At 48.3% G+C, this 139,616-nt stretch overlaps 6 protein-coding genes across 10 annotated transcripts; 3 read left to right on the top strand and 3 right to left on the bottom strand.

Annotated features, from left to right (window-relative positions):
- Positions 1–21,556: 21,556 nt before the first annotated feature.
- On the bottom strand, positions 21,557–24,429 carry FOS (Fos proto-oncogene, AP-1 transcription factor subunit). The gene is made up of 4 exons (XM_080619798.1): positions 23,965–24,429; positions 23,306–23,551; positions 23,079–23,186; positions 21,557–22,947 (listed from the first exon to the last, which is right to left on the bottom strand). The coding sequence occupies exons 1-4, from the start codon at positions 24,103–24,105 to the stop codon at positions 22,339–22,341; spliced, it is 1,104 nt and encodes a 367-aa protein (XP_080475924.1). The 5' UTR covers positions 24,106–24,429; the 3' UTR covers positions 21,557–22,338.
- A 22,256-nt stretch (positions 24,430–46,685) lies between these two features.
- On the top strand, positions 46,686–60,942 carry TMED10 (transmembrane p24 trafficking protein 10). Its single transcript, XM_080617786.1, has 5 exons — positions 46,686–46,976; positions 50,935–51,055; positions 55,523–55,596; positions 59,729–59,855; positions 60,558–60,942. The coding sequence occupies exons 1-5, from the start codon at positions 46,749–46,751 to the stop codon at positions 60,677–60,679; spliced, it is 672 nt and encodes a 223-aa protein (XP_080473912.1). The 5' UTR covers positions 46,686–46,748; the 3' UTR covers positions 60,680–60,942.
- Positions 60,943–67,301: 6,359 nt separating this feature from the next.
- On the top strand, positions 67,302–95,382 carry NEK9 (NIMA related kinase 9). 2 transcript variants are annotated; one of them, XM_080618851.1, is made up of 23 exons: positions 67,302–67,505; positions 67,898–67,927; positions 68,681–68,858; positions 71,843–71,898; positions 72,777–72,847; positions 74,710–74,815; positions 77,401–77,532; positions 78,441–78,551; positions 79,138–79,202; positions 80,147–80,197; positions 81,246–81,438; positions 82,662–82,806; positions 87,078–87,278; positions 87,680–87,726; positions 88,574–88,729; positions 89,103–89,211; positions 89,775–89,936; positions 90,312–90,482; positions 90,710–90,769; positions 91,326–91,516; positions 91,749–91,913; positions 92,317–92,529; positions 92,892–95,382. In XM_080618851.1, exons 1-23 carry the CDS (start codon positions 67,317–67,319, stop codon positions 93,012–93,014), a joined length of 2,925 nt encoding a protein of 974 aa, XP_080474977.1. In that variant the 5' UTR covers positions 67,302–67,316; the 3' UTR covers positions 93,015–95,382. The 2 variants fall into 2 exon arrangements, with proteins under 2 accessions (XP_080474977.1, XP_080474978.1); XM_080618852.1 differs by lacking the exon at positions 67,898–67,927.
- ZC2HC1C (zinc finger C2HC-type containing 1C) lies at positions 93,055–98,449 on the bottom strand (the record flags this gene model as incomplete). Its single annotated transcript, XM_080618214.1, has 5 exons — positions 93,055–93,155; positions 93,243–93,369; positions 94,034–94,124; positions 96,433–96,596; positions 97,259–98,449. 5 exons carry the CDS (start codon positions 98,447–98,449, stop codon positions 93,055–93,057), a joined length of 1,674 nt encoding a protein of 557 aa, XP_080474340.1.
- Positions 98,450–99,341: 892 nt separating this feature from the next.
- On the top strand, positions 99,342–122,513 carry MLH3 (mutL homolog 3). Of its 4 annotated transcripts, XM_080619711.1 has the most exons (12): positions 99,342–99,468; positions 101,631–104,986; positions 110,693–110,763; positions 111,737–111,841; positions 113,910–113,982; positions 114,637–114,708; positions 115,682–115,790; positions 119,022–119,181; positions 120,383–120,406; positions 120,577–120,658; positions 121,600–121,751; positions 122,380–122,513. In XM_080619711.1, exons 2-12 carry the CDS (start codon positions 101,701–101,703, stop codon positions 122,449–122,451), a joined length of 4,206 nt encoding a protein of 1,401 aa, XP_080475837.1. In that variant the 5' UTR covers positions 99,342–99,468; positions 101,631–101,700; the 3' UTR covers positions 122,452–122,513. The 4 variants fall into 4 exon arrangements, 3 of the variants coding, with proteins under 3 accessions (XP_080475837.1, XP_080475835.1, XP_080475836.1); XR_013957068.1 differs by lacking the exons at positions 121,600–121,751; positions 122,380–122,513 and adding an exon at positions 109,945–110,043 and having other exon boundaries at positions 119,022–120,406; positions 120,577–120,653; XM_080619709.1 differs by lacking the exons at positions 121,600–121,751; positions 122,380–122,513 and adding an exon at positions 109,945–110,043 and having other exon boundaries at positions 119,022–120,621.
- Positions 122,514–122,542: 29 nt separating this feature from the next.
- On the bottom strand, positions 122,543–129,959 carry EIF2B2 (eukaryotic translation initiation factor 2B subunit beta). Its single transcript, XM_080619713.1, has 8 exons — positions 129,748–129,959; positions 129,055–129,175; positions 128,379–128,527; positions 127,481–127,644; positions 127,108–127,203; positions 126,041–126,178; positions 125,307–125,373; positions 122,543–124,301 (listed from the first exon to the last, which is right to left on the bottom strand). Exons 1-8 carry the CDS (start codon positions 129,908–129,910, stop codon positions 124,144–124,146), a joined length of 1,056 nt encoding a protein of 351 aa, XP_080475839.1. The 5' UTR covers positions 129,911–129,959; the 3' UTR covers positions 122,543–124,143.
- Between the last annotated feature and the right edge of the window lie 9,657 nt (positions 129,960–139,616).

Here is a 139,616-nt window from a genome sequence, read left to right as displayed (position 1 = left end):
GGTTAACTTTCCAAAAGCACTTCTGGCAAGCACATATTATTGGGTGTGGGACAGGGGTAACTACATGAAATGAAGGGGCCAGTCTTATACAAGAGGTGAGGCTGGATGATTGCCTGTCAAACCTGGGGAGCCTGTGAATTACCAGAGCTCTCGTTTTGCCTGTGGCATTTCTGTAAACCTGCCACTGGTGCTGGTTCAGTGCTGGCACGTGTCCTGGAAGCACACCTTCTCCAAGCTGCTCGTTGTTCCAGGTCTGCTGGAGACTGAATTTGCTCCCCTGCCTCTGACAAGAAAGTTTTGGCTTTCTTTGTACAACCTTGCAGAAGTAGGGGCCATGCTAAGACAAGAGGCCATGTGCTCCCTATTCAAATGGAGAGGATGGTGGCTGGTCAAGGTGACCCCAAAATCACAGAGCATGCAGAAGACCCAGCAAATCAGCCCTGATGAGAAGTGCTGCAGTGTGGCACAGACAAAGGAGGAACCATCTCGGTGTGCAATTAATCACAAGGATCCACTGGCATCAGCTGTGCAGCAGGAGATCCCCTTGCAAAACAGAGCTACAGCCCTTCCAGAGTAATGTGGTAGGATACTCCGTAAAGCAAAACCTATGGTTCCTACTTGAGTATGAGGTTGTTTATGTCAAAAAACAACCTCAAAACATGAACTGTCTGCATAGGCAGTATCCATGGTAAACTTTACCTGTCATGTAATATCCCCCTAGCCTTAGATGTCCCATACATCTGACACAAGGGGACAGCACATATTGAGCAGGCAGCAAGGACTTCCCAACAAAAAAAAGCCTTGCCACCTTGGAAATCTGTCAAGAGCTGGTGGGCTGCACTTAAATACCCCCCGAAATCCCTCTGGATGCAGCCACCATTTTCAAGCTTCAAACATGGTCAAACAGGAGCTTAGAATAGAGCCAACTGTATCTCACACTCACTGTGTGAAGCTACAGAGGAGTATTTAAATCTTCACTCATGAGCACAGACTGTCTAGATTTCTTTGCAGAATTAAGAGGCACAAGATGGTCTGGATAAGGATCTTGGAACAGAAGAAAACAGCTGGTGAGCCAATTTCTACATTGGTGTCCTTTGCTTTTGTATGTCTCTTTTGCACTACGTTAATCCTGGCTTTCTCTTCTCACCTCTTCCATTCCCTGCTCTGGATAGTCCTGATGTATGTGTGTGCTGGCTGTGGCACCAATGCACACAACACCACACCCTACATATATGGGTCACAGCTGACAGACCAGGGTCTGTACCAGCTGTGCTCTCCATGCCTCTCCCATGGTGTGGTTCTGAACTGGGCCAGATTCTTCTGTCAACCTCTAGAGCATCTCAAAATTTGTAGAAAGGTAACAACTCAGAAATTTCTACTCTTCTCTTTGGCTGAAACTGTCCAACCACATTCAAAAGCTGTTGAAAGGGCCCACGGTAAACGTAACAGTTACATAGGCTTTGTCACCTTAGGAAACCAGCCAGAAACAGCTGAGAAGTCCATACCCTACATCTACAGCCCTACAGGTGTTTTGCTGCAACAGGACATGGAGAGGAGGTGCCCTATGTGCATGAAGCACAGGCACCTGGTTGTTGCAAAGTGTGTTGCTCCCTTTGCAGCTCACCTGCGCACTGTAACTTCAACACAAAATAGACTGCTTGTTAAGCAGCGACCCCAGGTTTGCCTGGTTTTGTTGATTGTGGCTGTTGATCCTCACTGACATGATTCATGACTCGACACTCTCTTCTGTGCTCCACTTCTGTCTCCTGCCAGAGCACCCAATATACCTGGCTCCCAGCCAGGGTGCAGGGTGAGTGTCTCACTTGTTTATAGCAGGGCTGGGGGATGTTTAAATGAGGGTGGTGATGGGAATCTTGGGAATTCCACAGCAGACAGAACTGCAGCTACAATCCTCCCTGCCGCTGACAAGCTGCACTTGGGGCAGGGTACAGAAAATTCTTTTATCTAAAGACAAATCCATTGATCAGCTATTTGTGGAAATGAAGGCACTCTCAGGGATCATACTAGTTGCAAAGCAAATTTAAAACCCATAATCACGCATAGCCTGATCTCTAAAAGGCAGGAGTCCAAAGCAACAGGAAAAACTGTGCATGCAGCTGCATGCTTGGTTGACCTATGCAGCTACCATGATTGTCTGCACAAAGAAACACTTTGACAGGAGAGAAGGATTCTGGCCCAGCCTCTATGGCAAAAGCCCTTTGGAAAAGCAGGTCCATGCTGAACCATGCAGCGCTGGTGGTGATGGTGTCCGAGTACAACCCCAGCTTTAACACAGAAAAATTCTCCAGTCACTCATTTAGTAAGCAAGCACTACATCTTATTACTAAAGCTAAAAGAATTTGTTTAGATCCATGCTGTGTTTCATTGTGAATGTTTATTTTCTTTCAGCACGTCATTCAGCTTGGACAAGGACACCAAGCTAATTAGTTTCACATTTGTGCATACTTTTAAGCCCTTCTCATTTGCAGGATTTCATGCCTGCAATACCAAGGTTGTAAGCATGATGAGCAAAGGCACTTTATACATTTCCATTCAAGATAACACATTCAGGGTCTCTGAAGGACAGTCTGTTAATGATCATTTTCAAAATAGCATTTGGACTCCTTACAAGACACTCTCAAACACAGGAGTTTGGGAAAACCTGGCAAACCATGCACTAGAGCAGAGGAAGCTCCTTTTTGCATGGATAGTTCTGTCTGAAAGTGCAGCTAAGCAGCTAAGTTCAATGCTGGACTGCTTATTTTCCAGGGATTCAGCACCAAGCACAGGGGGCCTACATCCATCCCTGGCCATGAGTGCCTCACACAGTACCACTTAGGAAAAGACAGACCCTGAAAGGCAGAAGGAGCTGGGCAGCAGTGCACTGTAACTCTGCTGTTTGTGCTCCCTGGACTGACATCACCACCACCACTGGCAGCAGCAGTGGCACAGCAGCCTGTGTGCTGAACCCTCTGTCACTTTCCAGGGGCTCAGTTTCACCTTGCCAGAGACTTATCATTGCTGAGGAACTCCTGGAGCTGCCACATGTCCAGCTACCACATGACACCCTCAAAGTGCCAACATGGCTTAGGCTTAGCCCAGATAATTTCACAGGACAACAACGACCTCAGCTGCCTGTTTCTCCCTGGACCCACACCAAGGGGATGTGCTCCCCATAAAAGCCAATGTCACACCACTCCTGGCCTCCTGCAATTACCCTGTACCAACTCTATTCTCTCTTCTCTCTGCTTCCTTCCCACATTCTGCCCCAGCTTCCATGTCTTGCCTTCAGTAATTTCTATTGATGGACAGTCCTGTTACACATAAATCCTGACCTTTTGAAGAGTAAAAGCCCCATGCAGCTATATCACAAACAACCAAAGATCCTACATTGCATAGATGCAAAATCTAGGCACTCTTGTTTCTTTCATTATACACATCACAAGAGCTGACCCATACACTGGCAACAGCCACCTGTCTGCATACCAGCATGCTGGGGGCCACCACTGCAGTTGCTTCACCACATTGCCTGGTGCCACAGCTCAGGCCAGATTACTCACAACTGCAGTAGGGTTGGCAGGTCTTAACGACAGATGGTGCAGCATCACCGTGATGGGCTGCACGGGGAGACAAGTCTGGGTAAATCTGTAACAGCTGAGACTGGGTATAAGTTGGAAACAAAGTCTATCCTGAACCTCACAGTGGTGAGAATCTGCTGAAGCCCTAGAAAAAAGGGTCTTGCTGAATTGCCTGAAACCCCCTAAATCTTCCTCCTCTGCTGGAGGCTATAATAAAGAAGAACAAAAAAACAGGTTTCCTAAAGCAGAGAGCAAGAGACAAAATTTCCCCCAGAAGAAGTATAGTATTTTCCATACTGGTGGCTGTCTCATCATGGAAAGACATCTGAGACACTTCATTAGTCACTGCCTGCAGTTTGCCTCCTTAAACATGCCCCCAAAGCAGTAGAGACCACAAATACAATGAGAAAAGAGGAATCTCCTTAAAATGTGGAAATAAAAGTGGCAGTTTAGATGCCAGGCAAATAATTTCTTTGTGTATTCTACTAGCCAAATTCTGATCTCTTCTTCAATGTCATTTTCCTCTGCAAATAACTTCTCCAGAACAGGGTCCAGATCCAGAACTATGCTACTGAAAAAGCCCAGAAGCCATTTTTTCAAACAGGTGTCTTTAATAGTAAGTCCAAATATTGCAAATAATTGGAAACTGCCAGTTCTCACTGGAGCTTCTCTCACAAGCCTGGAGATGAACTAGTAAAGAAGCCCACATGCTGAAAGCTGGGCTGGGTGTGAATACTCAAAGCCCTGCCAACAGTCCCCCTAAAAGGGCTGCAAGTCTTCACTGGCAGGGTCAACAGAGACCACTGGAGGACCCAGAAGAATGGAGAAAGCAGGAGGGATGGAAGGTGGTGCTGCAGCACCTAAAATATTTCTTTGTAACTCAAATTTGTATTTTATTAAAATGATAAGAAGCAGCAAGGTCCAGGACAGACACCCTCCTTTCAAATCTGCCCTAGACCCTAGTCTTCACATACAGCATCAATTCATAAATGAGATAAACAAAAATGCCAAGTGAAGTATGGAAAATGGCTCAGTATCTTTTCTGAACTCCGAAAAAGGGCAAAATCATGATGCCAGAGTCTCCCAAGCTCCCCCACATTCCATGATGCAATCATCACTTCAAAAGGAATAAAATTGGACTTATCTTCTGGCAAAGACTGCACGTGAAAGTGCTGCCCTGGGAATCATAGAATCATAGAATTGTTTAGGATGGAAAAGACTTTTAAGATCACTGAGTCCAACCCTTAGCCTAGCACTATCAAGTACACCACTAAACCATGTCTCTAAAGGCCACATCTACATGGTTTTTAAATACCTACAGGGATGGTGACTCAACCACTTCCCTGGGCAGCCTGTTCCAATGATTGACAACTCTTTTGATGAAGAAATTTTTCCCAGTGTCCAATCTAAACCTATCCTGGAGCAACTTGAGGCTGTTTCCTCTTGTCCTATCCCTTGTCACTTGGGGGAAGAGATCAGCCACCTCCTTACTCCATCTTCTTTTCAGGTAGTTATAGACAGTGATAGTCTCCCTGTGCATTCTTTCCTCTGGGATAAACAACCCCAGTTCTCTCAGCCTCATAAGACTTGTGCTCCAGATCCTTCACCAGCTTTTACTGCCCTTCTCTGGACCAGCTCCAGCAGCTGGTCTTTCTTGTAGTGAAGGGCCTGAACACAGGATTCGAGGTGCAGCCTCACCAGTACTGAGTATAGGGGGATCACTGCCCTGGTCCTGCTGGACACACTATTTCTGATACAAGCCAGGATGCTGCTGGTCTTCTTGGCTGCCAGGACACAAGCTGGCCCATTTTCAGTCATCAATCAGCATCCCCAGGTCCTTTTCCACTGTGCAGTTTTCCAGCCACTCTCCCCCAAGCCTATAGTGTTGCATGGGGTTGTTATGTCCCAAGTGCAGAACGCAGCACTTTGCCTTGTTGAACCTCAATACCATTGCCCACAGCCCATCGATCCAGCCTGTCCAGATGCCTCTGTAAAGACTTCCTATCCTCCAGATCAGCACTCTTGCCCAACTTGGTGCTGTCTGCAAACTTACTGAGGGAAGGGGTCCCCAGAGCCAGCCAGGCCCATCAGAGCAGCCAGATGACTTGGCAAGGGGAAAGCAAGACCCTGGTTTCTACAGCAGATTAATTCATTATCCTGGCAGTCAACCCCTGCCTCAGCTCTTGCTTGGATGTCCCTCCGAGACTGATGCAAGGAGAGTTCCTGTAGGGCCAAGCCGGGCTGCAGAGCACACTGGCAGGGCTGACAGCAAGCAGCTGCCAGCCTTCCTGTGTCAGTACGGGGAGCGCAGCTTTGTGCACCGCGGGAGCCGTAGGCTGCGCCCCGGTAACGCAGAGGAGCCCTAGCTCCTGGGGCGCTAACACAAGCTCTGCCGCGCCGCCACGCCGAGCCCTGCGGAGCTGCTGGCCAAGCGCGGCTGAGGCTATAGACCTGCGACCGCAGCCGCGCTCAGGCCCGACCCTATGCGCCCTCTACCGGCCACTGGTTGCAGGTGCCACCAGGGCCGCGGCGATCGCAGCGGCCGCCGTCCTCGACACCAAGTTGCGATGCCCCTTGATGGTACTTCCAATGCTAAACCGGACTAAAACAGGCCTGGGGTCTGTTTTACACGCCACGAGAGTAACCGCGTCCTGCAGAAGGCACAGAGGGACCTGCAAACGCCTCCAGTCACGCCTCTCCAACTTGCCTTGCTTCCCACAGGCAGGCGATTCTTCTTCTGACTGTACTCCCCTTTTAGAAGGGCAGCAGCCCTCACTGTATCAGGACAAAGGCACTGCATTTGTTCTCACAGCCACTGCAGGCTCTTAGCTTTTGTCACCAAATCTTCATTGCAGGATATTCATCAAGCACAAAACAAGTGTGACTTGCTAAACCACAGGGCCTGGAGCTCACTTTTAAGCCAAACGTCCTACAATTGGACCAAGCGTGTTCATTTTGGTATGACTGCCTTCACCAGCATAAAGGCTTAACCTCTGCTTAGGCACATACAATGCCCTCAGTTCTCTGCAGCCTCAAGAAAAGATCCAAGGGGCTTCCAAAAAGTAAGCAGATATCTGAAAGAGGGCAAGGATGATGAACCTTTTTGCAGGTAGGACAATACCCAGTACTTGACCAGTCCCAACTTTCTGGGGTGGTGGGGCCCCACAACATTCCCCGCAGCTGGCAAGCCATCGTCACTGCAGGAAAATATGCTGTGATACACATTATCAACCTCAACACAAAAAGATTTGCCTTTTTCCTCACCCCTCTTCTCCTACAGACCAGCTAGTAATTCCCAGATGCTGCTAACAGTGGAGAGTCAGTTATCCGGAAATGACTGGTTGTGGTTTCAGGCTACGATCAAGGGCACTAACTGGTAATCCCTCCCTCCCTCTCTCCATTAATACTCCTCCATCCAGTTACCAGAAAATGCAGCAAGCGCTCCCTTCTGCCTGCCCCCTCTCTTCCTTCCAGGCTACTCCTTTGGAGAATTGGCTCCACAGCTGGATTGTAAAATAATCCAGCTGTTCCTATGACAACGTGCTGGCACTGGGCAGAGATGACACCAGCACACAGTTTTGGCCCATCCACTACCAGCACCCAACTCTGTTTGTTTTGGTTTGGGATGCATTTGTTTTTCTATGCAGGCAGCTCTGCCGCGTACATTTCTGAAGGCCGGAGGGGCAGGAGGAGCCACAATCCCAGAGACGCCAAGAAAGTTGCTGGCTCTGTGATTTACCCTTCTTTTTTTTTTTAACCCAGCTCCATCTGATGTGAGGATAAAAACCCCTCCAGCAGTCTTGCAGCTGCACCCAATCTTTGCAAGACTTGATCCAGAGCCTCAGCTGGAAAGCGCAGTGCAAGACTTTGCGTGTGGGCCTTCCACAGGAGGGAAAAAGGAGGAGAAGGAGGAGAAGCTTTGGGTAGCATCAGTAGGGACTACAGGGACCATGCAGCCTTTATTTTAACATCTTGCCTGTCAGCAGGATTGCAGTGTGAAGGGAAGCAAATGAAGAACTTACCTTTCATAAAGCATTAGCCAAACACCTGGCTGCATTGATCCAGTGTCTTCAGCTTCTGTTGGAGCTAGCCCATGTCCTGAGGGATGTGGGCAGAGGCCATGAGCTGGAGCACAAGGACCTTATTGTCGGGCTCAGCAAAAGGAGGCAGCTCCTCAGGTACTGCGGCAATTAGACCTCCCCCGCAGAGCTTGCTCCTTCTGCAGACACCATCTACAGCTTTGTGACTCCAATGACAGGGGTCCTCAAGGGAAGGGCAGTAAAATGTGTTTGTTACTGCCTGTACATTTCACTATGTCTCCATTTTTATTCTGAAAGTCTCAAGAACAGAGTAGAGCTTGTAAGACAGGCAGGACTCTGTAGCTGCATAACTGCTAACAAACAACCTTTCAACCCCAGGTAATTAACCATCATTACAAGCACAAGAGTGGCCATTTCTATTACACGGCTGACTGCAATGACCAGGGCTCCGCTTGCAACACGATAAATGTCAGCAGATGGGGGTGAAGAAAAATGATGCTCAGCAAGAAAAGAAAATCATTAAATTAATTATGCTGGTTTTAAGAGAGACCTCCATGGGCCACTCTGGAGACAAGACACAAATGGCAAATTAACCCAAGCAAGTGCAATGAAGTGAATGTTCTTCAAATACAGGGTTGGTTCTCTGATCTGGCATAGTGAGCAGCTGGACACAGCAGATCGTCAGGTACAAGGGAAATCAAGAGATCAGATCAGCTTAAACCTATAGAGACTTCTTTGACAATAGCAAGGAAAGAAGAACAACTAGAAGCATGACTGTTTCTGGAAATGCCTTAGAAACCACAGGCCCCAGAAAGCACCGCAGCACCTATCACACAGTGGTCAGCTGCAGTTGCACAGACATTTACAAGCTCAGGACATCAGAAGTTTTACCCTTCTAATGCTGCATCCTGGTGTCACTACTGCTTCAGGGTGCCTCATCTCCTCAGCTCTCCACAGCCATTTCAAAGCTGCCCTCAGCATCAGTCCCCTCCCCACTTTTCAACCATATAAAAGTCTTGGCCATAAGAGATGGCAGCAGCTGGTCACTGCTGGGTTCAGAAGAGCACAAGAACTGAAGACAAGCTAACTTTTGTGGACCAGTCCCAGTGCTGCTGCTTACAGAGCAGGAGGTTCTACCATAGTACTTCACACAAAGTCTTAGTCAAGTCTTATTCCAAACTTCCCTTCCTGCCACACAGGAATTTCTGTTCTGCGTTTAAAAGATCAGAAATAGGTATCACAAGCCATATATGGACAGGGCTGTTTTCTTGTTATCCATTTTGCAAGGACATAAGTAATCTAAGAGCAGTGCAGAAAGTTTTAAGGCACCTTTCACCCAGGCTGTATTTCCCTACCTTTTCACTTACTTTCGAAATCACCCTCAACTTATACACATAGCAAAATGCTTGAATCCAACAAGCTCTACAGCCTCTTTTATATCCAAAGAGCCCTACAGCCCCAGTGCCACCACAATACCGTCCACTGCCAGCACAGTAATTACAGCAAGACCGTCCTCCAAGGTTGTGGCCTCTGTCAACCATTCAGTATTGAGCTCTCTCAGTGGCCCAAGACAGGCTTAGCCCAAGATCTCCCAAGTCTTTCCTGCAGAACACAGTTCAAGCAGTCAAAAAACAGACTTCTCAAAATGAACAAAAGCAAAGCTCTTCCCTTAACTAGCATAGCCCATGGGAGCCCAAGCTCCTCATGTGCTGTGCTGCAGTCTTCAGCACTCCTCACAAGCGCCTGATCCTAATCCTACAGGTGCTCTCTGACTTTTTACTATTCCCTAAGGCAAAATCTGATAACAGGCTGCCATGGCCCCTGGTCTGCATGGTGTTTACAGGAAAAGACCATTCTATCCAAAGCTTCACTAGGTAAACTAGACTCAACATCAGCACATGGACATATTTGAGAGGATTAAGAAAAAGATTTCATCAAAAGGTATTTCAGTTATCAGACTGCACAGCAGATACACAGTAAGGCAAAGGACTCTGAGAGCAAGTCTGGCCATGTATCAACATCCTGTCTGTTCCAGGAAAATCTACCTGCCTCCCTGGTCCTGCCCAATGAAGCACCCTTCTGAGACTCACCAGTCACTGGGAAGCAGATATGTGACAGCAAGGAGGGCAGCCTGAAAGCAGCTGCAGTGCGGATGGATCGGGGGAAAGGTTTTGTGGAGATGACAGGCAGGTCTGTCTGGGGCAAGTGGCAAAGCAGGCTGCTGCACTGGCAGCGGGAGCATCAGCTCTTTGGTTCTGACTGAGCCAGTAACTGACTTCAGTGAGGCTCTCAATGCCACCTCCCCTAGTAACCTTAAAGCTAAATTAGTGAGATAGTCACTGCGTACATGAATAATAAGCTGGGTTGGAAATTGGCTGGACCACCAAGCACAAAGCTGATCAGCAGTACAAAGTCCAAGTGACAACCAGTGGACTCAAGTGGCATCTCTTGAGGTTCAGTACTGGGGCCAGTACTCTGTGATGCATTTATTAACACCCTGAGTGATATCACAAAGCATACGGCCAGCAAATTCATGCATGATATCAAATCAGGGATAGTGAGTGACATACTTAGAGATGGTAGCATACTGCTACCACTTAGAGGAATCCCAAGAGGCTAGATAAATGCTGATAGGAGCTTCATAAAGTTCAAAAAGAATCAAATGCAAAGTCCCCCACCTGGGAGGGAATAACTCCAAGCAACAGCACAGGGTGCCACCTGGCTGAGAAGCCACTCTGCTGAAAAATGGTTCAAATTTGTAAAAAGTTTGGGAAAGCAGTGGGGAATATCCATGCTTCAAAGCATGTCCCACGATCCTGATTGTTTACTATGAAGCCGTTCAAACACTGAACCAAGTTGCCCAGAAATGCTGTACAACTTCCATTCCCAGCAACGTTCAAAATCCAACCAGCCAACACCGAGCAACACACTCCTGTTTGACTTGCTTTGAGCCTAGGGCTAGAATAACGTACCCTGGGGTCAGAGCATCCTGATTCAATACTCCTCAACTAGAACTATTCGCTTCTGCTTTCCCCCCTGCAGTGCTCAGCTTGCTGAAGACCAGCAGGGAGCAGTGAAAGGCGAGGAATGAAGACTCACCCACTGGAGCAGCAGCATTCCTGTGAGGCTGTAAAGCATGCCGGGACCGCCCACGGCTGCAGCTCTGAGTGCCCACCCAGGGCAGCCGGGCTGAGACTCGGCCAGCGCCCGGCATTGCTGGGCGCTGCTGCCAGGCTGGGACAGGGCACGACAAGGGGCACGACTGGAGGCACAGAGGGGCTGGTGGCGTTTGCTTCGTCCGGGGAGTCAGGTGGAGGGGCACCCGGCGTGCCAGCCCACGAGCCACATCCACAGTACCTCCCGGGATCGGCTCGATATTGTTGCTGCAAGTGTGGCTTGTTGCTTCAAGCGGCTGAGGCTGCAGGGTTCATATTGCCCAACTCTCCTTGTTCTCGAGACCTAAACACATGCTTAACAAAACCCGAAATTTAAATTGTTACATAACCACATGACTCGAGGCACTGGGATGATGAAATCCCAACTAGCACCAAGACTCCTCCACTGACATCGGACGTGGAGGGGACCACCAAAACCCAGGAAACACAGGCAGCCCTGTGCCATTTTACTGGACAGCTTTGCTCAGGATCATGCTCACATCCATCATGCAACTGAACAGCAAGGCCACAAAGACATTTACATGCTTCTGTCAGTTTCATTAAAAACTGTATCACACTGGTTTCAGCTACAGTCCTTTATCCACAGACAACAAGTACAGAAAATCAGACATGGGGAAAGAAACCCCAGTGAGTGGGTGTCTTGGGACCCCAAAGACCTGGATTTAGAGGTGGCTAAGCCTAAAATCACTGCCTCAGGGGTCTGGCTCCTGTGTTGATACAACTGGCTGGGGTGGTTTTAGGCATTCCCATGCCAGTCTCTCCACCCTGCCCTCCTGGCCTGGGTTAACACAGCAGTTCCAGAGGAGGCAGAAAGGAATGGGAACATCGGCCTTCGTGGCTGGGCACTCGGGAGCTCTACACAAGCCCTGTTCCTCAGTCACTTGTTTAACTAACAGCACTGGGACAGGGGAACACACAGCACAAGCTCCCTTCTGTCACCTGGGAGAGCAACCAACCCACTACAAACAGCAAAGACAGCATTTCAAACTGCTAGCTAGATCTGTCAGAGCATGTCATGCAGATATTGGAGATGCTCATACATATACATAGAGATGTTTCATATATCTGGAGTAGTTCCTTACCACAAACCTGTGTGTTACCACTCAGCTGCTTTCACACACACACCACCTCTACTCTTCCTGCCCCAAAAACTGATCATAGACCAAATGTGTAATGTAGGCCGGAAGGGGTCTGCTCAAAGCAGGGCCAGTTAGTGTAGGCTGCCCAGGGCTTCAGCCAGCCAGGGAGTTGTATCAACCTCCAAAGCTGAAGGTTCCACAACCTCTCTGGGCAACCTGCTCCAACATTTGATCACTCTCATGGGAAAACACTAGGATTTTAGCACACGGTCTGAAGACTGAGCACTCCAAACTGAATTTGAGTAAATCACTTAGGCCATCAATATGCTGTTCCACAGGAGTTTATACAACTCCGTCAGCTACAGGGTCTGCTTCTTCCATTGCTCTAGTATTAGCATTTGACTGATCCTTCAGTAATTTTGTTCAGGGACTCAGACCAGCTGGAACTTACCCCTCCACATAAATATATTTGTTGTGCCACTGTAACTTCTTGAACCATTTCACTGAGAGGTCAGACAAGTAACTGTGTAGAAGCCAGAAAGAAAATGAAATCACACAGATGGAAGCAGAGAAGATAGCAGAACCACATGCACAGATTAAGTTAACCTGAAACTGTGGTGTCAGTGCCACAATATATTTGGCTATTAAGATGGGATCATGTTCTTCACCTGCTTCATATGGCTGTCCAGTACAGCTAATTGATAATAGAGTGGGGTGTGCCTGCCCATGGCAGGGGGTTGGAACTAGATGATCTTAAGGTCCTTTCCAACCCCAACTATTCTATGATTCTATTCTAATTCAGTCTGTGAAAAGCTGAGGCTTTCACCTTCAAGGCACTCACTCAGTAGCCTAGCACCAGCACATCAAAAAACAGGTCTCCTGAAACGTTAAGATAGACTATAGGCAACAACCCTGACCCTTTGGCGCAAGAAAGACTGCAGTAATGTAACACTTGCCTGTGCAAGAGACCCTGTTTTCCAAGGACCTGTCCAAACTTGGAGAATGAGCTTCCTAGGGACTAAAGACCTTTCAGTACCTGCCTGTCCAAACTGCAAACTATGCTGCTTTCACCCGTAACGCAAGCACACTGCAACACAAAATCCACCGGGGAGAGAAGTGAAGAACAAACCACACATTTGCATATTAGTCACATTTGAGGTTAATGGGAAAGTACTTGGATGCTGCTCTGAACGGCTCACGCAAAGCCGCAGAATAGAACAGAACACTTCAATCGTTAATGTCTATATGGAGCTCCAAGATCCTCAGGTGGAAATCATTATATAATAAATACTTTGTCCTCATAAACACAGATGATTATTTCAGTGCATAATGTATCTTAAAAGGAAATACAAACCTTTGGTTAAGAGTCAGAGCTAGTCGTTACCACATTCTGTGCCTGATCACCTCCAGGGCACAATCTGTCATGCAATATCCAGTAATTAAGCTATATTTATGAGAAGACTGGAAGCTGTGAGGTCATTCCCTGTGCAACTACACGTGCCTTAAATTAGCTATGATAATCGCTCTCACATGCACACAACAGTTCAGGCTTTCAGCAGCCGCCAATGTCTGATATACAACAGCAAGTGACTGTGGCACAGAGAGGAAAAAATATCAGACTTTGGTCATAAAACAGTTCGGAAAAAGGAGATTTTGCTGGGGTGTGAGTGCGTGGAGCTATACGCATTTCCAGCACATGGAGTTGGTTGGCACTTCAATCACAAACACACAAGTACCACCAGTTCCAAAACTGTCATATTAATATCTACTCTCTATGAGGAATCAGCAAATAAGCTGCATTTATTTTTAGCATTAAAATACTTGCACAGTAAAATGATTCTCTAATTGTAGGTTCTAAAAATTATAGGAAAAAGAAAAAATTTCAGCTCTGAAGTACTAAAGCAGCCCTCTTGGCAAAGATGACTTATATGTAAACTGCATACACTTCTGGCACCCAGAACATAAGAAGGACATGAGGAAGACCAGAGGAGGGCCGCAAGGATAAGGGGGCTTAAGCACCTCCCATACAAAATCAGGCTGAGAAAATTTGGGCTGTTCAGCCTGGAGAAGAGAAGGCTGCATGGAACAGAACTTCCAACATCTTAAGGGGGCCTGCAAGGGTTCCAGAGAGGGAAAATTCATCAGAGATTGTAGTGACAGGACAAGGGGCAATGAATTCAAACTTAAACAGGGGAGATTAAGGTTGGATATAAGGCAGAAGTTCTTTACTGTGAGGGTGGTGAGGCACTGGAACAGGTTGCCCAAGGAAGAGGTAAACGCTTCATCCCTATCAGTGTTCAAGGCCAGGCTGGACAAAGGCTTGAGCAACCTGGTCTAGCAGGAGGTGTCCCTGCCCATGGCAGAGGGGTTAGAACTAGATGATCTTGACATCCTTTCCAACCCAAACCATTCTATGGTTCTATATGACAGGTTCATCAAGAAGTTAACATTAATCCTGCACTGCTGTAATAAGCAAGAGTCTTGTGCTCCTGTAGTACCTTCTACAACAAGGACTAAAGCTACAACAAAAGAAGTCTCATTAGAAAAGCGATTACAGGTTCAGATCTTAACTAAATGTGCTGGGACTAAAAGCCAGAAGCCACACCCAGTGAGGCATTTACCCTCAGCATGGTCCCTCAGAACACAGAGGCACATGGGGTATACATAAAATTTTCCCCAAATCAATGTTCCTAGCAGGAACACTCTTTCTGGGGAAGGTAGTTTGTGCAAGCATCATTCTGCAGTCCTAAAAGCTGTGGAAACCATGTCATCAGCTTGCAATGCCCCTCAGCTCTGACCCCAGACTGAAACAAAGATCTTGAAGATAAACAATCAGGTAGAGTAGCATGTTTCCTTATCTGCCATTTCACTGTATGTGTCTCCAATTACAGCTACATATCTACCTTTCTGTGAAAAACATTCATGTTTTCCTTAAATCCTCCCACCCAATTTCAGGATGACTTGGAGGTAGTTTACCAAACACTGCAGTCATGAGGACTCCTCCCGGAACCTCGCCCTTATAGTGAGGTAAATCCTCTAAGCTGCCACAGGTCGCTTAGAGTGGTAACACAGGCAGTATCTGCAGTAGCAAATGAAACAGAGCCGGGAACTGTTCTGTGGCCAAAGGGACAGGCAGTACACTCACCACATCCACAGAGGTTGTGCTCACCTCTGAACTACATACAGGTGTCCCTGTAGCCCTAAGGCATAAGTCTTATTTGAGGGGTGTTATTTCAAACACCCAGAATTGAAGACACGAGGGCTGTACTCTAGCCCAGAGGGGAGATTTACAGCATGAAGCAAAAGAACTTGCCATATGTCAAAGCACAGAGGTGCACTGGACAGTCTGAAACCTGCTAGGATATTGCTGGATGACCCAGTAGAGGGGAGGGAACCCGGTTTCTTGTAGTTTGCCACTGCCCATTAGACACATGCTACACCCAAACGCCATCTTGGAGACCGATAGTTGACACAGGCCAAGACTGTTTCAGAGACCTGAACTGGTACTGTATAGTAGAGCAGGATGGAAAATTAAAAGTCCAATGCCCAAACTTGGTAACTGTCCCCTTTGATTTAGCAGCACAGGCATAGTCAAGGAACCCAGACTTGTGGCACCTGGAATTTGCTGACAAACAGTAGAGAAAAAAGGGGGAGAGGATCTGAAACTCCCATGAATAAAGCTGTGAAGAGCTGAATTCTTTGAAAGTCTCAGAGTAAAATCCTTATCTCTGCCGAAACCCCATTCTTGGCTTTGCACTTAACTCTTATGTAATGCCAGCAAATTACTTTGGTTTATCTTCCATGGTATCCTCGAGGTTAGTGACACATCAGCATTAGGTTATGTTACTATTTTAATTCAATTGCCATACCACACGCTTAAATGCTGTAACAGAGCTCGTCCTTCTTTCTACTGCGTGCTACTGGCAACTGTCATTTCTCCTACAACTAGAGTTCAAATGCTTCATAGCAGGAATTGCATCATTCTTATGCTGAAGCACCCACTATACTTCAGAGGACTGTCAAAATAATGTTTTACTTAAAAACCTTAACAACCTGGTAATATTTGAATCCTGTATATTCCAGCTTTTATGCTTTAAAACTGACACTGTATTTCATGGCCTTTGCAATACTGTTACTTATGCAAAACAAACAGTTTTGCAAACAAATCTAGATAAATACTATGTTACCCACTGGTTTCACTTCCCTTATTTCCTCATGAATCATGAAAAGATTCAAGATGGCTATTTAAAAAGACCTAAATCCTTACCAAATAGAAGATACAATGCAATCAGAATTAAAATGACTCTCTTACTGTTGCTGCTGATTATCTTTAGCCAACAGGACCAAGTTACAAAACATTTGTATAAAAGGAGAACTCAAATATAATCAGAGAAGAGGAGCTGAAAATCTGTTGTTCTGCAGACTGAAGATGCAAGGAAGGCAGTGGGGGGATGGGACAGCACAGGAGCTCCATAATTGGAAATAATAAAGATACTCTGTCCACATGCTAGTTACAGCCTTCTTTTGTTTTCCCATGATATCCTGTTGATATAATATCCAGGTCCCTTGTGGACATCCGGTTTTTCCAAATGAGAAGATTGAGTTGTTGGTTTCACTTCAGCACCTCATCGGGTCACCAGCCTGCCTACTATGCCTGCAAAGCCTGCCCAGAAGCAGAGTCAAAGAACAACCTTATCAGCAAAAGATCTGAGCGGATGAGGAACACGGACACATGATATCACATCTTGTGGCAACTGAAACAAGTTTCAAATACCATTACAATAAGGAAGTGCAGAATAAGAGCAATAGTTCAGCTAAGTACTTAGAAACCCACACAGTTGTCCACAATAGTCATAGTTGGTCAGATCAAACACACTCTTTTCCCCTCTCTGCCATCAGCCACAGTCTCCTGACACTGCGACAGCGACCACCCAAAGCAGGTTGTAGGGACAAAGTCAGAGTGTAGTACTGCCTCCCCATGGTATTCCCCAAGGCCCCAGAAATTTACGAAAATCAGGAATTCTGCAGCCAAAGAAAATAGTTTGCTAATTAATAGTCCTCATTAGCTTTTTGTTCTGTTCATTTCCTGGACTACTTTTCAGCTCAAACAACCCAAACCCTTGTAGTATCCACAAAATCATGCACAAGTAACATGCACAAGTTTTCCACAAGTAACCACAATATGAAATGAGCAACCTCATCAAGTTTGGGTTTACCCCGCATTTTCCCCAGGTTTCATTTGATGCACATTACTCTTCTGTTGAAAGAAACCTCCCCTCGCTCATGCCTCTGTAAGTCTGGAGAGTCCTAGTTAATTCATCTGTTTCTCAAGCAGGCAGAAGCTGTTCCACACCACAGAACATCCATTTACTTCTCTGTACCTCTTACAGTGCTCTATGTCCTTCTGAAGGTAAGATCAGAGCCGTACACAGCATTCAAAGCACTGGCACACTGCAGACTTAATGATGCTCTCTGCTTTGTTCTCTAGCTCTTCTTTCTTACCTCTTAACATTCCAGTTGCTTACTTACCAAGCCTTGAGGTGAGATTTTCACAGAACTATTATTATTCCAAGATCTTGCTCCTAAGTCATAAATCAGCTTCCAGGCTGTTTCTGTACATTTGAAGTTCAGATTGCTTATCTCCCACTAAAACACTTTACATTTATGTACATCCAATTGCATCACCTTACTTTGTATTGTGCTGTTTTACTCAAGTTCCTCTCAGGCCACAGGCTTCAATTCAGATCCTCATGGAACTTCATATATCGACTCCTTCCACTGAGACAACACTTCTGCTCTGTCTTACAGGAACCTGTCTTGAACTCAGCACCATCTACCCATGCGAGAACTTCTCCTCTTATTCCATAGTTTCTTCAGGAGCTTTTGCTGTTAGATTTTGTTGAGTGGTTTTTCGAAAGCCGAGTAGGGGACATCAGCTCAATCTCTCTCATCCACATGCTCTTCCAGCTCCTCACAGGACTCCAAAAAAGGTGTGAGGCCACACTTTCTCTAGAGAAGCTCTTACAGCTCTCCTGGTACACCGTTTTCTCCACACACTCACTAGTTCACCTTTTTAAACAGTTTTCATTAACTTGCCTGGTACAGATGAGAGGTCCATCATTCAGCAGCTCTCCAGAACTTTACAAGCCACTTTTTTCTAATCAGCATGTTAACCATCTTCCTATTCTCTTTTACCAAAGCACTTCTAAACACAGTGTTACACAAAACCATTAGTAAGCAGCTCACCTGGTTACATCTTGACTTCTCTCAGAACTCCTGGATGATTATCATGCAGTCCAACCGTTCAGCTTATTTTAACTATTTCTCTCATGACCTTTTCTACAGACACTTCAGCTTGAGACACACCCTCTGATAAATCTTTCATATAATCAAGTATAAGCACAGGAATCTTCTAAATTCCTCTATAGTGAGCATAGAACGAAACACTAGCTTAAGTGTTTTCTAGAACCCTATCTGCTCTGAATAACCCATTTATTTTTGACTGTCCACTGCCTCTGACTTTTTTGGCAGGCTTCCCATTCTATTTTGACTGAAAGCAGAGGAGTTGGATTTAGTGGCAGAGCAACAGCAAAACAAATGACAAGCCAAGGGGCAGAACATGTGCCTGGTCACCTACAGCACTGCAGTCAGGTTTCACAGGGTAGCTATTTCCTTTCAACTAATTCCCTATGGAGACAAAAGCTAATTCTTATTATGCTTTGGAAGTTAAGCTGAATTACGTCGTCTCTGACTCCCCACCATAGCAGGTGAAAATCTTCCAGCAAGGAGCCCATCATGGAATGGAATGCCCCTATTGTGGGCAGCTACAGGCTGTTCCACATGAACCTGCCTGAACTCATGCGTCCAGCACTGCGGGGAGCCCAGGCACCTTCCCCGACCTCGCTCCTCCAGAGGAAAAGGGGAGTGTGGAAGAAGGCATAACGGAGCCCACCACGGGCACCTTCCCGCGAAGAGCCCGCGGGAGCTTTGCTCTTTCTCCAGGCCGAGGCACGCACCAAGCGGGCAGAACCTGGAACGCCGGGACCGCGCTGAGGAACATGGCCGGACACCGGGTCCCATTCTTCTGGAACCTTCTTGCCGCAACGCCACACGCGCCAACCGATATCCCACACCCGCCCCGGGAATCAGGGCGCCGCCGTTTTGCCATATATGGGCACGGCCGGAAGTACTTGCGTCATGGCGTTGGCTCGTAGCGTCCCCGCGGGGTGCGGGACGTCACGTCCCTGACGTGACCGCCGCGCGGCGCCCTGGCAACCAAACAGTAAACACAGCGGCGGGGAGTGGTGGCTGGCGCGCAGGCGTGGTGGGGAGCGCTCTGGAGCGGGCACGGCGACACTCGCACAGGAGCAGGCGCAGGGGACCGAGAACGGCGAGGACCCGGGCGACCTTCCCGGCGCCTGAGGGGAGGGCGGCGGGGCGGGCCCGGGAGCCACTGCCCCAGCGCAGCGCGGAGGGTCTGGGAAAGGCCCGCCTCAGCACCGCTCCGCCGCCCGGCCTCCGCCCGGCCCGACGCCGGGAAGCTCGGCGGCGATCTCAGGTACCGGCAGTGGTGCCAGCTCGGGGCCCTCCCCCCGGCTGTCGGGGGCAGGAGCGCTGGAGGCGAGGGGCGGGAGGTGGAGGCGCGCACAGGAGCGTGCGAGGCCTCTGCCAGCGTGGAAGCAGTCTTGGATCCGCAGCAGCCTCCCGTGTCCGAGGTTGCTTTGCTGTGCAGCCCTTCTTTATCCTATTGTAAACGCGTTTAAGGCTCTTCGTGTTGCTTTACAGCTCTACAATTTGTAATTCACAATAACAATTCCACTGTTCCATGGCACTGTGTTGCAGTTTCATTTCTAAGAGTTAATTACACTGCTGCCCCCGATGGGATCGGGAGCACAGGAGGCTCAGAAGTAACACCTGATTACCTGATTGTCTTATCTCATTCCATTATTTAGTTTCACAAAGCTTTGTACCAGTATCTGTGTGGTGTATCAGATACAGCTTATAATTGAAGCACATGCATGTAATCCATTCCAAACAGATTGCTGCATTATTCCTTCTCGTGGTTCTGTTGGAGTGAGTGGCAAGATTCCCTTTGATTTAACTGAGATTTCACTACAGAGCTCTCCAATGGTAAAAAAGTCATATTTGTGACATGCTATAAATTTTACATAGCATATCCTGAATTCTGGATCATCCCAGACTGAAGGCAGGGAGTAGGGCTGGGGCCTGGGGTAAAGCACATTGTGTCTCGCATAATGCCACCCCTGAGTTGGACATCATTGCATAACAAATGCAAAAGCTGACACTCGTGCTTGGCACTTGCTGTCAGTGCTGCTAGCAAGGAAAGCCTCAGTTAAGCTGCAGGACTACTGTCCGTAAGAACTCAGCACTAGGTCTTGCTTCAACCTGTCCAGTAACCATGAGAGATGATGGGGCCAGGACCACTCCACCTTCTTTGAGAGGACCATATTTTCAGTGACTATTTTGGGTCTCTGTACACCCCTGCTCCTCCCAGCCTCTCTGCTGAGCATCTGGTGATTTCAGCAGCACGTGTGGACTCTCAGACCCCTGAATTCTCTGGCTCTGAACCTGATGGTCTTTCAGCAGAAGGCGGGTTGTGATTCCAGATTTACAGACTTCACAGGGTCGCTTGTCACATCAGCTTCAAACTCTTGCAGCTACACCTACACAACTGCTTCAGGGGTCAGCACTACCATGCATTAGCAGCACCTGGGTGTTGCCCTTGTAAACCTGAGCAGCAATGTGAAAGTAGCTGTTTCTCAGTGGGTGGCATTTCAGTAGCGACTGGGGTCATTCTTCACCAGTTGTCAGTGCTGCCTTCAGCTTAGCGTTGAAAGACGGAAAGTCAAACACGTAATATTTGTTTCTGCACAGGGCAGGCCTTGTTGAGCAAGCTGTGAAGCTGCAATATGCACTGCTGAGATGAGATATATCCTATGTGTGTTCTGATTAGGGAAGGCTTGAAGAAAGCAGAGCCTGCTGCAGTGACCAGGAAATGTGGAGTTACACAAACCCAGCCCTGAATACCAGCCTGCAGAGACTGCCTGAGAGCACAGTGTCAAGGTGGCCTTCAGCAGGATGCAGGTTTCTACACATGGAGAAACAGGTTCTCAAGAGCTGAAGCAGCAGGGCTGGAGGCCATTAGGGGGATCTTACTGCTCATGGCCAAAAGAATATGTCCCATAGCTGCTCCTAGAGGTGTCAGACCCAGTCCAGGGTAGTGTCCCCCAATGCCCACCCTCCCCAAGCAGGGGGGCCTCAGGCTTTTGGGCCATGCCAGTGAAGAGGTAGGAGATTACCTCCTTGTTTCAGAGGCATGAACGCACATGTGCCCCTTTTACCTCCTTTCCAGTGAAGCCTCCAGCTTGCTGCTGAAAGGCCACAGCAGGTTACAGAGGGGAGCAGGAGGGGACCAAACCCTGACAGATAGGTGAGATAAGCCATGAGGATGGGTGGGAACAGCAAAGCCACAGTCAGCCCATACTAACACCAGGACAGGGACAGGCCAGCCTGAAGTAACTCCTGCCCTGATGCACCCCTGCACCTCAGACCGCTAGCACCAGTTTGCTGTTAATGAAGCCCAGCTTAAATTAGAGGTTATGGAATCCCTTTAGGGTCACAAGGAAGTGATGCAAAAGGTAACACAAGGACAGCTCCAGCAGTCAACTTAAATGCTTTTATTGACAATGTCTCTGAACAATAATAAGCAAACAATGCTTAAGTTTCATCCAAATTCACTTTCCACATGTCAAAAAAGACCTCAAGGTAGAAAAAAATAAAATAAAAATATAAATATCTGAGAATCCATCTTCATAAATAAATTAAAAACACAATAAAAACGTTTTCATGGAAAACTTATGTCAGAACATTCAGACCACCTCAACAATGCATGATCAGTAAAGTTACAATGAACATCAACGTAGAACTACAGTACATGGATATAGCTATTTACCTACCTACTATAAAATAAAATATAGTCTCTTTCCCCCCACGTAAGATGGGTCATTGCTAAGTCATCAGAACACAATATTGCCAGGAACACAGTAGTTATTGTTAATCAGCTGCACTAGATACGAGTTGGAGATACCCAGCACCAGATTAAATTCCAATTATTTAAAACCAAGAGATTAATTAGTTAATGCTAGTGATACTAAGGAGGGGAGGGAGTCACCTACCCAGCCATGTGGCACATGCTACAGACTACCAGCTCTCATGGATGGGCCATTGGGGACAAGACAAACTCCATGCGATTTGCTACATCTCTGGAAGAGGTACGAGGCCTCAGTGCGGGGCGCTCTGCCAGGCCCCGGGGCACTAGGCCAGGGGGGTGGTGGTGACGGGGCCCTCCCCAGGCCCGGGGAGCCCCATGGGGCGCAGCGGTGAGTCCGTGGGGGTGGCAAGGGCAAGGGAGGGGGCCCGGCAGGTCAGTCAATGCTGGATCCCCTCACAAGGCCAGGAGGGTGGGGGAGCTGAGCGAGTCGGACGAGGGCTCGTTGCTGCTGCTGCCCTTCCGGTGCGCAGCAGCGCAGCTGGGGAAGGCGTCCGCCTCGGGGTAGGTGAAGACGAAGGTGGAGGTGTAGGTGCTGGGGCACGGGGTGCACGTCACCACGGGGGTGCAGAGCGGCTCCAGCTCTGTGCTGGTCCCAGCAGCCAGCGACTCCCAGTCCGAAGCATAGAAGGACGAGGCCCCAGGCAGGTCCATGTCAGGCACGGAGCGGGAGGCTTCCCGCGGCCCCGTGGAGAAAAGCAGCTCGTCAAAGGGCTCAGCCTTGAGCTCCAGCCCACTGCTGCCAGTCTCCTTGGGCGGCGCTGCCGGCGCCGCCTCAGCCATCAGCGGCAGGGCAAAGGCAGCCTCCTCAGTCACAGCAGGGCTGGGAGTGCCCAGGTCAAGCGCGGTGGCAGCTGCCAGCTCCTCAGAGAAGCACAGCTCCTCAGGCATCTTGCAGGCGGGCCGGTGAGCCGCCAGGATGAACTCCAGCTTCTCCTTCTCCTTCAGCAGGTTAGCTATCTCTGCCTGCAGCGCAGACTTCTCCTCCTCCAGCTGGTCGGTCTCCTGCAGAGAGAGAGCGCGGGGCTGTCAGCCACGGCGGGCATCACCTCCAGCGGGAGTCCCGCTCTTCTTACCACCACCCCCTCTCCCCGAGCACACACACACACCCCCCTCCGATCCCGGCCAGCACTTACCGCCTGCAACGTGTCAGTGAGCTCCCGCCGCCGGTTGCGGCACTTGGCCGCTGCCATCTTGTTCCTTTCCCGGCGGATCCTTCTCTTCTCCTCTTCCTCAGGAGACAGCTGCGGGCAGAAAGAGGCCGCTCAGTACCACCACCTCCAGGCCTGGTGCCTCCCGGCCGGGGCAGCCCACCGGCCGCGCCCCCCTCCCATACCCTCAAACAGCCCCGGCCCCCGCTCACCTGCTCGACTTTACCCCTGCGGCCGATGCTTTGCCCGCGGCCGCCCGGCGCCTTCAGCACGGCGGGGCGGGAGTAGGCAGCGGGGGTGGGTGCCGACACGCCGTAGGGATGCCCGCGGCTCTGGGAGGGGGCCACCGAAGAGATGAGGGTGGGTTGCACCAGCCACTGCAGATCGGGGCTGGTGGAGATGGCCGTCACCGTGGGCACGAAGCTGGCGCTGGAGACGGCCAGATCGGTGCAGAAATCCTACGGGACAAGGATGGAGGGGGCTGCCGTCAGCGGGGAGCCGGGGCTGCGCCGCGCTGCCAGCGCCGGCTCCACACGAGAGCGGCTTGTTATAAATATCTCTGACGTCCGCGCTGACGCAGACGCTGCTCCGGAGTCTCCTCAATGAACTCGCGTTTTATCAATGAAGCCGCTTTACACACCCGCCGCAGAGCGCGGGCCGGGCCACAGCTCCCCCCGCCTGTCCCGCCAAGGCACTGGAGCTGCTCCCTACGGCCAGTCCCCAGCCTGAGGGAAGGCCGCCGAGGCCTGCCCTCCTCTGCGGGCACCGCCGGGCCCCGCGCCGCCCGCTCCTGTCCCGCGGTTTGGTCCCGTCCCCTCCCGGGCGCTGCCGCCCCGCAGTGAGGGTGCAGCCGGCGTGCCCAGCACCTCACCTGCGGGTTGACGGGGGAGCCCATGCTGGAGAAGGAGTCCGCCGGGGAAGGGTAGTAGGTGAGGCTGTCCCCAGCCGGGGAAGCGCTGCTGCAGCGGGAGGAGGGCGCCTCGTACTCTCCGGTGAAGCCCTGGTACATCATGTCGGATCGGTACGCGTAAGGCGGTGGTGCGGGGTGACGCGGCGGTGTCGGAGCGTCCTTGGGGAGGAAGCGAGGAGGGGCCGGCTGCGAGCGTCCCTCTGTCCAGTGCACGCCGCGCGTCTCTCCGCTTCACTGCTAGAGCTGCCTCAGCTGCTGGAGTACCGCGCCGCGCCTCCTTTTTATACCCTCCCGGCGACGTCACTGGGGACGCGGCACCCGCGCCCGCGGGGGGGGCCACCCGCCCTACGCCCGCCCCATGCCGCCTCTGGGGCAGCTCCGCGAGCCACCTGCCACTGCCCTCCGCGGAAGAGAGCCGGGACAAGAGGCGGGAGGAGGTCGCTGTGGCGGGGGGAGCCCCGCGGGAGGCGAGGGGGGCGGCAGCGGGGTTCTCCCCCCCGCGCGGAGTGGTACGGCCGGGCTCGGGAACCCACTGACGCAGATATCCTTATATGGGATACATCCTGTGAGAGGGGGCGTGACTGACGGGAAGCGCTCCAGGCTGCAGCCAAGTGCGGCGGGCGGCGCGCGGGATGGGACGGGACGGGACAACCCCCTCCCCCCCCTCCTTTCCCCCTCGCTCCCCCACGCCTGGCGAGACCCCGCCGATGGGCCCCGGCGTTGCCCCCACGGCCGCCGTCCCGCCGCAGGTGATCCCCACCTCGGGGGGGCGGTGGCTCCGCGGCGCGGCGGGCCCCCATGCAGCCCCACCGCGGAGCAGGGTGCTCGGGATTTGGGCCCTGCACTGCAAGTAAAACTCCGGTCCCCAGCCCGGAGCAGGGCCTGCCCGTAACTGGGCACAGGGGCAGGGTGGGCCCTGCCTGCAGAGGGCCTGATCTGCCCCCCTCCCTGCGGCCAGGAACGTGTTACGCTAGTGTGGCACTATTTACTTGTCTATTATGTATGCAGAGGAACAGTCCAGAGCGAGGGTAGTGGCACAGGGTGTTGGGAAGCCCTGCTTGGGAAGCCTGGGGGGCCGGAGCCCCCCCCGGAAGGTTGGGAGAGCTCAGGCTCAGGGGTGCTGGGACACCCACCAAGGGCACTGGCAGGGGGCCACCGGGAAACCACCGGCGAGGAGTGCGGGGTGAGGCTCGTCCTTTCCTCCAGTTTGGGTTTTGTTTTGATCCTTGTTGCAGTGAAGCCCGGAGACACCCACCCACGACGGGGTTGTCAGGCAGCCCTGGCTCAGGTCAGGCTAAGGTGGGAGCCAGACCGCAGACTCGCCTTGCACGGGAGCCAAGAGATCGCGGCTATAGATAGTAACAGGGAAGCTGCAGCAGCGAGCGTGTTTACAGCAACAAACAGAGCCTGCAGCGCAGTCTCCAAGCAGGAGCGTCACCCAGCCAGGCTGGGATCCTGCTGGCAGCTTCTCTCGCTGTTTGAGCTCATGGGCTAAATGCAGCGCCTGATGCTGCTGCTGTTGCTGTTGCTGTGAGAGCAACCTCCGTTCTTCGAGATCTGGGCCACGGGGGCGGGAGAACTGGGCCAGCTGCTATTTCTGAGCTGCCCGTCAGAGCGGAGGGGACAGCCAAGGACTGCCGCAGCTCACGGCCTGCACCGCGCCCTGGGAAACGACCCTGGGGGGCCAACGCTGCCTCTGGCCAACGCAGAACCGGCCCGTGGGCTGGCCCCTCTCCGGGCAGCCGTTAGCCACCCCAGGTGCCTGTGCTGCCGGGGGCTGCCTGCCCTGGCCAGCACTCCCCCATGCTGGCTGCCTAAGCAGTGGAGCAAGCATGTCCCAGGCTGCGGGCAAGGAGGTTCCCCCTCAGCATTGCACATGGGAGATGTGCCAGCAAATTAGCAAAGACCACCCTGCTGTCCCTGCCAGCAGCCCTTTCCCCAGCAGGGACTGGGCTGACACACTGGTGCCCAGCACGGGCGAAAGCCTACAACACAATTTCAAGTCCCAACCATTTGCCAGCACAGTTCGGTAAACACCCACTTAGTCCTGCTGCTATTTACAGACTGCCCCAGGGTTCCCCTAACCAAACTGCCCCCCTCTAGAAAACAGGGTCTGGAAATGAGAGAGGGGGACCCGCTTCACTAGAGCCCAAAATATTTTTGAGGTGCCCATGCAAACCATCTGTTGCCATCTCTGCTGGCGACTGAATGTGCTGTTTGTACCAAATGGAAAGTGCACAGATGCTGCACATTTCTAACACGTGGAGGCAAGGAAACAGAGAAAGCGAAAACACATGACGTGGGTTTGTTTGCTCCGAACGTAGGGTGCACACGTTTTACCAGAGCCTGTGTGAGAATAAAAAGAAAAGGGAAGCAAGCAGTACTGCAGGGACAAAGCAGAATCAGAGCACAAACCCTCCTGCCCGAGTAACAGGGTTGCCCTCACCAGTGTGCTGCCAGAGCTTTACGAAGGCTCCTTGCCCCCATCACCAGCCAGGAATAGGTGGAGGTGTTCAGCCCTTCCAAACTAGTGCAACCTGAGGACAGACCATGAGTCCATCGAGCACTACATTATTAAACCTGTACATCCAGAGCCAGCAGGGTTTTGCCAGGCTCTGGCAGTGCTCAGCTGAGCCTCAACTGTAGGGGTGCACCACTTTAGGGACTGGGATTCTCCTCAACCCAGGGGTAGGTGTTCCCCGTCCCAGCATGATCGGCTCTGCCAGCTCCAGACAAGTCCATGTCATGGCTGCATCCTGTGCTGGTGAGGAAGAGGTGGCTGCTGACCACCCTGGCAGGGAGATGGCTCTTCCCACATACCTGGGCAGACAGAAGAGGCCATGCCCTCTGCACTGCTTGGGTATCGCAATGGTGCTGTCAGGGCAGAAGGACAACACCCATCCAACCAGGATCTTGTATTGGGTACCACTGGGCCCCTCCATCTGCCTGGCCCCCACTTTTCTTCCTGCTAAACAGGGAGGTGGTAAAGCTTGCAGCTCCTGGGCTTACAAGGTTGCAGTGAGCTCCCCAGCCACTGAGAGCAGCATGGGAGCTTGGCCTTGCTCTCACACCCCTCCTTCAGCTGAGCTTGTGACTGAGCCTGGGCTTAGAAAACCACAGCAGATAAGTTCCTGAGGCACGTGGGCCAGTGTAATCTGCACAGCCAAAACCCACTTTGGGGGCAGGAGATGGCTGTGCCTAAATTTGGCCACTCACCAAGGGAAAGTTCATACCAGCAGTGTGGCACTTTGGCAGCAATGTGACAGCCCCAACCCACCCTCTGTCAGCAGCACTGACTGCAGCACGGTTCCCTGTTCCCTATTTGGGCGCACACTGTGACAGACATCTGCCTCCAGCTAACCAGGGGCAGCTGGGATGGGTGGGAAGGAGACCTGGAGGCCAGAGCCTAGCAGCAGGGCTGGCATGCAGGGGACACTGCTGCAGGGACACAAAAATAGCTCCTCACTGTAAAATACCCCTCTGCACTGAGAAGCCACCACTGCCTGGCCACACACCGTGCCCATACCATCAGAAGATCCATGCAATAACCTGAACACCCATTGTGGTACAGACTTCATGAGCAGGCACCAGAAGCATTAGTGATATTCCACGTGCACACCTGCTGTTCTCAGTGTCCCCTGCCACATACACTCCCAGTGCAGAATGAGGGACCCCCTCTGCCTGTCTGGCCCCAGGAAGGCTTGTGGAGCTGGGAGGGAGCAAATGGGATGGAAAAGCATGAAAAGGGACTGATAAACCAGTGGTGAGGGCCTGCCCCCTCTCTTTATGTGGCTGGGGAGCAGCCGCTGGAAGAAGGGCTTTTAGCACATTACCCAGGGGCCTGAGCTCCCCACACCTGGCCTGGGAGCCTCCATGAGGGCAGGGTTCCCACCTCTGCTGGTCTTTAAAATGCAGTGCATAGCCAAAACAAAGTATAAACAGTAATTAATAATCACAGCCGCTGGGTGTGTGACAGGGACATCCTAAAGAATAAACACTGCAAGCAGAGACATCCCGGCATCTCGTGGTCGTGCAGCCACATGCCATGGGCTGCCAATTACTGCAGATGATGCTGTCGAGCCTTCCACCCATTCTCACCACTCTGCCTTCTGCTTTCACCTGCACCATGGTGGATGTAGATCACCAGGCATGGCTGCACCTCACTCCATACGCTCACAAAACCCCATGCCACTCACAGCCAGCAGGTCAAAAGGCAGCTTCACCCATTGTGGTGCTTCCTCTGTAACCCACTGCCCTGGGGCCAGGCTGGCAGCTGTCACCCCACGAGTGAGGGTTCATAACCCAGAGTAATTCAAGCACAAAGTTCTCCAGCCACAGCTCCTGCTGCTGCCGATGCCATCCCTTCGTGTGGTGCAACAGAGCCAGAGCAATACTGCCAAGTTGCCGCTTATCTCCCAGTCGTCTCCAGTGCCAAAGGCCCATCCCAGGGCATTGTGCGTGCTCATGGTTATAATCCAAGGGCACCAACCCACCAGGACGTGAGGAGAGGAGAGGAAAACACCTGAAACTAAATGACCCATACATTTGTGGAACCACTCGATACTTAGAAGTGAAATCCCAGCAATGAAAGGCAAGAAGCTTGCACTCGTTGAGAGGCAGCACGTTCAAACCCAGTGATAGACAGGCTGATGCAGGTCTTTTCTGATAATCAAACAAAATCTAAATGAGGCAAGCACAGCTGTGCTTTCCTCACTGGAACCCCGCAAGGAGCCTGCAATAAAACCCCAAGCAATCAAGAGAAAGCTTGGGCTTCTCATTGCATCCATGAGCTTTCTGGAGGTGGCAGCTGGACAGTCCCGTTGCACAGGCTGCCTCCTTCCCATAGGGCTGGGCAGCTGCAGCAATGATTGTGCCATGGCATGGGCTGGGGTCTGGGTAAAGGGGTCCTGCTTCTGCATCGGTGTGGTGGCTCTTGAAGAAAATGGGCCAAGGGTGGCAAAGGAGGAAGTGCTGAGATGAAGGAGGAAAAAGGCCAGTGTGCTTAGCTAAGGAGATTTTGTTGCAGGCAGAGAACAAAGCAGCAGAAGTGAAGGGAAGGGACAGGATGTCAAAGATTGGTTGGCTCAGAGCAGAAAGAAACCTTCTAATTGTTATGACTGGTGAGTGCTCTGGGGAATGGCTCAAAGGGACGCTGGACAAACACAGGATCACAAAGCTGAAGATAACCTGGGAGGGAGTGGCACAGTCTGAGGCTCTGCCACTGCCTAGAGAAACAGCCCTGCTTCACTGGAGGTAGTCCCCAGATCACCTTTCTCCTGTACCATTTGGCGTCAGAGACCAGCACACAGGGCAGGCTGCCCTGAAGGACAGCCACTAACACAAGCAAGGTCTCTTCTTGAGTCCTCAGCTCTCCCACAGTGATGGGGCTGTTGCAGGGACTCACAGAGAGTCAGCCCTGGTCTGGGGAGAGTCACGTTCAGTTGCTGCTGTTGAAAGGAAATGGTGATATTTAAAAGCAAGGTGTTTGCTCCCTGCTCTGGCTGAGCTGTGCCTTGGGCTGGACAGTCAGGCTGCATGCAAGGCAGAGCCGAAGGAATCTCTGTGGAAAGATGTTGCCACTGCAGAAACAGACACCTCAGTAATGTAAGAGAATAAATGACGAGGCATGGCTACATGGAGAGTTGGCCTCCTCTGCCCTAGGAACAAACATTGGGAATACCCCAGAAAACTGAGGTTCCTTAGATGGTATTTAAGAAATGTAATAAATACAAAATTCAGTATTATTAAATGGTCTGGGGTTAACAGTGCCATGAATATACATACATGTAAACAGCGTGGAGCACTGCCAGCCCAGCCCTGAGGCTTTGATCCTCCCCAAGGATCCAGGTCTGCTGAGCAATTTGGCTTGGCTGGGGAGAACTGCTGGGAGGGGGAAACATCTTTTGTGTTAACTCATCCCTAAGTATCTGCGCAACTTCAGCAAGACCTAAGCATATGCTTGCACAGAGAAACCTGGGAGGACTATGAGATCTGCAGATCATCAGGGTGCTCTGCTCTATCTCTGGGTACAGAGGAGAGTCTCTGTTGCTCACTGCTCCCAGCCTGCAGTTCATTCCAAGTCAAGGAAAGCACTTGCCATCACCCAGGTCCATACCAGCACCTGAAGACATTGGCCATTTCCGCCCTGTTGAGGTCAGATGGAAAACATGTAGACAATAAATAGAGCAGAGAGTACAGGCCTGGAACTCAAGTACCTACCCCCACAGAAGACGTACAGCAATCCACTTTGGGACAGGGCTTGACTGGGGACGGCTGCACATGGAGGGCTTATCCTCCTCTGTACTCCTCTCTCAGGGAGCTGGGCTGCCAGCGGGGAGAGGTTAACTTGCTCTCACCCTGTTCACTTTAGGATCTTAGCAGAACTCAGTGGACTGCAAAACCTCTCACCTGTATGAAATATCCTTTGACAGCACTGGCCTCTCCGGGCGCCGAGTGCGCCAGCGCGGGTGCAGGCTGGCACCGGCTCGGAGAAAAAGGCGCCTTGTGCTCCAGCACAAAGGCCCAGTCAGCGGACAGGATAGCTGCCCGCCCCCAGTTCCTGCACACAGGGATTCCCTCCTGCCTTCCACAGGCAAGCCCGGTCTCCCGGGCCTGGAGACAGCCTGGAGAGCGTCCCTGCCTTTGGGAGGAAGCGGAGGCTGGAGCTGTGGGTTTGGGGTCACGCAGCCGAAACGCAGCGCCGGGCACAAGAGGGGCACCGCAGCCTCCCACAGCACACACCGCTCTCTCAGGGCCTACTGCCTCCCTCCGGCCCCCCCGCGTTGGCCACTGGAAGTTGCGGGCGGTTGCTGAGGCCAAGGTTCCCGCCGGGACAGCCGCGGGGCAGAGCGGGCACAAGCCGCAGCGCCGCGGGTTGTGGGAGGGCCACCGGGCCCCGCCCCCGCCCCTGCCGGCCAATCGCGGCGCTGTTGCTGGGGCCGGGCCGACCGCCTGACGTTGCCAGGGAGACGGCGGGACGTTGAAAACACACAAACCTGTTGACGTCGGTGCGTGGTTTCCGTAGAAACGGGACGGCAACGTCATCGCCCTCCCCCTCCCTCCTCTCCCCGCCGGAGCTCGCGGGCGACGCAGGCGGCGGCGTCAGCCGCGGCGGGAGGGGTGGAGCCCCATCGCCATGGCAGCGGCAGAGGGTGGGGCCGGGTCGCCATGGCAGCAGGAGCGGCTGTTGTTTGTTTGGGAGCTGCCGCCGGCGACCCCAGACCTGGTCCTCCTCGGGCGCCCTGCCCACGCGGCTGTCGGCGCCCTGCCCGGCACGGCCCCGCCGACAGGGAACCCGTGCCCTGCCCGAGCACTGGCCCGGCCCGAGCCTCTACTGCCTGCCCAAGCCAGAGAGCTCGCACGGGCAGAAGGCAGCAGCCCAGTGTGCAGGTTAGCGGCAATCCGGTCAGCCGAAGCAGCCGCCCTTCAGGCATCTGGTGGCCAGGAGAGCAGGAGTTAAAAGTAACGCTGCTGGAAAGGGGTATTTACTTTTAACCCTGACCAGCTGTGCAGCCCACTGCTCTGGGGAGCCTGACTGTGGGGCTAACAGCCCGGCTGGAGCAGAGCTGAGAGGGATGGACAGACGGCCAGACGGATGCATGGACAAGACGGATGGATGGACAGATGACTGGCCAGAGGCCACACTGTAGGCACTCCTCTGAGAGAAGCAGGCACAAGCTCTTGCCCCACTGCACACACAGGTTAAGCACATGTGCCGCAGGCCTGCCATGTTTATTGCCTGGTGTGCTGAGTGGGGTGTGCATATGAAGTGTGTGTCCAGCAACGCTCAGAAATGTGGCCTCAGAAAAAGGGGAACCAAAAAGTGAACCACAGATGTTGCAGTGTGTTCTGGTCCATCTCTTGAGGAGTTGTCAGGTCCATTCCAGCAGCATCCTCTGCAAAGCCTGCTCTGCCAGAACCACCCAGCAGCTGCCTGGTGCCAGCATGTGCTCCTGCAACCTGCAGCAACAGTACCCAGCAGAGGCCAGACAGACCAAATTCTCCTTCCTGTGTGCCAGGGCAGCACAGGCTGCTCCAGGGAGCCCCCCTCCCAGTGCCCTGCCTCCACCCCGGCTGCCAGCCCTTGGGTGTGCTTTGGGTGTCCTTTCCTCTGACATCAGCTTCCTCTCCTGCAACACACGGCAGCCAAAGTCCTCCCAGGTGAAATGCTGTCAAGGACAGTGGGGTGGGAGGGCATCCACTCGGGAGGGCACCCACCCACTGGCATTTCTCCCCACGCCAGGGCTGGTGTGTGTGTCACAGCAGCTGGGGCTCCCCTCAAACCCAAAGGCTGTCTTCACACCGGGGGTTGCACAAGCGCCGCAGGCAGATGGGAGAGGAGGGAACCTCGGGGCCGCCCTGGCCTTGGCACAGTGTCGGGTGCCTGCGGGGTGGGAACTCCCAGCGCCTGTTCTCGCCGCCGCCATCTGCTGAGGCCAGCAAACTGGAAACCAGCTGCTTGCCCAACCCTCGCCAGCAGCCAGGCAGTTGTCATTGTTGCTTGCTTTACATCAGCTCTGTTTGGTTTGGCAGGCGGAGAGCAGCAGGTTCAATCCGGGCAATTTTATGAGGGCTGGTTCCTGTCCCACACCCCTCACTGGTGAACATGGTGTACATTGAGGATACCCTTGCCCTGCAGCCCCGAGGCAGGAAAGGGTGCGGCTGAAATTAGTGTTTGTTTCTCAAGGGCAAGCCTGAAGTGCCTGTGTTTGGAAAGGTAATCACCGGGCGTGAGAAAAGGCCTTCTGCATGGTCACGGCAGCTCCCCTCATGCTTTGGGTGCTCAGTCACCGGCACCCAGGAACCGCCAGTCGTGTGGGAAAGGGGTGGGTAGATGTCCAAAGGCAGGGATCACACCTGGCGTTTGGCCAGCTGTAGTGCAGAGTGTGCCCAAAGTCATCTACTGGGGTGACTGAGGCCAGCCAGAGGGATGTCCCACCAGGATGTGAACCCTCCCCCAACCCTTGCTCCAGGCAGCACCTCTACTGACACTGGTGCATGGGGTATTCTCCATTTCCATCTGCGATGCATCTTGTCCAGGCAGACATCTAGACCCCATGGTAAGGGGGGCGGTTTGTCCATGTTTCATGCTGAAGTCAGGAAGAAAAAGTGCAGCTAAATATTCATGCTGCTCCCCTATTCCTGGGACAGGCTGTCTGCCCTCTAGCCCCATCCCAGGGAACAGGCAGCAGGGCTGCTGGCACGGGTGCTTACAGCTCCTAGACTGCAGGGAGCCACAGAGGCCAATTAGCCCAGTGTCTTCCTCCTCGCTGACTCCTGCCTTATCTCAGTCAACCAGGTTGCCCCAGTGCTGAATCCTGACAGTCTGTGACCCTGCCAGAGCTGAGGTGTGTGTCCGCCTGCTGCAGGCCCTCACCTGAGGGGAAGGAGCATCAGGGCAGAGGACAGGGAAGGAGCAGTGGGGCAGAGGACAAGGTTCAATGCACGGCAGCAGTTCCAGTTACCCAGCCCTGCCCCTTCCCAAACCTGCCCTGCCCGGCAGCACACAGGCCCAGCTGAGCAGTGACACAGCATGAGAGCAAGCGGCTGGATATCTGGGTGTAAGGAGGGTGGCCCTGTGTCACCCCTGGTTCCTTCCCACCAGAGACACCTATTTCTTTCCCTTGTGTTCGCCATAGGGGCACACAAGCCAGCCCAGATAGGTGACCTGGCTGGAAACAGAGCACTATTTCAGAAGGCTGGAGGTCAGCTTGGGCCACTTGCTGCTCAGACGTGCCATGGGTTGAGCTTGCTCCTCCTCACTAGGGACCCCATTCCCTCTCCTTACTGCTGCCCCAGCAGACAACCTTTTGCTGCTTGCTGTCAATCAATCTTCCACCAGCTCAGCAAGGTGAAATGGCTGGGAGCGAAGTCAGGAGTCAGCAACTGGTGCAGGGCAAAGGCTGGGTGCTGTGGCAGGAGGAGTGAGAAAATCCAGCCTACGGCAGCTGGGCTCGGACTGTAGCAGAGCTGCAGCCTGGGTGGCTGGGCACTTGCCCATCATGTGCCGGCATGATGCAGGGTGCGGTGCTGCTCAGCTCCCTCTAAATCAGCTGATCCAAATCTAGGAGGAACAGGCGGTGCCTCCTGAGCGAGCGGTGGTGCACGGTGCTATTCTGGAGCCCTGTGATGAGCTGTGCTGGCAGAGAGCTAACCCCTGCAAAACAAAAGACGTTGGCTTTTCTGCCAGATTGACTCCTGGGTCTGGTTTGCCATGCAGCAGTGTATAGTGATGCGCTGGCACAGCAGAGAGGATGTGGGCAAGTGCTGAGGAATTAGGATTGCTTGGGCCTCTTTGAACAGCCCATGGCCACGTAGATGACCCCAAACTAATAGGACTCCAGTTACCTGGAAAGCCTGGCTCCAAGTCTGGGACAAATCTGTACTGAATGGCCTCACTAAGACAGGCTTTAATGAGGGCTAGAGCTGAGCTCTAGCAGGAGGGTTTGGGGGGTGTGGCGGGTGTCACTTGTCCTTTTGCACAATATTTGAATGCATTTGCAATTTCCTGCAGAACTGGGGGGGGGGGGGTAGTTGGCTGCTCTCCCATTCCAGTTTATCCTCAGTCCATAACATTGTCACTCCCTGAAGCAAGTTAGTTTCTTTGTGCATTTCTTTGTTGCTCTGGTGCTAGTTCTAATGGGGTTTAGTGGCCTCTGCCCCCCAGGCAGCATTCACAGTGAGTTGCATCCACAGCAGTATTGCAGGGGGCTGAGTAATAGCGTCACACCCTGAACACACACTGCCTGACCAGCGCTACAGGAGCTTATGGAGTGGCTGTGCTCTCTACGCAAATCCTCTCCTTCCACACACCCCAAAGCCATCTGCATAATCTTCAAGATTCTCCCCCATATCCCAAGCTGGGTAACACTCATCTTCCTGGTGCTGATTGTCCTTTTCCTCCCCAGCAGCAGGAACACTTTAGAGTGAGCCGCTCGCTGTGATCATGACTGTTGTGAAACAGTTTAACTTCCTACGGGAGCGGCAGCCCTCGCCTGTCAGCCTGTGCCTGGCGCTCACAACGCCTCCAGCACTCACAGCCCTGCTTCCTTCTCCCTGACGTGCACACATGCACGCTCCTGCACGCACACCCCATCCCTCCTCCGGCATGCCATTTCCCAAGGGCCTGCCCCGGGGAGTGTGCTGGAAAAGGGGATGTGGTGACGTGCTGTGGGATACGGGACTCCCAAGCACCAGTGGCGGATGCATGAGGAAGACGGATATGGGTCCTGCTGGGAAGATGGCAAGGAGGCAGCTCTTTCAGCCCAGCCAGCAGCTCCTTGGGTGGGTGGGTGATGGTTGTACATGGACCACAGCCCCCTTGCCCTGTGGGTTATCCTGCACCCCAGGAGCGGCCAGGCAGCAGGCACAGCTTTCAGGCAGACACTTGCCCATGGGGGGATGTTGGATGCCGTGGCTGCCGCAGAGGCTCGGCGGTGTTCCCAGGAGGTGACTCTTTAGGAAGTGGGTGCGTCCCGCCAGTGCGGCCACAGGAGGCCCAGCGGGAACTGCGTGGGAGCCAGGAGAGCCATGGAGCAGGCTGGGCCCTGGCCTGACCCCCCAGTCATTTGGGAGAAGGCGGCTTTGACGTGAGTCAGCAGCAGAGCTGGGCACACCATAAGCAGTACATGGAGAGTGGAGGAGCAGGGAGGTGCCAGTCGGCATCATGACACGTCCTAATTACTTTAGCTTTCAAATGCACATTGTCCTATTAAATTTGCTTGCTTGCACGAGAAACAAAAGCAAGAGGCATTCCCCAAAACTCCCTCTAGGCAGTGAGCTCTAGCATGTTGGCAGACCCTGGCCGTGCCAGACAGAGGAAAGAGTCCTGCTCATGCCGCCTCCTGCCAAAAATTCCCAAATTGGCGTGCTGCCCTGCCTTGCCAGACTGGCACCTGGCACCGGAGCACCGCTGACAAAGCCACAGCATGGGAGGGCCAGGCATGGAGGAGCCGCAGCCGCCACAGGCAAGGAGCCCTGTGTAATGCCTCCACTCCCCGCAGTTGGGAAATAGCTATTGCGTGGAGGCTGGGCACTGTGGTCAGCCAGCATGGGATAGGATCGCCACCAGCTGCTTACCATGTCATGTGGTATGTGCAGGAGGTCAGCCTCTGGGATCTCACAGGGGCTCAGCCAGTGTCAGACCAAGGTACCCCAGAACACCAGGCAGCTCAGGCAGTGAGGGCAGGAGCCTCCCCGCATTTTCCCCAGCACAGTGCCTGGCTCCCAGCGCCCTGGTGCTGGGCTGGCTGTGCGACGGTCTTTCATGGCCCCACGGGCCTCCTGCACACCCGCAGAGGTCCCATAGGGAGAGCAGCCCCCTGCTGCTGCTGCGCCTGCTGTGGCTGCTGCCACCTAATGGAGCTGTTCCTCTGGCCAGGGTGAGATGAAAGCAGCAGTGCTCTGCACTGGCAGGCCAAGGCTAGCCCAGCCCGGGGCAGGCTGTGCCTGTGTCCACGCTGGCACGGAGCACATGTGATATGCAGGCAGTGGAAAGGGTGAACCCCCTGAGCGCATCCAACACCGCGTGGCAAGGAGGAGATCCATCTCCCGCTACGGATGGTCGCCCTTGGATCTCATTGCCACGCTCCCTCCGTACACACGCACACACGGCACACTGGGCCCACGAAGCCTCCACGCGCGTGGAGGTGTCAGCTGCTGGGAGCGAGCATCCCAGCCACCGGCTCATGGTGCCTGAGACAGGGAAAGCGAAGCAGCTCCCGCGCGACACAGGTCATGGCAGGATGCTTTATATAACCCACAGCCACAGAGAAAACCAAAATAGCTGCCTCCCTGCTGCTCAGCTCGTCTCTGCCATCAAACATGGATAAAATTAGAGCAGTCGGTGACGTGCACCTACGTCTGCGCAGGGACTCCAGGGAGACAGAGGGAGCCGGCCCCGGGCTCTGCCATTAGCGGCACAGCCTGCCAGAGCTTTCAAGTAAAATCCGTCAGTGAGGCTGGTGTGTGGCCGCAGGGGATGGATGTGTGGAAGAGGAGGCGGCGGCGGGGGGCACGGCTACTGAAGGAGCTCAGGGACCGCTCCATGCCTCGCCCCTGCCTCTTGGAAACACGGGCTGAACGTTCACACGCAAACTAGGCTTCGGCGATGCGCTGACCCTCGTCTTGCTGCCGCAGACACCACCGGCGCTGGAGACGGCTTCTCCCAAGGCTCAGCTCTCCACTGACACGTCTCAGAGGGCCAAACCCCCAAGCAGGGGAGTGCCGGGGCAGGAAAGCTGCCAGAGCTCCGAGCAAACGTGCCTCCTTGGGCTGGGACCCAGAGCTGCGGCTGTCCCCCGGGAGGCGACCCGCAGAGCTGGGCAGCCCCCCTCTGCCTCTGCTGACTTTGCATCCCCGTGGAGCCCCAGGCTCAGTAACACTTGAGGGTGGTGAAAAGCTGGTTCAGAAAACACTGTGTGGAGCTCAGAAAGAAATTAACAGGGGAAAAGAGCCAGCAAACAGCCTAGGCTAGGAGTTGGAAGACAGTCATCTACATCCCTGTATAGGGACCCAGATAAGGGCTGAGCCTTTCCTGGATGACACATGCTCAAAGCCTCTGAATACTAGGTAGAAATAATAGTGTCATTGTCCAAAGCACACACAGATGGAAATGTCTAACTTCAGCTCACTCTTTGTACTCACTGGCTTTGATTTTTATTGTCTGGTTCATGGGTCTGACCAGAAGAGAGGGAGCCAGGAATGTGGTTGTCCACTATGCTGTGACATTGACCTTGGGTGTATCCTTCCCTGATGTCGGTATGCCTGTGTGGTTGCTTTGGTGTCCCATCCTCTTTTCTGGGGCTGGTGTTCTCCATCCGCATTCAGCTGACAAGGTAAGGATTTGGGAAGATGAGCGAGTTAATATTTTTCAGACACTGAAGATGACAAGAGCCCTGGAGAAAATCTCCTTATTATTCTTTATTTATGGAAAAGCAACTGATAAAATAAAAAATAAAATATAAAAGAAAAAGGCCAAAGGGTTTAAACCTGCTTTCCTGGTCTGAGGGATATGTACCCACTTGTGAAGGTAATTTTTGCCCTGTCCCTGGAGCTCTGCCAGTGTCATGCCACAGTGCTGGATACCTCTGCTCTTGAAGAGGTGGCTCAGATCCCAGCCAGCTCCTGGAAACAGGAATAGCAGATATATACAGCAGCATGGCAAGAGCTGAGCTAGGCAGCCACAGCAGCAGCTCCTCATGCTGGACTCAACCTCCCTCCCCCAAAACCACACAGAATGCCTGGAGTTGAATAGCTCAATGGGGCAGAAATGATCAGATGGGAGAAGGAATCTGTGTCATGCCATGGGTCCCTCCTCACTCAGTCGTGCCCTCAGCCTGCAAGGCCAGCTGGAAGTTGTTCACATTTCCTTGGGGACATTGTTCAGTGAGTATCCATCCCTGCCTGCTATCTTATCTCACTGACTTCTGAGGAACTGCTCTGCAATCCAGACGTCAGCCATAACGTGCAGAACAACCAGTGTCTTCCTGCATCCTCTATTATCTTTTTCTCCTTTGGCCCACGACAAGGCTGCAGGACGTGTGTGCACCCACAGCACACCTGGGTCAGGGGCATTCATCCTGTGGTTGCCCAGGTGACCAGGTTCCTTCATTTGACTCAGATAGTTTAATAGTAGTAGAAAGCCTCTGAGGGAGCAGAGAAGACAGAGATGGAAGGGACAAGCAAGGATGGGACAGGCCAGAAGAGCCTACAAAGCATATCCCTTCCTTACAAGCCACAAATCATCCCCTGTCAGACCGTGCTGGCTGTTCCTGAAGAGTTAGGAGACGCCAGAAGCAGATGAGGCAGCTACGGACCAGCTGCCGGGAAAGAAGAGAGAGGGTCCCACAGCTCCATGGCATGAAATATGGGAAGCCTTTGGTGCTTCCACCACGCTCACACCCAGCCCATACCCTCTCCTACATGCTCTTGAGGGATGAAAGAATAAACACGAACATCGACTATCAGATGTATGCATTGCAGACAAGGGCAGGAGAGCACTATGATGCAGTCTGGGATTCCCCTGGGGCTGTTGGAGGACTGGTTTTTACTATCGGGATCTCTGCTGGGATGAGATGAATGGAGAGCAGGATTAATTTGCAACCCCTCTTACGTCACTTGACAAAAGCTTTAATGACTGGGATTTCCCTCTAGTTATCCTGGGGGAATTGGAGCTCATTTTACAAGCTCTTGCCCAGCGTCAGGCAAGGAGTCATTCTCAGGCTGTTTGAGTCTCTTTAGAAGATGTCAGGAGTAAAAATTGCTTCCTGTGAGCAGTAGCAAGGAGCAGCCTGGCACAACTGTGGTCTGAAAAGGATACTTACAACAGGAGCATCTTTTTCCTCAGACCCTCCTCACATCGCTCTTTCATAACTGTTCTGTAGCCCTAAATAACCTGTCCTGGCAGCTGGTGTTACTTGCATAAAGAGGAAGCTGAGGCCCTCAGTGAGGTCAAAGGGAAGAGCACCCTGTCTAGACTAACATCCCTGGGGATTTCAGCCCCAGGCTCCTGGAAACCCCCTTGGTCCAGAATTGCCCTGGTGAGTCAGAGCCACTTGCACAAAGCCAGCAACAAGACAAACTCCAGAGCTATCCCACCACTCTGACACCTCACCTGTGACCTGCTCCTTTGGGGAAGGCTCCTGCATGGCGAAGGAAATTTCCCCCTTGATAGTTATTAGCTACCTTGATAGTTATTAACTACCTCTTGATAGTTACTATCTCTTCCTAGCCATGCTGCAGGACAGATGAGAACTTGTGTTTGCCCATCTTATCCATCTTTGTTGCCTGGTTTTCCATTCCCTCCAGCTAGAAGGCCTTTTTTGTGCTCACCAAATAACACTCTGTATCAGACTTACATACAATGGTCAGCTGCCTTTGGTATTCACTAGCCCGCCACTCTGGCAAGGCTCTCAAGGCCCTCCAGTCTTTGGTATGACGCTTAGGAATGAGTTCTTGCCCATGGCCAACACTGAGAAAACTAGAATACCTCTTCCCTGTGTTGTGGGGTGCCTCCTGCACATGCTGCAGTTCAGTTTGCCTTTGCAGAAGGAACTCTGCAATGCAGAAGTTGCCCATCTGCACTGCATGGCCATGGAGGCTGTGGTTTGGGTGAGCCATCCTGCCCCGCAGAAGCCTTGCTGTAGAGGAGTTATTAATATTCCTGTTGCCCACGTGCTATGCTGACTAGCTTCCAGGGATAAGTGCTCTCCTCATGTGCCTGTGGAGAGAGGGGACTTCCCAGGCCTAATTCAATGCTTCCCATTCCTGCTTTCTTAAACACCAATCTCTGCCGAGGCTATGAATATGTCCTGCTGAATCAGTGCTCATCCAGCCAACTTCCCCTTTTCACAAGGGGAAATATTTATAATCTAACACTCAAGCCACCACACAGTGCAGCTGGTGGAAGACATCCAATAAACATCCCATCTAACTGCTGCCTTTGCTGCCAAGCCTCCTCCCAAGAGCTGGTGACTTGAGCAGCATTCAGCTGCTCTGTTGTTGATGTATACGAGGTAAGATTCGTTAAGCCATTTGTTAGATGCTGACCACTCTGAGGGTTGCATGAAGGAATGTTCTTCGTGTGAATCTCCAAATAATCAGCAAGGCTGCTCTGAACTGAAAAAAAATCCCATCAGTTTGGAAGAATTCATTAAGGTTTGGCTTCAGCGGAAAACCTGGCGTGGAACTTTCCATTGCATCTAGCATGAAGATGTCTTAGAAATACATAGTGTCCCTGTGCATAAATGTCCTCGGTATTACCAGGTGATATGAGAATAATATAATTGAGAAGCAGTAGCTCCACAGGTACAGCTGAGATTAGTTTTGTGTTTAAAATGGGAAATAGGGCTCTCTCCTATCTTGGTGTTCCCTCCCCAGCGCTCTTGTACTTAATTGCTACGTACAAGAAAGAAAGATCTGAGAACAGACAGATACAAGTGTTAAATAGCTGAGAAGTTACGAATAATTAAAATTAGCTCTTGAAGAAATACAGCTTCTAGTAAAAAACCTTTTTGACGTTTAATCATCCCCATAGTAGAATGAAGACTTCATTCTTCATAGAAGACTTCAGGCTTCCTACACAGTAAAAACTTACTGGTATCATGTGCAAAGCCTACACAAGAATATGTTTTCTTAATTCTTGGGTATTTTTCCCATTCCTTTCAGCACGTGGAAGTCTCCCTGCATGGTTACATTGAGAATTTTTCTTTTAAAAATGCAACTGAAGTCACAACTCATCTTAACTAATGGTTGTTTAGAAGAGTTACACTTCAACACACTCATCCACAAGCCTTTCCTCATACCTAGTCCTGTATTTCAGTTGCTGTTTCCCCACAGCCAGGGCAGCCATCTTCCTTGATAACAGATTTGGCTGCATTCCCATCAGGTACAACTGAGGACAAGGTTTGTGACAGATAAGCTTTCAGTTATTAAAACGCAGCTGGATTTATGGGAATACCTTCACAGATACTGGACAGCGAGTCTGGAAGGCATTTAGTTCAAGAATTCAGCAGTGTTAAAGAGCATTGGCATGTATATGGCTGATTGGAACATCCAGATTTTTAAAAGGCAGTGTATGTTTTATAAGGATAGTGAGTCTTCTTCCGAGGTCCTCTGGCTAGCTTTAACTAGTAAAGATTTTATGCTGGAGTAAATATGTCCTGTCTTTCTGCTGCGGGCTTCTCCACTCTCCTCTATCATGTCCATAACTAACCATTAGCAGAGACAGGACAGTGGGGGAGGTGGTCTGAGGGGGTATTGGAGCTGGTCTGTGAGTCACCAGCAGTTGACAGGGATGAGATGAGTGAGAACCCCACCTGATCTGCAGGGAGGGAGGGTCAGCATGGCCAACCATCTCTTACTTAAGGTGCTGTTCATTATAACTCGACTTTATCTCTCCATTTCACTGATTTGTTTCCTGGCTGAGGAGACTGCCCAGTCAGACTTGTACAGAGGAGCAATACGCAATGTAACTGCAGATTAGACCTTGATTTCAAGATAAATTCAGTTTGAAGAAACATGATGTGGGATTTACCTCACCAGATTTAGATGTCTGCTTCAGGGTGAGATGAGCTGCTTTTCTTCTAGAATAACCTCTTTCTCTCCACTGCTTGAAAAGGGGATGCAGCCCCTAAGATGGACCAGGTGGATCTCAGCTCTTGTCTTTTAAGAAAGAATAACCATAAAGTTATGCCCCAAACCTTGAAACGTATTCTCTTTTGTGTTGTCCTGAGCTTGCACTGCGTTTCACAACTGAAAGAAAAATAATGGCATGACTTAACTTGGAGAGTTTGCCTGTTAAGTCTTGACAATATCCCAAGCCTCTATTTTTTTTTTTTAGAGCTGTGGCTTAGATAACACAATTGAATGCAACCTTTTGTAGAGCTTCTTGAAAGCCTGTGTACACAGCAGTTTCTTACCCTCCCTGAGCAGAAGCATGTTTATCGCAGAGGTCAGAGGAGGACAGGAGAGGGGCTGGGATGTTGAGGGGAGCTAATAAGGCAGGTGCTTCTTGCACAGAGTGAAGATTTCTAGTGGACTCTCTACTGGTGTTTGCTGAGAAAGCTCATCCCAATGCAGCTGCTGCTGAGACAGGGCGGCCATCAGGACTATGCCAGCTGGGGAGCTCGCATGGTGCACACTGCTGGGCTGTCGGACAAGCAGAGCTTCGGCTGGAGCCGCCTGTTGGGCATGGGAATGGGAACTTTGAGCTCCAGGAAGGCAGTAGGTGGAAGCTGCTGGGAGCTGCAGTAGGAGATTTCCTCAGAAAGCTTGGAGGGAGCCTCGCGAGCCTGCCAGGCTGTTGCTTGAAAGCTGACAACCTGCCTGGCAGCAGGCAGAGTGCTGGGGAGAGATGAGAGAAGCATCGTGAATGCTCGCTTCCTCAAAGTGGTTTGTGTGTGATTGAACCTGCGTTATCTTTGATGGAGGATGTTTCATTTCCCTAAACGAACTCATGTTGTAGATCAAGCCCCATACACTTGATTTCAAGCAAAAACCATTCACACTTATGCAAGACTGTTAATTACTTCAGGTACAAAAAACTTCAGCCACTGGGTGAAATGGAAACAGATACGTATAAATATATTATAGCAATAGCTTTTCTTCTCAAAGGAATTACCTGATGCTTCTGATGCCTTAAAAGTGGGGTTTTTTCCACTCTTACCCAAACACCATATATTTTAGCTTGATGGACAGCACACAGTACCTGGGGTCTCTGGGACAGATTACAGGGGAGGCAGAGCAGCACAATGCTGGTTTATGGCCGTTTAGCCACTGACTTATTTTTAGTTGACTGAATAACATCCCTATCTGGATTGTGATCACGATGGTGACTGTGATGGTTATATCCCAGCAATGAGTTCAAATATAGCCCCTTAAAAGAAGAGGCCTTGCAATTTCCAGAAGAAGTGGATGAATAATTTTGCATGCTTAGTAAAAACAGCCATTAGCATCGTAAAGCCTGTGTAGTTTTTACAGAAGTTTCCCAGTAGCCTGTAGTGGATTGCCAGGTGCAAGGCAGAAGGCAGAAGGATTATAGCATGAAAGTAAGTCTAGAATAGTTTTTAAGAACAAAATTGTTTTAACTTTTTAATTGTCTAAAAGAAGAAAATGCAGAAATGCCACAGCAGCTGACGCAGAAACAGCAAAAACCAAGTCTAATTACATCATTCACACACATCCATACACATTGTGTCATGGAGACAGCAACTTAGTGTTGTTTTCTGCATTTACCATAGATAAAAGATGCATTTTGGTACGGCAAAAATTGCCTACTGCCAATACTCTGTGGACTTCTTTGCTATTGGAGAAAAAACTAATTTGTTGGGAAGGGGTGTATTTTTCTCAGTGGCCATTGCTGCCCCAAACTACAGAGATACCCAATGATTTCCAGTGCTCCTTTGTTAACACAGGGCTGAAAGCTGAATAATTAATAGCTCTCTCCATCATTTTCAAGACAGCAGTGAAACTGCATTAGGGATGCTTGGAAATATGAAAGGTGTACACAAACCAAATGGTTTCAATTTTGGCAGTGTTTCATGATTGGCAGATGAAAGGGTAATATTTACTTTGGGGATACACCCATTTGTCTCTGGGTTAGCGGCAGTGAGAACGAATACCTGCTCCCAGCTCATTGCCAAGCTCCCACAATGCTTAACACAGCAATCAGGCTAAAATAGGTCATCACTTCATCTGGTAAGTTGTGTAACAAGTTATCAATCTCTCCTTCTCCTCTCTAAGTGTTTCAGAATTACGGGAAGCATTTTGCCAGCCTCCACTCTGTAGAAATGTTAAGGCATGTCCCTGCAAGACAGTTATTTCTAAACCCGCAGCTGAAAGGATCTTATAATGCTCTCCCTCTGCTATAGATTACTTTGCACGCTCAGGGAAGATTGCCCCATTTCATGCTCAAGTGCTTTAAAAAGTGAAAAGCTGGGGACTGTGAAGAGGCTCACAACAGCTCCCTACTATTTTCTTTAACAACACGCTGAAGCATCTCTGATAGGGTTTTATAAATAGATCTGAACTTGCCTGCGCGGCAGTTTCTGGCATAATGCATCCACACGAGAGAAGCTACAACTGATCTAAAAATGTACTGTGACAGAACAGCCACAATGGGAAGCGATTGTAGGCAGTTAAATATTTGCTCTTTGATGGTTGACTTCACACTTTGCTTTTAGAAAATCAGGCTACTTCAACATGAACAAGCCACTTGCTCTGATGTTTGCCCCAGAAAATAAGGCATCATTGAATGTTTTAATTGTGCTAGAAGGCTGGGTATGTATCATTTGCATTAGGAATGTTCTGCACGGAAAGATTTGTGGTGTACATGTTGCATCAGGAATCTTGTGGTACAACATTACAACATTTCATATCTTTAGATTCTAGTAATCTAGGTTTCTTAAAGCTCATGAAATAATAGCTATTTCTGCCTTAAGTGCTGCAATGGAAAGAATGTTTTCATTGTGCAAATATACTTCGACATATTGCAGAAAGAGCTAAACATTTATTTTGTAAAGGTTAAGTTTCCAAATAATTTAAATGTCCAAGTAAGGAAAAGTTGGTGAACTGATTAGAAAAATAAAGATGTAGTGAAATGTGCAATAAGTGAGCAGCAATCCCATTTCAGACAATAAACTGGAGCTTAATGAACTGAATATTTGAGCACAGTTTACCATCACTTAAAAAATGCTCACATGCTCTGCTAAGGAAAACTGTGTTTCCCTAAAATGCCATTTAAATGAAGGGCAAAGGTCTTGTGTTGGGAGGCTTGGTTTTTTTGTTGAGGGTTCTCTTCATTTCCCCTCAGTCAAAGAGGTCACTCCATCACTGTTCAGTTGGGCTTAGTTTCTGTTCCTTCATACAGAGGGCCTCATCATATTGTCTTGGTAAACACAAGCACAAGGATGTGAAAGCACAGAAGTGTTCTTTAAAATGCTCTGGCCATGATGTGGCCTGCCTGGATCTGCACATGAACATCCAAGCATGAAGTTTGCTGCTTTAAGCCTTTTAAGATTGAAGCTTGTGCTGATTCCTCGAACTGCTTGTCATCAAAGGCATGTTTTGCCCAGAGAGAGAGGACTGGTGATGTTTATAAAATACAAGTGGAACAATGTTGTAATTTTTGTTTTTAGCCAATCTAGCAGAAATAAGAGATCTTTTTATTTTCCAGTGATGTTACTGTTTCTTTCTTCCTGCCTTTCCTTACACCTTAGCACACCCAGCTGTTGGCATCTGTGGTGATCATAACTGCACACCTGGGAAGCCTTGCTCCTCCCTGTCCCTGTGTGAAGGCAGGTTACACCACAATGTAAGTTGCTTCTCCCACTTGTGCACATGCTCCCTGACGGTGCTGACAGGGGACAGAAGCCAGTGGTGGGTGCCGGGGAAACAGTGGTCCAAAGCTGATAGATGGGTTATTTAATGCTGTGTTCCTAAAGAGTAAAATAGAGTAATGGGGAGGGAGTGGGGTGTGCATGAACAAGAAAGAGGAGGCCTGAGCATATGCTGGAAAGGGAGAGAAAAAAAATAAACCTCTGCATATCTCTAAAAATCATCATAATTTTATTTGCTGCCAAAACCACTCACATACCTCTGCCAGTGCTGTATGGTGTTTGCAGGGTGCAGATGCAAAGTGAGGCATCTGACAGAACTAACTTTTCTTGGCTGAAGGAGTCAAGAGGGAAATTCCTCAGAAATTAAAAACAAAAACAAACCCGAAAGCAACACCAAACACAAATTAAGCAGCAATTGCTGAAGGACTTTGTGTGGCAGTCTCTATGAAATCCAAGTTGCTTGTCCATCCTCAGCACGCTCCTCTGCCTCACACCACGGTTTATTTCTTCGATTAGAAAATCACAGAATGGTTTGGGTTGGAAGGGGCTTTTTAAAGCTCACCTAGTTCCAACCCAGTGACAGGGTTTTAGTGGGAGGTTGTCCCTGAGGCAGGGACACCTCCCACTACACCAATGACTTAATGAAAGCAACCACTATTCATCAGTATCACCCAGTATTAACGAATTCATCCCATTAATAATTTATTTCACAACCAAACAGCCCCATCGGAGCACCAACCTCCGCTGCCCGCACCTCCGACGAGCACCCCTCCGCCCCCCCACCCGCGCGCACGCCACGCTCCTCGCGCAGCCCCGGTCCCAGCCCCACCCCCGCCGTGACGCGCTCCGCGGCGCTGGTCACGTGTGCCGGAGAAGGAGGCCCGGCCCGCCGCACCCGGAGCCGCCGCCATGCCGCTGCCGCTTCCCGGCCGCCCCCGCCTCGGGCAGGCCCCGCTCCCGGCGCTGCTGCTGTTGCTGGCCGTGGTGGTGGGCCCGGCGCGGCCCATCTCCTTCCAGCTACCGGGCAAGGCGCGGAAGTGCCTGCGAGAGGAGATCCACCGCGACACGCTGGTCACGGGCGAGTACGAGATCGGCGCCCCGCCGGGCTCCTCCACCGGACCTTCCGCCAACCTTAAGGTGCGACCGCAAGCGGCGCCCGGACAGGCGGGGGGAGGCGGCGGGTGGGGGTAGGCCGTGGCGGGCGGGGTGTCCCCGCCTCCCCGGTCGTGCAGGGGCGGGGCGTGGGGAATGGTGACGTTCTTCACGCGTGACACGGGCCACGCGTGGGTTCGCGGTGCGCCTGACCTGCGGGGAGAGATGGGGCAGGACTCGCCTTGCGCTGGGGCCTGCCTGTTCCTGCCGGGGCTCTGCCGCCTGGGTATGGGGTAACAGGGAGTGAGGCAGGAGTTTGGGTTGAGCCAAAACCTTTTTTTTTCACCCCAAAGATCTGATGGCATCCGTTCGGCGTTCGGATTCTACGGCGTCTGTCAGGCCCCGCCGCAGCGATAAGCGCTGGCAGGATATGAGGAGTAAGGAGTTACGGTGACGTGGCTTTAAGAGATGGAGCAGCCTGCTGCAGGGGTAGGGCAGGGTGAGGGATTAGAAAGCAGGCCTTGATACACAAAATGGATGTTCCCATCTTAATTTATCATGTCTCACATGGATTTTAAGGAGGCAGGTGTTTGCTGCAGGGAAGAAAATGATCTTAAGGGATCTTTAGGGAGTATAGGCAGAAGGTCAACCAAATATATGTGACTAATACACTTATGTGACAAGCAGCTTTTAAAACTTCAACGGCTTCACTCTGTCCACAGTTTGCCTTCCCCAGGCTGTTTTCAAATTCCCCACCTACCTGAGTAAGGGCTTTTTATTTCTCTCTAAGCTCCCAAAGGCTTCCAAAGTAAGCATACAGAGATAAAATAGTATCAGGAGTCTCTAAACTCAGTGTTACTGGGATCTGAACTCAAGCTGGCCTTCCAGCATCAGCCTACAGACACCTGAAGGCCTTGTGTTATTGGCAGTCGTGCTTGGGAATGGCTATAAAAGGCTGTTTCTGCAGTCTTGCTTTTTAAAAAACCTTGTTCTGCTGCTCTTACATCATTTGTAAGAGGAAACTTGTCTCTATATAGGCAGAACCAAGCAGCGCTAATGCTTTAACACATTTCTATAGTATTTGCATGGTAATGTGCGTGTATTTCAGATCAAGCGCTGTGTTCCCAACTGCCTCTTACCACCTGGTGATCAAGCCTCCTGGTTCTCTGGTTGCCCACCAGATGGGGGATCAACCCATCCCACAGTCTCATCCAAAACCTCGCTTTTATGACAGGATTTGTCTAGGGAGGTGGTGAAGCAATGAATCCCACTCGTGGGTTTTAGTCTGGCTTTGCTGCTGAAGCTGGTATCCAGACAGGATTGCTCATGGAAGCTCTGTTGTATTCTATCTGCAAAATAAAAATAAATTAAAAGGAAGTCTTGTACTAGTTTGAAAAGCTGCAAAGGATAAACAGTAATTTATGCAATCTTGCTTTTTTTCTTACTGTTCAGGGGTGCTGTGGCATCCCAGTGTGCTGGGTTTGTTTCAAGTGCTGTAACCTCTCTGCTAGGTGTGTGCTTCCTGTCTGTGCCTGCGTGGGGCAGGTTAGTTCAGTACATCATGACTGCAGGTTGTCTCTCCTGCACCGCGTGGCCCGCTTCAGTCCCCTGCATCGAGACACCAAACATAGGAGGCTGGTAGTTCTGGCTGGGCTCGGTTCGGTTCCTGCCGGTGAGCTCAGTTGTGTGCGTGCGAGCGACACCCTGCGCTAACAGTGGCACCCTCTGTGTTGGAGGAATCCACAGGCCCTGCCAGCTGGCTGCTGAGGGATGATGTTGGGGTGGCGGAGGTCCCCCTTGGCCTTGCCACGTGCCCCTGTCCCATTGTCCAGGCGAGTGCTTTGGGGAACTGTTGGGCTGTTTGTCAAGGGCAAACAATGCCCTGTCTGTAGGGGACTGCGTTACCGTAAATAACGTTAGAATAGCATAAAAAATCCCTTTCAGGTCAACTCCCCCACAAGTGTTCTGGCTGGGCTATTCGCAGCATCTCCCTCCCCCGCAGGCCCGCCTGAATGGGCCATGTTTTTGGCTGATTTGGGTAATGCTATTCAGTTTTGATGAAAGCAGATAGCAGAGCTTTTACTGTCCAGAATCCTGTTCATGAGCAGGGTATTGCTAGAGCTGCAAAGGGCAAAAATGGATCAAGCTACGTAATATTCTCTAGCTAAAGATTAGCTCTGGTGTCTACAAAGCTTTAAGGGAATAGTGCTCAAAATAATAGAGACATTTGAGAGCTTTCTTCACTGTGTTCTTATGACCACTTCTTGGGATGGAGAACCTAGTGTACAGAGGATATGGTATCATACTCATGAAGCTAACATCTCAGTTAATGCCCTGTTAAATGGTATGTGCCATATGGCAGCCAGAACACATGCTTTTGCTCCGTGTTTGTGTGGTCAAATGTGGACAGTCCTGTACTCTAGTGGGGCTTGCTCACTTCAGCTGTGTGCCCCCAACAGTCTGGTGGCTTCCAGGCAGGAGGTGGCTTGTGTCTGGTGGCTTGTGGCAGGGGGATGGCAGCACAGCTGCCTGTGCTTGACCGTGCAGCATGCTTTCATCTGCTCACCACTTGAACACAAGTAGAGCTCTGAGCAGAATCTACAGTGCGGGAGAACGGTGCTCCTTGTTGTTCTCAGATGCTGACAAATACCATATGGTGCAGGGGCAGCTACAGCATAATCCTGCAACAGACAATTACAGGATAATCTAAATCTAGAGGAAGCTTGTTCCTAAAGTCTTGCCTGCTATGGTTTATATCCTGAGGCACGAGGATTTATATACTGTATTTTTCCTGCCTAATGCAGCCACTTTCATTATCCATGTGATAGTCTGTACTTGTTTCCAATCCAGCAGGCTACTGGCATCAGTGGTATTCCATGTCAGGGAGTTAATTTGGTATTCTAATAAAAATAAAGAGTGTTTCCTTAGAATAATTTCGTGTACATAGTCCTTTTGTATGGCCTTTGTACAAGGAAACAAGGCTATTTTTCTGTTGCAAGATTGAGTAAAGGAGAATGTCTTACTTATCTTCTCCATACGACAAATGAGTTTGTGTACTTCCATCTTTTATACCTTTAACATTCCCAAGCTTTTTAGTCTCTTCACCTCTAAGACTTTGAAAGACCTCTGGTAATGTCAACATCCATGTTTTTTCAAACATACTTGTAGAAACGTAGAGTTGAGGAGAACTGGGAAGCATTACAGTGGAACATGCACTGTTGATTTACATGCAGTATTGTAATACCTTCACTTTTTACCCCTCTCCATGGTCAGAGCATTTCAAATGGACAGAGCTTTTAATTGAGCACAAAGTGTGCACCATGAAACATGTGTCCTTTTGGTGAAGGATTTTTGTAGACCCTCTGCAGTTTTTGCCTATTCTTGGTTATTTCACAGACTTAGCACAAAGCAGTTATTATTCTCGCTGGGTAGCCTGAATTGTTCTCTGAAGTGGCCACTTCTATGGATCTTGGCACGGAAACCTTCCCTGTATAACTCAGGGCCACACTGATGCTTCATTTCTAGAGAATAGATGTGCCCTTCTCCATTTCATCTTCAGGGGAATTAGTCTTTTTATGTTCCATAGGGCTTTTCCATATCTCTGTTGCTATGGAAATTTATGAATTTTGCTTGTAAAATGAAGGCAGTGAGTAACTGTGGTTCAGTAAGAGTTCCTAAATGTGGTCTCTGTTCAAGGGTTACAGGAGGAAGAGGAATTAATGTGGGGTTTGGGTGTTTTATTTTTCTTGGTTGGTTGGTTGATTGCCTTTTAGTGGGTTGTTTTGTTTTTTGTATAAGAGTCAATAATTCCCTTAGAGGCACTCTGACTTTGCCAGCTCCTGGAGTGGGGAGGAATTGATACGGTTGCAAGGAAGGAGGGAAAACGTTGAAAGGAGAAAGCAGCAGATCCAAAGGGAGGGGTAGGAGAACTCTTCCCGCACAGGCAGCGTGAGCCCACAGCAGTGAAGCACGGTGTTTCTTACCCTCATTGTCTCTCTTGCAGATAACCGACTCAGCTGGGCACATCCTGTATGCCAAGGAGGATGCCACTAAGGGCAAGTTTGCATTCACCACTGAAGACTACGATATGTTTGAGGCCTGCTTTGAGAGCAAGCTTCCTGTGGGTAAGTGAGGTGGAAGGTCTGTTGGCTGCTTCTAGCTTCTGATCACCTAGATATGTGGATTTAGGGGTATGAGTAAAATGATCCTGAGTGTGGTCCGCAGAACACTGGTTGACTTTTAAAGCTGATCTTCAGGAGGCTGTGAGCAGTCTCACTGCAGAACATCTACTCTCAGTGTTGTGTCTGAAGTAATCCTCTGTGGCTGTCGTGTAGAGTGCTTGGGTTTTTGCAAGGTGAATTGTGTGCTCCTCTTGCAGAGGTCATCTCAGTTGCAATGAGTGGCAATACCTGGGAGCAAACCAAACCTTGTTTGCCCTTTTCATGCTTCTGCCCATCTTGCAGTCAAGCCAGGATAATCTTTCTCCCCAGCTGATTGTCACTCCCCATTTGGTGGAACGTGATCTCTCCGTAGTGTATACTTGGCAGGAATCCTGTGTTAGGTTAGCAACCATTTTCTGGAGCTGAGGGTGTGCGTACAGAGAATGTGGCCTTGGTTTGCACCCACAACTGCTCTCTAAGTGGTCAATAAAGGGAAGGGGAAATAAGCAGGATGTCAGCCTTGCATTTGTAGTGAGGGACTGTTGCCTAATGAGCACCGAGGCTCATTTCCTGTGAGTGACGCATGTGCTGCTTTTGAGTGGCTGGGCTCAACCTCAGGACAGACGTGCTGGAAATCGCAAACACATGGGCTCCAGTCTCATTTGTGGTGGTGTGAGCATGTGCAGGTTTATAGGTGGTCATATCTTTTCACAGTTACTGTCAAGAGTTCTGCTCCCTGGACCCAGTTTTTCTTAGTTCTTATCCTAAAGATCCCAGAGCCTAAAGATCCCAGAGCAGTTACTGGCAGCATTCCTCATACCTGTTGAAAGGCAGTCTCTGTTTTGTTGTTCTGCTCCATGTACAAGATGCAAATAGTTTGCAAGTTGAAGAGAAGTTTCCAGAAAGAGAAGGCTATCTTCTTTGCTAGGATTAGGAAGGCTTTTGCTTATAACACCTCTTCTATAGTATTCTACAAATAAGACAGTCACCTTAAGTGCTTAAGATTTCGCTTCAAAGGTAGGGTTTCCAAATGCTCTTTAACACATCGAGACATGTAGGCACTAGTGAGTCATCTGGGAGTAACTCATGCTATTTACTGTCCAACACCTGGATATTTGGGAAGTCTACAGACAGTTCCACAAACCCTTTCATAGCTTCCATGTGATCACACAGCAAAGTGGGAAAGGCTTCTTTCTTTAGTTGTGTCTAGACTCTTTATTTCAGTACTTGTGACTAGAGGTTTCTTGCCTAGACTGAGTCCCTTATAGTTACTTTGATTGTAGCAAATGTTTATTTCCTGGCTCCTATGTATTGTTGCAAGTTTGTTTTAAAACTTTCATTATTGATGAGGATAACATGCATTTATCTACCTGATGACCAGAGGGATGTTTAGGTGCCAAAATCTAGAACTGTTCAATTGAGCAGCTGCATCCTGTTCTGCAGGCTTCTCTTTAGGAGCTTCCAAGCTGCCAGTTTCTTTTCGGACCCAGATGCCCTAAACTCATTGCTAAAGAGAGATGCTGTGTAGTGAGTATTTCCCATCCCTCTGCTGGAAATCAAGGAAGTATTTAGGTAAGGGAGGTGGCACTGTAAGTCTTAATCACCTGCAGTACTTGGTTAAGGTAGGTTGTAGGAAGTAACCACATCACACATCACAAGAAGTGCCTTGTTTCCTCTATAAGGTCAGCATGGGAATGGGGAAACTGACCAAGTGCTGTTTTATCCCTGTGTTTCTCTTTAAAGGGTTGGATTTTCCTTTTTTTTTTTTTTTTTTTTTTTTTTACAGTCTTATCAAGAAAGTGGTCAGGACTTGTAGCTCATCAGTCAAGGAGGATGTTGGTGGAGTACTGGAAGAGGAAAAACTGTTGGTAGAGGAAGCCCAGAGCCGTTGGGACCAGAATGATCTAAGCAACTGGGATTTCTCAATCCTTAACCACAGAAATGAGGAAGGGGAAGTGAGAAGGACTTTTTTGAAGGACTATTTGAAAGGTTTACCTTGTCAGAGTGGAGTTCTTAGAGTGCTTCTTGGAGCTGTGTTAGCGCAACAGGCTTCTTTCCCCTCTTCCAGGGTGGAAGGGTCCTGTCTCCCTGACCAGTGTTCTTTTCCCAGGCATACTTACTTTCGCACCATATGCTAATCTTGGAGATGAACAGCCTGGCCTTACTACATGCTCCCCTGAAGGACTTTTCCTGTGTGCAGATCTTTACCTCTTTGACCCTTCTGTAATCCTTCTCTTCCCAAACTTTCTTAAGAGTGTTATGGCTCATTTTCTTCTGGTTCAACTGTCCACCTGGCAGTTCAACTATCCTGGTTTTCAAACGACTTTGCAGGCTAGGAGCTCCTCTAATCCCAGGAAACAGTTCTGTGCTCATGTGAAATGACCTCTTGAAGACCACCTGGGGGACGTAGGGATCAGTTTAGTTCAAGATCTCTGGGACTTAACTGTTTTTCTCTTTGCTGTTGATCCAGTCTGCTCTGGAGAGCCCAGGCTGCGCGAGAAGCAGGGAGTTACTGAGGATCTGATAAGTGTGAAGGGAGCTGCCTAGTGCCTTGGGCTTAGTAAGCTTGTAGAAGAGCAGCTTGAGTTTTTCCAGGCCAGTCCCTGACAATGTTAACCTCTTGCAGAATGTCTGCTTTCCATCCCTTTGCACCCAGCAGCAGCTCTAAGGTTTCTGCTTTCTTACTGCTTCTTGGCAGCTCTTGCTTCCAGCCTGACGAATTAATCCTTCCAGTTCTGTACGCCTGTCCACCAGCCTTTTCATTTTTCTCATCTCTTCCTGGAAGCTCCAGCTTTCCACCCAAGTTGCTGCAATTTAAACAATGCTAAAACAACCCCCTCACTAAACTGTGTGCTTTGAATTTTCTTCTGCAGCTACTGTTGGCTGTTCTACCTGCCAGTCTCTAGGCATGATGGTATATGTATGGCCTAAATGGCCAGAACTTGTGGTTGCAGAAAGGAACATTGGGTGGTTGTACACAGCCTGTCTGTTGAAGAACAGCGCTGGGATTTTTAGTTTGTTTTCACAGTAACCAGACTTTTATAAGAAAACAAAAAAATCCATCCTAATCCTAATTTTCCCATTGGGCTCTTACATACCTGGCTTTGAATTCTGAGCTCCTGTATCCCTCAGGAAACTGAAGAAACATTTTGCAGTTGATATGGACCATCTTGTCAGTAGGTTATTCCATGTTCTCCTAGTATAGGAGGTGGTGGTGGTGGTTCTGCTTCTGGTGTGTTGAAGAGCTGTTTGGTGGGTAGAGAGAAAATCTGGCGATACTGTTTTGAAGATCTGGAGTATCTTCCTTGTTCTGATTGGAGTGATCCAGTGTAACCTGTACATTGAATTTGTTTGTGGACTGAGAGAATGTCCACCTGGCAGCCTCCTAAGGCAAAGTGTGAGTATTGGACATGCTCGTGGATAAAGACTTTGAAATTTGTGGTATAAGTGAATTCAGACCTTGTGTTTGCTGGCAGCCAGCTGAGGACAACTGTATAGCCCAATGTGCAGGGGTTTCAGAATGCGTTATGTTCAGATATTTCCTTGGTGGGTGGTATAGTAGAATATTGTACTCAGCTCTGCTGACATGCTGCATTCTTCAGGGTATATCGTATGTGTAGCCTAAATATAGATATATATTTTTTTCCCCTCCTGTGAATGTTCTCAGATGTGACAGTTTGTAGCAGTTAAAAGAAGCTATTAGCTGTAGCTGTCTCTGGCTTGGAGGCTACAGCCTTAAAAGATACCTACTGTGCTGCTGACTCCTTGCTGTTCATGCAGCTCCAGCTGACAGTTCTCTGAAGTGATGCTTTCTCAGCTTCAGAAGCCTCTTCCCATCTCAGGGTTTGCATTAGCAGTGTGGGTCTCAGACTTCTGGGCTGTTCTTTTCCTGATAAGATGTGTTGGTAAAGGGATTGCTTTTGTTTCTGCAGACACTGCAGCATCTGAGGGTCAGTAGTCCCCATATGCCATATTCCTCAATTGGAGCATTTAGCTTCTGCTCCTTTGAATGTAAAACCATTTTACAACCCCAGTAACCTTGACAAGTTGCTGGTATACTTCCTGCTAGGAGGAACGCGGGCTTCTCAATTGAATATTTGTCCCTCTGGTGACTTGTCCTTTGCCAGGGTGTCTTGTAGCAGCTGGTATTCATCTTCTAATCTCTGCAGTTTTTGCAGTGATTTGCATCCTGTACACACTTAGCACTTTTAGTTACAGCTTGTTCTCATTATCTTTGTGAGGCTCTCCTTCAGCCAGGATTTATTGTGAAGTCTCTGTATTTTTAGGCTGTACTGTGCTGCCTCCTCACTTAGCTGCAGACATGGAGGGAGGGGAGTGATGTTGTGAGTTCTTCCTTAGTGGTGGGGAGAGCTGGTGATTTCCTGGCAGGCTGAATGCTTCACACAATGAATCCTTTCATTATGTTTCCAGGAACAGGGAGGATGCCGGACCAGCTCGTGATCCTGGATATGAAGCATGGAGTTGAAGCAAAGAACTACGAGGAGGTATGTCCCCTGGCTGCCTGCACTGCAGGCTCCCTTTTCCCAGCACTCACGTGATGCCATTTGTGGATCTGGGGCTCATGATGGGAAGCTGTTTTCTCAGCGGTGATGAAAGCCGGCTTGCAACCTACAATTCCAGTGAAGCTTTGTGTGTTAGGGGAGAACAAAAAAACAAAAGGACAGACATCAACTAAAACTAATTCTGTACTCTGGGGACTGGAGCCTAATGTGTGAATTTCTTTGCTAGAACAGAGTGACCCAGCTTCTGGGTGTAGGCATTATAAGCAAAAAGAGACAGAGATCTAAAATGCCCAGCAGTGGGGGGCATTTCGGGTTAATATCAGACCATCCTAAAGGTCAGGTTATGTTGTTCTTGTTCTTCCTGACTGTAAGATGTGCTGGCTTAACGGCCCTGAAATGGCACTTGTGCGTTGCTAAACTGGCATACGTGTAACTGTATCAATGTAGTGGTGTTTGGCAGAGTAGTAGCTGGTGTGAAATGAGTATTTGGTTTGAAGGCATGACATTGCAAGTAGGCATAAAGCCTAAACATTTCTGTCCTAGGAGGACATGCCTTTCTTAGACTCAAAAGCCAGCTGTGTGGAATAGCAGTTGCTTTGTGGCTGGGACAGTCCCGGCTGGTTTAGATGATGAATTCTGATAGCTGCTACTAATACTTTTGGCTCACTAGAACTTGGGGTCAGTCAGTCCACAGCACAGAGCTTGTGCCTGAGGAAATGAGAGCTGTTGGTGGAGAAAGATTCCTGCAAATGACTGCTGGGTCCACTGCACACAATAGTGTGGGAGATGCCTTGGGGAGGACACTGGGTGGCAGAAGAGGCTGTGTATGGTGTCAGTTGGAAAAAGAATTTCTGAGATGGTCATGCTGGACTTCTTATAAGCTTTTGAGCTTTGGGCTAGCTGGTCCTGTGTGGCTTACGTCACTCTAGAGGACATCCTATGTGTAGAGTAATAAAGTGCTTGGGGTCAGGGAGGAGCAGAGCAATTGTTGCCTAAGTCAGTCTAGAGCACATCCTACATGGAGAGTAAAGCAGAGGTTGGGGTCAGGCCAGAGCAGAGCAATCCTTGGGCCAGCTGTCTGGTCACCAGCTACTGCAGGATTACAAGATGTTGAAATCTCACGGGATGACCCCTAACAGCATAACTGGATTATAATGACTACAGGTGAAGAATCTCTTTAAATACAACCCCACCGCATACTCTGAATTATGTTATTGTAGTGCTACCTAGAAGCATTGTCCCTATGCAGAAAGGTTCTCTTATGCTCATTTATCTGCATACTTACTGGTTGTACTGATAAAACTTCTTGGAATAAAAGTAATTATCTGTTATGCTTGTCACTGTAGTGAGATGGATGGAAAAGGTCCATGTACAAAAAGAACTTAGACTTTCAGTCTGACCTGATACCAAATGCAGATCTCGGCAGTACTGGCAAGCATCCTTGGCTTGTGAGGACCTCTCAGAGTGGAAGACTGTTAAGCCCTGTTGAGCAGCATGTCTCAGACTGAGTTAGTGTTTATACAGCTGCTGCGGATGTTTAGCCACACTGCTTTGCAGTGTGTTTTCTTCTTTTCATTCTCTCTCTCCCAAGGTTGCTGTAGTATTCATGGGTTTTGACTTGACAGGTTGCTATAAGGCCTTGGAGGGGAGGACTCTTGCTTGGTTGTCTTTCCTGGAATTGCTGCATTTTTGAGCCTTATTTTTGAGCCTTTTGTTTGTGATGCTCATCTGTTGTAAGGTACCAGTGACCTGTCTTTCCCACCCAGTACTTGTTGAGTTACTGCAAGGAGTTGAACGAGGGTCATCGGTACTGTCCTGCTTGTGCATGGATATGTTGCAGTGAGAAGAGGGCTGGTGTTCAAGTTTGGCTTCATAAGATCCAGACATTCTTGAGCAAAGCAACTGGGAGAGTGAGCTGGGCTAGAAAACCTAACTGCATGGCAGTGTCATACCTTAGTTCTCTGGGGTAGGGAATGACTTTAACCATTCAGTAAGTGGAAATGAAATTAAGGAAAAGGATAAGACTTTTCAAAAGGCACAAAGAAGGTTTAATGATCTAGGTTCCTTTCCAGATCAGCTACTCCTTGTCAATTCTTGGCCATTGGCTATGGTGTGGAAGAGTTAGGCTTTGACAGACCTTTTGAGTTGCCCCTTAGAAGTTTAGTGGCATTGTTTCAGTTGTTCTGGTGGTCCAGATGTTCCTTTGAGGATGATGGTGTTCTGCCATCACGGATGCTGGTGGGCTTTTTACAAAATCCCTTGGAGCAGTTGTGCATATTGGTTTCACTAGGGATGAAAGAGGTTCCAGGTATGTCTTGGAGTACACGCAGGACTAAAAATAGCCATCAGATGTTTCACACCTATTCAGAGCAGCTGAAGGGATGCACGATAGAGCAGACAAGCCTTGATTTTTCCCAGTGTAACCTTTGTAGCTTTCTGTGAATGTGGAAAAGTGCCCTCCAGGAAGATAATGGAGCTAGTCAGTGGGGGTTAACCTGTCAGTATAGCTGCCTGAGACCTTGTGTGTGTTACACACCTCTTGTTCTAGCTGTATCAGCAGTCAGGGCCATAGGCATGCTTACACTGGTGGCAGCAAAGCTCTGTGGCAGATAGATGTCCAGACCACAGGGCTTACTTAGTGCAACCTGTTGGCTAGAATGCAGGAGGGGTTTAACTTTGTTTCCTACCCCTTCTCACAAATGCACTCTGAACTGACACTGCTGTGCTGGCAGAGCTGTGACATACAGCTCGCCTCAGCACAAAAGTCCTCAGATGACTGCTTGATGGCCTGCAGCTTGCCAGGATATGTGTGTCATGTGAAGACCCTTCAGTGAAATGGCTGATGAGCTAGCACTGGTCATGAGCATCTCTTCAGATGGGCTCTGATGCCCAGGCAGCTGCCTCTGGAAGTGATGCTTCAGGGATGCCTGCACAGTGAGCACCCTGTTGCCTGCCTGTCAGCATGGACCACTAAGGGATGCCATCCTGTGGCTTATGTCTGAGGAATACTGTGTGGTTATGAGACTGGTGGTGAGCTGCATGTGCTCCGTGTGTTTTCTGTAGCGCATCTTTCTTCTGCTGCATTACTTAGGAACACAGCATTTGACCTTCATGGTGGGGGCCTGTCACATGTTGGTAATGGTGACAAATTCTACCCAAGAACCAGAGTTACCCAAACTCTATGCTGTAGCAGTGGCAGGAATTGCAAGTTAGCTTCCTGTGAGTAATGTCGTCACAGATTTTACGTAATGTGTAGCCAGGTTACAGCCAGGGCTGGGGAAGGGACATGTTCAGCTTTCAGTAGTTGCTGTTGTGGACTGTGCCTTCTAATTTAATTTCCTCTGGACTTTTCCTTTTGGATACAAGTCTTTGAATAGTAGGACTGTGGGTTGCATGTTCTGCACAAAAAATGGTGTTCTATAAAACCCGTTTCTAGGAGGGAAATGTATTTTTTCCTTGACCCTGGCTCAACGGGAGCCTGTCCCGTAAATATTCCAGCAGCGTCACCTGGTGGCTTGAGGCAGATGGAGCACCTCGTAGCTGCGTGGAACCTACCGAGAGGCTATGCTGCCCTTGAGGTCATCAGTCTAAGTGATAAAAGCCCTGAGCTTTTGTGGGTGTAATCAAACAACTGCCACTGGGAATCAGACTTTCGGGGGCATATGGCAACAGTTAGCAAAGCGAGTCTTGGTGCTAATACCCTGTGTGTCTATAGAACAATGTCATATGCGTATGTAAGTTAGTCACCTGTATCTCAGTCTCTGACTTGTATTCACTGGAGCTTTAGTCATGTGGCAAGCTCTTCTACCCACTCCTCAGAAGCCAAATGTGAATAAGCTAACATTAGGCCGAATAAGGAAGAAATGTGCTTGTGTGCATACTGTGCTTCTCTGTTGTGTAGGAGGAGTAGTAGGAAAGTGTGTTTCAGAGAACAGGTGGGAGAAGTGATAGTGTTTTATGCAATGGTAGTTTCTAACTTGTAGAGGTGTTTCCCTAGGGGAAGGATGCCCCAAATCTGTACTGTGTGAGGAGGAGTGGTTCAAACTGGCAGTAAAAACCCATGTGGGAGCTTTTGGTTTTGGCTCAATGATTGCCTGACTCTTCTGTTTTCTAGATTGCTAAAGTGGAGAAGTTGAAGCCTTTGGAAGTAGAATTGAGGCGCCTGGAAGATCTTTCAGAGTCTATTGTTAACGACTTTGCTTATATGAAGAAACGAGAAGAGGAGATGAGGGATACAAATGGTAAGAGACTGTGTGCCCCTTCAGAGGCATGGAGCTCTCAGACTCCTTACTTCTGCTGAATGTATTTTTAGGACAGAATTTGAAGATGAAGCAAGTATAATGGTCTTTGCTTGTTCTGTTCCTAGTAAGGGAAACCTGCTGATATTTCTCCTTCCGAAGCAGTCACTGAGTCTTGTGTGTCCCATCTCTAGAAATAATTTCTTTCTGTCTCCATTCTTAATGTGAATTACTCTGTGCCATTTAATGTTGCCCGTTAACCTCAGTTTCACCTTGTTATCCTCTTTTTGTTTCCTCTGCTTTTATTCTCAAGTATTGCTAATGCTTCAGTGCCCTTGCCTTCATGCTGTATGATCTAGAATCACAGAATCAACTAGGCCGGAAAAGATCACCAAGTCCAGCCTTTACGCAGCACTGCCAAATCCACCACTAACCATGTAACTAAGGGCCTCATCTGCATGGTTTTTGAACACTTGCAGGGATGGTGATTCCACCACTGCCCTGGGCAGCCTGTGCCAGTGCCCAGCTACCCTTTCTGAATAAATTTTTCCCAATATCCAGTCTGAACCTCCCCTAACGCAGCTTGAGGCCATTACCTCCTATCTTGCCTTTGACAGGTGGGAAGAGAAAATCCTGGGAGCTTTGCCCTCTGGAGGCGCATCCTGCCATGTCAGACTCCCGTTAATGGTTTGTTATCTGTTTCAGAGTCGACAAACACCCGGGTTCTGTACTTCAGCATTTTCTCCATGTGCTGTCTCATTGGACTGGCCACCTGGCAAGTTTTCTACCTGCGCCGCTTCTTCAAGGCCAAGAAACTGATTGAGTAAAGGAGCAGGTCCTCCTCCCCCTCCTCTCAGACCCAGCTGGACACCGCTGGGACGCAGCTATGGCCCCTGGAGCCATATCACAGATGATACCCACTGATGGGAGCTTTTCTGCAGGAACTTGGACCCTAAAGGGGAGGGGAGCCTAAACTTTGGAGGCAACGGGGGACTTGTGAAATCCTGTTGGATGTTGAGGGTGGGGGAGGTTGTGATGGGTTTGGGTATTCCTGGGGCAGCGATTAAATAAAAAAAAGATGTTTCCATGACAGCTGCAGCAAGCTTTTTGCGCTGTCTGTTCTCCTTTTATAATCTTGGCTTGATGATGTCTCCCATCTCTCTGTGACTGTAGTGTTATTCTGAGCCACTTGACCCTACTGAGCTCTTTAGGTGCCATGCAGCTAGCATGGGCAGAGTGGGGGATCCCTTGTTCTGACTGGCTGGGATCTAAGCCTTGTGCAAATGGAGGTGAGTGCAAAGCAATAGGATTCACCATTCCAGCAGGGCCTGAGGATAGAGGGAGGTCCAAGGTTTGGTCCCTGTTGTGGACCTCTGTGTTTCTCCCTGTGGGAGCTGGTGTCTTTGTGCTGACAGGTCAGGGCACTTGGGTTACGGTGGTTCAGCCTGGAGGAAGGGGAGCCTTGGAAGGAGGGCTCGCGAGCATGTTTGAGTGTGAAAAGGAGAAGCCTGCTTTGCTCAGATATGCTGTCCAGCCTTGGTCCTGCCCTTGCTCCACATGTTTGATTTGCCTCTCTTGTTCTGAAATGATACAGCGGCTTTCCTGAAAGCCTTGGTCAGGGATGGCCTTTTGTGCAGACAGGAGGCCTCAGTCAGATACAGTCACAGAACAATAGGAGCAGGTTATGCTAGGAAACATGGTCTTTCCATGAACAGGAGACTTTTCCCATCTAACTGGGTAGTGTTTATCCAGCAGGCAGCTGGCTGAATCTTATTTTCTGAGACCTCAAAGCAAGGTGGGATGCTACTCATATGAGCCATGAGGGCCTGTACCCCGCATTGAGGTCTGAGGGTGCAAGGTGCTTTGCAGATTGGCAGAGGAGACAGAAGAATGTGGATGAACTCAGAGAAGCAGCACAGGGTAGGAATATGCTAATTCTGTGTCTGAGGGGAGTCTGAACTGTGCGCTCGACAGAATTGTTCTAATTCTATAATTCTGTGCGGTACTACAGAGAGAGCAAGCAGCTTGTTGTTGGATCTCAGCTGCCCAAATGGCATGATGTTAAATAAGCCAGGTTGGGAAGAAACAGGCAGGTTCACTTCCTGGACTGATGTGCTGCAGTTTTCAGGCAGTGATTGAAATTCTTTCACCTTCTTTGCACAGCTTCAGAGCAAGTGGTTCAGCAGTACAGCATTGTGGTGTCCTGTGCCTAAGCCACTTCTGGCTGGAGAAGGGGTTGTCATGGCCCTGGACCCAGCCTATCATTTTGAAAAATAACATGGATTTATAATTTCAGATCTGAATCTGATCTATTGATGGGAAGGAAACGGTTGCCCAGGGTGAGGCAATGGGAGAAGGAGGATGGAAAGATGACCTCTTGTCATCTAAATACATCAGTACTTTGCCTCCCCTTTCCCATTGCCAAGTTCCTGGAGTTTAGTTCCACTGGCAAGTGCTTAGATTGCTTTTAATTTGTTTCTTTTTTGATAAAGCCATATTAAGAACCCAAGTCCACTCCTCTGCCCTTGCATCCATTTTATCCTTGTACGTTTTGAAAGCTGTTACAGTGCAGAACAGCAGTGGTGCCACCAGAGTGAATTACAGAAGTCATTTGAAGGTAGTTTTAGGTCCTACAGTTTGAAGCCTGAGATCTGTTAAGGTTTTGCTTTTGTTTTTATATAACTTGAAAGGACAGTACAAGAAAGGGACTTTTCCAGTCTTACTGTTTTGATATGCTCTCCCCGTCCTTATCTGAATACAAAGATATCTTTATCTTAAAAATGGTGGCGAGGCCTTAAGTTCCCCAGGTGACTCTTACACTCTCATCGTCCTGGTGTTTTGTTTTGATTTCCACTGTACCGGTGTGGTTACTGGGGAGCAGGTGAGGGGGCTGGTGTGGATTTACCTGTAATGACTGTAATGGTTGGGGGATTTTTGTCAATTTTCTCAAATAAAGTTTCTTTTGGGAGAACCAACCCGCCTCGGTTGTCTGTGTGTCTCTCCTCTTTGTGCACATTCCTGTGCAAGCTGATGTGTTGCAGTACGCAGCCCCCCCTCGCAAGCCTTTGGGTTTCTGTAGCCAAAGGAGTTTGAGAATTCCAGGCTTTGGAAACGTACTGGCTGTTCCAGCTTCTCTGCTGAGTGGGACCAGCACAGCAGAGGAGGTGTCTCAGGTTACCATTTGTTGCTTGCCTTTGCCCCTCCTCGTAGTTATATACCTCTGTGTGGAGGAATTTAGAGGCTGATAGTGAAACAGGGCTGGTGCTCTAGAGCACAGGTCCTGGGTTTCTCTATCAGCTCCTATGTAAAATCTAGCTCATTAAGACAAATGGAATTAGCTTCCGGGTTTGTGCTTTAATGGGAATATTAAGTTGTTGCAAAGATGAGTTGGGCATGTGTGAGGGGCAGATGCTCACAGAAGAGAGTGGCTGAGTATTAACTGCTGTCAGATCTCTGCTGAGCCTGTGACCCTTTGGTCATGCAGTAGCCAAGTAACATATGCCACATAACAGGACTCTGGGCACATGAGTGCTACATAACTTGTTAGTATTATCGGGGAGGATTTAAAGAAGGGAAATTCCCAGATCTTTGGATAAGGATTAGCCTTTGCAAGTTCTTTCACGAATGAATGTTTGAGCATGTGAAATCATACAGCTGTTGTCATGCGGTAGGTTTGTGGTGTGTCTGGGCTGTTTTACAGCACTCTGCATGCAGAGCGAGTGTCTTCGTTCCATTTCACTTCTGGAAAGGAGGTTGAAGTTGAGCTGTTGCAGATACTTGGGTCTGAGCCCATCTTTGTGTGTGACAGATGCATCACTGCTAAATCTATACCTGCCTGTAGCAAACTGCATCAGACGTTTCCAGCCCCTTCCACCCACTTATCAATGTGACTAACGACGTAATTATTACACTACTTAATACCACGAGTGAGCATTCCTGAGTAAGGCTTATCTCTGTGTGTTCCCCCTCCCGCTATGCCAGCATAGGCTGTATCCTGTACAAAGTACCTGCTGCAGCTGTCTGTGTGCATGCGTGAGGGGATAAGCATTTTACACACTACGTTGCTCACTTCTTAGAAGCTGCTCAGGTATGTGAGAAATAGCCCATCACCTGCGTTGTTTCCTGACTGGCACATCAGGGACTTACAACTCAGACTAGTTTGGCAACTGGCTGGCGAGACCATGAGGGGGATTGCTGCCTGTGCATTGCATAGGGTCTTACAGCAGAGGTTTGAAAAAGCAGTGTGGCTTCTCCTCACCACTGCCAGCTCATGGGATGAATTCTGTCTCTCTCATCTTTACCTGTATCCCTCTGCTGTACTTGTCTTTCAGCTGCCTGGGAAGGCCTTGCCTTTAGTGAACAAAGTCTCTGAGAAAGTAACTTCCCACATGCTGAAGGTGACTTGTTGGCAAAGGAAAGAGCCAAACCTGAAATGGGTATGTTTTTCACAGGAGAAAAACGCAGGGTCTGGTGAAGACTGCAGGAGTTCAGGGTTGGGAGTTTCATCTGCTGCCCCTTCACCTGGAAAATTTGTCAGGCATGTGCTTATTCTGTTGTTCCTCCCCCAGACTACTGCTGCTGGCAGTGTGGTGGCTCTGGCAGGCCTGCCCTTCTCTGAGGAAGGTGGAAGGAGCAGAGGATTTAAGGGAAAAACTGCCTGTTGGCATTTCTTGGACTTTTTTTTAACTTGAAACATGTGAGCCCAAGCTTTTTCTGTAACACTAGAACACTTGCATTTGCCCAGCAGTGTTTGTAGGAAGCCTGTTTTGCTTTGCACTGGCAGGGACAAGGAGTTGCTCTGTTTCAGCTGTAGCTGAAGTGACTCAAACTTTCTCCAAAATGGCTGTTACAGATGCCTGGTTGCTCCTTCTGTTGCGAGAGGTCTGTGTGGTTTACCACCTTACGGCATTAGCTTCTGCACTTCCAGCTTGCTGCCACAGCCTGCCAGAGGTCCTGTGATCTCCAGGTGTGTTCCAGTGATCTTTGCTATGAGGATCATTTGTTTAGCTCATGTTTGGAAAAAGCTGCCATGTCCGGAAGGACCCATCTGACGTTTATTTCAGTTTTTGCAATAAAATGTGCAGGTTGAATAACTTCCTTTGGGGGCATGTTACTCAAAAAAGGTAACGACAAAACCATGGTCATGTTGCTCTGTCTCACTGTTGTGGTTTCCTGTCACTTAATTTCATTTTGGGGCTGATATTCCTGAGGTATCTTTTCCCTGAGCTTTCAAGTCAGACACATTATACAATACTTGCATAAGCTGCACCAGGATGTTCTGTTGGAATTGTAACGAGATGAACTTGGTCTTTCTTGGTTACGTGGGGATGCTGTTCTTACAGCTATCACGCAGGTGAGGCAAGTGGAGAGGAGGGCATGCTGGTGTCTTCCAGCTCCCATTGCAGCTCTGGTCTGATCTGCTGCAGAGCTTCACCCTCTAGGGTTTTCTCGCCTATACCAGCTGCTTGGTCTTTTATTTCCCCCTCAATATACTTTGTTTGCATAATCTTCCCTCAGCTGTAAGGTAGTTGCTATACATACGTAACTGGAATCTCATGGTGGTGTTTCTTAATTACAATTAACCATGTAGATGCCTTGTCACTTCTTACTTTCCAGTATGGGCTTCTCTTTCCTTGTCTTAGAAATATAATCAATATATTGTCTTAACTCTGAAAACCATGAATGAGATCTTTGAACTAGGGCAGATAGTTGCTACAATTTAGTTTAAATAACTTTAGTTTAAAGTGTTCCTACCCTTATCCAAATTCATGCTTTAGCAACGATTCTGTAAGAGGCAGAACGGCACACTGCCTCTAGATGGTGTAATTTCTTTAGATGCTCAGTAAAAACTTCCCTTAGGAAGAATCCTGCTGTAAGAGTTACTACCCTGCATTTTAAAGTGTAGTAAAGGCAGCACTGTGGGGAGGGTAAACCTGATTGTAGCTGCTACTGTGGTAATTTTATGGGAGTATTTGTGTAGTACTGTAGGTAAAATTGGCGAGATAACTCTACTTTTCAAATTGGAAAAATGAAGCTTGACCTTTTCCAATTACTGTTCCGGTTTTCTACAACTGGTCCAGATTCCTTAGTCCCATTTCTGTGAGATTTTGCCATCTCAATTACTATTATTATTATTAGCCAGGTACTCCCCTTGCAGTGGAGAGAAATCCTTAGGAGAACATGTCTGCGCTCTTTCATATGTTCCTGCAAACCCCTTAATTCTAAAACTGACATGCTGTCTTTGCTGCTTGGAAGGACATCTTTGTACAGAAATAGTTATGATGCACAGCAAATAAATTTTGATGGGTGAGTTACTTTTAAAACAGGATCATATTGTGCTGAACAGCTCTTTAACCTTCTCCACACTGTAAGGAACCCTGCCTGTTGTTTCATGCTCTGAGCAATAAAGTGTCTTTCCGAGGTAGTGGGATAAGAGCTAACCGGGCTTTGTTGTACCTGTTCTTAGGAGTTTATGCTTCAGCTCTTGCCATCTCCTGCAAATGTCAGATCCCGTGTTCTGAAGTGAACATTCTCCATTGTTCAACTCTGCTTTCCCATCTGTGGTTGTGCTGCTCGCCTTTGAAAACAGAATATTGAAATGATAATGGCCTCTGAAGAAAATCAATGGCTCACTGAAGACTAATGCTGCTAGTACTTCTTTACAACAGAGAAGTTATTGCAGCTCCAAATATAAAATGTTACTGCTGAAGTTTTCATCTTGGTTAGAGAGAAAAAGTCACAAACCATGAGTGTCATGGTCATCTTCCCAGCAGACCTTTGAGGTTGGGATACAGCCGTGGTGTTTATTGGGGTGTTTCTGTAATGTATATAGTGTGTGGTACAGTTAAGCAACAAGAAAAATTAATATCTGTGTGCTAAGAAACAGTAATGACTTTTTTTGATGGAAATCAGTTACTTCAGGCAGTTTTCCGTAGATATCATAGAATCACAGATTTGGGTTGGAAGGGACCTTAAAGATAATCCAGTTCCAATCCCCCTGCCATGGGCACAGACACCTTCCACTACACCACGTTGCTCAAAACCCCGTCCAACCTGACCTTTTTGATTACCGAAATATAAATTGAAAGCGTTTAAGGAAAATAACCCTGAACTCCTGACTTCTAGACAAGTAAAACAACGTCTCTGTTTAGACCTGAGGCACTGGTGCAGGCTTTTCGAGGCGGCGGGAAGTGGCAGGAGGAAAAGGTGAAGGAGGTTCCGGCAGCCTGCGCTTCGTTGTCGGTTCCGACGATGCCCCGTGCCCCGCTGCGGACAGGAGTTCCGGACACCCCAGCGCTTTTTGGAGCCATTCGCGGCAGGCGGGGCCCGGCGGCCTCGAGAGGCGGGAGCGCGGAGGTCGTCGCGGCGGCAGGAAGCGGTTCCGGGTCGTGGTTGGGAGCTAGCATGAAGGCCGTCGGGCCTCTTTGAGGGAGAGCCGGGCCGTAGGGGGGCTGCGCCGCCGCCATGTCGCTGGGCGAGTACGAACGGCACTGCGACTCCATCAGCTCTGACTTCGGCAGCGAGTCCTCGGGCAGGGGCGGCTCCCGCGGCGGCGGTGGCCTGCCCGGCGAGCAGGAGGAGCTGCACTACATCCCTATCCGCACCCTGGGCCGCGGCGCCTTCGGCGAGGCCACCCTCTACCGCCGCACCGAGGTAGGCTGCCCCGGCGGCGGGGCGGGGCGGGCCGGGCTGGGCCCCCGCCGGGCAGCGGGAGAGGGGCCCTCTCCTCCTTCTCCTTCCCCTTCTCCCCCGAGGAAGGGATCTCGGGGGCTGCTCCGAGGACCGCCGTCGGGGCGAGTGGGGCGGTTTCCGGAGGATGGGTGCTTGGAGGCGCCGGCGCCTGGAGAGCCGCAGAGAGGCTCCCCCCGCGAGTAACAGCGCTGGTGCGGAGCGCTGACTTCGGCCCTCAGTGTCGAGGGGCACAGGGTTTGGGTTTTGGCATATTTGAGTGCCACCAGTCTCTTGGTCACCTTAAATTTTCATAGGGACATGGGGAGACTCTTCTGACGCTAATAGATTCCTCATTTTTCTATGTTTTATTCCAGTCACAGAGGACATGGGGGCATCTCATACAGGTAATTCTCTTGCGTGATCAGCATTTTGGCATAGTCAGGGGAAACTGGCTGAAAAGTCGGTCCTCCCATTGCTCCCAAGTTCTTTAATCCCATTCAGTTCCATTGTAGTTGTGGTTTTTAGTGGCTGTCAGAGAAGAGCGCTTGACTTGATTCCCAAGGGAAGTTCTTCAGGCTTTTTCCTGGGGGAAGGCCACCCTGAGGCGACACAGCTCAAACAGTTGTAGGTGAACACTGTTCCCTGGGCAGATCACTCAGTGTGTGTCTGACAGCGTGGATGGGCCCAACAAGGTCAAACTTTGTTCTAGTTTCCTTTCTTGTTTTTCTTTTTTTTTTTTTTTAAAAAAAAAGATTACCTGAGTATTCTGGGGTACTTGTAATGGCTTATGGCCAGGTACAATACTCTGCAGATTTGGGATTGGAAATACACTGTTTTCCTTTTATTGAACTGGAGTGTGTGTAGTCTTTATTGAAACAAAGCAAACTCTGTGTCTTTCCTTCGAAACCTTGTAGTATGGTTTCTTTGGTGAATTTCCTCCCCAAAGGAGTGCTGGCCAGTTAGAAAGATGGCTTCAGGCCATTGCTATTCCTAGCAGCAAAAAGAAACCTTAAAACTTATTGTTGTGAAGAATCTCTGTCTGAAATCTGTAAGAGGTAAAATCTTTTTGCCTTTCCTGAAATTTGAATGTCCTGCTATAAAGGCACATACTGTTTTTAATGGCGTGGTTTGAATTGAAAGATGTTTTTGTGTTTCAGGATGACTCACTTGTAGTGTGGAAGGAGGTGGACCTGACGCGACTGTCAGAAAAGGAGCGTCGCGATGCCTTGAATGAAATCGTGATCCTCGCACTGTTGCAGCATGAGAACATCATTGCATACTACAATCACTTCATGGATAACACCACGCTGCTGATTGAGCTGGAATACTGTAATGGTGAGATCCCCTAATCCCACTTACAAACAGGCGGCTGCCACATTGCTGTGCCATCCTCCCGCAGAACCTGCAGGGAGTATTCCTGGGGTGTCCTCTAGGGAGCAGAGGAGAATTCTGCTGCATAGCTCCTGAAGATGGGATTGAGAAACCTTCTGACTGATTGGTGTTTCAGGTGCCAAAGAAAGAAGCCCAGTAGTTAGTGCAGGCAGTTCAGGCATTAGGTGATTTCTGGAGCCGGTGCAGTGGAAGAAGTGGGTTATTGGTAATGTACATTTCTACTGCATCTTGCTGTGTTCTTTTAGGACAGTGGGAAAAGACTGTGAGGATATTGGGGCCTGCCAGTACAGAGTACTGGGTTGAGTGCAGCTGTTTCTCAGTAGCATCACTTAAATAGACCCCTCCATTTGGCAATTATAAATCAAAGCTTAAAAAACCTGCAGTCAGGACTTCTTCCTGAGTTGTGGTATCAGCTTCTACATTTGCCATAAAAATATATATATAAATCTGGTCCTTCTGGTGGTGGAGAAAACTTTAAAATTCCATGCAAGAGTAATTCACGTGGTATTGTTTGGAGTTTGCAGTGGAAACAGTGCTAGTTGAGATGGAGAGGTAGAAGGATTTGATGTGAAGGTGTGAGTAGCAGCTGCTCTTACACAACTGGAAGAGGAGGTCATACGCAGCTGGTACAGCTGGAACAGGATACCTACCTAGAAATGCACTATAGTTCCTATTTGGATGAGTGGGACTGGGTATCCTGTGTGTGTTTGGGGGTTGTGTTGAGCCTTGGCTCATCAGCAGAAACTTTTTTTTGGTGGAAGTGGCTGTCATCATGTTGTAATCATTTTGAACAGATTGCTTTCACTGGGAGAGGTTGGGGAGGACAGTGGAGTTGTGCAAAGTATTCTAGAGGGGTGTCAAACACCTTGTTTGGCAGGTTAACCAAAGCTGTTTCTGCTTCTCTGCTTTTCGTTTTTATTCACGGTGGAGTCCAGTGCAAGAATAAGGGAATGTTAGCTCTTCGATGCACCATTTATTTTAGGAGTACTCTGTGTGAGTTATTTAGCTGCTTCAAAAAGACTGCATGCTTAGGGCCATTATAAATACCTTTGAAGTCGTAGAGAAAAGCTGCATAGTACTGATGTGTGTGCGTGTTTGCTAATGTCTCTAAACAGTTTGTTTTACTCTGGGACAACAACCAAGACGTGTATATAGCCTGCATTGCCTGAATATGCCTAAGTGGTGCAGAACTAGAAACATGAGAGAGAGGGAATCACATTTAGACTCATGGATATTGGTTCTGCCAATGTGTTAATAGTTGTTTATGTGGGTTTTCTTAAGGTGTACAAGTCTAAGATAATTTGTGAGTAGTTTTTAAAGTAAAGCTGGGCTAGTCACTATCAGACACCCTCAGAATCCAGAGTTCTTACTGTTTAATTGGCATGTCTCTCCTGGAGATTTAGAAAAGACTTTCAAATTTAAGTAGATTTTGTCCCCATTTTACAGGGGAGCAAGTCAAGTTACTGATTTATTTGCCTATAGTTCTGAATATATATATCATGGTACCATAAGACTTGGATTTATCATGGGATATCATCAGTAAATACATCTGAAATCTATTTGGGAAGAAATATCCTACAAAATATGTTTGCTGAAGAGAGAGCCATGTGAAGGAAGGTAAGATGTGATTAGATTAAAGAAATAATTGATTCTTTTTAGTATGTGTGCATAGATGTGTTGGTTATCTGAGTCGAGCTAATTTGCCTCCTTGTGTAAGATTTTGGCAATGTAGTACCTGTTGTTCTGCTCTGGTTCAGAAGAGCTGCAAAAAAGATGGCAAAAAATCACAGATGAGGGACAGAATTCACTGAAAGCCTGCTTAGCCTGAATTGCTAGGAAGAGGGTTCAGAAGAAGAGGCAGAAGTGAATACTTTGGTTAAATTGTCATTGTGATTTGTAGATAATTTGCAAATGTGAATGTAAGGCAGAAAAAAGAAATGCTGAGAGGTTATAGCAAGGCTGAATGAGAAGAACTTAAGCAAAGGGAATCTTAATTAGAATATGAAAAAAATCTCACTAGTATGGAAATAAATCCTGTGAGGAGGAAAAGGAGCCATTGCGACCATTGCTTGGACATCTACAACTTGACAGGCCCATGGAAATACAGCAGAAAGCTGTCTTGCACCATACCCATGGGAATAGGAAAGGGCCTGGTGGTCCGTTGGTATTAGACTATAATATATGATAATTGGGAAATGAAATAGCAACCGGATGTGATCAGAGATTTGGGGTTTACTGGTAGGATACTAATCTGACAAGGAATCTTGCTGCCTGCAGCTCTCAGCATCATTTCTGTTAGCTCCTTGATATTCAGTCTGCCATCTTGAAACTGTGAGGTGCCCCGAAGAGTCTGCTGATTCCAGGCTTCTATCAGTGGTGCTGCTGTTGCCAAGGCTTTCTGTATTCTGCACTGATGTGTTTGACAAGGCAGATGAAGGAGAAAGGCAGGTCAGAGCTGGGCAGTAAGTGGGGAAAGGCAGCAACTTGTGCTTTTAGGGACTACTCTGAACTTACAATTATTTTCTTTCTCCTTTTTAATGTATTACATATTTATATATAATGCTGAGCAGGACAATCTCACATAACGTGGTGTACAGGTTATAATTGTTAATGTATTACAATAAGCAATTACAGGTAAAAAGTAGGGATTGCTAGCCTGTCTTACAGATTCACTTTTCAGATAGTAGTGAATGGTGGTGTTATAAAAGAATCATCTCTGCTTAAGCTTAGATATGCCAGTGAAGTTCTTAAGAAAATCTTAATTTTGTGAGTGCCTGACAGTTTAAGTGAGGAGTGCTGAGGAAGAGCTGTTGTGATTCATCAGATCCCTTAGGAGATTTGAGTATTCTCAGTAGTACCTGAGCAGAGTAATTGCTACCATTAACCAAGATGAACCTCTCTGTCTTCTCATTCACTTCTAATTACAGGAGGGAACCTCTATGATAAGATTCTGCGGCAGAAAGACAAGTTATTTGAAGAAGAGGTAATTGGACTTGTTTGAGGGAGCAGTGGGGCTGGCCTAATGTTTTGGGGATCTGCCTGGTTATCCGAGTATACAATATCTTTTCCATAGTGCTGGTAGGAAGGAATTTCTGTGTATGTCTGGGCACTGACATCCTCTCCTGTTGAACATTGCAAGCATTTATGAACTAACAAAAGGTTTTTTATTTTCCTTTTTGTCTGTCCATAAGCAGTATAAACTTGGCAGGGAGGAATAATGAAAGAGAGCACTCAACTGACTTTGGTCACCTTCTTGTCTTGGCTAACGTTTAACTTTAAAACTTCTTCCTGTGTTTGTTCCTAGTTAATACTCAGCTTCTCTCTCTTCTTAACCATTTTGCAGGTTCTTTTCTGAGTAATTACCTTGAATCTGTCCCACCATGGACATTTTTCTTTCCTTGTTCCTTTTTCTCTCTTTATTTTTTTAAACTTATTTTCTGCTGTCTGCTTGCACCTCAGACTGAGGTGATTAATGATTATTCTTATTTATCTTGCGTAATGACTTTTAAGGCCTTCCATCTCATGGGGAATATTAAATGGTTACAGTTCATATGCCAGAGAGCCCAACTGTTGATCTTTCCCAGATGGTTGTTGGCTGTCATTCCTAAGTCTTTTCACTCACTGAATCCTGTGACGCTTGTCAGGATAGACACTATGAATGGCACTAGGACAATCTACCTTTGGAATGTCTTTTCAGAGACTTCCAAACCAGGAAATTCTGTATTTTCATACTCCTGAAGGAGCATCTAAATGGTGCTGTCAGGCCTTTCTGCTGTGACTCTATGACAGGGATGTATGGGGTTTGGTATTTTGTTGGGATTTTGCAAGCCTCGAACAATGCTTTTCTTTCTACCTTTGCAGATGGTTGTTTGGTATCTCTTTCAAATTGCGTCAGCTGTGAGCTGCATTCATCGAGCAGGAATTCTTCACAGGTAAGTGTGGCATGCAGTAATGCTAAGGTAATCAGTGCAGTCATTGGAGTAAGTGCAGAAATCCTCTAAGTAGCCTTTGCTTCTCTGTTTAAAGCAAGCACTGGGCATCTCTCCAAAGCATAACTGGACTGCTTAGATGTTAAATATCCCTTCTGTAAAGAATTTATTGGGCCGGAAACAGTCTTGTTATAAACATGCAAGAAATTTTATATATGAAGATGGAATTGCCGTCTTTGATGCTGCCACTTTGTGAACAAAGAGCTAATACATGTAGGAAGGAAATAAATTGGCCCTTTATTGCCATAGCACATAAATGATGTTTGCTAAAGTGGGTAGGAAGAACAGTTACCCCAGGCCAAAGGTACTTCCTACCCTCTCTGCAATTAATAGCTTCAAACCAACATGGACGTCCTTCTGTGATTCCTAGAGGCTAACAGTGATGAAGGCTTTGCATTGGTGCGTTGCTGTAGTATAACCACTGGGAAGATTTGTCCTGCATTTGGCTGAATCTCATTTCTTTGGCCTGTTATTTAAGGAAGTAATACAGCTTGTTAGCTTGTAGTGGTAATTTTGACATTGACTGAGATTTCAGTGAGTAGATAATTATCTTTTTCTGTTGCCCTTTTCTGTTTGGGAGGGGTAAATTTTATGTCTCACGTGTGCTTCAAGGAGGCCATGATGTTCTGTGGAGTACCACTTGTGTGGGCAGCTCTTCCCAGCATGGTTGGATTGTGCGCTGCACAACGTCCTTCTCTAACTAATGAGCATAGCTGTGTGAGGATGTTTTCTGTGGGATAACATCCTGGTTGCTGCCATGCTGAATCTTTGGTAGTTGGAAGCCTTGCTAATGGAGGGTTGGTACCCTACACTTGACAAAGTAGTGCCTAAGTTTTTGGCCTAAAGCAGATGTTGTGTCTGTCCTGCTTTGCAGTGATTTCCTGCTTACCGCCTCTGTTGCCCATCTTCACAGCAGGGTTCACAGTCTAGGAACTTTTGTGGCCCAAAATCCTTCCATAATAACAAATTGAACAGCTATTTAAATGTTTGCAGTGATTTCCTTCTGCTGCAAAAAAAGTCCTGTGACCCAGGACTTTGCGATGCCCCAGGTGGATGAATGCAAAGTGCTGCTTTAACTTGATGTCCTGATCTACACTGGGAAGTTGTTGGTACGTTAGGAAAAGGGGGTGTTATGAGGTGTTGGCCATGGGAAGCGTATCATACTGCGGGGGCTTCCTCTCCATATTTACAGCCTCTTGTATTGATCTCTGAAACTACATATAAATTGTTGTCTGGGAGAAGGTGTTTTCAAGGAGTTTTGGAATTCAGCATTTGTGATCAGTGTTTTGATTTTCTGGACGTAGTACATCATGTTACAAAGAGTTGTTCTTGAGGCATGAGGTAGAGGGATGTTATGTTTAAGTTCTAGAGTGTTGTCTGTTTCACACTCTCTGTGTTTTTATTTGCATACTTACATATTCATGCATACATTTATGTTTTTGGTGAGCTCAGTGACTCCTGGCTTGGGTCTATTTATAAAACAGGAAAAATAGGACTGCATAATGCTCTTCATACAAGATGAGACTGAGAGGGGGGAAAGAGCTATCTTTGATCTGTGGCCTTTATATAGGTGTCTGGAGCCTGAGCTGTTTAGACTATGTTGAGTTTGTGCAGGGATTTGATAAAATATGGATAACTACAGTTACTGCTCCAGAACTTGGAATCAAATTGCCTTTGGAGAGCTCTGTATGTGTGAGAGAAAATAGAGTAGCAAGTACCTCGTTTTGGGGGGAGGTATAATAATGTGTGGAAAACTGAAATCTGGAGATATATTGGTGTGTCTGCATTTCTTTTTCTTCTTTCAGAGATATAAAGACATTAAATATCTTTCTAACCAAGGCAAACCTGATTAAATTGGGAGACTATGGATTGGCGAAGAAGCTGAATTCTGAGTACTCTATGGCTGAGACTGTGAGTATCTGCTGCCTTTGTGTGCAAACTTGAGGTGTGTTTTTCTTTCATCTCTGCATGCCTTGCAGAAGATCAGGGATGCTGTACATTCTTGCTGCTTGTTTTCTGTAGTTTTCCTTTCACTCTCCTCTTGGTTTCCCTCAATGTTACCTCACTAACACTGGCATAATTGCTGGAGTGTTGCAGCCTGAAGTTATCCTTGTTCTCAGGTTGCCTTTTGGAGGTTTTTGTCTGTGCAAAGCAGTAGTAGACTAAAGATAAGTGCCGCTATGGGCATGGAATTGTGCCAATATAGCCATGCTAGAAAGCACTACTTTCCTTTCACTGGTACCTAGGCTTGGTACTTCCAAAGGTGAATCTATATGACAGCAGCGTTGTCCAGAGTCGCAGGGACAGCAGTACAGTCATATCAGTATGCCACTGTTCCTCTGGGCGAGTTAAGCCCAACTTAGCAAATTAAATGAATTTGGTCATGCCCCTGTGCTAACAGGAGTATTTACCTCAGCTGGATCTTGGGTAGTTCAGATGTGCTTGCCTGTCATTGCACTGTGCCATAGATAGGTCTCCTATCTCTTTTAATACTTGGATTCTGAGCTGAATTACAAAGAAGCAAGCAAGGCAGTTGTGCTTCTTAGAGTAACCACAGATATAGTCTATTGGTAATGCTCTTGGAGAGGGGCAAAGCTTTCTTAGGAGAGATTAATTCTACCAGAAGGCTGTCAAGCCTGGCTTTGTTCCAGACCCTTCCAGAAAGTGTTTTTGCAGCCAGAGTTAGTAACACAGGGTGAGCTGTGTTGCAGGCACCTGAAAGGCTCAGCTTAGATTTCCCAGCTCCATAAATTTCTGCGGTGAGCTCTAGGCTTGGAAAAGGAGACATTGTCTCAAGCTGCTATCTACTAGAGGCCTTTATTATAGTTTGGGATGCAAGGCAGCTTGCACTTCCTCTTACCAGACCATATTATTACATTTAAGGCAAGCTATTGGTGTTCTGTTAGGATGTGTAGTTAAATACTTGTCAACCTCCTTCCAGAACATGGATGATACTGTGTGATTGCACAGTCAGTGGGAACTCAGGGCTACTGCATAAAGCCCTCGCAGCAAAACCACTTCTGTTTTGTCACATTTTTCATGGCCACCTGGCTTTGAGAGAAAGTGCAATCTGTGCTGTGAATTTCCAGGTTTGGTTTTGCCTGGTTTGTGTGTGCATTTGCACATGCAAGCTTTTTTTTCCCCTTTTTCATTTCAGAAAAATTCTGAACGACTGATCTTAAACCATCTTTCATTCTGTATGTGCTGGGTGTGCTCTGGGCTAGTTGCTCCGTTTGCTGTCTAATGACCAGTGGCAGTCTGGAAGTCATCTTCTCTGAAATGAGTGCAGGACATGATATTGTCCGTATTTGTAACAGTCAGATTATGATTTTGTAAAATGTTTATGTCTTGGTCACTAACTTTGCTTTTTCAATTTATCATTCTTTCTCCCATTTACCAAACAAGATACAGAAAATATGTGTCTGTCTTACAGAAAGCTTATGTAATGCTTTGCTTAAAACAAGGCTGAGGTGCAGTGTCCTAGTTCTCCATATTATACTGTGCTTCTAAATGTTCCTGTGGCTAGGACTCCTGCAGCTCTGCGGCTGTCACGCTCTGTAACAGGAAATGGAAAGGAGAAGGCAGATTCTGAATGTACCCATTAGGTATCTAGTGTACTAGAAGAGCCTAATGAAGGGCAAGCTTCCCTCGGAGCTTTGCTGAGACACTTGAAAAGAGAGCCACTATAAATATTTCCCCTTCTTCTAAATTCTTTCTCATTTTACTTTGCTGTCTGATTCCTTGCTAGGGAATATGCTCTGTTCATCTTGCACCTTTATTCTTGCACCTGTCATGTTTGCTCTGTCTTGAGCAACGTCCCTATTTCAGTTGTACCTCGGAAGGTTTCAGTATTTAAGTGCTGGCTTTTGGGATTTTTTTGTGTGGTGGGGGTTGTTTGTTTTAAACCAGTGGTTTTGGAAAGCCCACTTCTGAAGTCAAAGCCTTTCAGGTGTGACTCAAGCCAGCCTTTTACATACTGAACCAAAAGTAACCTCTTTTTCATCAGAGACAGAGTAGCCTTTGTTCTGGCAGCACCTTGTGATCAGGAAGCGTGTCTTCATATCCATGGTTGGAAGCTTTGCTAGATCCTGTTTTCTTCAACCTCTTATGAGGGTTTCCATAAGCGTGGTCAGTATGTAAGCCCCTGGTTACCTCTTAAATGTAGTATTTTTGAGAGAGGGGCAAGTCCTTGCTGTGTTCTTAAGACTATTACTTCATTGAGAAGTACGTACCACGTCAGGAGCTGAGCAGATATCCAGGATCTTCTCAGAAACAGAGGCACAGGCTTGTGGATGAGAAGGGAAGAAGTGTGCTTCTTGTTCCCATCCCTCAGCATGTTGATGGGGTGTGTCGTACGTGTCACTTCAGTGCAGTGTCAGGGCTGCATCTATCTCTGTTGCTCATGGGCCTGTGTGAACATGATGGATGCAGAGCTCCTGAATTGAAGGCTGCTGGATCATTTTTGGTTTTTGGATGGTTTTGTTTTCTTTTCCTAGCTGGTGGGAACTCCGTATTACATGTCCCCAGAACTCTGCCAGGGTGTGAAATACAACTTCAAATCGGATATTTGGGCTGTGGGGTGTGTCATCTTTGAGCTGCTTACTCTGAAGAGGACCTTTGATGCTACTGTAAGTCTGCAGCCCAGGATGGACTGCGTAACCTTATTGTTTATCAGCCTGAGATTCACACTTGGCTCATAGCTTTCTTAACTCAAGTTTTTCTTTCATTGTTGTTTAAATCTGCTGATTAAGAAGACAGTGGCCTGGGAGTACCAGAGAAAATGCCTGTATGATTTCTTTTACCCTGCAGTGCAGGTGCCTCTCTAGCTTCTGCCAAATCCACCCTAGTCTGCAGCCTCAAGCTGTGCTAATCTGTATCATTGGTGTGAGTGAACCGTCCTTTTCTTCACAAGGAGGAAGTTTGTGATTGTGGTTGGTTGGTTTGCCTTCCCAGCATTACTAGCTGTGAATTTTCTGTGTGGGGTTCTGTAGCAAAAACTTCCAGCCTTCTAATGTTATAGGATTTAACCCTGTTACCCTTTCTCAAAGTCTGGGTGCAAGAGAAGTGTGGTCAAGCTGGCATGGGGCATGTGAAAGGAAGCATTGCTGCCTGGCGTATATGATTTGCCAGCTTGTGCCATGAGATGGGAAAAGCTGCTAGCTACCATGGTGCAAGATTTGATAACCCTTAAAGAGGCAACATGAATATGCCATCTTTTCCTGACTTCCTCTTATCATGGCTACCAAGTCCTCAGTAACTTTGCTGCTTGTGTGGCAATATGCTGCATAGGAGATTCGATGCAGAGAGAAACCTATCATCGCCCTGCTGTTGGTGAGTCTCGTGAAAAGCTGGATTTTGCCACCGAGTCCCAGCTATCAGAGATACCGTTCTTGCAGGAATTATTATTAGGTTTCTGGAGAACTGCTAGGCAGGGAAGAAGGATGTGTCCAGATCAGAGGAGGAGGAGGAAAATAATAGTGGCCTGTAGCATCTCTTCCCATTGGACACCTTATCCAACTCAGTGGTTTCTGCCTAGAATCCCCTGAACCTTTGTGTGAAGATTGTACAGGGAAATCGCGCCATGGAGGTTGATTCCACTGTCTACTCCCGGGAACTGATCCAGATGGTGAATTCCTGCCTTGATCAGGTTGGTGAAATACTTTTAATTTTCAGACACCCCTTCCCAGCTGCCTGAGCCGTGGTGTTCAGGGTGAAGGGGAGAAACATGCCTATTCCAGCATGAGGGCTGTTGATGCAGGGTAATTTCTGTGAGGCCTGAGGCATCACTAAGGCTTCCTCCGGTCCTCTGAGAGCCTTGTATCCAGATGCCATTCAGTCATGCAGGCTCTGGAGGAGTGCTGGGTTTACTCTGATGACAATTACTTAGTGGGCTGGGAGAAGCAATTATTTTGTGATGCAGTGCTGAGGAGGTGGAAGCATCGTGTCAGTACAATCTCTTAAGGTTCTGTCTTTCTGACTTTGACTGTCTTTCTGAAGGGAATTAATTTCTAGAAAGCAAATGCCGTATTGATACCTTCAGAGCCTGGAGGCCCCTCCTGCACATCCCCGGCATTAATTCCTGTTCATCCCAAATATTTGAATGAATTCCCTTCTCTTTTGAAAGGAGTCAGGGAAGGAGGCCCATGCAGGCCTGAGTGATGTCTTCTGGCCCAAGATTTTGTTGCAGATGATGAGTGTTTCCCAGGGAATGACTTGTTGTTTGCTTCTTTTAGGATCCAGAGAAGAGACCCACTGCAGATGAATTGCTTGAACAACCGCTACTCAGCAAACGCAGGAGGTAATTAGATGGTCTCGCCTGAAACTTGGAACCTGGTGTCAGGGAGAGCAGGAGTGTTTGTGCAGACTAGTGGTGTTTATCCTTATGTAGCAAAGTCCTGAAGTTAATTTGGCCTTATGTGAGGCAGTTATTGAAGTACACTGCATCCTCTTTAGGGGGAAGTGCCTTCTTGCTGTCTTGTCTTCTGGTCCAATGTTCTGTTGGTGCATGGATATGGTAAGAAAGGTCTCTGCACCCTTTCTCTTAGAAGCTATTGTACTGAGAACCTTGAGGCATCCCTTTCTGAGGCTCCTTTGAGGAATGCTGGTTCCTGCTCTTTAAATTTCTTTGAATGAATGGTCACAGAGATCATCCTATAATCACAGGACAAGGCCTTTCAAAATACACATATCATGCAATATGGAGACACTCGCTTTCCCCCTTTGTTCTCCCTCTTCTGGAGAGAGTTCCATTGAAAGTGGTCCATTTTAGCTTGGTTTGACCATCAGCCTGCACGCAGTGTCTTTTTATGAAAGGTGGACTGTTTGCATCCCACATTGGTAGCTTTGGGAACCAGCAGACTCAGTCCTTTATGCCAAGATTCTTTTACTTGGTGGTCAGCAAAGTTTTGAGTTTTGTCTTGCTGTATGCAGTGGTGAAAGCCCAAATCCTGATAATGTTTAGCCATTTAAGGTCATTCTTGTGCAATCTGCGTATTGGTTGGCCACATTCTGGAATATGTGTAGTTTGTTGTCCTCAGCTCTCCTGGAAGCTTGTTAGCTATATGGTACATTACTTCTGCTCTATTTCTTGTCTATTGCTGTGAGCTGGCAAACAGCTGCCACGTTTCCTCCAAGAGGGAGCAGCTTCCCATTGGAAGGGAAAGCAGTCTGTGTGTGCTGCTTGTCAGAAAATTGCTTTGGGCAATGTTGCTGTTTCCTAAAATGCTTTTTCTCCTTTGGCAGGGAGATGGAAGAGAAAGTCACACTGCTTAATGGGCCAAATAAGCGACCAAGGTAATTATTTGGGCATGTGTTTGAAAGGAAGGCTGGAGAGAACAGGTCCCCAGAGAGGAACTTTGCTGAGAGTGCTAGTCTGTGACAACCTTAATGGAATAGTGTAGGGTCCTAATTGCTAGGAATTTGACATTGTTGTTACATGCTTATTGTCCCATGTTTTATTCTGGCTTTTATATCCTGCTTATTTGTGTGGCTGGAGCCTTACCTCAGCAGGTCCAATACAGCTCTGACCTGTCCTACTGAGGTTGTAGTCTTTACAGACTACGTATCTGACAATGTGATGTAGATCCCTCCTTTCATGCAAGTTACCTTCAACAGGAGGAATATGACTGTCTGAATGTTGACTATCAAATGAATATAAATATCTTTCTTAAAACCGGATATATGCAGAGATTGCTCTGTGAAGCAGGTAGCTCCTGTGACACGTATAGCTCTTTTTCTGTTGATCTGTCAAATAGAATTTGGTTTTTTTTCCTCATAAACTTGGAAGTACTCTCTGAGCACTTTATGTGAATTGTTCCATTTCATGGGTTGCTAGCAAGCAGTTTGCTTTGGTTACAACTTCCATCTTGCAGTCTGCTTGTGAATTGATTCTTAACTGGATTGAAGAGTTATATTTTTGCCCTTGGATAGAAGCCTGTCATTTAAATATAGAGGAGAGAGGGAGATCAGAAGCTTTTAGATGCTTCTGTATTTAGAGCAAGATTTCATGACCGTTGGTAAAGCTTTCATGTTTCACAAACGAGAACAGCTCCATGGCTATTCAGTGGAAGCCCACCATTTTTAAATAACATCAAACTGGATTGGAGGCTTTTTAAAATGCTTCCTGGAGGCTACTTTCTCTGCTGCTGTGGGGCAGGTTAGATCCTGAGTTCTCTGTATAGCAGTTGAGGCCTCATGACAACTCAACAAAAAAGAACAGTTGGTGAAAATAAAACCCATAAATGGTTGTGAAAGGAAAACTGCTGGACAACGGTAGGAAAATGAGTGATGACAGTGAATGCAAACTCATTATTGCATGTATGTTCTGGGGGGTCTTGTGCAGGTCAAGTACCGTGAATGAGGCTCCCATTGCAGTCGTGACTTCGCGCACTAGTGAGGTGTATGTCTGGGGGGGTGGGAAGTCCACCCCCCAGAAGCTGGATGCTATCAAAAGTGGCTGCAGTGCACGCCAGGTGTGTGCTGGTAACACTCACTTTGCTGTGGTGACAGTGGAGAAGGAACTCTACACCTGGGTGGTAAGTGAGAGAAATTGCAGGAAGGGGTAAGCAAGGGTGGGAAAGGAGCGTCCAGATCCACTGCTGAGCATTGATGAACCTGTTAGAATCATATTAGCAAAAAGCTTGGAAAAGGAGAAATCTGATTGCAGTGGCACAGTGAGGCCATCTGATGACCCAAGTCACAAGGCAGTTGTGTTTTGGAGAGCAGTTTTCTATCATGACATTTCCATCACCATCCAGTTTTTGAGGATTGTAGGTGGTGGAGTGGTAGGCTTAGACAGTGAATCAAACATCTCTTCCTCCCCTTCCTGACTATTAGAGATGCACTGGAGGCTTTGTGATGCTCTGTCAGCTTAGTGTATTTTAGAGGAAGGTTTTCAGAGATCAGAATGAATGGGGTGAGTGACCTTGTTGTAATACACGTCATCTGTGAGGCAACTTGTGAATGAAACCAGAGATGTCTTACATGAAACAGCTCGGGTTGTTTTATGCTGAGTGGAAGTTCTGTGATAGTTTAAAGCGAATAAAAAAAATGTTGGCATATAATTCATTTAAAACAGTTGAATCCAGTCTTCTCAGGCTTAGATGATGTGTTACATGGAGGGGTTCTGCATTTCCAGGCTTCCACAGGCTGTTGATAATACAGAATATGTTAAAACAGATTAGAAAATACCGGTAGGTGGCTGACAGAAGAAAGAGATCCAAACAGGAGAGCAATTTGAAGTCACTTGGTAGGTGTTACTGCAAGAATGGCCAGTGAAAACTTCCAGCTGGCTATTAATATTTTAGTTTCAGCTTTAACACTTCTCAGAGTTGTTTTGGTTTTCCTGTGGAATTGATAGGTCTGGCCACTTCTGTGGCATTTGTTTCATGTTACGGATTTCTTTGCAGTCGTTAGGATTTAGAAAAGTAGGTCAGAAAACTGAGGGATGAATTTCAGTCCTGCCGTCATGGAGTGGGTTCTGTAGCTTGGCAGGTGAGAAAGGAGCAGGGATTCCTCACCATCTGGTGGCCAGAGATAGGATCACTCCCTGCTAGTGCATAACAGGCTTGAAAGCCTGCGCTGCCATTTAGAATGTTGCCTGCTGTTATCCCACATAGATAGCAGTCTATTCCCTGGAGTAGCTAACACGCTGTCTCTTTCTCTTTGCTGTCTTCTGTTGCTTGTTTGAGGTGCTCTAACTTGGGCCCGCCTCTGGGGTCATGGATACATAACCTTAGCAGATGCTTCTGTCTTGCAGAATATGCAGGGGGGCACCAAGTTGCACGGGCAGCTGGGACATGGAGACAGAGCCTCCTACCGGCAGCCAAAGCATGTTGAGAAGCTCCAGGGAAAAGCCATTCGCCAAGTGTCCTGTGGAGATGATTTCACAGTGTGCATCACAGGTGAGAGCTGAAGGGCACCACTGTCCCCTCGCTTTGCTGCGTGGTGGAGGTGTTTGCTGTCACAATAACATTAGCAGAGTGCGCAAAGGAGAAAGCCCCATGTGTTTCTCAGCCCTTAGTTTTGAAGACTAGTAGGTGCAGTAGTGGAGCTAGATCAATGTTATTATACAGGGGAAGATATTGACTCCCAAGAAGGCTGGGTGTTTTGCTAAGGAGGTGCTCCTTTTTGGTGATGAAGCTGGGTGTTGAGCACAGCTCCCTGTGGCTGTGCAGAGTCCCTGCTCTTACAAGTGCATATGTTGCCTCCACACTTGCCTGTATTAAAGAGAGAGGAGCCTGAGGTGAAGGATGTAAATGTGTTTGAAACTCTTTCCAGGCTATGTGGGGAAAGAATCTCTCAGTGATAAAAGATGATGTGTATCTGAGATCTGCTGTTTAGTTCAGAAAGCTTGAGAGCTGGTAGCTGTCTCTAGTTCTAACTCTGCTCATATGTTGAAAGATGTGTTAACTGTGACGTTGTCTGTTATGGAAGAATTTTAATCTTGCTTGTCCCATAAAAACAATTCTCAACAAGGTAGTTTCCGTATTATTTTGCCAGTGCTGGAAAAGCAGAGGTTTGACAGAGATAAGCTCAGATGCGCTGGAGGAGTGACTTAGGGAGCCACAGGATAAATTTGTGGGTTTCTATTGAAAAAAAAGTGGCAGGTTCAGCCCAAGAGTTTTTGACACTGGTGGCCTGAAATAGGTGTAGGTTGTAGTGTAATGTCATCCATCTTAACGTGAACAAGAAAGGATTCCATAGTCTCGATGACATCTTCTGCAGTGAAGAGGAGGATACTTAGAGAAAAGAGGTTGCTCTGGCTGTGTCAGAAGAGGTTAATGTGCAGCCTAATACAATCTGTGTGTGTGGCTGTCCTGGGTTCAGCAGTAGCAGTCACTTTTTCTCCTTCTTAGTAGCTGGTGCAGTGCTGTGTTTTTGACTTTCGGCCTGGGGACAGTACTGATAAAGCCGATGTTTTCAGTTGCTGGTCAGAATGTTTACCCTGACCAAGGACTTTGTGAGTCTCATGCTCTGCCAGGGAGGAGGGGAAGCCGGGAGGAAGCAGGGACAGGACACCTGACCCAAACTAGCCAAAGAGGTATTCCATACCACAGCACGTCATGCCCGGGAGGTAACTGGGAGTTGCCCGGGAGGGCACTGTCTGCTCGGTCGGGCTCGTTTTCAGCGGGTGGTATCGTATTCTTGTCCCTTGTTATTTCTCTTATCATTATTATTATTGGTGGTAGCAGTAGTGATTTGTGTTATACCTTTGTTACTGGACTGTTCTCATCTCAACCCATGGGAGTTACATTCTTTCGATTCTCCCCCCATCTCTCTGGGGGGGGGAGGAGTAGAAACTGAGTGGCTGACTTGCCAACTGGCTTAAACCACGACAGTTCTTTTTGGTGCCCAACATGGGGCCCAAAGGGTTGAGATAATGACAGATCTGACCAGAGTGTGTCTAATCGTATTTGTGATAAGCATTCAGTGTTTCGGATTAATAGTCACTCATTACAATGCTGATTTATTGGCTCAGATGGGCAGAAAGCTCCAGGGGAGACTCAAGGTCAACCCCTTGGCTTTTGGAGTCAGGGATACAAAGGATCTGAGGCCAGCTATACCCCAACTGAGAAAGAGATACTGGCAGCCTATGAAGGGGTTCGAGCTGCTTTGGAGGTGATTGGCACTGAAGCACAGCTCCTCCTAGCACCCCAGTTACCCATGCTGGGCTGGATGTTTAAAGGCAGGATCTCCTCTACGCATCATGCAACTGATGCTACATGGAGTAAATGGGCTACACTGATCAGACAACGAGCTTGAATAGGAAATCCCAGTCGTCCAGGCATTCTAGAAGTCATCATGGACTGGCCAGAGGGCAAAGATTTTGGAATGTCACCAGAGGAGGAGGTGATGCGTGCTGAAGAGGCCCCACCATATAATAAACTGTCAGAAAGTGGAAAGCAGTATGCCTTGTTTACTGATGGGTCCTGCCGTATTGTGGGAAAGCATCGGAGATGGAAAGCAGCCGTATGGAGTCCTCAACGACAAGTTGCAGAAACTGCTAAAGGAGAGGGTGAATCGAATCAGTTTGCCGAGGTGAAAGCCATCCAGCTGGCCCTGGACATTGCTGAACGAGAAAAGTGGCCAGTACTTTATACTGACTCATGGATGGTGGCAAATGCCCTGTGGGGGTGGTTGCAGCAATGGAAGCAGAGCAACTGGCAACGTAGAGGTAAACCCATCTGGGCTGCTGCACTGTGGCAAGATATCACTGCCTGGGTACAGAACCTGGTGGTGAAGGTACGCCATGTAGACGCCCATGTACCCAAGAGTCGGGCCACTGAGGAACACCAGAACAACCAACAAGTGGATAAAGCTGCTAAGATTGAAGTGGCTCAGATGGACTTAGATTGGCAACATAAAGGTGAATTATTTTTGGCTCGGTGGGCCCATGACACTTCAGGCCATCAGGGCAGAGATGCAACATACAGATGGGCCCGTGATCAAAGGGTGGACTTAACAATGGACACTATTGCCCAGGTTATTCATGAGTGTGAAACGTGCTGCAATTAAACAAGCCAAACGGTTAAAGCCTCTTTGGTATGGAGGACGATGGCTGAAGTACAAATATGGGGAGGCCTGGCAGATTGATTATATCACACTTCCACCAACCCGCCAAGGCAAGCGCCATGTGCTTACCATGGTGGAAGCCACCACCAGATGGCTGGAAACATACGCTGTGCCCCATGCCACTGCCCAGAACACTATCCTGGGCCTTGAGAAACAGATTTTGTGGTGACACGGCACCCCAGAGAGAACTGAGTAAGACAATGGGACTAATTTCTGGAATAACCTTATAGACACTTGGGCCAAAGAGCGTGGCATTGAGTGGGTATATCACATCCCCTACCATGCACCAGCCTCTGGGAAAATTGAACAGTGCAATGGACTGTTAAAAACTACACTGAGAGCAATGAGTGATGGGACTTTCAAGCATTGGAATACACATTTACCAAAGGCCACCTGGTTGGTCAACACCAGAGGATCTGCCAACAGGGCTGGCCCAGCCCAGTCAGAACTTTTACATATTGTAGAGGGGGACAAAGTTCCTGTGGTGCACATGAAGAATTTGCTGGGGAAGACAGTCTGGGTTATTCCTGCTTCAGGTAAAGGCAAACCCACTCGTGGGATTGCTTTTGCTCAGGGAGCTGGATATACTTGGTGGGTAATGCGGGAAGATGGGGAAGTCTGATGTGTACCTCAAGGGGATTTGATTTTAGGGGGAAACAGCCAATGAACTCAATTGTATGCTGTTGCCTGCTATGTAATACTTTTATAGCCCATCAACTAGGAGTCTTCAGGGCACCAGCGACTGGCCCTGACTTCCCTCTGACCATTATCCCAACAGAGAATGAACTTTGATAGAACCAGACAAGTTTTGTGGTAAAGGAACGATCAGCATTAGCAGGCAACGGTCCAACACTGCACACAGCCTCTCCTGCCCTGAAAGACTGTTACAAGAGGTGGAGCCCGACATCATGGACCGAATGGACTCAGCAGCTTTATAGGGATTGGTCCATGCACTAAGATAACAGTGCACTGAGATGAGAGTGACGGTATATTGAAAATGTGGGATCTGAGCATGACATGAGTGGTATGGAATAAAGGGTAGATAGTGTCCTGGGTTCAGCAGTAGCAGTCATTTTTTCTCCTTCTTAGTAGCTGGTGCAGTGCTGTGTTTTTGACTTTCGGCCTGGGGACAGTACTGATAAAACTGATGTTTTCAGTTGCTGGTCAATGTTTACCCTGACCAAGGACTTTGTGAGTCTCATGCTGTGCCAGGGAGGAGGGGAAGCCGGGAGGAAGCAGGGACAGGACACCTGACCCAAACTAGCCAAAGAGGTATTCCATACCACAGCACGTCATGCCCGGGAGGTAACTGGGAGTTGCCCGGGAGGGCACTGTCTGCTCGGTCGGGCTCGTTTTCAGCGGGTGGTATCGTATTCTTGTCCCTTGTTATTTCTCTTATCATTGTTATTATTGGTGGTAGCAGTAGTGATTTGTGTTATACCTTTGTTACTGGACTGTTCTCATCTCAACCCATGGGAGTTACATTCTTTCGATTCTCCCCCCCATCTCTCTGGGGGGGGGGGGGGAGTAGAAACTGAGTGGCTGACTTGCCGACTGGCTTAAACCACAACAGTGACCAAGCTTCCCTTGTGTCCTTCAGATGAGGGCCAGGTGTATGCCTTTGGCTCGGACTATTATGGCTGCGTCGGCGTTGACAAGGCTTATGGCTCTGAAGTGCTTGAGCCTTTGCAGCTGGATTTCTTTCTTACCAACCCCGTGGAGCAGGTCTCTTGTGGAGATAACCACGTGGCAGTGCTGACCAGGAACAGAGAAGTCTACACGTGGGGCTGTGGCGAGTACGGTAGGAACCTAAAGGCACTGGGGCATGCCCGCTTCAGAAAGCGGGTTGGTGCAGGTGTGTAATGCAGGGCCTAGGTGGGGACTGTCTGGTATACTCTGGGGATATATAGCAAAGAACATTGCTTCTTTTGGGCTTTCTTCTCTTGTAAGGATGGGGAACTGAGCCCTTGGAACTTTCTTCTGGGAAGTTGTAGGGTGCCACTTAACTTCTTTGTGGGTAGGGCACTTGTAGTGTGAGTGGGGTTGGGTCACCTTGGGGATTGGCAGGCAGTGATGCACGTAGAGGAGCGGGTTTCTAGTTCTGTAGGGAGATTCCTTTGGGGCTATGGAGAGGCAATACCATTTCTTAGGGACGGGCACGTTGTGAGGCCTTTTCTCATTGCAGTGTTTTCACTGATGCAGGGCGCTTGGGCTTGGATTCAGAAGAAGATCATTACACCCCTCAGAAGGTAGGTCTGTGACTAATTCTCAACATTTGCATGGGCATAAATTCAGATTAATTGCTGATTGTAAATATAAACTGCCTGATGCTCAGGTGTGTTCTTCTGGCATACCTGAGAAAGTAAGAGTTTGTGAGGGCTTTAACTTTGCTTCCTCATTTCATTTTGCTTCATTACTTCCTAGACTTCATAGCAGAGGGGCATACTGCTCCCGGACAAGCCAGCATCATGACTTGGAGCTTCATTGCTCTGGTCTCCACACTGGAACTGGAAATGCCAAACTTAATGTGGTAGAAATCATAGCAGGAAATACCAAATGGCATACCTTGAGTTTGTAGATGAAAGTTGCAGTAATGCAAACAACTGGGAGTCTTTGAATTTGACATAATGAGCTAAAGATGAGTTGAAAGTAAAACCTTCTTGAAACAAGTGGTAGGGGTAATGGAGGTAATCTAAGCCAGTGGGGGTTAGAAACCACCAAGGATTTGCCAAATACCTGTGATCACACAGTATCACCCGTAGAGCACAGACCCAGCCCTGCTCAGTGGACCGGGTCTGGTGCTTGTAGACCCCAGCTGGCCAGGATGCCTGTGCACCACGTTGCTGGTTCCTATGCTGGCTCACTGGTGTCTGCTCACAAGGTCTAGAATGCCTGGAATTTCTGCATTGTGATCAGAGTTTCAGAATGCTGTAGACTTTCTGACATTCTTGTGCCTTCATTCAAAATAACTGCATTGGCTATTGTCAGTGCCCAGACTAGCTAAACCGCTGCTCTAACCCCATGTTTCCATATTCCAGCTTCTATGTAGTAGGTGTTGGGGTTTTGATTTTCTTGGGATATATTCCTTCCACATAGGTGGATGTTCCAAAGACCTTAAACATTGTGTCCGTTCACTGTGGCTGTGATGGAACTTTCCTGCTCACCCAGACAGGCAAAGTACTGGCATGTGGACTCAACGAGTTCAACAAACTGGGCCTGAATCAGTGCACATCAGGGATAATCAACCATGATGTAAGTTCATTTGGGTGCCTGGCTCCAGCTTCCAGCTGTATATGAGGGAACGGAGGTTCTGTAACAGAGACAAAGCGTTCATTAGCTTTGTGCCAGTTTGTTAGTTCCAGTCCAAGACAGTGGATACTGGCATTGTGGGAAGGGCAGTTTGTTTCTGTTACCTGTCTGCCCTATGTCATATCTGGTAGTGAAACAGATAGTGAGCTGCTCCAGGATGATTTAACCAGTGACAACGGATTCTGGCAGTTCTTTACCATACCTGTGTTGAGACTGTCTAGGTTAATGTTGTGGTCTGCCAAGACATGCTTGAGTAGGTTTTAGCTGATGAATGTATGTATTTTCACTCTGTGTTTACCCACGTGTCTTTTCTCAGACATACTGTGAGGTGCCATACGCCACTTCGCTTACTCTGGCCAAGCAGCTGTCCTTCTACAAGATTCGTACCATTTCTCCAGGGAAGACACACACAGCTTCCATTGATGGTGAGCCCTGTATATTAAGAAGTGAATGCTGGTTGCTGGATTACTTTGCATCAGCTTAGCCCTTTCAGCCTGGCCCTTGATGTTGAGGGTTGTGCTCTTGGTAGCAAGGCTTATGCCTGCTCCAGGAACCCAGGATTCCTGTTTCTCAGTAGTGTGGCCTCTTGGCCAGTTGAAGCAACAGCATCAGCTTCTGGGTCAGCCTTCCCGTTTCTTTAAAGGGGCATAAAAGAAGAGAAAAGCTGGGGGAAAGAATCGTGCTGTGGGATAGTGGAGGAATCATTTATGACTGAGTTAGGCTTTGCTCAAGTGACACCAGTGAGAGGGCTGTGAGGAGTCCCAGCTCCCAGCGTCAGAAAAGGGGAGCAGAGGGAGAGGGAACTGGGAAGGTGTTCCCAGGCTGAAGCCATTGCTCTTGGTTGGCACTGTCCCCTCCCAGCCTGGCAGGCTTGTCCCCAGAGTGCTTCCTGGTCATGGGCTGTTGCTGCTAGTTCTGTGCATGCATGGCTGCTTCCAGAGTTTGCTATGGTCCCTTGCTGTGACTGTTTCCTCATTCCTCCTCTCAGAGCGAGGCCGCCTGCTGACCTTTGGCTCCAACAAGTGTGGACAGCTTGGTGTTGGGGACTATAAGAAGCACCTGGGAATTAACCTGCTGGGAGGCCCCCTGGGGGGTAAGCAGGTGATCAGGGTTTCATGTGGAGATGAATTCACCATAGCTGCTACTGACGGTGAGTGGGTCTTTGCAAAGTTGTGGTGGTTTCCTTTGAACTAGATGTGCAGGGTGGTGAACTGGCTCCCACTGAGCATTTCCTACACTACCCCTGCAGCACTGCACTGAAATAAATCCTCCTAGACTGGGGCTGTCTGGCCCTGTTAGTAGTCCCAGCACAGTGTCAAGCATTTGCTCTCCCTGGGGCTGCAGAGTGCTGGCTTGGTGGCTGCCTTTTAGATTAATTCTCAGTTTATTCTCTCACGAGCAAAATGGAGTTGGTGGGTTAGATACTTTGGGATAGCAGTTACGGCAGAGAGGCTGTGATCCTTGTAGCAATGCCAGGCCAAGACGGAGTGTGGGAAATGAGGCTCCTGAATCTCTCTTTCCTCAGACAACCATATCTTTGCCTGGGGTAACGGTGGGAATGGACGTCTGGCAATGGCATCAACCGAGAGAGCCCATGGCTCAGATATTTGTACCTCATGGCCTCGGCCAATATTTGGATCGTTGCATCACGTCCCAGACCTGTCATGCCGTGGCTGGCACACCATCATCATTGTTGGTAAGTGTAAGTTTAGAATGAAATTTTGGGATCTTGGTTATGACAATGGATTGCTTGTCAGGACCTTAACTATAAATCCTGCCTGGGAACAGGCCAGGTTGCTGTGGGAGAACGTGGCAAGCTCTCTAAGCTCTAGGTCTGCAACACTGGCTTTGTTGTGTGCCTTTGTAGGAGTTCTCGCTTTCGATGTGGCAGTCGTAACTGGAAGTGTGCTTCTCTCCTTGCAGAAAAGGTGTTAAACTCGAAAACAATCCGATCCAACAGCAGCAGCCTGTCCATTGGAACTGGTGAGTAACGTGCCCTGGGGAGCTGTGGTTTAAGTCCATCCGGTGGTTATTTGGAGGGGGTGTGGTTTGGTGCTACAGCATGGTTTCTCTGCATTTGAAAGGCTTCACAGAAGAGCTCAGCACAGGAAATCTGTTGGTGCTGTGCATGGGAAGGGATGGCCCGAAGCTGGGAAAGAGACAGCTGAAACAGAGGTTACAGAGAGGCCTTTGTAGCTGAGGAACTTCGATTTGACAAGGAGAAGCTGAGAGGAATTCACTGAAGGGAGCTGATAAGGAAAGGGGGGTTATGGAGCAGCTACTGGAGAGATGGAATCCAGTTTCTTGGACCTGTGGGAGGGCTGGGGCTGAGAAGCTGTGAAAAGCTGCTGCACACAAGCCCTTTTGGGAGGCCTGCATGTAGTGTTAAGGGATAAGCTGTTGAGGGAGATGTGGCTAGCATGTGCTCTCACTGTGGCCATAGAGCCCAAATTTCTGCATTTTCTCTGCTCCAGCTGGTGTTTGGCAACAGGAATAGCAGAGGTGGGAAGAGTATAAAGTTTTCATTCTTGTTTGCTAGTGGCTCAGAGCTGCACAACTGGAGGAGGAGAGGAAGAAGATAATGAACAGGAAGCGGAGACCCCCAATCCCAGTGGAGGCTTTCGGGGAACCATGGAAGCAGATCGGGAGCTGGGGGGCTGGATCAGCACCACAGAAGCTAAGGGAGGCAACAGTGCTGACAGCAGCTCCTGCCCTGGCTGGCTGCGGAAGGTAATGTAGTTTCAGAAATGCCTTAAAATGGGGGTCTAGGCTGGGGCAAAGCATGTGGCCACTGCCACCTTTAAGGGATGCTCTGAAAGGTTCTTAGCAGTGTGCTACGAGGGGAGCCCTTTAGTCCTGTCAGCCTTTTTGAGCACAAGAGGGGGTTGGTGTGATGATTGAGGAGGTTAAGCCAGCTGCAGGAAGGCAGGCAGGCCTGACAGTGCTGCTTTTGTGTACCCAGGAGCTGGAGAACGCTGAATTCATCCCCATGCCTGACAGCCCCTTTCCCTTGAGCATGGCATCTTCAGAGCCAGAGAAGGAGACTCTCCCATACCAGAAACTTCAAGGACTCAAAGTGGCCTCTGAGGAACCCGTTGGATTAAACAAGCCCCAAACGGAGCCCTGGGTAATGTTACCCAAGTGAATGTGTGGCTAAAAGCTCTCGGGGACTGTAAATGGCAATGTCTGAATTATGGGGAGAGCTGAGGAGAGAGTTTTGGATTGGCCTGATTTGTCTGGATGAGGAAGAGAGAGCTGTTGATATCAGAGATGATGCTGCAAAGAGAACAGTTCACAGGAATCTAGAACACAAAGCCAGGGCTTGGCCAGATTGAAAATAATGAGATCAGTTCTTTGGAAAAATGTGGTTAATGCGATTGGAAAACAAAGGAGAAACCTAGGGCCCAGACCTAGCAAAAGGGTGGTAAACCAGATGGGTGTTGGTTGTAGGAGTACAGGAGCAGCTCTTCCAGAAGAAGGAAGACGTTAGCGGCACTCACCGCTGGCCTGACTTCCCTCTGTCTCCGCAGCTTACTTGCCTGAGTCCAACCTTGCCGTGCGGTGAAGGAAAGGCTGCGCCTCCTGCTGCGGGCTGCATGTGCAGTGCTCTGCAGGTGGAGGTGACGCACCTCCGAGCCCTGGTCTTACAGTGCCTGGATGAGCAGAAGCAGCTGCAGCAGGAAACCGTTCGTCTGAGTGCCAAGCTCCAGCGGTTCTGCCCCGGGACAGAGGGAATGCAGCAGGTGAGGACTACTCTGGGCTCACTGTGCTTGTGCGTAGATTGTGGAGGCTGTGCAGAAGGAAGCAGCTCTTAACAGAGTCTTTCCTAGAACAGAAAGCGGGGGCTTGAACATGCTGCCTGTCTCTTGTTAGAGCTGCTGATGCAAGCTCTGGTAGTAGCTACAGGAATGAAGTCAAGACCAGTTTCCTGTGAGGACAGCCCAGAGCTTGAGGGACTTGAGATCCCCCTTTCTTTCTCCTCACGAGAAGGGATGAGTAGTCAGATATGGAGAGTCCCAAATGGCTGTGGAGAACACGAACTGTGCTCCTGCCTTCTTTGCAGCTAGTCCTAGGGCTGTTTGGATAACTGCTGTGTGTTTGGCAGGTGGAGGTTCATTCCAGAGGAACACAGACAGCCAAAGAGGAGATGGAAGTGGATCCAAAACCTGACTTGGATTCAGATTCCTGGTGTCTCCTGGGAACGGACTCGTGCCGCTCCAGCCTTTAGTCTCCTGAGCCCACTGGGATTCCTCTAACTTCACAGCACACTAACCGAATGCAGAGAGCGGCTTTCCTGGCTTCAGGTCACTCGCAGACAAGGAGCGAGGCTGGAGGCTCCAGAGCAGCACCCATGTACGTTTGATATGAACTAGGAGTGAGTTTGAGAGGGGAAAGGCCGCTGAGCTCTAGGCCAGCTCAGTGAGTGAAGCAGCAGCAGCTCCTCTTTGTACCTTACCTGTCAACTGCACACGAGGCAGGATGGCCCTGTTATGGCGATGGCTCCAGTAGCGGCTTGTGGCCCTTTCATTGTTCACTGCTTCCTGGGAGCTGCCTTTGGGACCCCAGTATTCATCACTGCATCTCTAGATGAGAGGAGGAGACATGGTTTGTACTTACGATGGCTGAACCCTAAGACTCGCCACCTTCGCTTCAGGGGAGTGAAGGCCTGGGATCCTCTCCCCACCACATGGTAAGGCCCAGCTGGTGAGAACTGTTCCCTTCTGCTTAGGGGCAGAGGGAGCAGAGAACTTCTCATTCTGGAAGCAGTGGAGATCTTCCTCTTAGGGAGATAATGGTAGCCACCATGTCCCCAGCCATGAGGCACAGCTTCTGGCCGTGTGGTTGTTTCTAGTGGCCTGCATAGACAGAGTTTAAAGGCTTTATTCTGGGTGCCTAGAGCTTTCCACCTTCCGGGTAATGCACCGAGATGTGTGAATTGTGTGTTGTTTTCAATAGCAGTAGCAGGGACTGTCTGAGATGGGATCTCTAGCTCTCAGTTTCAGACTGCCTGCTTCCCAACCAGTTAACAGGTGTCTGGGCCTCAGACTAAGTCACCCATTTCTTTCTCCAGCTGTTCAGCTTGGTTTGGGTGCCAAAGCGTTCTGGTTTCTTGGCATAAGCCTGTAGCTGCTCCCTGCTTGGCTTCTGTTCTGCTCAGCCACTGGTGCCCACAGTCTGTGTGGGTGTGGGAAGAATCGGTGTTTTTCCACTCAGGTGTTTTGATGAAGCTGGAATTCAGTTTCCTACCCAGAATAGGTCGTTAATGCCGTAGTCACAGGATGCAGCCTTCCCCAATGACCATGAATGATCAAGTCTCTGTCCGGAATTCACCTTCTTCCTAGAAGTGAGAGGCTTTCCCAAGAAACTTGGATATGGGAAGAGCCATGGTCTGATGATCAAGATTTCCTCATTTCTTGATAGAAAATGAGGTTAATTTTTGCTCCCCTGGCATTTATTAGAAGATTGGCTTTGAAGTAAGCTTACGGGCTGGTAGGATCCCTGGGAGCAGCTAGCCTCCCCTGCCTTATGTGGAGCCTCTAAGGAGTCCTGAGTACCTCTCATCTTTGCTGTGAGAGTGGCTTTCATCAGACTTAAACTGTCCCCATCGGTGATGTGTCACTAGAATTGCCTCAGGGCTGTTGGAATTGGATATGCTTTCACCTCTCCGGGACTACTTCTTTCGGGAGACTGTTCCAGGGGAGCCAGCATTCCGCATTTGTCTCTAGAGGTGGATGCCAAACCATTTGCTTTTAACTTTTGCTCCTTAAATACTTCTTTGGTGCCTATTGCTAGTATCTTGGAGCTGAATCAATTGCAGTCTCTCCAGTGCAGTGTCCAGAGCAAGGATGGTACCTGTGTGCCCATCCGTTGTTACTGAAGGCAGGGCAGGAGGACAGCCCTCCTGGGAGGTGGTGCCCTGGCACGGCCACGCTGCTCCGTTGCCCTTGTGACTGCTCTCTTTTCCCCTGTGTGTGTTGGAGCCAGTTCTCAGGTCAGGGTCCCGGCCTGAGAGGAGTTGTTGCAGTTGGAAATGATGGAGTTGGTCATGTTGTGGCAGTGCCTTTGAGGAGTGAAGAGTTGAGCCTGAGCCATGTCCAATAAGCAAGCATCAAGCTGATGGGAGTCGCTCTCCTGCAGTGCACTGCTATCCTCATTTCTCAATGCTCTGCAGTTGGGAAGCTAGGTGCACAGACTGGATTCCCTTTGGATCTAGTGGAGGATGAGGGCTCCTGACGGAGGATGCCCTGTGCTCTGCAATCTCATATGTGCCTTAGAGGATTCACGCTATCCAGCTTGTGCCTGTTACAGACCACGGATTTCACACCAGCCAGCTATGCAACCAAAAAAGCAGTTTAAAGCCAGCACCTTTGTCTTGGGCTGAAAATGGAAGGGCAAGTGGGCAGAAGTGCCTTTTGAGCAGTTTCAAATGCTTTTTACTTCTCCCCTTCTTGCAGTGCTAGCTCCCTATATGTTGGTCTCCTGCTAGTATTGCTACTGAGTTGTTATAGTGGAACACAACTTACGCCTGCTTTGACACTCTGGCTGGAAACCAGTTTGTCATTGTCAGGTTTTGTTTTGTTTTGTTTTTTAAGCTTAAAGGGTGGAGTGGTTTGGAGTTTCTGTTTAAATAAATGTTTAATCTCATTCTCCTGTGTGCAGGTGTCTTTGCTATGGGAAAAAATGTCAGGTTTTGTGTCCCTTCATTAAAAACCCAACCATACAACAAAACAATTCTTTTCTCTTGCTGCAGCATCTCCTCCTAGTGACATCAGGGAGTTCTTGTGCGTGTGTTTGTTTCAACACTGTAAGTGCCAAGTGGGAAATGAGTAACAGGAAGAGAGAGCTTCAAAGGGATAAAGTACCTATTCTCTCCAACAGCTTCTAGTAAGCATTAAGGCCTACAGAAGGGAGAACATGCCTGACACCTGCTCAGCTGACTGTTCCTGTACTTGATGCCTGTCACTTCTCACTTTTTATTGGGGTTTTTAGTAAGTATTGAAATGTCTTGAAAGGCAAAGCTGGGCTAAAGACTTAAAATTCACCAGAGATTTGGACTGAAAATGCAGCATGTCTACGAGAGGGGGATTGTACTGCAGTAACAGAAGAGGAAGCTGAGCTGGTGTGAACAACATAGGCTGAGTAGTGCCAAGGAACACTAACCATGATGGCAAAGTGGCAGGGTAAATATCTGTGCTGAGCCGGTTTGTACTGCTCTCTTGGTTTGTGCACTCGTACCTGGCTGGCACAGGGCACCTTCACGCTTTTCTAGGGTGTGCTAAGGGCACGTATTTAGAGGACAGAAGCTCTGCAGCTGTCTTCAGGAGTCAGGTCCCCCCACTGAAGGCTGGAGTGTTTCCTCGTGCTCAGCTTCTGGCTAGTCCAGTTTAGTAGTGTTTGATCTTTTCTAGGTTCCCATGAGGTGCTGCTGCACGACTGAAGGACTTGCAAAAGGAGCTGGTGGAATTTTTTTGTTCCAGGTTTGCTTCCTGTTGCAACTTTCTCATACAAAGTCGTCATTATTACTTTAAGAATAAACAAACTACTCTTGTGACCATTTGAAAACAACTTTTACACAACAGAACTAGTTTAATATAATAAAAAGCAGAATCACGAGTTATAAGCAGACAAATCAATTCAGCATCTACAGTCGGGGCAGGGAAGCATAATCTGAGTTTTTGATGGGAGGCAATGGGGGGACTTCAGACATCTTTTTCTTGCCGAGGATTTGTGGCACCTTGCAGGCCTCGTACGTGGTTTGGATGAGAGCTGCATGCTTCTGTTTCCAGCTGTTCTTTCTCGGTGGCTTGCTCTGCAGAAGGGAAAGGCAGTCAGAGCAACTGGCACCAGCACCAGCCTCCATTCCCAATCCTACATTCGGGGCCCAACCCAGGTCACCCATCCCTGGGCCTTCCCGTTGATGTAAAACACTTCCTGAGAAGCTGAGTCCCACAGCGGGGAGCAAAAAGACCCATCGCCAAGGAGGATTTGAAGGAAATATTGAGAGAGGCATCAATACTTGGAAAGAGCTTGAGTATAACCAGAAAAACAAGCATCAGGGCCAAGGAATCAGAAAGGGTTGTTATAGCTGCTTTGCAGAAAGAGAGATGCATGTTTCCATTGCCTTCATTTTCACAGCCTGTGTTATTACCTGGGGTTTCAGTCAGTTCCATGCATGCCTCAAAGTTTTACTGAGGCACACCCAGTCTGCATCCTGACTATAGCAAGGAGCTTTCTCCAGGAGTACACCCATGACGCATTACAGAGGCAAGTCAGTTAGGACCCCAGCCCCTATCTGTTAGATTTAAAATGGATTTATTTATCCATTTGGCAAGAACATTTCAATAACTGCATTGTATCCCTTAGCCTTGTGTACACGTGAAGGCGCTTGCCTCTCATCAGAATTAGATACTGAGGTAGAAGGAATGTGAGCAGTAGGTGTGGATCAAGGGAGGCAAAAGGACTGCATGTTACCTCAGGCCCCTCATAGTCCTTCAGCTGCTGATACTTTTCCAGTTCTGTGCCCTTAGCTCTGGCCTTGCTGGAGTCAAACACTTTCCTCCTGGAGCCTTGGATTTTGCAGCAGATACTTATGTGCTTCTCAAGCCTGGTGCAGAGGAAGTTACGTCCACAGATGCTGCACTGTCCAAGCTTCCCCTGCTCCACAGCGCTGCCAGCCTGCATGCATAGCACCTTTGTGGATGGATGGTTACCAGAAACTTGCTCTGAGATGGCAGATGGAGAAGAGCCACATTTTGGGCCTGGCTTTGAACAAGAGGCTAAATGCTCCATTGGTATGTGGCCTTCAATTTTGCTGTTGCTGGCTACCAGCCTCTCCTTGTGTTTCCCCTTAGCCAGCTCCTGGGGGCAGAGGGTGGTGCCAGGCTTGAGGATAACAGCCTCTGCAGACTGCGCCTCATGCAAGACCCCATCATCTGGCCGGGCTGCACCTTTGAAGATTTTCTCTTCAGGGTACTTTGCAGTCATTTGCTTATGGGTCCTCTCCATTTCTGGGTACCTTGCCTTCCCTGTCTCAGCAAGCTCTTTCTCTCTTTGAATCCTCCTAAGCGACTCCTTTGTTCTCTCCAGCTTCTCTCTGAGGAGGGCCTTTTGCTTTTGGATTTCCTTTTCCAGCTTGTGTACATCTGCCTCCAACTCTTGGATGGAGGACCGCTGCCCCCTGTATGAGGAGGCTGGCTGTTTAGGTTCCGCTGGGCAAGGAGAGAGCACTGCAGCTGGCTGATACCTCCCTTTGCTCATTAAGCTAGGGCTGCTGTTTGCAGCTTTCTCCATGTATGGGGCACTTCCCAACCGTGCTGTGTTGACCACTGGAACACTCATATCCTGCTGGTGAACAATTGGTTTCAGGGGATATGCACGGTCCACTCCTTCTTTCCTTCTGGCTACTGATCTAGATGGTGGAGTCCTGGTCCGGCTGGTGTTCTGCAGTCCACCTGAACAGGAATCTCTGTGCTTGGATCTGTATTGACTCTTTTCTGGGACAAGAGAATATGAATATGTTTGGCTCTTGCTGGCATAGAGATCCTTTAAACCTTCTTCTTTGTCAGGTATGAGTTGAAAGCTGCTCTTCTGGTGTTGCAGCTGGGAAACGGGAACAAGCTTAGTAGCTGCCATCACAGAATCCACTGGTGGAAACCAAGCCATACAGTGGCTGAGAAAGAGCCTGAGGTTAGAAGCAAAGTCATTACAGACTATCTTCTCCAAAAATGGACAATTTTTTCCCCCACAGTCTATACCTGGAGGCTACAATGAGAGGCTATGATAAATACTAGCAAAGGTTTTGTAACTCTTCTGGATTCTGTAAATCTTTACAGTCCTTCCATCTAGCAAGCTCCCATACTGCCAGTCCCAATTGCTTATGCAGCCAGAAATAACATATGATTCTTTCTTGCTTTCTGTGTGAGCCCTGTCTTCCCCTAGGAGCAGCTGAAGTGTGCTGTACCGCCAGAGAAATAGCAACGCTCCCCAAAGGTATTTCCCATAACGCATCCCTTCAGTTCTGGCACTGTAGAGCTGCTAGTGTGGCTCTGACATGCACTATCCGGTAAAGCTCAGCACAGTCTTCCCGTGGCTGGTTCTCCCACATCCCCCGAGGTGCCCTCACACACCGTGGGGCGAGCGTCTTTACCTGCAGGGCTGAGCGCTCCGCCAGCCCCCTCGGCGCTGCCACCCACCCTGTTTATAGGCCTGACACGGCCGCGTCCTGCCCGCACACAGGGCGCGCGGGGACAGTGGCTGCCTAGAGACAGGCACGCGAATACCGGCTCCCGCGCCGCTCCGGCTAACGAGCGGCCTCCGGACGGTTTCTCGGGGCCGAGCCCCTCCCACTCTGTTCTCTGGGGAGCCCCGCCTCTATGATCGAGCAGGAGCGGCTGGCGGGGGAAGGGGGCGGGGCGAGCGGATGTGCATTATTCATGAGGAGGTTAATGAGCGACCGGCCCTGGCTCGCTATTGGTCCCAGGACAGAGCGAGGCCACGCCCCCAATGCCAGCCCCGCCGCGCCGGCGCAGTGGGGTGTGCGGCAGTTGCGGCTGCTGCTGGAGGAGGTGGAGGTTGAGGTTGAGGGTGGTGTTGCCGCCATGGCGGAGGGCGAGGGTTTGCTCTCCGTGGACTACGAGGTGTCCGGCAAGGTGCAGGGCGTTTTCTTCCGCAAGTACACCCAGGTGCGTGGCGCGGGCCCACCCGCCGCTTCTTCCTGTGCTTGCCAACCGGGCTGCAAGTACACTCCTCTGTCAGGGCCTGGCTGTAGCCACGGCATGGGCCCTGACTGCTTCTGAGGCGGGGGAAGGAGGGGTTGGGGCTAGGGGCTGTCGTCTGTCGGCGCTGCTGATAGCCTGTGCTGCGTTATGGAAGCACGACTGAAGCGTGTTTCAGCCCTAGCTTTTAATGTGGAATAGTATCATGAGGAGTTGGCTGAATGCTCTGCTGCTTCCCTGCAGCCTGAGCTGTAGGAAACTCCTCAGGGGTCTGCATCTGTAGCATCAACTTCTGTATGTGAACGTCCTGTTGCTTTCTCACAGTTTGGATTAATCTCATTTTGCTCTGCATTGTTTTCTCAGGGGGAGGCTAAGAGGCTCGGACTTGTTGGTTGGGTCCAAAATACCAGGCATGGCACTGTGCAAGGGCAAGTTCAGGGCCCAGCTGCCAGGGTGCGGGAGCTGCAGGAATGGCTCAGGAAGACGGGAAGTCCCCAGTCCCGCATCAGCCGAGCAGAGTTCACGAACGAGAAGAAGGTTGAGGCGCTGGAGCATGATGACTTCCAGATTGTGAAGTAGCTTTGCCCAGGAAGAAGCAAAATCTGGATCATGAGCTGCTCTCACAACACCTGTATTTAGTCAGGCAATTTTAATATCTGGAGAACTTTTAATTTATTAAATTTCTAATTTATTTGTTTGTTGCTCTCTAACTCTCAGCCTTTTACAAAGCTTTGGCAGGTGGAGGAGAGTAGGCTTGTCTTTGTTGAAGAGGCTTGCCTAGAGGCACAGCCTCTCGTTCTGTCTGTGCAGTGCTGGGTTTCGGTGGCTGTACCTGGGCAAAATTTACATCAGTGCGGTGTTGCACTTGCGTGAAGGGCAGCACGGGAATTGATGAAGGTGTTATTTTGTGCTCTAAATGCCTCAGAAACAATTTACTTTGTTCCAGAGTTTATTTCTTTAGAATAAAGCTACTTCGAGCATGTTTCTTGTGTGGAATGGGCGGGCTGAGTGGGTCGTAGCCCTTCGAGCGTCATCCCGTTGCCAGTACCCGCCCTCGCGGGACCGCCCGCTGTCACGAGCCGCCGCTCTGAAGGGCGTGGGTGGGCGGTGCCATTCCTCTTTCCGCGGCACCGGTGGGGCCCGGCAACTACGTCTCCCAGCATGCACCGCGTGGCCGGTCCCAATCTCCCCACAGCCTTCCGGCTCCGCAGCCGCGCATGCGTTCGCTCGCGCCGTCGGTTGCAGTTGCCCTCCTGCAGGACCCGCGTGCGGGAACCCGGCAGCCCGCGGCGGTTGGTCTCGCGCAGCGGTCCTCGATGCGGCCGCTGCGCCTCAGGCTGGCGGGAGCTGAGGGGGTGAGAATGGAGCGGGAGGCTGTGGGAAGGGCAGGGCGGCAGCGGCCGCTGCTACTGCGCGCCGTGGGGACGGTGTGTGGTATCAAGCCGGGGCGCGGGGGGTCGCTGCCCTCCTCTGGCCCCGAGCCCAGGGAATCCCTCGGTGCTGTCACAGACGGAGCACCAGGAGAGGGCCTGCAGCATTTGCAAAGCTGCGTGGAGAGCTCTGCGTGAGGGGTGCGAGGAAGAGTGGCATGCCCCTTTAATACCACTAGGAAACCAGTAGGCATCAAGGACTGGAAAATAGCAGGTTCCCTTTCTCATAAGCAGCTTGCTCAGTGTCACACACCCATTCCTAAGCCCAGTTTGTTGCTTTCGAGAAAAATTGCAGCAGATGCTCCTTGGCCAAAATGAGGCATTGTGGACATTGAGGTACAAATGAGAGGAAGGTAGCTTTCTGCCCTGTTCTTGGTGATGCTTACTCTGTATTTTTGATACAAATGGAAGCAGAAGCCTTTTGCTTGCAGATTCTTTGAGTTTTGCCTCATCATGGTTGGAGTTTGGGTGTGTTAAGTTTGAGAATCAAATATGTTGTTAGTAAGGGGCATAGACATGGCATTCTGGCCATTGAGCCTGAAGGCACCAGCAGTGTGTGGTCAAAGCCTAAACAGGAAAGTAATTATCAAAAAAGCCTCAAAATACCAGGAAAACTGAGAAAAGTGTATTTATGAGGGCAATGCAATAAATAAAAGTTTTTTCAGGCTTTTGTTTTGTTTTGTTTTTCTCCCCACGCAGGCTGTTGTTTTCAGGAACATGGAAGAGTGAGTTCTCTGCAGTTTCTTGAGTTCCTCATCTGTCTGATGTCATGATCAAACGTTTGGTGGAAGATGTGCGAGCCAGGCTGCGCTCTGGAATGACTATCAACTCACTGGGGCAGTGTGTTGAGGAGCTTGTCCTCAATAGCATTGATGCCAAAGCAACATGTGTAGCTGTAAGGGTGGATTTGGAAGCTTTTAAGATCCAGGTGGTGGACAACGGCTCTGGGATGGGGAGAGAGGACTTAAATGCAATGGGAAAGCAGTACTTCACCAGCAAATGCAAATCAGTGGGAGACTTGGAGAAGCTGACGTTCTACGGCTTTAGAGGGGAGGCTGTGGCAAGCATAGCCAATGTGGCCAGTGTAGTGGAAGTTTCATCTAAGAGCAGCAGGACAGCAAAAACATTTGTGAAACTCTTTCACAATGGACAAGCACTGGAAGTCTGTGAAGCTGAATTGAGCAGACCAAGTGGTGGAACTACAGTCACTGTGTGTAATCTGTTCCATCAGTTACCAGTGAGGAGGAAGTGTATGGATCCTCTGTTGGAGTTTGAGAGAGTGAGGCAGAAAGTAGAGGCCATTTCACTGATGCATCCCTCTATTTCACTATCTTTAAGGAATGATGTTTCTTGTTCTATGGTGCTTCAACTCCCTAAGACGAGAGATGTGTACTCACGGTTTTGTCAAATTTATGGACTTGGCAGATCCCAGAAGTTACGAGAAATAAATCATAAGTCTGGGGGATTTGAGATAAATGGTTATATCAGCACTGAAGGGCATTATAACAAGAATATGCAGTTCTTATATGTGAATAGAAGGCTTGTTTTAAAGACAAGACTCCATAAACTAATTGATTTTTTATTAAGAAAAGAAAGTGTCATTTGCAGGGCAAAAAGTGCCCCTGTAAGCAGACAGGCTAGTCCTAGTCGCCACCGTTGTGGCCCAGAGTTGTATGGGATCTTTGTTCTCAATGTGACCTGTGCATACAGTGACTATGATGTGTGTCTGGAACCTGCAAAGACTCTGATTGAGTTCCAAAACTGGGATGTTGTTCTAACTTGTATAGAGGAAGGAGTGAAAATATTTTTGAAACGAGAACATTTATTTATTGAACCATGTAGTGAGGACATCAGAGAATTTAATGAAGATAATGACATTAGTTTGTGTAATGCTCCAGTTCTGAAACCCTCACTCCCTGACGAGAAGAGCATCCAGGACAGTTTTAAGAAAGCATGTGATGAAATTGTGGATTCCTATGAAATGTGTAACTTGCAATCAAAAGATGTCAAAAGGAAATCTGTTACTCGACAAAAATCTTCAGGTCTTACAGAGTCAAATAAAAATCTACAGGAAACTGAAATTGCCCCATATCAGAAGATTGATGAACCGTCTGATCCATGCAGAAACAATAAAGCAGAGATTCCACTGCCCAGCAAAGATGACACAGCTTCTAATTTCCTTATATCAGATATCTCAGGGCAGGAGCCAAAAGACACTAGCAGTTCCCAGAAAGCGCCTGATGCTCATCTGAAATCTTCAGGAAATCTTTGTTCCTCTTTCAGTGAAGGGGCCAGGTCGGAAATAAGAAAAATAGACAGTTGCAATGATCTGCAGCATTGTGCAGAGAATTACATAAAAGACATGGGAAGCCAGCAAGGCAAAGTAGTGCAGAAGAGCAATAAAGTCTGTACCTTAAATAATGATGTTACTCAGCTGTCGTCTGAGAGAGAAGACTCTACTGAGGCAACAGCGGGATCTGAAATTGTCTCTGGAAATTCACTGATGAGGCTCTGCAATGCAAGAAGAGAAGACAGGGAAACAGCTGACTTGATGGATGATGCTGGAAGACGGGCTGTTAGTTCAGTGCCATTAAAATTGTGCTCTACAGGCCTGATAACCTGTGTTACACAAAAAGAGCCCCCACATGAATGTGAACCGACAGAAATAAGTCTTGCATTAAACATGGAACGTAGACCTGGCCCTGTCAGCGCCAAGGATGTTTTTGGCCACAAAGTAGATTTGCAGTCTTTAAATTCTAAGGATGCTTCCAGTAATACAAATAAAGAATATACACCTCCTTACACCAGGAATGTATGCATAGTTGATGGTAGTGAGTGGTTACAAAACAACACTTTGTCAAAAGAGGTGAGTAAGGAAGCAGCTGTGCCAATTGCCACCAGTAAAATGCATTATAAGACATCAAATGTTTCAGAATTGCCACTGGCAACTTCTTCAGGTATTCCTCACAATAAAGTTATAAAAAGCAATAGAAAACAAATAGCTGTGCCAAGATCTCAGCCCTCTGTGAAGCTGAGCTGGTCCACACAGCTAGGTTCGTTGGAAAAGTTCAGGAGATATTATGGGAGAGACAAGTGTACGCTACCAACACCATTGTCACAGCAGAGTGAATTTGATCTCCCGGTTTTTAATTCACAAGCTAATTGTGACTTTTCAAGGAATGATAATGACCATCATGGTAACTTGAGCACTTGCGAAACTCCAGCTGTGGAAGACACAGATTCTGATACTAGTAGCGAAGTTGTTTCTCTAGGGTATACTTTATTCTGTAGTGGAGCAACTTCAGAGGACAGACGAGCCCTTTGTCAGAGTCCTTTGACATTGTCTGATTACTGTCAGGTTAGTGACAACCACGCAAGTTGTAAAAGATCTCCAGGATCATTGTCTTCTAAACTGTCCAGAATGAAAGGTGACCACAAGGAATTAGAACAACTTAGTGAACAATTCCCAAGCAATTCAAGTAGAAAAGATGACTACTCTTTTGTTCCTGGACCTTCAAATAATGATTTTTCATATAATGCTTGTCAAACATATAAATCCTCAGTGGAAAGAATGAGGGACTGTAATTACAGCATTTCTAAGGGGGATGCCTGCTGGCAATTGGACGGTACAAGACTGGAGTCCATGAAAAGTACTGTCAGTGCATCACCGCTCAGCAGCATAGAAGAGGAGTACACAGTCTCTTCAAGCAGTGTTTTATCATTACCTGCTAAAAAGGATTGTACTGATGTCATCTGTAAAGATAAAAGTACATTAGATGAACCCTCCAAACAAAATTTGAAAGATACTGAGACTCCCCACACAGCCTTCCTAAGTAACTTGGAATTCTCTGCATACAACACAAGCACATGGGATCCCAGGAATGATGCGTGTTGTTCTGACTGGCTGCAAGATTTTGATGTTTCATCGGGTAAGACGATATACATCAATAAAAAAACTGGACTGAGCACCTACAGCACTCCTCCTGTGGCAGGATTTCAAGCTGCCTGCATTCAAGATATAACAACAATGGCTGTGAATGTTGTTTCAGAGAGCGGTAAGAGGGGTGGTGGTTGTAAAAGTGGGATGAGGAAAACTGCTTGTGTTATGGAAGGTGCATAAAATATCCTGCTGCCTATAAACCTGACAGTTTATAGCCACTGCCTTACATGTAACAGCTGTATGGAAAACAGGAAAACATTGGGAACTATGAAGGCAGTAAAACATTAACCTTCCAGATATTAAGTATATTTTTTAATAAAACAGTAAAAAGAAATGTCAGCATCTTGTCAATTATCAGACAGCTGCCAAGTTTCCACCAGGCATAATGACACTTAGGATCATCACAATTACATATAATTGTCATAAGGAACGTGAGAAACTTTCTATAACAAAGTAAGCCTACTGGAACAACCTAACAAACAAAGTAAGCCTACCAGAAAAATATTGTGCTTTTAACCATTTTGTCCTAACTAAGGACTATCTTATTTTCATAAGAATCTGTTATTACAGACAGCCCCATGTTAAAATGATCTTTTTTCAACCAGCATGCCAAAGTTAAAACAACCCTTGAAAATGAACAAAAATGTAACTCTTTGTTGAGAATGTGTAGGCTCCTTTCCGCAGATTTTATAAGGCTGTTTCTTCATACTTGGCTTTGTAGGAGCTGTGGTACAGCATCATTGGTGGTTCAATGGTGGAGCTTTCCAGGGGTGAGAGGACACTACGTTGTATTGTTTTTTCAGGGATGTGGTGTCCATGAGCCCTCATTGATATATGTCAGGTTTGGATTTCTGTGCCTTCCTGGTCTGGCTCAGCAGAATAGTGTCTTTGATAATTTTTCCTTCCATATATATGCATCTGTGTTCTAAGTTGTTCTTCATTCTGTCTGTAGTGAGCGAAGATGCAGTCATTCCACATGTAGACTATATTTTCTACTGCATAATTTGTTTTGAAAAAGTAGTTTGGACTTCTTTCTAGGTGGTTCTCCTGTGACATATTTGCCTTGATAATCAATCATGATAGATGATGATTGTGTTTTGTTCCATTTTTGTCTAATACTTCCTGGTGCAGTAGGTGTTTCAGTTGTTAAGCTATTCCCTTTTAATTACAAGAATTTATGCCAATAATTCTTAATATTTATTGTGTTCCATTGAAGTACATTTGTTACAAAGTGAAGACCATCTCTGTTCTTATTAGGTAAAACTACTTGCAAGTGCAAATATACACTCCTTGTCTAACACTTAATTTCTGTGGTTTACCAATTTCAGTTGCCCACAGTACTGTTTAGTAGAGAGCCAAAACACTGAGATGTGGAGCTTGACTTTCTGTACAAAATAGTTTGGATAGTGGCTTCATTTTTGTGAAGAGAATACCACACATACCCTTAGAGTTTCAGATGATGTATAGTCTGTAGTCTTTGAAGATGTATATTGTGTTGCATGTCCAATGGCAATATTCTTTCTTAGCCTTATCGTTGGTGTTACTCTCCATTGTATCAATGGTGCCACTCTTTCTTAACTCCACCAATGGTGTTTATTCTTTGGTGAGATATATGCAGCTTTTTTTCTTTTCTTAGGTTGAAGGTTGGACCTCCCAAACCTTCACACAAGGTGTTTGAGCTGTGGCTAGACCCTATAGATCTTAGATTTTCAAAGTTCAACAACCACATTCTTTCACATGTTTTCAAGCAAATTATATGCATTCTTTTATAGCCATAGGAATAAACATAACTGTGTCCTCACACAGCATTCATGTCTCTTGAAGTTGAGCACTGTTTTGGCCTGCTGTTAAGACCTAGGAGAGGGATTATTTCTTCACTTGCTATTGTATGCTTTCATTTTGCTTTTTAAAGAAGTATCAGTAACCCTATGGTATTGACTTAGAATTTCACAGCTCCATGATTTATTAATAACAGCATCTCATACATAACTTTAGGGAAATTACTTTTGTTGGTGACAGGTGGAAGGAGATACGAATAATGCATATCCTCTTTTCCATGTCGGTAATGGCCGTCTGTCATCTTTTCCAGTCAGAAGCCATGTACTCAACAAAAATGCTAGATTTTGAAGGTTAGACTCAGGCACCTTTGTACTGGTTAAAATGATTGCTACAGGAAAAGTTATCAAGCTTCATTTCACCATCAGATGCCTTTTTGAATAACCTAATGCTATGCATTTGTAGTAGGCTAACATCCCAGTTCAACCTGGTCTTCGTTGTTAAGCCAGTTGTGTTTGCATTTGTAGTTACCTTTGTTACATTATTGACTGATGTATCATTACAGTAGTATGTTTTAATGATCTAATTGGGGCAAGTGAAAATGGATACTCAAATATGGTAATTGTATGTGGTTTGCATGTATAAAGTAGATACATTATTATCCCTAGCACTTTTTCTGATGTTACGTGTCAGAAAAATTGCATTAATAACATCTCTGCCGCTTCAAATTCTCAGTGGCCTTTCACAGAGAATCATAGAATCATAGAATAATAGAATAGTTAGGGTTGGAAAGGACCTTGAGATCATCTAGTTCCAACCCACCTGCCATGGGCAGGGACACCCCACACTAAACCATGTCACCGAAGGCCTCATCCAACCTGGCCTTAAAAACCACCAAGGATGGAGCATTCACAACCTCCCTGGGTAACCCCTTCCAGTGCCTCACCACCCTCTCAGTAAAGGATTTCTTCCTTATATCCAATCTAAACTTCCCCTGTTTAAGTTTGAACCCGTTACCCCTTGTCCTATCACTACAGTCCCTGATGAATAGTCCATCCCCAGCATCCTTGTAGGCCCCCTTCAGATACTGGAAGGCTGCTATGAGGTCTCCACGCAGCCTTCTCTTCTCCAGGCTGAACAGCCCCAACTTGCTCATCCTGTCTTCATACGGGAGGTGCTCCAGTCCCCTGATCATCCTCGTGGTCCTCCTCTGGACTTGTTCCAACAGTTCCATGTCCTTTTTATGTTGAGGACACCAGAACTGCACACAATACTCCAAGTGAGGTCTCATGAGAGCAGAGTAGAGGGGCAGGATCACTTCCTTTGACCTGCTGGTCACGCTCCTCTTGATGCAGCCCAGGATACAGTTGGGCTTTCTGGGCTGCGAGCGCACACTGCAGCCAGCTCATGTTCATTTTTTCATCGACCAACACCCCCAAGTCCTTCTCTGCAGGGTTGCTCTGAATCTCTTCTCTGCCCAACCTGTAGCTGTGCCTTAGATTGCTCTGACCCAGGTGTAGGACCTTGCACTTGGCATTGTTAAACTTCATAAGGTTGGCATCAGCCCACCTCACAAGTGTGTCGAGGTCCCTCTGGATGGCATCCCTTCCCTCTGGTATATCAACCGAACCACACAGCTTGGTGTCATCGGCAAACTTGCTGAGGGCGCACTCAATCCCACTGTCCATGTCACTGACAAAGATGTTGAACAAGACCGGTCCCAACACCAGTCCCTGAGGGATACCACTTGTTACTGGTCTCCAGCTGGACATTGAGCCATTGACCACAACTCTTTGCATGCGGCCATCCAGCCAGTTCTTTATCCACTGAGTGGTCCACCCATCAAATTGATGTCTCTCCAATTTAGAGACAAGGATGTCATGTGGGACAGTGTCAAAGGCTTTGCACAAGTCCAGGTAGATGACGTCAACTGCTCTGCCCCTGTCCATCAGTTTCGTAGCCCCATCATAGAAGGCCACCAAATTGGTCAGGCAGGATTTCCCCTTAGTGAAGCCGTGCTGGCTGTCACCAAGCACCTCCTTGTTTTTCATGTGCCTTAGCATGTCTTCCAGGAGAATCTGCTCCAGGAGTTTGCCAGGCACAGAGGTGAGACTGACTGGTCTGTCAGAATCCTAGCTTTATGAAAAATGTATGTCCTGAACAAGGATTTTCCCTGCAACAAGAAGCAGGGAGATGACTCTATTACATGTAGAAAGTACTGGACTTCTATTCATATAGACAATAGCTGTTTCTGTGAACTTGTGAGAGAGTACCTTTCCATGACAATATTAAAGTTCTGTTGAAGTCTGAATGTAGCAGCATTCTTCAATTTGCCAGTTTACTAGGATCCACATCAGGCCATCTTGACTTCTGTTCTGGGGTTTGTGACAGTGTGATGCTGAGTTACTTTCCCATGCTGGGCTGCTGGTTTGGATTCTGGAAAGGATTCTTGATCCCCAGGGTACACCATCATTGGTCCTTACTGGAATAGAGCCAACAGTCAACAATCTACGGACTGGTCTAGGATCTCATAGAGCCTTTTTACAGTGAGCTTATCAGCACGCAGCTGGTTTTCTTTGGCCTTATCACTCTGCCGCTTTTCCTGAATGCACACCCTTAATTTCTCAGTAGAAAGGAATTTATTGATTCATTATTATTTCACAAAGAATAGAAGTCTGAATTGTACCAAAGGAAGGGTGAAATGTTTACCGCTGTGCTGGAAATCTGAGGCACTTTGCTTAATAATCTTGATAACGGTGCAAGTTTGTAATATCATTAAATCATTTCTGGGTGGGTAGGAACATGCTGTTAGGCTAACACTGGTATCTCATGTGGTCTCACTGACTTGTAATTTTCAGTTTTACAAGATTCTGATAACTGTATTAAGTATCAGTGATAGACTGACAGTTTTACCACTCCTTAACAGAGAGAATTCAAGAGTATTTTGATATCTGGCAGACTCCTATAGGCCTCCTCTTTCTTTGGGGATAATACTTCTGATTGCACTAATTCTGGAAATAAGAGTTATATGTTTAAAGCAGCAGGAAATTTTAAGGACAGTCCTGCAGAAGGCACGGTAACATTTAAAAATACATTTCCTGATGCAGGTGTGTCTGATAATTCTCAACTTTTTACATATGTGCTGTTCTTCCTCAAGGTTGGATTGCAAAATCTGTGGGATTTTCTAATTTGTGCAGGGCTGAGCACATGCTCGTTTATGAGAATGTAACAATTGTATGGCTTTTTGTAATTTTGCATGCTGTTGAATCTGCAGCAGTAAATTTATATTGTGTTTAGGCATTCAGTTCAGGTGCCATCCGTTTAGAAGTGAGATTGTGCTACCCTTCCTTCCTAGACCTCGAAAAGAGAAGACTCTAGCAAGCCAGGATCTGAGAGGTAGGGCCAGTTTTCCAGGACATGGTGTTCTATGGTAAAAACAAATCAAAGAATTCTCCCAGATGTCCCAACAGGAACCCAGAATTACTCAAGGTCTGTTAACAATGGGACCGTGTGAGTCATCTCAAATCTAGAACTGGGAAAAAGAAATTTTTAGGGTTGAAAGCAGGTTAGGGGATACTTATTTACAGGATGAAATACCCAGTTCTTTGTTGAATTATGTCAGCAGTTTGAAGAATAATTACCTACTCCCCTCTTTGTACTCGTTCCAACCTTGGAATGTGAAAAATAGCTTCAATCCTCACTTTTTTTTTTTTTTTTTTTTGTGATGGAAAGGATGAAATCATCTTTTTGGTATGTGGCTTTGTCCAGAGGAAGTGGGTAGCTAAACAGGTCTTTCTTTCCCTTCCCTGCGTGCCCCCCCATCCATTTGCAGGGCCTGTTGAATTGTGCTGTAGCATGTTTAGGAGTCAGAAAGCTGCAGTGTCTTTCCTATTTAAAACAGACTTCCATTATTTATTTGTACATTCAATCCTTTTCATGAAGAAAAAAAACCCCATACCAACTTGTGTGAGGTAAAGGTACCCAATGCATCTTTGCACCTTCTGTTGGTGAATAGTCTCTGTATTATCTGTGTGCTCTTTCCTAGATACTGAAGGGGAGTCTCTCCAATCATTGCTTTCAGAATGGGATAATCCTGTTTTTGTCCCCTGCCCAGAGGTAAGTGTTAGCTCACATCTCATGCTAAAATAGCAATTGTTTTAGCCTTCTGTTATATTCTGACATGGGGATCAAAATTGCAGATATTGTAATTGTTGCATATAAGTCATTCAGTGATATCTTAGACTATAGACCTTCTAGTTATATTTTTATAGACTGTTTATATGTAAGTCATTGTTCTGATTTATTCAAAGTCAGAGAAGCAGATATAAGGCTAATCTTTTGCCTTATGTCATTTAAAACGCAAAACATTATTGTAAGCTGTTTTTCCCTCTACAGAGATAATAATCTTAAAATTAAAAGTTTTTGAATGGCAAAATTGCAATATAGTGTCTGTCGTCTTTGGGGACAGAGCTTTCTCATCTGGGATGCAATGAGTCTTAGAAGTGCATTTTACTATAGTTGTTTTTATAGTTTGGCAGGATTATAGCATGTGAGAGGGACACAATGTTTGAGCTTTTACAAAAACTTCCTTTGTTGTCATGAGGCAGCATTATCTTCAATCATCATGTTGTGTGTGTGTAAACATACGTATGTAACCATGTCCACCTGCAAACAATAGGGATGGAGTAGCAAACCACCTGCTGGTGAGTTTCTGAAAAGGAGCCATTCTGTTCAGTTTGTTGCTGTGATGTGTACTCTGACTCATTTCAGGCTAATACATCTTTGTAGTGCAATCCATTGAGACCCCATATAAGCTGAGAATTAACTTCAGCTTTTCTGATAAGTACTTGAAATCAGCTGGATGCATTGAAGTTAGTAGGTAATATCCAGGTGGGAAGGTATGTGGGGATGGAAACAGGGATTGCCGGATGTTATCTTTGGCTAGTGCTGTTCTTGTGGAAGCTTGGTTTGTCAAAATTCAGTTATTTCCAGTTTTTCTTAAAGCTGGTTTGTTTGGGTTATTTTGTGTTTGTCTGAGGGTTTTACAAAATGCTTTATAGCTTGCTTGATCCATAATTCTGTTTTACAGATAGCTATTGATGTGACCAGCAGTCAGGCTGACAATCTGGCTGTGAAGATTCACAACATCTTATATCCTTATCGTTTCACCAAAGACATGGTTCATTCAATGCAGGTACAATATGATCTATTGCTACTTTTCACCTGCAAATTCCCACTCAGGAGATGTGATTTACTCATGTTTCTGATGGGTGGGAAAGAGGTATCCAGGGAAATAGTCCGATTTTCGCAAGCAAAAATGGCAATTTTGGTTGCTGTGTGATAACAGCAGACACATATGTCATGTCAGATCTTAGTATCTTCTCATGGTTGATCACTTGCTATCTATCTGCAAGGTGACTCTAAAATTCCTTGACTGTATGGTTAAATCAGATCAAGAGGCAGCCCTGTTACCGCTGCTTAGAAACAATGTTAACTAAATGATATTTCAGTGGGCAGTTTTTTATATTTAATGTAGGCATTTGCATTGTTTGTATTCTTCTGAAATCTGTCTTCTGTATCCTCCACTTTTATTGACCTTAGAAATTTAATTCTTCAGCAGAGTGATTTCAAAAGCAAATCGCAGATTTCATGGAAAGACTTGAAATTCTACTTTAAGATTTATGTCTGCCCTCAGAAGTGATTCTTAAAAATGGCATCAGACTATCAAGTTTAACTGTTTTAAGTGCTTCTTTATAAAATGTTTTAAATGTTAGCTTAAAAGCTGATGTAAGTGTATAGTTTCAACTTACATTCTTTGATGGTTTGCCTGGATAGAAATGCTGAAGTGGATTCTTCCCGTCTTGCATCCCAGTGACAGAAGGCCTGCAGGCCCAGTCAGCATTATTCTCTTGCAGTCGGGTTGCTGACCTTGACATTGCAGATTCTGACTATGTGGGGTATGGTAATGTTGATCATCAGGGTGAACATGGATCCAAATGATTCCCTTACTTATGTTGTGTGTGCAAGAATAACAGGAATAAATAACATTATTACAGTAAACAGGTTATGTTTCACAAAGACAGAAGAGGAAAGCTAGAAAATAGAAGGTACCATCTTTCTGTGCATTCATAATAAGAACTGTTTTTTAAAACTTACTGAGTGGTTCTGTGATTGACTTCACTTTGTGTAATGTTTTCCTTTGTATGTTTTTAAGAAGGTAAAGCTAGAAGAAATAACCACTTACCTTCTCTGAAGAAGCTAAATCCTGCCTCCAGTACCCTATAGCAATTTTGAGAATCTCTCAAAAGACCGAAAGCAAAAAATGTTGCATCATGCTACAGGAAAAGAATAAAAAGAATCATTAGCATCTTCCATCCCTGTAAAGAAATAGGATCATCTATTCATTTTTACCTAGAAGATGAACAATGCACATGTTGTGAAGCAGAGAATTCAGAGTGAGCTCTAACTGTGTGACTGGAGGAGAAATTCCTCCCACATCTATTGATTTAAATCTAGCAATAAGATACTGAAAACATTGTGCATCCCTGCTCAGTATTCCCTGTAGCTCTGGTTTATTTCTGATGCTTGAGGGGAAGGAGGAATCAAGTCACAGGGGCAAATTCTACATCAGAAAATGAGGGGGAGTTGAAAAATGCTTCCTGGCTCCTACAGATGGTTAGTCCAAGTCTTTAAAGACGTATCAGGTTAAAAAGGTTGTTTACATTCTCTTTTGGTGATACGAGCAAATCAGATATTCGGAGTCATTTTGCACGGCTTTAACTCTCAACTCAAGGAGGCTTCTCCATGACCATTTAATCTGTTCTGTGAATTTCCAGCTCTACCTTAGAATGATTAGAGCTCTTTCCTTTATGATTCTCTTTGGGGGAAAAAAAAATAAATCCAAAATTATTTTACTGGGTATTTTGAAGCTTTCTCTTAGTTCCAGACTAAACTGTTTCATGACCAGTTTATGGTCATTTGACTGTCTGCCAGTATTGTCTTTTAACTTAAATAATTACTGCCTTTTCCATATTTTCCCCCCACTGTTTATAAAGGATAATTACATACCTTCTCAGTCTCAATTTTGCTAGGCCAAATTCTTTAAGCCTTTGTGATTAGAAAATCTGTGGTTTCCACTCTCCTAATCATCCTATTAGCTCTTTGTTGCACTTCATCCATTTTGATTGTTGTCTTCTTTTGTTTTCCTTCATTTAAAAAATAAAGTTTACCACTGGGTAATGATTTTTCTGAGTATCTTACAGGTTCTTCAGCAAGTGGACAATAAATTCATCGCTTGTTTAATCAACACTAGAAATGAAATGGATAAAAAGGCAGGTGAGAGTGGTTATTGACATGAAGTTGAGGTTTCTGTCAAGCACAGTTAGACTGCAGAGAGAACCCTGTCCTTATTTCTATTCTCTTCTTGCCTCGGGATGATATTATGAGTAGAGAAAATGTTAGTCTTCATTTGAAATTTCCTGGATCTTCTTTATCTTTATTTTGGACATTGTTGAATGCTCCTAGTGCTTTCAGATTAGTATTATAAAAATAGATTGTACCTAAATTATGGATATCTTTCAGACTGCTCACAGTAGCTGGACATATTCATTGTTGAAGCTTACTGAAGCTGTACAAAAAAGGCATTCAAAACCAGTAGGTTTTGTAACATTTTTAAAGATCATATTAAACAGACCTGTTTGTGTGTAACCTCAGGTCTCATTCTGAAGTTAGATGAACATGTCAATAGACAAGAGTTCCTGACTCAATCTAATTACCTTAATTTAAATGCCAGTTTGGATCACTACATTTCTGTTCTGTAGTGAGTGACTTTATGTTCTGCCAACACAGCTTCCTCCTCACTTTATTTCTGGAAAACTGGCTGATAGTTATCTTCTAAATGTGGCCTCTAGGGAGCAGTTACTTTTCCTGACCTGTGCAGTTGTCTGGTACGAAGTTGCCTATTTCTCATCTGTTGTGGTGCATTTTTAGATGGAAACCTCTTGATTTTGGTGGACCAACATGCAGCTCATGAACGGATCCGCTTGGAGCAGCTTATTGCAGGTGAGGGTTCAGACCGTCTTAGGAAAAAAAGATAATCAGTGCACAGAAAAGTACATATGAGCCGTCTGGAATATATGGAACCAATAGGATATTCATTTGTCATCTTTATCCTGATCCCTAGGAGCGTGCAGGCATTCAGTATCTGTAGCAGTCATAGTATTGGCGGCTGAGAATTGTTACAGTGTTTCCAGAATTAAAAGATACCTTCTTACCCACAGAACTATCAAACTAAAATAGTCCTGACGTAATGAAAGAGCAGGAAGACTGATAGGAAAAACAATGAGGAGGAAATAGAGCAACATCAATAAGATTATGTGGTTACGCTGTGAAGAATAAGACATGGTATGCAGAGTAAAGAGCATAGTTAATTTGGTTCCTTCTTAGCTGAATAGTGTGCTCAAAGCCTAAAATTTCCACAATCTGAAACTGTTTGCAAAGGGATAATAGTCTTCTCTGTGAGCTCATTAGCCATTGGTTTCAGTGTTAAAAAGCACAATAGTCATCCATCAAGTACTTAAAAATCATTGACCTTCTCTTTCATCAACAAATACTGCACAGTTCCTGCAGAGACGGTTCCCAGAACTCTGCTCTTTTTGGTCAGGTACTGAAAAAAAATTAAAGACTGAAGGGAGAAATGCTTAATGAATAGTATTTTAATGCCATTTATGTCAGACTTTTCGGTGGAAAAATTGCTCTCTGTGAGTTGGACTAAATATATCAGTAGGTTTTTTGCTATTTAGGGTCACTCTTTTTTGGAAATGGTGGGAAAAAACAAAATGGCATTAACCAGCCCTTCCCCAGAGACTAGATGTCTAGTTTGTGACATTCCCAGTCCTCTGCAAGTTTCAGGAGAAGGCATTCTGTGGTCACTTTTTAATCCAAACAGAGGATTACTGCCAAACCATAGGGTCATTAAGGGTAATGCCTGCGTAAATATTCTAAGAGAGGATACTTCTAAACGATTCATTCACAGATTCCTATGAGAAGGAAGCTGCAGCATGTGGCAAGAAGAAATTACTATCTTCCTCCATCTCTCCCCCTCTGGAGATCAGAGTTACAGAAGAGCAAAGAAGAGTTCTACGGTTAGTAATGGCCAGTGGCTCTAAACTTTTGGAATGGTCTCTTGACCAGGAAGATCTCTATATATTGCTAAGTTAAACATAAAGCTCGGGAAAGAAGCTGTTGACTCTTTCCAGAGCTGAGACCAGTTATCTGTATCTGTGCTGGGGAAAATAGATGTGCTTCTCAGGCACATTGTCACAACATCTCATGACAAAACCATGTGGTGTGCCATTTCTGTACCTCAGGATGCTGTGGTTTCCCTGGGAAAGGAAACCTTCACATGTGGGCCAGAAGAGGGCCAAAGCTGTCTCCGATAGATGCTCTTGTCTGGGGCTCAGGACTTGGGAGTGTACGCTGGAATGCAGTGCCCATAGTGACAATCTAGTCACTGATTTAACAGGCACTGTTTGAGAAAAGAAGGATGGGCTATGGAAAGTTTGTATTGTGAATCCTTCAGAAATGCATTCCTTAATCCTATGTACCTGCCAAGAGTAACTAATGAACACTGTTTCCCAAATGTTTCAGAATGGGGGCCTGGCAACTATTAAGATACTTAACTTTTGTGCTGAAAGAGTTTAGATACAGTTTGTTGTTGGACTGTCACAGACTTACTGAATGCTAATCAAACTTTTTTCCCAAAATCCCTGTGTCGTCTGCCACATCCATTTATGAGGTTTTTTTCCCTTGCATTATTCTTCATTTTCAGGTGAGGCTCTATCTTAATGTTCACAGGACTACTTCATTATTCTAACCCTGCTCTTGTTTGTTATGCCTGTGGCAAGCTCAGCAGCTTTTAAGTCACTCCTTGTTAAGATTGTTGCCTGTTATAGGGATACACTTGTTTGTGTAAAGTCTTTTCTGGGTGTATTCCAATCATAACAGTATCACTGCTGTATCCATTTGGTATATTTGTGTGAGAGTGACCAATACCAGAAATTCCAAAGGAAAGTGTAAAGCACTAATATGTTCCACCTGCCCTGGGGAAAAATGTAAGAATGTATGTATTGCTGTTCTTAGTAATATTTGAATGCCTTTGTTTTTCCCACCTCTTAATGATGTTCTTGCTAACATCACATAATTTGTAATGCCTCTTGTTCATGAGTTATTTTTGCACTCATCTTTGAATGTCTCATTTCTGATATGTATGTTTGAGACTGGATGGCCAAAATTTAATTCAGTATACCAAGTGAGGGTATCCCATTGATTTGCACCAGAGCTTTGCAGTTGTGCCCATATTTTCTGTCTATAATATCAACACCTGATATTTTGACTGCTTTTTTGGCTACTGCTGCTTGCATGAACTGCTTGTTTAGTGAATGGTCATGACAATTAAAGAGTTGTCTTCTTTTAATTATTATTATTGCTGTTTATGTAGAAGCAAAAAAAATATACAAAGAAATCAAATTATTCCTAATAGTTTACATTTATTTGTCTTTGGGAGCAGTGAATTCAGTTTTTCTGTCTATTTTTCATTATAGCTTTTCCATTTGCTCTACTGATTTCTTTCACTATTTTTCTACTTGTTTTAAGTTCTGATTGAGTTCAACGTTGGCTTTAGTCTCAGCTGACCTAAGTAATTTTCTGCTTGACCATGTCCCTTCTTTTCCACATCATTAATAAACAATTATGAAGATACAGATCAGGACTCATGTCATGTTGAACACTGACCATCTATTGCCAGCATACCTTTTCTTCTGTAGTCTCACGACAAATGTTACTTCTCTATCCATGACAACTTTTTGCATTTCTAGCCACTTTTAAGAGGTCTTGAGTTGAAAGACCAAATAGTTTCTGTGAGCTAGTTTTCTTCATCAGCTAAATCACAAACATACTATGAAAATCAGTACAATAAAAAAAATGAGAGGCATGGATTTCTTTTAACAACACTGCTTAAATTATTCAGCACAATGGATGCCACTTGTGATTTTCAGTTATCAACCAAGGTGACACAAGAAGATTACTGGTGCTCCCATATACTGATGCTGGCTTACTGGTGCTTTTAATGTGCTGCTTTTCAATTTGTCAGTGGTTATTGGCAGCTCATCTCTTTGTGATCACTCTGTGAGACTATCCTTACTAAAAGGTTATGAAGTACTGTGTAAAAATAGGAATTCTGTTATTGTGTAGGCAGAGCATGATTGTATTCTGTGGTAAAGTTGGATGTAATGAGATAAATTAACTTCCCCAAAAGACCTTTCTCTTCAGCTATACTTGCTGTTTAATAGGTCAGCTGGACCTCTGGTTCACCTGCAGCTTTGCTTCTGTTATTTGTCTGCTAAGCATTGTAGTAATGCATTGTTCTGGTGACTCTCTTGAACTTCCTTTCTTTAACCCCTTAAAAAAAAAAAAGCCTGTTTGACTTGGATGGCTGCTTGGATTCTGTCATTTCACCACGATGGGCTTTTTCTGCCTTTCTCTGCTTTTGCTGAAGGCTCTACATTTCTTCTTTTTTGGGGTGGAATTGCAGAAGTCATCTCCATATGGAGGCTAATGATTGTATTATTCTCGTGACTGACTTTAGTAAGTGTAGATTAGCTTCTTTTTTATTCAATGAATCTGTTCTCTGAAATTGACTTTCAGCACCTTCAATTTAAGTGATTATTCCCTGAGTTAATAAACTATGTAGTGTTACAGTTGTTTTCATTTTGAAGGCAAGTTCTCATCTGACTGTGAAGTCCTGGTTTTGTATGTTTTTTTTCATCCACAGGATGACATGTCAGGTTAAGTAAAGGTTGTTCTTTCCTGGGTTTTCTTTGCTTAATGGGATGTAAAGTGCATTAAACCATCATAAATTTCTTACAATTTTTTTTTCATTGTAAGTATTTGTTATTGATGTAAGAATTTGTTATTGGTGTCAGTTGAAATCACAAATTTGTAGGTTAGACTTAAAGGAATCTTTTTGCTGTGTAATTTCAGTATCTGGAATGTTTGTGTATTGAACCAGACCCCTCGTGCATCTTTAGAAAAGATAGATTTATAAATTTAGACATAAAGTTTCTCTTCACATAACACAGGAACTCTTAGATCTTGTGGTTGTGGAATATGAAATATTCCAGTTCACTGGAGTGAAAAAATGTGGCTGCATGTAGGCTAAAAGGGCATACTCACTAGGAACCTCATGATGCATGGATTTTGAAATTGGAAACTGTTACAAGAAGAAACATGTATGTGGACTACAGAAATACTTATGTATGCCATGAAGACAGAGCTACGGTGGTTGATGTCTCATTCCTGATTTTTTTTTTCCTCAGATGCTGCTACAAAAATTTGGAGGACTTGGGTCTTGAATTATCATTTCCTGAGACCAACAGGTCCTTGATTCTAGTGAGGAAAGTGCCATTGTGTTTTATAGAAAGAGAAGCCAATGAATTAAAACGGAAAAGACAACCTGTCACTAAAAGCATTGTAGAGGTCAGTTGTTGATACAAGTGAAATTGTGTTACTGGGTCTTGTTCTGTATTAATGGCCCAGGGTATTAGAGTATCTCTGTTATGAAGGAGACAGTGGATGCCAAGGACACCCTTGGCAAATGTGGGTGCCATTCCTTTTAAGGAGCTAAACAGTCCCTCAACTGAAATCCCTGAACTGTAAAGAAGCAATAGGAAGCTGTTCCAGACTTGGACTAGTGGAGAAGCTGAGAAAAAGAGTATGTAGTACAGATGTTTCAACAATTTACAGCTCATGAATGCTTGAATGAACAGTGTAATGTTTAATATTGCTGATACAGAAATGTTGTTTATTAGGGTTTAAAGTTGTTTTCCTGAAATCTCTACATTCACAGTGCAGCTTTCTAAAAGGTCTGTTCCAGATGTTTTGAAGTTAGAGGAAGAAATTGCTGAACTGATTACTTGCAGTTTCCACTGCAAACAGTTCTCCACAATCATAACTGCTTCAAGGACTGCTTAAAAATTGTTTCTGGAGTACCATAATCAGCCACCAGGCTGAGCCACTGTGAACCAGGCCAGTCTTGCCATAGATATCTTTTAATATGAAAAGAAGAAACAAGAGAAGATGCTTCATCGGATGACATTTTCTTTTCCGACCTTGTTACAATTGGGAAGAACTCAAAATTCACTCTTTTGGTGTTATTTGGGTGCCAAGAGCACTAAAAGTGGTGGAGGAGGGGATCAGATTTGTGCCTCACGAGCATTCATTCTTAGCTGATACCTCAAGATCTCGTGAGCATTTTGGCAGATCTATTCTGCAGTCTGTTTTATTTTAATTAGCACTAGTAGAACATATTCATGATTGATTATGAATTCATTGCATTTTAGACACCAGAAATTAGATCCACATAGACTATTATCCAAAGGAGAAAGTGCAGCTATTCAAAGATAACAAATTCATTGCATAAGAATTCCATTATACCCATTCTACAGATAGGAAACTTGTGCAGAGAGGAACCAAGTGATTAGTGTAGAGTCTGATGAGATACTTGTGAGAGGTTAGGACTTGCACCTAGATCTTTCACACTGTGGTCAGTGTACTCTCAACAGCATATTTTTTCCTGGTACTGGCAGCTACACAGTAAACTACACATAGATGAGGACAAAGCAGGGTATGGGCAATGAAAGAGAAATAGCAACTGATTATACTACTTTTTTCTTTCCAGGAGCTTATTCAAGAGCAGGTTGAGGTGAGTTGCCATTCTCTTTTCAAGTTGACTATAATAATGCAAAGTTTACTGCATGAAGCAAAGGGACCAAGTGTGTTAAGACTCAAATGAGATGGAATCCTTTGTGTTACAGTTCTTTCTTTTTCTTATATTAAATGGAAAGTAAGATGATGTTCCCTTGCTACTTTTAGCTAGTGCAGAGCACAGGAGGAAGAACACGAGGGACACTGCCTCTGACGTTTCTGAAGGTGTTAGCTTCCCAGGCTTGTCATGGTAGGGAAACTATACTTTTCTTCTCTTTTTTCTTTTAACCCTTTTTTTATCTAAACGACATCCTTCCTGGGGAAGTGGTTTCAAATGTGTTTGCAGGAATTCCAGGATTACAGACTGTGTAGGGATGTCTACTTAGCGATGAAGAGATAATGTTATGGTCAGCACTGTGAGGGACAAGCAGTACTGCTTTGATTTATCCATGTATGGGCCTAATGTGATTTCCAGCCCTCACATGAAACACAGATGGAATAAAGTTCTGAGATACACTCATCCATGTGAGATCTGAACCATTCCAATAACAGCTCTGTGAAGGGGCAAGGGGAGGTACTGGAATCTGCTTGAAATCAAGCAGGAAAGAAGACTTAGACACTCTACCCAAAAAAACATTTTTTATTTCATGTAAGTATCAAAAGTATTAGTTTAAGTGTGCCTGGGATCTTTAAAATATTTTTGGAAGGAGTGCAGTAAGAATTTACATCTTCTAAGGGACTATGCCTTTCCAGCACCTGGAAGTGAGCACTTCTTAGAGGTGTAGACTGCAGTAGCTCTAGCTTCTTGTGGCAGTTCCTGTGCCATATAAAGTATTAACAAGATTATGCTGAAGGGGTAAACATAAGCCAAAAGCATCTATTTTCACTGGATCCTACAAATGGCAGGTAATATATAAAATATGAAATATATTAATATTTAGCCATAACACACACAATTAAAAACAAAAGAAAATCTTACCATCCATCAGACTTGGGTTATGTGAAAGTTTAGGCCGTAACAAGCTGGCTTACGCAGCAGGCTGGTTAATTTTGCTAAGCCATACTGCAGCCTCACAGGTCATCTTTGGGAGCTGCCTTGTTTTCTGTGAAGAGCACAGTGTGGAGGGAAGGCTGCTGGGAGGTTTGCATCCTCTTTGGCAGTGCCTGCAAGAATTTGTATCTTTTTTTCAGGCGCTATCAAGTTCAATGAGCATTTGACTTTGGAGGAGAGCTGCAGGCTTATTGAAGCTTTATCATCTTGCCAGCTTCCCTTCCAGTGTGCTCACGGAAGACCTTCCATGATGCCTCTTGCTGACACAGAACATCTACAGCAGGACAAGCAGGTACTGTGCAGGACACAGATATACCTCTGATAATCCACACTCCGGATTAGCAGAGGCATGTCATGTATGCATGTGTTGGAACTAGAATGGGCCAGTTTGAAACCATCACCACTGCTTTTATCTTACTTGAATATTTTACACATCTGTTATCTTATAAAATAAAACTTCAGGACATAAAACCCCTGTCCTGCAAATACTTTAGCAAGGATCTTACCATATTGCATTTGAATAGTACATTGACTTGAATGGCATCCACTAATCTTAATCAAATACTTAAAGTTAGCAGGCTTTAAGTGTAAAACTTGGAAAACATAAATTCTGATACTCTACTAGTGACAAAGAAAGATGCTAATTAAACAAACACCTACTTCCCCAAAGTTTAAGATGCTATGAAATGAGGGGGGAAAAAACCAGCAATATAAAAAAACCAAAAAATCATTGCTCCTTCCCTTTTGCTATTACTGTGCTATAATAAGTTATGAAATCGGATTCTTTTGAAAGTCAGGTGGGACTTTGAATTCGATATTAAAAACCCTCAGAAATTACTCTATTAGGGCAAAGAGTATGAAAGCATTGAAGCTTATTTACTTGGTTATGATTTAATGCTTCTTAATTTTCCTCCCTCCAGCCCAAGCCCAACCTGGCCAGACTGCGGAAGATGGCACGGGCATGGCACCTCTTTGGGAAAAAAAGAGCCTAATCAAAAAAAGCAGATTGTAAGCTGCAACCACATGGTATTGGTGTTGGTATGAGCCAGGTCCCACTGTTGTTAGACCTCAATGCCCTGTGTGGAGCCAAGTTTCTGAGCCAGTGCAGTCACTGAAGTTCTGCTTCAAGTACTGACCTAAGCAGCAGAGACCAGCCAGGAGAACATGGCAGGAGGAGCTCAGCCTTGTAGCCTGAAGAAGTGTCTTCACATCGAGGAATTGCACCGTAAGCCGGCACCTTATGTCAGTGCTTGACATAAGAAGTTACAGCCATTCACAGTTACTAAAGTGGGTTTTTTTTGTCTGCAAATGCAGCACGATTCTGTATTAAGAGAGACTTTATTTTATAGTGCTTTGAAAATGGGGAGGTATTTATTAATAAAATTAACACAAAGCTCTTTCCTTGGGCTCATGGCAGTAGTTGGAATGAAGAATGACCAGCTTCATAGTATGTGTAGGCCACCTCAGGATCAGAAAACATTCTTTTTATTTAACTAGGCAGTGAATGACACACCCAGCCATTTTCTCCAGCTCCTTGCAGTTTGCATTCTTGAGTAAGAGATTTCTAAATCCTAGCATAGCCCCATGTTCTCAGGGTACAGAAACTTACCCCACAGAAGTAACTAAATAGCCCATGGCATTTTTTACAACCAGCAGACTTTTTTTTACAGGTTCAGTTCTGTTTAGTGTCTCAGTCTAAGGCAGAGGAGTAGAGTTCATTTCAAAACGGAAAAAGATGATGTCTTTGTTTAATCACAGACATCCAACTTAAAACCAAATCAGAGAGATATTGACACCTGCTCAATCAAAAGCAAAACAAGGAGTGGAAACTGCTTTCATTTGATGCCTTAACTGTCATGTAGTGTATTGCCATGCATTGATAAAAGGGACTAAGGAAAAGTGATCTGACTGACCTGCAAGAGCCTGATATTTCTAAGATATTCCATGCTGCCTATCACAAAAATTAAAAACTTCCCAAATAAGACCAGATACCCACCTAGGAAGATTAATCGCAGTCACCCAATTAGTACAGGAGAGGAAAGACCCCCAGACTACAATCAGTGAATCAAGAGCTTTCGAGCTCTGCATTCCAACACAGAGGTGAACACGCTGGCTGATGGAACTTCTGAAGGTCTGTTTTTCATCAAGAATGGAATTTCCATTCCAGCATTGTACAAAAAGCTGGTCTGGATTTCAGCAACTCACCAAAAATTGTCAGAAAACTCTACCCAAAAAATCCCTTTTCAAGACAATTGCCAATGGATTCATATCACACTCGTATGTGAAAGCACACCTTAAAGCCTGCTACTGCATCATGGGTGCAGGCGACTCACTACACTGGTAAAATGCCTGTTAGTTAAAGAAACAAATACGGAAAATATGCTAAACACTGTAAACAGCCTTTATCACAGCATATTTTGAAGTAACAGATTAGATGCCCCAGTTACACACAGGCCTTGCTGTTTCAAAATTGAAGTGGGTTTTAGGAGCTCCATGTGGCTTCTAACACAGCACAGATCAAAATCTGTGCAAGAGTTCTGCCTTCTGTTGCTTTTGAGTAGGAAGGACATTGCTGAGCAAATTCCTCACAGCAACACGTCTTTGCAACGTACGCTTTAATTAGCTGTTGTATCTTTCTAAAGAGAAAGATAGGAAGAGTCTGGAGACTGACATGCTTCACGGCATTAGAGTTCATAGTCATCTGGATGGTAGAGCTCACTCATGAGGCGGTAGATGTAGGAAGGCGCGTTACCCCCAATGTTAGAAATGAAGAGAGTAATGAGCTCTGGAGGGACGTAGTCAAACACTGGGCAGTGAACATTGATCTTTGCCAGGATCTCCCCTGTAAAGTGAACAGCAGCAACATTAGGCAGAACAACTCAAAGAACATTCAGCCTTCTGCACATCTTCCTGAGTCCCTGAAGAAACTGGCTATGCATATGCCACCCTGCCGTCAGCGATGGAATTTTCTGAATACTTTCCAACTTCCTCACTGATTTCACTGAATTACAGGTACACAGCAATCTTGGGTGGATGGCAGCACTTCTTTTGATAGTTTTTACTGATAAAAACTCCAGATCCTCCCAATTTACTAACTGCCAAAAGAAATGCCAGTATGTAATCAGAACACAAGAATCCCAATGCTGCCAAAGTTATTCTTTAAAGAAAAGCTCAGAAGTCTGAACCAAAAAAGCTTTGCCAAACCTGGTATCTTAATTTCAAAAGTCTTTGTCATGTAGAAATGGGGCTCTGAAAGAGACTGCTGGCAGAAAATGGGCTTGGGAGCTGATGCTTTTCTAAAGATGGTGCTTGTGTGGAAGCCCACTGCAGAGATACTGGGTTTCAACCCAGTATCTCATAACCAAGTTTCTCATAACCAAGTTCCAAGAAGTTAGCATGAGTTGTAGGAAGGAACAGATGCCTTCATTGTTGGGCATTGTTCTGTCCCACAGGAAACTGCCTGGCACCATTGTCACAATCCTATAATAAACCACTATTTCAGAGCAGAAGCAAAAGTGCAAAGATAGTGTTCAAAGGAACTCCTTTTTCTGTACTTTCTGTAATAGAAAGTTACATATAAAAACCAGAATGGTTCCCAACATCTTTTTTTCCTGTGTAAGAAAACAGGAAAGGATTTTCTGTCTTGGCCTACAGGACAGTCTTATGTTTAAATTTGTGTGAGGGTCTAGTGGAGAGTGTCCCTGCCAACAGCAGGAGGGTTAGAACTAGATAAACTTAAGGTCCTTTCCAACCCAAACCATTCTATGATCCTATTACAGAAAAAAATAAATCTTAAAAATTATAGCCCAGACCAGCTTGACCGGCCTGTATAAAGAAGCAGCAGTACCTTCTGTGAATGGCAGCACTTCCTGTGGTGACACAAACTTGTGGAATGAATCTTCTTCATTAGGGAACTGAAGGAGAAAGAGTATAGAAAGGTCATGAAAAAGAGACTGCCTCGTTATCCTAGTGAAAATATATCCTGGGTGCTGGAAGGAACTAAAGCAGAGGAAGATGACTTGCCAGGTGACACTACATCTGTCTACAATGATTACATAACTCCTGTGCCTAGAACCTCTGTAACATCTACAAGTGAAAGGTTTTTCCTCAGGGCTTTTAGAGCTTTCTATGACCTGGCTGCCCTTCAGCAAAGACTAAGGAACTGGAGCAAAGAAGTGACTTCCTCATCTGCAACTTTACCTGATAATACTGAAAAAGTACTCAGTGTAAGAAACAGTTTAGACTTTTTTTCAACACTGAACATAGAAACTGAAATCCATTGTGGCTGAAGAACAGTAAGTATGGTGATGTCAGTCTCTACTAGGCAGTGGTCTACATCCTTATACCCAATGCACTGCTTACTCAAGATGTGTGGCATGGGTGCCTCAAGGAGATCCTGAGGTGTGCCAGATTTGGGTGAGGATCTCCTCTCTGAAATAGCAGCGCTCCATGTGGGAGATGGCACATTTACCAACCTCACCTTGGGACAGATGGTGCTCTCCAAAGTAATCTCCCGTAAGCATAAAATCACCCCCATCTCTATGTAGAGCAGGTGCAGTCCTGCAGAGCTGCTGTACATACCTGTGGTGAAAGCTTGAACATGGGGGCACACACGATGAGCGGAGTGGAGTGGTGTTTAGCTGCCAGTGCCAGAGTGTGTGTCCCACTCACAGCAATCAGGGCGCCGTTGGCCAGGATTGTCTTTGTACCAATGATGACCTTAAAAGGCAAATCAGCATTAGCTAACATGTTCCACAGCAAACTGGGGAAGGAAAGCTTCCTGGCTTGGATGCTGCCGGATGAGCTGGAGGAGGAGTCTGTCAGAACAGCCAGCCAGCCAGTGGCTGGAGTTACAGGGCAGCTGGATGCCTCATCTGTTTCATCTGGCACTGGCTCTGCACCGAGGTGTTCCTCTCCAACAACAGCATGACTCCAGCATGGTGAGGCCAGCACAGAAAACTTGAGAGGACAAATGTATGTTCTACTGCAGGGAATACCAAGCAGAAACTGGGCTGTGTTCCTTGCTGTTTTACAAGCCTGCAAAAGTAAGCTTTGTACAAGTAACTTGACTGCTGGCTGCAATCTCAATGTAAAATGGTGTGCCTGGATTTTATTATGTTACAAGTACCTTTTTGGTTGGTGGTGGTTGATGGTGGTTGGCGGATTTGTTTTATTTTGTCTTTCTTTGGTTTTTTTTGTTGGTTTTTTTTTTTAGTTGGAGTGCCAAGTGTTCATCTCTATAAAAGTGCAGAAGAAAGGTCTGTTCGAAAAGACACACCTTGGTGATTCCCTTCACCACCCATCTTGTGTTCCAGGCAATGGGTTTCTCCCCTTTGGAAATGCTGCTTCTTGTTCTATTTTCTTTAAAAACTGAGGCTAATCCTTTGAGGCTCTCGTGGCTTAGTGTCTTGTAAGTGTGCTGCCTGTTAGCCACTAAGGCAGAAAAATCTACCAGCATGCAGTTAGTCACCATCATACTGACTTGGGCCTCCGCACTGAATCTCCACCCCAGCTGTAAGCAGGGCCTATTACAATTTTGAGTCTTCAGTGAAGAAATGCATCCATCACTGCTGGGACCTGCAGCTGGTTTGGGAGGCCCAAGCACCCAGCCTGCTGTGAACTCCCTCCTCCAATGGAGCGCTTCTTACCTTATTGACTCGGGACATGACAGCAAAAATAGCGGCATCACTCATGACAGTAGTTTCAATGTTCTCTTTAGACAGTCGGACAGCCATTTCATGACCCTAAAGAGAGGGAGAATCCAATTGGTCTCCTGGACACAGCTCCTGCAGCGCAGCTCTAGAGACATTAGCACTCGATTCTTGTCTGAACTGCAAAAACAGTGAGTGACAGCACAAACAGAGCCCTTTCCCTGATGGACACGGAGTAGGCCAACGAGTGGTCTTCAGTCTCTCAGCTGCAGAAGAACTTCCATAATGCTCAGCTTACCTCCAGAGACAAGAGCTCAGTAAGAACACACGGCACAGCGCAGCACCTGAAGACAGCCAGCCTGGGCCTTACCTGGCAGAACGGCGCGCACTCCGCTACAATAACCTGGAACTTCCTCTTGCGAGCAGCTTCCTTCAGGAACGCCTCAACAGTGCGTGAGTAGCCAATAGTCATGATCACCTCATTGGAGTGGATGTGCTCCAGCGCCTGCATAGCAATGTTATCAGTGGTGCCCTCTGTAACAGAAGGAAGCCATGGACGGAAAAGTAGCCAGGAAAAGCAACACTGGTGCTGCTAGAGCTGTCCTCCAAGATCATTTTTTACTAAAGCAATGCTATAAGCACTGGTAGAGCCAGAGCAGTTTTTCTCCCTGTTCTTTTTACCAGTGGAGAGGGACCACAAAGCTGGCCCTTCAATGCCCCGTGCTCCCTAGCTACTCATAGAAATAGCTATACTGAATGAGGGGGGTGGACTGTGTCAGCGCTGCTCCAGATAGCACAACTAGTGGCAGAAACTCAATGATTTTACAGTTCAGTAAGCACCAGAACCACATAGAAAGGAGACGCAGAGCAACCTAGGCCTCCCCAGAAGAAGGGTCAGGTACCTGATCTATCACAGGATCGCAGAAGAACGTATCACCAAGCTTTGTGACAAGGGCCGGGTTATACGTGCCCAGGGATTAAGTCCAACCTTGGCATACTTTTGATACTCTTTTTCAGAGAAGTCAACTTAAGACTTCCCGGAAGACCAAGAGCACAAGCCAACTTACCCTCCACAATGTCCCACCCATCCCCTGCAAGCCAAAGAGGATTTAGTATTAGTCCAGGGAGCAGGAGGACTTGTATTCCTTAGTTCCTTCAGATTAAGCCTCCCAGAACCTTGCTGTTTTCTTTCCACCTAAGAGGAGGTGGAAGCATCAGTCCCATCCCATAGAAACTCCACTCCTGGGGCAGTTCAGACCCATCCCTACCTAGCTCTATTAGTAGCTCGTTAATAGCTTCAATAACATTAGCTCTGAGGGGGGGATAAGGGGTGCTGAAATCCTCGCTCAGTCCTCCGGAGGTCAGGAGCTTGTGTAGGGATTCTTGCTGGTCGCTTTCCTCGCTGTGCCCATGAAGCCTGCGGGGAGAAGCAGCCCTTGAGCCTTGGGAGAGAGAGCACAGAGGCACGGCCAGGTGGAGTACCATCCCCACAGCACACCTGGATGTGACCAGAGAGGAAGGAAAACCAGGCACAGCAGGCACACCACGCCACAGAGCTTCCCTAGCTGTCTCTGGCAGACAGACACTGAAGCTCTGCCAGAAAGCGCCTTCCTAAATTGTGTGCAAACACTGCAGCCCACAGGTGAGGAGCAGGATCAAAGATGCTGCTCCAGTAGGATGAACCCTCCCAAGGTCAGAGCACAGACTGTTCTCATGCACTCATGACACACATGCCAAGCAGAGTTTCACTAAAGGAAGTGTCATCAGCTAGGCTGAGAATGACAGGTTTCCTTTGATGTCAAACTCCCCGAACCCCCCTACAGGAGAGTTGGAAAAGGGAGTGATGGAAACCAAAGGGGTCTCAGAGAAGCAGCAGAACACTGCATGGAAGAGCTGTTCTGAGCTCCTTGGAGGGGTACAGGCAGCACGAGAAGGGCGCTTCACCTGCCATACTCCTCCCGAATAACCTTCAGTACTCGCCGCACCATGTTGCCCACGGTTGTCTCAGATGGCTGGGCTGCCGTCATCCTCCGGCCCTCTGTCCGGATCAGATCCATGAGCTCCCCTGAAAGAGGGGAGGGCCTTGGTTACTGCTACCCAGAGCAAGTGTCAAACCAGTGCACCCACCCAACAGCCCAATGGCTGAGGCTGGCTCTGGTGCTGGGAACACAACACCCAGCAAGAGCACAGACGCAGGAGGAGGAAGCCACCTGCAGAGCAGCTCGTTCCACTGGGTTTTCTGTGCATGAGTCACATGGACGCAACACAGCCTCTGAACTTACAGAAGCCCATAAGCAGGGAGGTCAGTGAAAGGAAACTGACGGCTGCTGGAACGGCCAGCGCTGGGTCTGACACCCCTCAGGGGAGCGCAGGGCTGCGGTGGCCCAGTTCCTCGCCCAACGCCGCCGGGAAGCGAGGCAGGCCGCAAAGGGCTGTGGTGCGGCAGGACAAGCACGGGGAACCCAGACCCCGCTTCCCCCACAGCTGACGGCCGCGACCGGCGCGCCGGGCTCTGCAGCAGCGCGGCCCAACGGCCTCGAGGCCTCCTCCTCCTCCAAAGCCCATCCCTGCCGCCGGGCCCTGCCCCGTCTTGCTCCCGGTGCCAAGGAGAAGCGCCCGCCGCGGCGCGGCCCTCACCGGCCCGGCTCCATCGCCCGTGCGCGACGATCTTCCGCAGCAGCGACAGCGTCTGCCGCGCAGTGTCCTCGGAGCGCGGCCGCTCCCCGCCGCCCCGCAACCGCGCCACGAAGGCCTCGATCTGCTCCGACAGCTCCGAGCCACGCTCGGAGGCACCCGGCATGGCGGCAGCGCTGCGAGCAGACGGCGCTTCACTCCGCCGCCGCACGCTCCGCTTCCGCCGCGCCGCTTCCCCATTGGCGGAGCCGCCAATGTGCTCCCACCCTCCGGAGGCAGCGCTGCCAATGGGAAGTGCGGCCGGCTGTGGGCTGCGGCCCGGCGGGGCTTGGCGGTGGCTGTGTTTGGAGCGGGGTCTGGCGGAGTGCGGGATGCCGGAGCTGAGGGGCGCGGGCAGCCTCCCCGGGGACGTGCCCCCGAGGTGGGCGCGGGGCCCGGCGTGATTCCGGGTACAGCTCGGGAGGCGTGTGGCGGGCGGGCCCGGTCACCTCCGCGCGCCTAGCCTGCACGCCGCGGTTGACGGCTCCGTGCAGGCAGTGCTGTGGGCCGGCGTCACGGAGGGCCTGCGCCAGGGAACGCAGCGTCAGTACTGCTGGGCAGCAGGGGGGGAGCCGGCCGGCTCTGCGGAGCAGCAGGGAGAGCCCATCCATGTGCAGCGATTTACTTTGGACCGTGCGGTGTTCTAGACACAAAGAGCCAAAGCAAATGGGGTGGGAAAGGCGCAGTTCCTGGCAGTCCAATTGTTCATGCTGGCAGAGCCAGAACCGGTCCTGGATAAGGCAGGAATGTAGCTCCTTTGTATCTAGTTCCTGGAGCTCTGTGTTCAGGGAGCAGGCAGGAGCCGCGGAATTCTCACTGCGGCACTGCTTGACTCCGTGTCTCTGCTCTGTGTCCTGTTGTTTTAGATTAAGAAATCAAAGCAGACTGGTTTATGCTGGAAGCTTTCAGCGGGTGCTTCACGCAGGGGCCTGTAGAGCCTTGGGTGCTCATCGCATCTTTTTTGTACTTTGCCTGATGCTTTGGGGACTTGCCCTGCAGGCAGCTGCCACCCAGCGCCTGCTGGGTCTCAGCAAGATGCCAAGAGCTGATGCACAGTGTCTTGAGGACACACTGCCTGTGATTTGTCACCCAAAGCCTGGGCTGGGCTGAGAGCCCTTCCACACGTCTCTTCTCCTGCCGCTTCCCCAAGTGCCACTGCGTGCCTGGAAGTCAGAGACCCTGACAGCCTGCGGAAGAAAGCTCATTGCATCCCTCTAATGCCTGGCGAAAGCCACGTGTCTGGGCTTGCCTGGGTGTGATTTGGGGGTTGCTGCTGCTCTGGCTGGAGGTCGGTTTCCCTCCTTGGTGAGCTTGTCTCATCCTTTGCCTTTGGAGAGACTCAGAGGGTTACAGCATTTGACCTGCTGATGGTTTGGCTGTGCTGGGCCACACTGTGCTGACCAGACACATCCTTGTTCCCTGCTGCCTTCTCTTCCCCCTTCTCCGCAGCTTTAGGGATCTGTCTTCTTCCATCTTGGGTGAATTGGAGGCTCCCTGGAGCAAGGTCTGCCCAACTCTGCATTTGAGCAGGATAACACCGTTCCCCCTTTGCCCTTCTGTGCAGCTCATTATAGGCAAGGCAGGGGTGTGCTGCCTGCGTGTGCTGCCTGCTGTGCCTGTGCGTGGCTGTGTGCCGGCTGCCATGGGGTGCAGAGCCTGGTCCCACGCCAGGGGACCCGCCCTGGGATCGGGGCACGCAGTCGACTGTCAAAATAAAATAAATTAAAAATCATTGCTTCAGAGCTTTCCTTTGCTTGTTTACTTGTCTGGGCAGTAAACAGAGCAGCTCTGGGAGATTAGGCAGGAGGGAGAAGAGGAAGGGAAACCGAACTCTGAGGTTATGACCTCCTTGTGGATGCTGGGCTGTTTACATTCCCTGCTCTGGTCCCAGTAACTAATGTGGGCCAGTTTCTTCTCAGGGCCTGGCCTGGCTGCAGAGTGTTTTCCCTGCTCACGCTGTTCCTGCCCTGTCCCTACAGCACTTTCTGCTGGGCACTGCTGCCACAGCCAGCCAAAGATGGCTGGCAGTGCGATGTCCCTCGGGGCAGAGTCCTGCACTTGGTCTGCTGCCTTGTATTTCATGAATGAAAGCTTCTGAATGGGGATTTCAGGAGCTATTAGCCCTGTGTAGTTAAGCTGAGCCAGAACCTGTGGCTCCCTGGAGAGCTGAAAGGCAAATCCCAGGCTCTGGCTGCTCGGAGGGACTGTGGTTACAAGACATCTGGTTGCTACTAGCCAGCAGCTGCCACCAGAACCCAGTGAGCTAGGCAAGGAGTGCCCAAGAGGGCTCAAAAGGAGTGGGGACGAGGATTGGCAGTTCAGGGAGCATGGGGCAAGTGGGGAGGGCAGCTGGAAAGATGGCATGTTGGTGTCCTGAGCTGAGATCTTGCCTGGAGCACTGCCATGGTCACTGTGGCAGAGCCAGCACGGAGGAGGGGAGTGGGTGTGTGCACCCTTGGGCAGCTGGAAGGAGGCTCACCTGGTGGTCCTCAGCTGCTGGGTGTTACGGAGTGGGACCCCCTTCTCCTGCAGTAGCCACAGGCAGCTGGCTCCTGCACAGCATGCTTCCCTTCCCTTCCCGGGTATATCCGGGTCCCCTGGGGCAGAGTTGGCCTCTGTGGCTTCCCAGCTGGTGTGTGAGCAAGCAAGGAGGCTGACACACTGCAGCCGGTGCTGACGCTGTGGGCAGAAGAGCTGAGCAGGGATGAGCTGGCCAGCCGAGCAAGGCAGCATGTTTTCTGGGCCTGCAGAGGAGCTGAAGTCTGGCTCATCTCCTCGGAGAGCTGCCAGCCTGGCCAGGACAGTGTCCTGCTCTGTGCCAGCAGGGGTGGCTGCTGGAGACACTGCTTCTCTCCACCCAGTGAATTCTGCATCCCCATGGGCTGAATGTTATCCTTCCAAGTGCTTGTGTGAGGGAGGAGAAGGCAGGATGGAGGCTGGGTAGAGCCTGGGAGCAAGGGAACATCGTGTGCTGGGAGGCTGTTTGGATTAGAAACTCTCAGTGGATAAGTGGGCTGGATGAAATGCCAGGGAACAGAATCAAAGTTTGCTGAACTCTAGTAATTGGACTTGTCTGCAACACCCGGGTGAGCAGTGAGCTGCTCACACTCAGTACAGGCGAAGGGAAGGAGCCAGCAGGCGAGAGCTAGCAGAGCCGCGGCCCAGCAGGAACAACGGCAGGCTGTCGGCACAGCATAGGCTGTGAGGACTGGATAGGTGCTGTGGGCAGAGGCAGTGTAGGGTTGTTGCTGTGTGCCTAAGCTACTTGCTGAGCACAAGTGACTGAGATGAGGACGGCATGGTGCGTGGCAGGAGGGGGCACATGACGGCAGTCTTAAGGAGGAAGATGCACCAAAGGTATCTTTGGTGTGATGTGGCTGCTCTTCGGAAAGTCTATGCTAAAAAACCTGAGACAAAAATGGAGGGGTCAACTCAAGCCCTTGTGTGGAGGCTCAGCTGTAAGGAGGCAGGAGTGAATTTGCTGAAGGGCTGAGGGATCCGAAACCAAGGTTTTCTGCATGCCACAAGGGAGAAAGTAGGTCACTTAGTAAGTGAAGGGGATGGAAGTGATGGGCTGAGCTGTGTGCTGAATGCACGAGCTGAAAACTCGAGCTTCTAGGGAAAAGAAGACAAAAAACCCAAACAAGCAGCTGGTGATCAAAAGCAGGTATGTGAATAGTTGGACAGCTCAGCTCTGTGGGTCTGGAGGCGCACGCACACATTGCCTGACTCATCGGCAGTTTTAGCATGCTTAAAATTCACAGCTGACACTGCAGGTATCAGGGCACGTGTTCTGCTGGTCTTTGCTGATGACCCCGGTAACAACTGTCCCCTAAACTGGTCATCCTCAGGGAAGCGTGGCTGCTGTAACCGCCTGGGTGGCCAAGGAGAGGCAGGCGGGGCTTGTTATGGGGAGTTACAGGATGGATTCAGCACCTCAGGTTAGTAAAGGATTTGATGCAGCTCCTTGCTCAGCAGCCCGCATGTACGTGCGCCTGTCTGCCTGGAGAGCGGCTGCTGGCTCATCCTCATGTCAGCGCGGCACCCACAGGCAGGCCGAGCCCATAGCCAGACCCTTGCGGTACTGATGGAGTCCATGCTCCCTACGGGAAACGAGTAGGTGGTTCTGAATCTGGCTCAGGACCGTCTCCTGCCAGCAAGTTTGCCATTCATGCCGCCCTCCTTTATGGAACCTCAAAAACAGAGACCAAGTCTGGGAAGCAGGAGGGATTTTCTAGGGCTCACTGTGGAAGCAGCCCAGGCTGGGGTGTCCCTCGCCCTTCCTGGCCCCTGGGAGAGGCACGGGAAGCTGGCATCCATCACCTCCCCTGGATATGGAACTTCACTCGTCGCCTCGTTCATCTGTGGCAGTTCCCCAGGTCTCCTCTCGGTATGCAGGCAGCTGGAGAAGCCGGTTCAAAGGCCGGGCTGGTCAGGAAGAGGCGAGGGAAGTGTGGGAAGTCGCTGCGTGTCATGTAGGAAAACAAGCCCCAGCGAGGGACGAGGCAGCACGGTGTGGGGCTGGGCAGGAGGTGCCGGCCCCAGCATCGCTAATGGTGTGCCAGGCCTCCATACCCGGGAAAGACGTTGGCTTTTCTTAGTGCCACCAAAGGCACTGGTGGCTCAGAAAGCTCGGTGGCACCGCACTGGTGTTGGCTGTGGCACTGTCACTGCTCAGAGGGCACGTGGCATGCTGGCTGGGCTGGGCGGGTGGTGATGCTGGGCCCCGTCCCTCTAGGCCGGCTTCAGAGAAGCCCCTGAGCAAAGCTGATGCGGCTGCAGGAAGCCAGGCCCTTGGGGCGAGACAAAGCACGGCCGGCCGCTTTATGGTTACCAAGGGGTCCATGACACGAGCAGTCTGGGCTGCTTCCTGGTCACCGGCCAGCTCCCCGCAGTTCCTCCGCTCCCGGTGCTGCAGCTGGCCTCGGGCTCGCTTTGCTCATTGTCTGCTGCGGGTGATGGCAGTTACTCAGCGACTGCCAGGTTTCATGGAAAGGGAGAGATGAGCCACTCCTCCGCCCACGTTCTGGGAAAGCCTTTGGGATGAAACCCTGCCGATGCACACGTTCGCTCCTCAAAGAGGAGAACGTGCTGCAGAGCCTGAATCCCTCCTCCTCCTCATATCCCAAATCCACCCCCCCTTATCAGGCATGATGCTGGGAAGCAGAGTTTGGAAGCAGCCCGGGCTGCTGTCTCTTTCCGTACAATAGCGGAGCCTGCTGCTCCCTGTCTCCTAGGCTGTTTGCCTTCCAGAGCCAGGCAGAGTCTCGCCATCACTATTATTTTGCTTTGTGTCAATATTATGACAGCTAAAAGCAGGAGCGCTGCACGCACATGATAAGCAGCCAGAAGCTCTGGGCTGGGTGTGGAGCGGGTTCGAGTTTGGCAGGGGAGAAAAGCGCCTGGCAGCCCCTGCCCACTGGCTGGCTGGGCCGGCAGAGCTGGGAGGTGAGGGGCAGTGGCAGAGCGGTGGGTGACCCGTGCCCAGGCCTCTCTCCTCTCTGTTCAATGCCTTTTTCCCCGGGGAGATGAAATGTGGTAGATGTGCAGAGTATGTTTGGTTCTCCAGTGGAAAAGTAACCTCTGGCTCTTTCCTGGGGACACGGGCCACTCTGCTGGGAGAATGCCATCTGTCCCAGAGCTGTCATACCCCATCCCTCCCGCCTCATGTGGGCCTGGGGTGTTTCATCTCTGCTGGTAGTGGAGGGTCACGGAGACTGCTGCACCAGCCTGTCCTGGTCACAGCTTGTTTGGGCTTTCTCAAGCGGAGCGCTCTGCAGCTGCCAGAAGGAAATTCCCATAGACTTCCTGGGGCCTGGGGCCTCTGCTCCCACTCAGGGCTCCAGGTGAGGAGCTCACGCTGAGCTGTGCCGTGGGTGCTGCGTGTCCACCCCAGACCCTCAGCACCTTGTGTGCGAGGGGCTGTTGTTTTGGCGCGGTACCTGCCTGCCCTCAGGAGTCTGCTGACGAGATGCTTACCTGTAGGCACCCACGTATGCTTGGGGCTGCGGTTCGGCTCCCAGTGCCTCGCCCTACTGCAGGGCTCTGCTCCCCTGCAAACACCCGTGGCCTGGACAGTCCCTGCCACATGGGGCTGCCCATCCAGCCACTGAGCCCTGCGCCCAGCAGTGTGCGCTCTCTGTCACCTCCCCACTGGGCAGCGCTGCCTGAGGGCTGCTCATTATTAACCCTCCCATCTGCTGCTGGCGCCTACCCGCAGCTTTGCCCTGGTGGGAAGGCCACTGCCCCCAGCCGCAGGCTCAGTCTCAGCACTAAACTAGCCCTGCACTGAAAGACGGAGCGTTAGGCTGAGCAGTACTGGGTCCGCCAGCCATCAGTGTGTTTCTGGAGCACGGGCTAGCTGTTGAGGGCTGCAGCTTCACAGGGCTCGGGTCTGCTGGTCTCAAGGACTTCCTCCGTGGTGCCATTATCCCTGTGTCGTTGGGGATTTAAGCTGTGCCTGGGAGTAGCAGCCGGGCCTTGCCACAGGTTGCTCTTGCCCGGGTCTCCTGCTTTGAGCCCTCCTGGGCAGCACTGGTGCCTGTCCCATGCTCTCCAAACCTCGTGCCCGACCTGGGCCAGCCCTGGTGCCTGGAATCCGGGGGGGGCAGATCCCGGTGTCCCCAGCACAGGGCCGTGCCATGCTGTCAGGTGACTGCGGTGTCGGTCACCGGTCCCTGGGGAGGCCGAACTCCCCTCCTGAGGAACCAAAACAAACAGCAGAGTTCCTGCCACGTGCAGCCGGGGCTGACTAAGGCTGGACACTTCCTCCTGCTGTGGGCAGCAGCGGCTGGGGCCGCAAGCCACCACCATCGGGGTGAGCAGCACAGCCCATTTCCCCCTATTGTCAGCCTGCCCCTCGACAAACACATCCCCCTGCACACCTGGGCTGGGAGGAGGCTCCGACCTTACAGCCTCCGGGAGCGAGGGATGTGCTGCCATCACAGCTTGGGTCTGGGAGCTCTTCAGGCCCCGTGTGCCATGCAGGTTGTTTGCAGGTTGTTTCCTTGAGGAGCAGTGCTGACCATCCAGGGTCACTGGTGCAGCCCTGCATGCCTGCAAGGGTGCTGGCGAGCTCCGTGTTTCCTGGAAGAAATCAGCATCGATTCCCTGGCAGAGGGGCCTGGGTTTCCCGGTGTGGAGAGGCTGGTGCCAGGCGAGCCCCTCCCAGACCATGCCCGTCCCCATCCCCATGTACAGGTACACCCAGCTCCAAACAGCCAGTCTCCAGCCCTCTGCCTTTTGCCTTCCATCCCCACTGCAGAGACGCAGCCTGCAGAAGACTGAGCTGGTTTATCTCTGCTTGAGCTACAGACCAAGTCTTCGGCGCTCACTTACTGGGGAGCTTAGGAGAGTCTAAGGGCTGGGTAAAGCAATCAAATGAAACACTGAGAGTGAAACACAGGCATTTTGGGATGAAAGGCAGGCGTGGGAAGCCCAGTGCTTTACATATTAATGCTGCTTTGACCCTCGGACTCCCATCACAGTGCAAGATAGCTGCGGGTGGGACTCTGTCTTGCTGGGCAGGAGTGGCAGCAGCGGCCTGAGGGGGTGGCTGTGCCCTGTACTTTTCCCAGCAGAAACCTCTGGGCTTCTGATCAGACTCTGGTGTCCTAAATAGCAGCAGCACAGAAATAATGCCCAAAGGATCTCAGGGGTTTTCCCCAAAACCTTTAGGGGTGACACAGGAGGTCCTGGCTACAGCTGGCTTAAGAGCGATGCAGGGACGAGGTTTTGTTGGGCTCTTTTTATCTGAGATGCCAAACATGGGATTTTGCAGGGGAGAAGATGCCTGTGATGGGATTTTGCTGCTCAAATAGTGCAGATTAATGGAAAAGAGCACTTAGAGGGACCTCACCCGTGGTGAACAGGATGAGGTTTCGTGAGGGAGAGCAGCTGCCTGTGCTGTGGGAGGCTCCTTCAGGGCTCATGTGCAGCCCAGGGCCCTCACCCAGAAGGTGCAGGAGGCACAGAGGTGAGCCTGTGCCCTGGCAGGGCTGTGCCGTGGTGAGCTTCTAGCTAGCTGGGGGTGTCTGTGCCCACAGGACTGCCAGTGCTCACCCGGAGCAAGGACACCCATCCTTCCCCACCCACTGCCCTCCCAGCACAGCAGGAAGGTGGCACAGGCTGGCAGTGGCATATTCGAGGTGATGCTCTCAGCCCACAGCTGCCACATGGGGCTCCCCACAGGGAAGGCATCTGCCCTTTAAGGAAATGTCTCTATTTGCCTTATGTCCCTTGAGCCTCCTCCGTCCCTTGTTCCCGAAGTGCGTAGCTCTGCTCCCCAGGGCCCGGTGGGAGGCAGTGTGAGGGACGCGACGGTGCATTTATAGCACTGACCTCCAGCCTCGTCCTGCAGCTGGGGAAGGGTGGGCTCAGCCCCCGGGGAAGGAGCACGGCGGAGGGGAAAACAAGCAGCCATGGCCCCGGCCAGCTGGGTGTTTCTCCCATTTGCAGGAGGATGTTGCTGGTCACAGGTTACCAGTTTCCAAATAGTATTTCTCTGCTCCTGTCTCAGCTGCGTGCTGCCTAGAAAGGGGATGCTCATCCCAGGAATGTAAACTCTGCCCATGGCCTCTGAGGAAATAGCTTCAGACCAGGAACAGGATTGCACTCGGCAATTAAGGGCTGGTCTCCCCAGCCACACAGCTCCTGGGGGAGAGCCCTTTGCTCCAGCGCCAGAGGCTGGCCTTGTGTCTGAGAGGTGGCCCCGAGGGACCTTCCAGCAAGGACAGGCGTGAGGCCCCGTGTGGTCACGGTCTTCACAATAACAGGATTCTGTCTGTACAGCGAGTTGGCAGCAGCTGCTGCTCAGGGCAGCCTCTGGTCCTGGCTCTCGAGTGGAAGGAAATCCTCCGTTCACCCCCCATCTCAAAACCATCCCAGGGGAGGTGGTGGTGGGGTCCCTTGGCCCAGGCGGGTCCATGGGGTGGCAGAGGGAGAGCACAGGTACACTCCAGCGGTCGCCGTGAGGCTGTTACCTGCTCCTCGCTGTCCAGCCAGGGGCAAGAGCGTGAACAGGCACCGAATGCCTCCCCGGCAGCCCCCGGCAGCGCTGTGTTGTGGTGCTGAGTGATGAACTGCAGCGCTCCCGGATCCCCGGAGAGGCCGGCGTGTCTGTGCGCTTATCTCCACTGCATCTCCCTGCTAATTTGCCAGGCCCCGCTCCAGCGGCTTTCTCATACACTTCAGCCGTACCCATGCCTGAAAGCTCTATCCAGAGCCCAGCTCCCGCCGACGCCTGAGCTGCTGCCACCTGCAAGGCTCGGCGGGGCTGGGGACAGACAGCTGGCGCGTCCTGCATTCCCTGGGGACAGACCCCACAGGGCTGGGGACAAGCCACTGGCGTCCTCATGCTGCAGGGACAGACCTCACACAGAGGTGGGCAGGGAGCAGCCTCCCTGCTCTCCCGGAACAGAAACGTGAATCCTGGCAGGGACACACATCCCGTTATTTCCCCGGGACCCGCTGGCACTTCTCTTCCCACCTCCCATAGCTCCAGCTTCCCTGGGCTTTGAGACTTGAAAATAGAACAGAAAAGGCCATAGAGTTCCTTTGGGTTTACCCTTGGCAGCAGGGTTTGGACCTGATGTGCTCCAGGGAACCACTGTGCCCCCTTTCCTTCCAAGAGGGAGGGACACGCCATGGCAGACAGGACGGGGATGCTGTCCCTCGGGCTGAGGGGCTGGAACCCCCTGCCAGGGCTTCGACGAGCTGGCTAGGCAGGTGCAGGGCACCCTGGGGTGGATGGGGGGGCTGGAGGGACATGGGGCTGCTGGGTGGGCACGGGGTGGCCGGTCCGGCATGGGGCAGCGCACGCTGAGCCTGGGAGA

The sequence above is a fragment of the Psittacula echo genome (genome assembly GCF_963264785.1).
Source record: "Psittacula echo genome assembly, chromosome: 5".
Taxonomy (NCBI): domain Eukaryota; kingdom Metazoa; phylum Chordata; class Aves; order Psittaciformes; family Psittacidae; genus Psittacula; species Psittacula echo.
This window is presented reverse-complemented; position numbering and strand designations above follow the sequence as displayed.

What these genes read in the sequence shown, in the direction of transcription:
- FOS (XM_080619798.1), bottom strand. Translation starts at nt 24,105, where the DNA reads ATGATGTACCAGGGCTTCACCGGAGAGTACGAGGCGCCCTCCTCCCGC. An exon ending in GCTCCCCCGTCAACCCGCAG is followed by an intron (nt 23,552 to 23,964) that starts GTGAGGTGCTGG and finishes CTTGTCCCGTAG; the next exon opens with GATTTCTGCACCGATCTGGC. An exon ending in TCACTGACACGTTGCAGGCG is followed by an intron (nt 22,948 to 23,078) that starts GTAAGTGCTGGC and finishes CTCTCTCTGCAG; the next exon opens with GAGACCGACCAGCTGGAGGA.
- TMED10 (XM_080617786.1), top strand. Translation starts at nt 46,749, where the DNA reads ATGCCGCTGCCGCTTCCCGGCCGCCCCCGCCTCGGGCAGGCCCCGCTC. An exon ending in GACCTTCCGCCAACCTTAAG is followed by an intron (nt 46,977 to 50,934) that starts GTGCGACCGCAA and finishes TCTCTCTTGCAG; the next exon opens with ATAACCGACTCAGCTGGGCA. An exon ending in TGAGAGCAAGCTTCCTGTGG is followed by an intron (nt 51,056 to 55,522) that starts GTAAGTGAGGTG and finishes TTATGTTTCCAG; the next exon opens with GAACAGGGAGGATGCCGGAC.
- NEK9 (XM_080618851.1), top strand. Translation starts at nt 67,317, where the DNA reads ATGTCGCTGGGCGAGTACGAACGGCACTGCGACTCCATCAGCTCTGAC. An exon ending in AGAGGACCTTTGATGCTACT is followed by an intron (nt 77,533 to 78,440) that starts GTAAGTCTGCAG and finishes GTTTCTGCCTAG; the next exon opens with AATCCCCTGAACCTTTGTGT. An exon ending in ACACACAGCTTCCATTGATG is followed by an intron (nt 89,212 to 89,774) that starts GTGAGCCCTGTA and finishes TCCTCCTCTCAG; the next exon opens with AGCGAGGCCGCCTGCTGACC.
- MLH3 (XM_080619711.1), top strand. Translation starts at nt 101,701, where the DNA reads ATGATCAAACGTTTGGTGGAAGATGTGCGAGCCAGGCTGCGCTCTGGA. An exon ending in TGAAATGGATAAAAAGGCAG is followed by an intron (nt 113,983 to 114,636) that starts GTGAGAGTGGTT and finishes GTGCATTTTTAG; the next exon opens with ATGGAAACCTCTTGATTTTG. An exon ending in GAGCAAAGAAGAGTTCTACG is followed by an intron (nt 115,791 to 119,021) that starts GTTAGTAATGGC and finishes TTTTTTCCTCAG; the next exon opens with ATGCTGCTACAAAAATTTGG.
- EIF2B2 (XM_080619713.1), bottom strand. Translation starts at nt 129,910, where the DNA reads ATGCCGGGTGCCTCCGAGCGTGGCTCGGAGCTGTCGGAGCAGATCGAG. An exon ending in CGGGCGATGGAGCCGGGCCG is followed by an intron (nt 129,176 to 129,747) that starts GTGAGGGCCGCG and finishes CCCCTCTTTCAG; the next exon opens with GGGAGCTCATGGATCTGATC. An exon ending in AGTGCGCGCCGTTCTGCCAG is followed by an intron (nt 127,204 to 127,480) that starts GTAAGGCCCAGG and finishes CCCTCTCTTTAG; the next exon opens with GGTCATGAAATGGCTGTCCG.